The 112,568-nt window shown below is 41.3% G+C and overlaps 2 protein-coding genes across 5 annotated transcripts; both read right to left on the bottom strand.

Annotated features, from left to right (window-relative positions):
* Positions 1–8,065: 8,065 nt before the first annotated feature.
* col21a1 (collagen, type XXI, alpha 1) lies at positions 8,066–66,997 on the bottom strand. Of its 3 annotated transcripts, XM_014180148.3 has the most exons (29): positions 66,607–66,995; positions 61,155–61,285; positions 60,377–60,937; positions 59,022–59,187; positions 53,094–53,322; positions 51,117–51,290; positions 50,204–50,281; positions 47,623–47,712; positions 46,302–46,364; positions 32,663–32,716; positions 32,515–32,568; positions 32,270–32,323; positions 31,598–31,651; positions 31,114–31,167; positions 30,968–31,021; positions 30,008–30,061; positions 26,436–26,480; positions 24,006–24,059; positions 23,744–23,797; positions 21,165–21,218; positions 20,793–20,864; positions 19,883–19,918; positions 16,159–16,203; positions 15,601–15,633; positions 15,345–15,491; positions 15,115–15,169; positions 14,836–15,030; positions 11,052–11,129; positions 8,066–10,221 (listed from the first exon to the last, which is right to left on the bottom strand). In XM_014180148.3, the coding sequence occupies exons 2-29, from the start codon at positions 61,252–61,254 to the stop codon at positions 10,031–10,033; spliced, it is 2,898 nt and encodes a 965-aa protein (XP_014035623.2). In that variant the 5' UTR covers positions 61,255–61,285; positions 66,607–66,995; the 3' UTR covers positions 8,066–10,030. The 3 variants fall into 3 exon arrangements, with proteins under 3 accessions (XP_014035623.2, XP_082826698.1, XP_082826697.1); XM_082970571.1 differs by lacking the exons at positions 8,066–10,221; positions 11,052–11,129 and having other exon boundaries at positions 14,892–15,030; positions 15,345–15,495; positions 66,607–66,997; XM_082970572.1 differs by lacking the exons at positions 59,022–59,187; positions 60,377–60,937; positions 61,155–61,285; positions 66,607–66,995 and adding an exon at positions 54,182–54,520.
* A 22,349-nt stretch (positions 66,998–89,346) lies between these two features.
* Positions 89,347–111,189, bottom strand: zmp:0000000760 (uncharacterized). Of its 2 annotated transcripts, none has more exons than XM_014180144.3 (27): positions 110,887–111,189; positions 109,377–109,482; positions 107,883–108,006; positions 105,853–106,246; positions 105,627–105,704; positions 105,303–105,398; positions 104,997–105,050; positions 102,167–102,220; positions 101,798–101,851; positions 101,653–101,706; positions 101,328–101,381; positions 101,053–101,106; positions 100,900–100,953; positions 98,324–98,377; positions 98,070–98,114; positions 97,922–97,975; positions 97,657–97,710; positions 97,512–97,565; positions 97,169–97,240; positions 97,046–97,081; positions 94,654–94,698; positions 94,486–94,518; positions 93,910–94,056; positions 92,113–92,289; positions 91,277–91,367; positions 90,264–90,341; positions 89,347–89,965 (listed from the first exon to the last, which is right to left on the bottom strand). In XM_014180144.3, exons 2-27 carry the CDS (start codon positions 109,453–109,455, stop codon positions 89,757–89,759), a joined length of 2,298 nt encoding a protein of 765 aa, XP_014035619.1. In that variant the 5' UTR covers positions 109,456–109,482; positions 110,887–111,189; the 3' UTR covers positions 89,347–89,756. The 2 variants fall into 2 exon arrangements, with proteins under 2 accessions (XP_014035619.1, XP_014035618.1); XM_014180143.3 differs by having other exon boundaries at positions 110,926–111,189.
* Between the last annotated feature and the right edge of the window lie 1,379 nt (positions 111,190–112,568).

Below are 112,568 nucleotides of genomic sequence, written 5' to 3'. Positions count from 1 at the left end.
GTATATGGTACCTGTTAGGGATTGAGGGGCTTTCTGGGATGTGCTTTGGCATGTGATTGCTGTAAATAAGTGTGTTAGCTAGCATACACCGATGTAATGGTCACATAAGCCCACTGCTAACACAGTTGTCTTCATGCTGCAGATTTTTCCATCGACAGCCATCAGTATCATTAAGCCCTGCACAACTACCGTGCTGTTTCCCATTTAACAACAGGTATTTACACGTTATATTTTGTATTGTATTTTTGTATTTTGTTCGCCCAGTATGAAAATGTGATGCAAGGGATTTTGCCATCGCCAGCCATCAATATCGTTAAGCCCTGTACAACTAACGTGCTGTTTCCCATTTAACAACAGAAATAAATGATGCTCAACTGGGACCACTGGCTGATGTGATTTATTTGTAGAAAACACAATGCAAGGAGAGTACGATATACATATGTTACACTGGTGCCGTGACTCTTCGAGACCCGGCTTCAAGAAGTACTGCGGTTGCTGATGCACGGCAGAGGCCTAGGTTTCGATTTCTGCACAAGTGGAATTCTCAGGGAGCTCCTGGTAGCATGAGTGAGTGGGGGAAATATAATATACTGTTTATTACTTATATGTGGTGATGGTATGATTATTTAGTGATGTAATTGTGCTGTTAAGCTAGTAACCTTCCGAAGCCAATTAACGTGAGGGCGACGCCATTTTCTACCACACGGTGGAGACAACTATTTATGAAGGCGTTTCTTGTTACTTTTCTGTGTTGATTCTTGGTCTTGTTAGACAACTACTTCTGAACTTTTATTTTGAGTGCATTATGTTCAAGCTGGTTTTATAGAAGTGTTCATATTGATTGTGATATTTTTTTTTACTGAATATTTACATTTAAATTTTTTTTTTTTTTGTTATTTTAAAAATGGAAGGTTTTGGGAGAGGTATGGGAGTTCTCATGTTTAACCCTTCACCACCAGTGGGTAGGGGAGCAGCTATTTCTCCAGTTACTTCCACACCTCTGGCCAGGCCAACTGCACAGGCAAGTGTGCGCTTTCCACATGATTTAGAGCTACCTCAACTCAGTGCATTCAAACCAGTTTCACCTAGTCCTAGGAAGGAGGATGTGTCTATGGATTTCCTGGCGGCATTGTTAAACAGATAGGTTACTCCATAGGTGAAAATATTGCCTCTTGTTTGGAATCAAAGGCTATGGGAGATGAGGTGGGACAGAAAGTTGATTATGTTGGTGGTACCAAGGCTGGGGCCAGCTCTAGTCCAAATGTAGTGGTGAAAAATTATGTCAGGGAACCAGTGTATTTCAGGGGGGATGGTTCAGAGGAATGCATGAGTGGGAGGAGACAATGTTAGTGTACATGCAGAAGAAGGGCTATGGTGGGCAGGAGAGGTCAGATTAAGTTTTGGGTAAGCTGTCAGGGTGGGCACGTGACGTGGTAAGAGTAAGCCTACGCAGTAACCCAGTTGACTCAAGCCAGGGCCCTAGACCGGTTTTTGACATTCTGAAGCATCACTTTAGCGACACAATCAACTCTGACATGCCCCTAGCTGATGTTTATTCTACGTTGCCAATGGAAGGGGAGACTCCATTTGATTACTGGATCAGACTGAACAGGGCCATAGAGGTGGCAGAGTACTGTTTGAAGAGGCAGAACAAGGAGCTAGACAATCCATCACGTGTTCTGACTGTCATGTTCATCAAGCACTGTCCGAACCCAGAGCTGTCATTGATATTCATGTGCAAACCATTGCATGAGTGGACAGCGGCGGAGGTTCATGGCAGGCTGGAGGAGTACCAGAGGAAGTGCAGGGCTCCACGTCCCTTGCGGCTGGCCCCACTGGTCACCACACTGACGCAGGAAGTAAGTAGGCCAGTGTCGGCTGTTGCAAACTGCCCGGACCCCTTGCAGCAGCCCACAAATGGCTCATCCGAGGCATTGGATCGTGTGATGGGCATGCTTGAACGGGTCTTGGAGCAGAGGCTACAGCAACCTGTAGGCGGCTATGATAATCCTTTCCAAAGAAGGGCCCGGAGAAGGGAGAACCCGTCTTTGCAATGTAAAGTGTGTGGGGATGCGAATCACAGCACAATGGATCATTGTTATTCTAACCACCTATGCTTCCTCTGTTATGTAGCTGGGCACACACGTCTAGAATGTCCTCGCACTTCATTGGTAACTCCCGTCGCTCCATCAAACAGCAACACAACACAGCAGCAGGAAAACTAGCTGGCCCGGGGTGGGGGGAAGTGCTGGGCCTTGTGAGGTGCCCAAATCAGATAGTGGTGTAGATTTAAACTCAATATATTCAAGTGTTTGTGATGAAGTCAAGTCGAACGAAAAACTCATTATGCAAAATACACAGAGAGTGCTCCACAACGATGAACTCTTCTATACTAGTGTGTTACTGGGGGATGTTATAGACGTGAGTGCAATGATTGACAGCGGTTCTATGGCATGCACATTGAGCTCAACAATGGTACAACGCCTTGAGAAAGCAGGTGTGCTCAAGAGTGGCTCCCTCAGTCCGATTGAAGTGGTGTTGGTTGGCTGCGGGAGGTTGAAGACCAAGCCTGTAGGCGTGTGTGAATTGAATCTGTCTGTGTATGGCAGCAGTGTCTCTGTCCCTGTTCTAGTAGTGGATGACCAACGTGATGAGCTTATCCTAGGCAGCAACGTGATAAAACACCTCATCAGGGAGCTGAAGACGACTGGTGACTTCTGGGAGGAGATGTTATCATCTGAACACAATGGAGATGACAAACTGTTCCGTCTGCTGGCTAATGTAGAGAGATGGAAATGGGCCGAAGTGCCAGAAAGAGTGGGCACAGTAAGGCTGAAACGGGTGGTCACATTGGAGCCTATGCAGGAACATTTAGTCTGGGGCCGGCTGTGGATGCCTCAAAATGTATCCGCGGGCAGTGCTGACGTTATTGAGCCTACGAGGGCACGCTCAAGACCAAAAAACATTCTAGTGGGGAGAACAGTATCGACATTGTGGAGCGATGGCTGGGTCCCTGTCAAAGTTATCAATCCCTCACCAAAGCCAGTAACAGTGAGACGCAATGCCAAGATAGCGGACGTTTTTCCTTGCATGGCATTAGAGGACTTTGACACTGACTATATAGGTGGGCCCACTGTTGAACTGGTCCCCCTGGTGCAGCAGGTACACAACATGGATGACAATCCAGACTTTGACAATGGTAGTGGAGATAGCTTGACCGTTGACAGTGCCGTCAAACCGCACAGAGTGACAAGTGAGGTGTTGCACGAGTTAGGGCTAGGTGACATTGACATTGAGTCCACTCAGTTGTCGCAACAGTGTAAGGCCAGGCTAATTCAGCTTATAGCCCGCTACGAGTCTATCTTCTCCCGGCACAAACTAGAATGCGGGAAGGCTACTGGATATGTCCATCGCATCAGACTCAGTGACATTAAGCCTTTTAGGCTACCTTACCGTAGGCTCTCCCCTAACCATTATGACAAGCTCAGGCAGGCCTTGGATGAGATGGAAGAGCGAGAGATAATCAGGAAATCCAGCAGTGAGTATGCCTCCCCGCTCGTGCTGGTATGGAAGAAGTCTGGTGATCTGAGACTGTGTACAGACTTCCGATGGCTCAATGCTCGCACCGTGAAGGATGCTCACCCTCTACCTCACCAAGCTGATGCTCTGGCGGCCCTGGGTGGCAATGCCTTCTTCTCTACAATGGATTTGACCTCAGGCTACTACAATGTGGAGGTCCATGAAGACGACAAGAAGTTTACAGCTTTCACTTCTCCTTTTGGGTTATATGAATATAACCGCCTCCACAAGGACTATGCAACAGCCCATCATGAGGATGATGTTGAGCATTTTTGGGGATCAACATTTTTCTAGCCTTCTATGCTACCTGGACGATGTGCTGGTTTTTGCCCCGACTGAAGAACTTGGATTGCAACGCTTGGAGTCAGTTTTTGAGCGTCTCAAAGCCCATAATCTGAAATTGTCTCCAAAGAAATGTCATTTCATGAAGAGGTCAGTGCGGTTCTTAGGGCATGTCATCAGTGAAGGTGTGGCCACAGACCCAGAAAAAGTGAAGGCTATTGGAGGGATGACAGAGAAGGATCTCATGGAGGATAACACGGATGTGCTCTCCCAGGGGAAGATTCGGTCCTTTCTCGGAATGATAGTCTATTACCAGAAGTTCATTGAGGGGTGCTCCACCATCGCTAAGCCGCTGCATGGGCTGACAACTGGGACGAAGGCACCACGTCATGGGAAAGGCAAGAGGAAAAGAGGAATACATAGGAAACTCGCAGCAGACTGGACTGGTGAGTGCAAACAGGCCTTTCGTCAGTTGAAACAAGCTCTCCTCGATCAGGTCATGCTAGCCCACCCTGATTTTAGTAGACCTTTCTTGCTGTCTGTAGACGCATCTAGTAATGGATTAGGTGCTGTCCTCTCCCAGGTGCCAGAGGATGGGTCTGCAGCCAGACCCGTAGCATTCGCTAGCAAATCACTTACTCATGCACAGTCAAAGTATCCTGCCCATAGGTTAGAGTGTTTTGCTTTACGCTGGGCCGTCTGTGAGAAGTTTAGTCATTGGCTAAGGGGCAAGCCTTTTACTGTATGGACAGACAACAACCCATTAACGTACGTCCTGTCCAAGCCCAAATTGGACGCCTGTGAACAGAGATGGGTTGCTAAACTCGCTCCATTTGAGTTTGACATCAAGTACATCCCCGGTCCCAAAAATGTCATTGCTGATGCACTCAGTAGACAGCCATTTGTGCAGCCGAGCGCTTTCCACCGCATCACAAGGGTTCCATACAAGGGCTTGCTGGAAGAAGCTGCGGGAGTACGTGCTGAGAAGGTGAAAATGTGTTCCGCTGGTCGAACCACCCATTCGACCTCGAAAGCTGCTCACCGTCAATTGAGGCAGATGCCTGTGAAATTGTCATGGACTGCCAAACTACCTCCTATCCTTCTCCTGGTTCTCTGTCAAAGAAACCGGTGTCAGCAGTCCTGAGGTCGCAAGGGGAGGCTGGTCAACAGAACTGTGCGCTGCTACTGCCTCAGCTCACTCAGTCACTGGTGCCATCTGAGATGTCAGATGTGAGAGTGCTATCCCGTGACGACCTGATATCAAAGCAGCGCCAGAGTTGTCTTCTACGTGGACAGGGGCCGTAGACCTTCTAGGAGGGAACGTGGCCAGGAACCACTCGAGGCTCTGTGGATTCTGAAGACCTGGTAGAAGCTCACTCTGAAAATGGGTGTACTATATCGCGTTACCAAAAGTTTGCTGTCAAAGAAGAAGACGTACCAGTATGTAGTACCCACCTCAATGAGGGCGACAGTTTTGAAGGGTGTCCACGATGACGCCGGTCATCAGGGGCAACAGAGGACGTTGTTCTTGACGAGACAGAGGTTCTTCTGGCATGGTCTGGAGTCGGATGTGAGAGAGTATGTCAAGACCTGCAAGCGGTGTGTGTTCAGTAAGGCCCCCGAGCCAGAGGCCAGAGCTCCACTGGAGAACATCATCACGACTGAGCCCCTCGAGTTGGTGTGTGTGGACCTCTGGTCTGCTGAAGACTCCAACAACAAGTCCTTGGATGTTCTGGTCGTCACTGATCATTTTACTAAGATGGCGTCACTGATCATTTTACTAAGAGAACAACCTCTATATTGTTACGGAGAAGAATAGTGACATCCACATCTTCAAGATGCAGAACATGTCGACTGGCCTGGAGAAAACGGTCCACTGTAATCAGATAATGCCTATAAACTTCTTGCCTCTCCCTGACACTGCCTTGGAGACACCTAATACGGGTGACCGTGAGGATCCGAGTGAGGAGATGGAGGACTCATCCATGAACGATATACCAGAAATGGACATTGGTGAGAGGACTAGTGTGTGGGTATCAGAACAGACCTCGGGGGAAGCACAGCCGGAGCACTCTGAAAAAGAAACCCCAGATGTGCTGGAAGATGGGCCACTGGCGGGGGACCCTCAGAACTCACCACATTCTGAGGGTGCCACTGGTGGCACAAGCATGTCAGAGCTAACCTTTTGGAGAAGAAATGTCCGAAACCTCTGAAGAAGAAAGGCATTCTGAAGATGCCGCTGGTAGCACAAGCTCCAGCAACAGTCACAGAACCCTTGACCTTGACTATCCACCGACTGTGGACAGTGACCCCCCAGTGGTGGTTGTAGGTGAACAGGTTAAACGTAATAACTCTGTTAGGCCTGTCAGGTCAGCGGCTGGTCGGGTTAGGAAACGCCCAGTGAGACTCATAGAGACTATGCAGACACAGAGGGTTTTCATACAGAATTCATTAGAATACCTGTGTGGGTGTAGGATTAGAATCCAAGTCTGTAGCCCTTCTTTTTTTTTTTTACGTTCAAGAGACCCCATGGAGGTCATGGGTCAGAGGTCAAGTAGACCAAGGTTTTTCTGTCTGAGGTTCTTATTGTCACTGAGTGTACTGGACATGTAACAGGCATGTTTTCCTACGGGGTCTTTGAATTCCCCTAATTCTCTTTAGAGAATAGTCTTTGCACTGGAATATTTGGTGACATATGTATTGCAAGGTATTGCATACCTCATTTTGTTTCTTTATAGTATGCAAGTGTAATTCAGCAGGGGAGAATGTAACAGGGTTGGTTATGTTTCCACTTGCCTCTAAAGAAATGTGTATTTAATGTTCAAGAATTCTTATTGGTTGGTTCAACTCTGATGAAAATAAGGTGTGTTGTGATTGGCTCCGCTTGCAGATAGGGGGAGATCGCGAACGTCAGGTCTTCCCAGTATGAAAATGTGATGTAAGGGGTAGGTCACGTTCTGAATACTGTTTTAGATTTTAGATTTTACAATGTGTACAAGTTTGCTGTACGTTACAGATTTATACATGTGTGGGTATATGGTACCTGTTAGGGATTGAGGGTCTTTCTGGGATGTGCTTTGGCATATGATTGCTGTAAATAAGTGTGTTAGCTAGCATACACCGATGTAATGGTCACATAAACCCACTGCTAACACAGTTGTCTTCATGCTACAGATTTTGCCATCGACAGCCATCAATATCGTTAAGCCCTGCACAACTAACGTGCTGTTTCCCATTTAACAACAGAAATAAATGATGCTCAACTGGGACCACTGGCTGATGGGATTTTTTAGGAGAAAACACAACGCAAGGAGAGTACGATATACATCTGTTACATAAGAACAACCTGTAACCATGCAGTAGGCCTACCTCAGCTTTAATATTACTGATGTACTATCATAGTGTCCAAGCTATCAGCCATTGGTTGGCTCAGGTGCAGGTTAGCAGTGCTGTTAATATTATCCCCAAGACATATACAGTAGCAGCATAAACTGTCCTTTTCCACATTTACTCCATCAAAGACTTGGCCTCTATTGGTTGACTTCGCAGTAGTTAGGCTACTCATGGTGATGTATTGGTTGACCTAGCTAACTATAGCTAGGCTACTCATTAAGATTATTGGTTGTTTATTCTTTGCCTTTGAAGCTGAGTTTCATATGGAAAGAGCTAGAAATTGTACATTATTATTATTAGCAATCTATAAAGTATTTATTTTTCATTCAATTGACTAAGCATCCCCATTGATTAAGTTATTTCACAGTTTAGTTGCCAAGTTGTAATCCCATTGCGCCATCTAGTGTAGGATGTGTGCGCGCACACACACACACATACACACATTCAGGCTGAGTCATCCGGCAACTGTGATGTGACAGTTGATCAAGATCGTACAAAGGTGAAAGAGTGAGAGTGTAAGGACCATCATTTATCATCCCCAATTACCCCCAGTGAGAATTTTGTACTTAAAAGGAAATTCCACCACTTTTTTACCTGATATTATCTCCAGAACCATACAAGTGTCTACATACAGTATATGAAAATGGCACATTTCTACATTCTGTATGTAAAAAGATAAGAAGAAAAGCTCCCATTATGATTTCATCAAAAAAAAAACGGAGGGAAATTAATAATATGGGGTAAAAAGTGGAATTTCCTTTTTAATTTGCATGACACACACACACACACACACACACAAATACAAAAAAACTTCACGTCATAAAAAAGTTTTAATTAATGATACCAAAAGTCAATACAAAAGTCACCATTACACATACAAAATTAGACACAGCAAAAAAACGACCAAGCTCTCACAGGTAAAGCCCATCAATACACAGTAAATTAGTTCAGTTTTATAAATAACCAAAAATACTTAAACTTGATAGGCTAAGGTAAGACAAGGTACGGTAAGGTAAGGTACTCAGGCACATACATGTCATATATGCGCGAACAGTAAATAATTTGCAACAGAGCAAACTTCAGATTAAGTCAAGATGTCAACATGTTTCATTTAGCCCTCACTCTTTTGACAGAAAGTAGCTAGGATTTCCCAGGTTTACATTTGTTATAGTAGGTAGGCCTATCCTCTACTCAAGTTAAAACAAAAATAAAAAAGTATGTATTTTTCATACAATACATAAACTAGTTATTGTAAAAAAAAAATTTAAAAAAGGAATATAAACTGAAATAGCATCGCTGTAATGCACACAGGTTTTAGATTATGGCTTTTATATGTTTATTCATCAAAATGTTTCATGAACATAGCAGCCTCCATTATAGAGATAGCAAGCTCACAGATTTGCCCTGAAACATTGTAATTCTTTAGACGTTGTTTATTTGTGAAATTACAAATTATAATACATTACAGGGTCTTTAAACATTTCACAAAAAATGCAAACAAATTTGCTAAACAAATTGAGGGGTGACCATGAAAAAGAAATGGTGCAAAAACACTACATTTTGGGGTGACCAATCAGAACGTATGGTGCAAAAAACAAAAACATTTTGGGGTGACCAATCAGAAAGTCTGGTGCAAAAAATGCATAATTTTGGGGTGACCAATCAAAAAGTATGGTGCAAAAACAATCAACACCAGGGGGCAGTATATGGCAAGAAAATGTACCATCAGCAATGTCCAAGTGGAGTACCAACCCTTTATTCCTGTATACTTCTGTGAGCAATGCAGAATTCTTTACATTGGATTCTTTGTATTGCTATTTGGCTCAGAATCCAACCAATGCCAACCAAAGCCATCCAAATGTAGGAGCAATTACTATCATTATTTAAAGGGATAGTGAAACATTTTTTCATGCTAGCTGTTCCTCTAGCTGTTCCTGTAGACTTCCAGTCATTGTGCTAATGCTAGTTAGCAATGGCTCCAGAAACTACCTTCAAACTGCCTGCAGAGACATACAAATGATATCCATGAGTTCATCTGACTCTGGGTAAGTACAAAAAGGCCAAAATGTTGTACTATCCCTTTAAAGGAAAATGGAGCCTGTGACATAACAAGCAGAATGTGAGAAGAACAGAATGAATATGTTTTTTCCCCTCTAAAGCCGGTTTATACCTGCTGCTAATATGGGTCCTGTGTCCTGATCTTGTCCACATTCTGATTGTTCCCAAATTTTCAGAAATGTAATCTCTTATCCATCCACTGCATCCATTGTGACCAGATTTCCTGGCCCCTCCCTGTAGGCAAATTATTTCACAGCTATTCTTTCAAAATAATATTTATTTATTTATTTTAAGACACACATTGATGACATAAGTCAATGGTGCCATCTGTCCAGATTCGTCTACACAGATATTTCCAAACCCAACGTGTGCCTGACTACCTAAGAAGCTGGTCAGGAAGATTAGATCACAATCAGATCACAATGCATCTTATAATTGTCTACACCTGTCTGAAAACGTGGGCGCAGTCAAAATGTGGACAAGATCAGGACAAAGGACCAGGTTAGAACCAGGTATAAACTGGGCTTGATAAAGGTCATGAAAGGATGCACATGAGTATCTTTGCTATATACATGTTAAGAGGTACTTCCTGTTTCTGTGACTAATGGGAAACACTGTAAAATGTGATCTTCCTGAGATTGGAAAGATTTGCTGTTTTTCTTTGAGATGTATGCATCAACTCCAGACTGTTTGATTGCCTGCCTGCTGCCATGTTGGGTCAATAGTTTGGTCCTTTACTGAAAGGATCCCTGCTCCTCATCATGACACCGTAACACATGGATAGATGACACACCCCCGGCTGGCCCGGGACCCCAGGGTTACCTCTCTTCCCCTCCTCCCCGTTTAAGCCAGGGGGTCCTGGCTTCCCTGGATGACCTGGTTTACTGTACCCCTGGGGACCCATTTGACCTGGGAAAGTAGAGAATTACAAATGAGATGTTTCTCTTGTGGTTCCAAAACATGACCTACTGGTTTTCCAACAATTCCTAATCCTGTTATTTGATCACTTTTGATTGAAAAAGGGTAGCTAAGGTAGCTAAGGCTTACAATGTGTTTATCTGCAGAAGAGCGATAAGGGGTCGCAATAGATCTGAAATGAACTGAGGACATGATTGGACACTATGCAGTGACTCAGACGCATCAATCTTAAGAATATTCTCCTGATTCCATTTCTATCTTAACTAAATAACTGAATAGACATAACTACACTGAGTGTACAAAACATACAGAACACCTTCCTAATATTGAGTTGCACCCCTCCTTTTGCCCTCAGAACAGCCTACATTTTTTGACACACACCGGTGCACCTGGCACCTACTACCATACCCCGTTCAAAGGCACTTACATCTTTTGTCTTGCCCATTCACCATGCGAATGACACACATACACAATCCATTTCTCAATTGTCTCAAGGCTTAAAAATACTTCTTTAACCTGTCTCCTTCCCTTCATCTACACTGATCGAAGTGGATTTAACAGGTGACATCAATATGGGATCATAGTCTATGTCATGGAAAGAGTAGAATGTTTTGTATACTCAATGTATGTTGCATATATCCGATTGGTTGTACAGTAGCGTACCATACATAGTAAACATGTATTATATTCCTATTATTATTATTATTATTTATTTTTTGTTTACATTTATTTTACCTTTATTTAACTAGGCAAGTCAGTTAAGAACAAATTCTTATTTTCAATGATGGCCTAGGAACAGTGGGTTAACTGCCTATTATTACCTGGAGGCCCTGGTGTTCCTGGATCTCCAATCTCTGTTCTTCCTTGACTGCCCTTCTCACCCTTTAATCCAGGATCTCCTGGAAACACAAATAGAATGCAATGTTCCAGACAGTACAAATAGAATGCAATGTTCCAGACAGTACAAATAGAATGCAATGTTCCAGACAGTACAAATAGAATGCAATGTTCCAGACAGTACAAATAGAATGCAATGTTCCAGACAGTACAAATATAATGCAATGTTCCAGACAGTACAAATAGAATGCAATGTGTTGCAGACAGTACAAATAGAATGCAATGTTCCAGACAGTACAAATAGAATGCAATGTTCCAGACAGTACAAATAGAATGCAATGTTCCAGACAATACAAATAGAATGCAATGTTCCAGACAGTACAAATAGAATGCAATGTTCCAGACAATACAAATATAATGCAATGTTCCAGACAGTACAAATAGAATGCAATGTTCCAGACAGTACAAATAGAATGCAATGTTCCAGACAGTACAAATAGAATGCAATGTTCCAGACAGTACAAATATAATGCAATGTGTTCCAGACAGTACAAATAGAATGCAATGTTCCAGCCAATACAAATAGAATGCCATGTTCCAGCCAATACAAATAGAATGCAATGTTCCAGACAGTACAAATAGAATGCAATGTTCCAGACAGTACAAATAGAATGCAATGTTCCAGACAGTACAAATAGAATGCAATGTTCCAGACAGTACAAATAGAATGCAATGTTCCAGACAGTACAAATAGAATGCAATGTTCCAGACAGTACAAATAGAATGCAATGTTCCAGACAGTACAAATAGAATGCAATGTTCCAGACAGTACAAATATAATGCAATGTGTTCCAGACAGTACAAATAGAATGCAATGTTCCAGCCAATACAAATAGAATGCAATGTTCCAGCCAATACAAATAGAATGCAATGTTCCAGACAGTACAAATAGAATGCAATGTTCCAGACAGTACAAATAGAATGCAATGTTCCAGACAGTACAAATAGAATGCAATGTTCCAGACAGTACAAATATAATGCAATGTTCCAGACAGTACAAATAGAATGCAATGTTCCAGACAGTACAAATATAATGCAATGTTCCAGACAGTACAAATAGAATGCAATGTTCCAGACAGTACAAATAGAATGCAATGTTCCAGACAGTACAAATAGAATGCAATGTTCCAGACAGTACAAATACAATGCAATGTTCCAGACAGTACAAATAGAATGCAATGTTCCAGACAGTACAAATATAATGCAATGTTCCAGACAGTACAAATAGAATGCAATGTTCCAGACAGTACAAATAGAATGCAATGTTCCAGACAGTACAAATAGAATGCAATGTTCCAGACAATACAAATATAATGCAATGTTCCAGACAGTACAAATATAATGCAATGTTCCAGACAGTACAAATAGAATGCAATGTTCCAGACAGTACAAATATAATGCAATGTGTTCCAGCCAATACAAATATAATGCAATGTGTTCCAGCCAATACAAATAGAATGCAATGTGTTCCAGCCAATACAAATATAATGCAATGTGTTCCAGCCAATACAAATATAATGCAATGTGTTCCAGCCAATACAAATAGAATGCAATGTGTTCCAGCCAATACAAATATAATGCAATGTGTTCCAGCCAATACAAATAGAATGCAATGTGTTCCAGACAGTACAAATAGAATGCAATGTGTTCCAGACAGTACAAATAGAATGCAATGTGTTCCAGACAGTACAAATATAATGCAATGTTCCAGACAGTACAAATAGAATGCAATGTTCCAGACAGTACAAATAGAATGCAATGTGTTCCAGCCAATACAAATAGAATGCAATGTTCCAGACAGTACAAATAGAATGCAATGTGTTCCAGCCAATACAAATAGAATGCAATGTTCCAGACAGTACAAATAGAATGCAATGTGTTCCAGACAGTACAAATATAATGCAATGTGTTCCAGACAGTACAAATATAATGCAATGTGTTGCAGCCAATACAAATAGAATGCAATGTTCCAGACAGTACAAATATAATGCAATGTGTTGCAGCCAATACAAATAGAATGCAATGTGTTCCAGACAGTACAAATATAATGCAATGTGTTCCAGCCAATACAAATAGAATGCAATGTTCCAGACAGTACAAATATAATGCAATGTGTTGCAGCCAATACAAATAGAATGCAATGTTCCAGACAGTACAAATATAATGCAATGTGTTGCAGCCAATACAAATAGAATGCAATGTTCCAGACAGTACAAATATAATGCAATGTGTTCCAGCCAATACAAATAGAATGCAATGTTCCAGACAGTACAAATAGAATGCAATGTTCCAGACAGTACAAATATAATGCAATGTGTTCCAGCCAATACAAATATAATGCAATGTGTTCCAGACAGTACAAATAGAATTCAATGTGTTCCAGCCAATACAAATAGAATGCAATGTGTTGCAGCCAATACAAATAGAATGCAATGTGTTCCAGACAGTACAAATAGAATGCAATGTGTTCCAGCCAATACAAATAGAATGCAATGTGTTCCAGCCAGTACAAATAGAATGCAATGTTCCAGCCAATACAAATAGAATGCAATGTGTTCCAGCCAATACAAATAGAATGCAATGTGTTCCAGCCAATACAAATATAATGTAATGTGTTCCAGCCAATACAAATAGAATGCAATGTGTTCCAGACAGTACAAATAGAATGCAATGTGTTCCAGCCAGTACAAATAGAATGCAATGTGTTCCAGCCAATACAAAGAGAATGCAATGTGTTCCAGCCAATACAAATAGAATGCAATGTGTTCCAGACAGTACAAATAGAATGCAATGTGTTCCAGACAGTACAAATATAATGCAATGTGTTCCAGCCAGTACAAATAGAATGCAATGTGTTCCAGCCAATACAAATAGAATGCAATGTGTTCCAGCCAATACAAATAGAATGCAATGTGTTCCAGACAGTACAAATAGAATGCAATGTGTTCCAGCCAATACAAATAGAATGCAATGTGTTCCAGCCAATACAAATAGAATGCAATGTGTTCCAGACAGTACAAATAGAATGCAATGTGTTCCAGACAATACAAATAGAATGCAATGTGTTCCAGCCAATACAAATAGAATGCAATGTGTTCCAGCCAATACAAATATAATGTAATGTGTTCCAGCCAATACAAATAGAATGCAATGTGTTCCAGACAGAACAAATAGAAAGCAATGTGTCCCAGCGAGTACAAATAGAATGCAATGTGTTCCAGCCAATACAAATAGAATGCAATGTGTTCCAGCCAATACAAATAGAATGCAATGTGTTCCAGACAATACAAATATAATGTAATGTGTTCCAGCCAATACAAATAGAATGCAATGTGTTCCAGACAATACAAATAGAATGCAATGTGTTCCAGACAGTACAAATAGAATGCAATGTGTTCCAGACAGTACAAATATAATGTAATGTGTTCCAGACAATACAAATATAATGCAATGTGTTCCAGACAGTACAAATAGAATGCAATGTGTTCCAGATAGTACAAATAGAATGCAATATGTTCCAAATAGAACAAATAAAATGTAATGTGTTCCAGATAGAACAAATAGGATGCAATGTGTTCCAGACAGTACAAACACATTTTTAAATCGTATTTGACTAAAGGAAAAAGCTAGGCCTATGTTTATATTCTACTCTACTGTTTACATGTACATACTGCACAGATTAATTGAGTCCTAAAGCCTATTTATTACCTTTCAAGCCAAGAATCCCAGGATGCCCAGGTCGACCTGGATGGCCTGGCTGTCCACTGGAACCAGGGTTCCCAGGAAAGCCTGTAGATCCTTGGGGCCCGACCGGGCCTGGTGCCCCTGGAGTCCCATCCCTGGTCTGACAGTGGTCACAGTTACTCAGCTGCTGGTTACTGAGGAGTAGTGAAGGCATCTCCGCTGGGATGAAAACACAATGGAGAGGGCTCAGATATAGGTGTACTATACAGAGTACAGCAATGATCAAACATAATCAATACTCACATCTAAGTACCTCTCTGCATATTTCCTGAATTATTTGCTTGGACATCTCCCTTCCCTGTGGAAATGTGACATGATTGATGGCATCATGCAAAATGTATGAGTCAATTAATACAAATGGCATATACATTGATGGAACAGTGAACGATTGTTGTTGAAAAGTGACATGTTGGGTAGTTGTTGATGACCAAGGATGGTCAGTGTACTGGTGATTGTACTGGTGAGGTACATACAGGTCTCCCCTCTAGTCCAGGTGGCCCAAGAGGGCCAACGTCCCCGCTCTGTCCTCGAGGCCCAGGCGGGCCTGTCTGCCCAGATAGTCCTGGCTGGCCTTGGTGACCTCCCAGTCCCCTCTGACCGGGGTCTCCTGTTGTCCCTTTCTGGCTTCCACAAGAGCATAGTAAAAGTACACACACACTGCTCTAGATGGGGGTGTATGCTTGGCTATTCAGGGCTACAGCTACTTACAGTAATCAATGACAAACTTACCTCTCCTTTTTGTCCCGATGAGCCATTGGAGCCCTGTCAATCAAAGTCATAATGGCTGATTATTAGTAATGTTCATTAATTATAATGTAATTGGAATTGAATGAGATGGAAATACAACTAACTTCTATATCCTCTAGATGTGGATAAAGGGAAAATATGCTGTTTAAATTGATATTGTCAATGGAAAAGTTATCGTCAGAAGTCAATTTCAGAGTTGTTCTGACACTTCCAAATTCACAATCCAATTTCTGTACATGAATGTATTAGATCAGTGCTAGTCTATAATATGAAATAAATACATTGTGACAAGAGGAAAATATTCCCATTTACAAATTATTTAGGCTATTGAAGAACCACTATAATGTGGTGAGAATAGTTCCCCAATAGAAAACGTCTACTGTAGCACTTGCAAGCAGTAAATATTATGTAACTGGGCTTCCGAGGCTACTGGACAATCAACTGTCCAATTGGACAAAATGCTCTTGTATAGCCATTACAAAATTCATTCATTGAGGTAAAAAAAAAAAAATAGATGTATTCATAGGAAGGGGAACTTACATGATTCCCTGGAATTCCCATAGCTCCTTTTTCACCTCTCAATCCCTGTAGAGAAAATTAAACTAGCAATTATGGTTTTTGTTTTTAGTCATTCTGCTTGTGATTAAATGTAAGGTCTTCAGTAATCAAATTGGTGTCCTTCAGAGTAGAGTTAAAATTTACTGAGATTTTACAAGAAGGTTGTTGCTACGTCCATGACGGTCAGTTTAATGATATTTCCATCCAGAGACTCAGTACAAGTGACTTCTTAACTGCAGTCCTGTGGTGACATTGTCATTTGACTCGATACGCTTCCTAGTTTCCCCCCCAAAGATCATAGCTGTCCCTGTTTTCCATGACTTTTGAATTAAGCGGTTGTTCAACATGATTCCACTCTGGCTAAATGAAAGCAACCACATTTGGAAGGAGGTAGTGAGCCAAGCATCCGATTATACTTGAAGCGGTCTTTTGTACATGGAAAATGTAGAAACCTGTATATACAATACCAGTCAAAGGTTTGGACACACCTACTCATTCAAGGGTTTTTCTTTATTTTTACTATTTTCTACATTGTAGAATAATACTGAAGACATCAAAACTATGAAATAACACATGTGGAATCATGTAGTAACCAAAAAAGTGTTAAACAGATCAAAATATATTTTATATTTGAGATTCTTCAAAGTAGCCATCCTTTGCCTCGATGACAGCTTTGCACACTTTTGGCATTCTCTCAACCAGCTTCATGAGATAGTCACCTATAATGCATTTCAATTAACCTGTTATGGCTAGGGGGCAGTATTTTCACGGCTGGATAAAAAACGTACCCGATTTAATCTGGTTACTACTCCTGCCCAGTAACTAGAATATGCATATAATTATTGGCTTTGGATAGAAAACACTGTTTGAATGGTGTCTGTGAGTATAACAGAACTCAAATGGCAGGTCAAAACCTGAGAGATTCCTTTACAGGAAGTGGCCTGTCTGACCATTTCTTGAACTTCTTTGCCATCTCTATCTTTTACAAAGGATCTCTGCTCTAACGTGACACTTCCTACGTCTTCCATGGGCGCTCAGAGCCCGGGAAAAAACAGAATGTCGTCATCCCAGCCCCAGGCTGAAACACATTATCGCCTTTCTCAAGTGGCCGATCAAGGGACTGTGGGCTTAGGAGCGTGCCCTGGCCGCCCCCGTCTTTGTGATTTTTCCTCTGTTTGCCGAAAAGGAGATTCCCGGTCGGAATATTATCGCTTTTTTACGAGATAAATTGCATAAAAATTGATTTTAAACAGCGGTTGACATGCTTCGAAGTACGGTAATGGAATATTTAGAATTTTTTTGTCACGAATTGCGCCATGCGCGCGACCCTGATTTACCATTTCGGATAGTGTCTGGGACGCACGAACAAAACGCCGCTATTCGGATATAACGATGGATTATTTTGGACCAAACCAACATTTGTTATTGAAGTAGCAGTCCTGGGAGTGCATTCTGACGAAGACAACAAAAGGTAATCAAACTTTTATAATAGTAAATCTGATTTTGGTGAAGGCTAAACTTGCCGGGTGTCTAAATAGCTAGCCCGTGATGGCTGGGCTATGTACTTAGAATATTGCAAAATGTGCTTTCACCAAAAAGCTATTTTAAAATCGGACATATCGAGTGCATAGAGGAGTTCTGTATCTATAATTCTTAAAATAATTGTTTTGCTTTTTGTGAACGTTTATCGTGAGTAATTTAGTAAATTGTTAGCAAATTCCCCGGAAGTTTGCGGGGGGTATGCTAGTTCTGAACGTCACATGCTAATGTAAAAAGCTGTTTTTTGATATAAATATGAACTTGATTGAACAAAACATGCATGTATTGTATAACATAATGTCCTAGGTGTGTCATCTGATGAAGATCATCAAAGGTTAGTGCTGCATTTAGCTGTCTTCTGGGTTTTTGTGACATTATATGCTAGCTTGAAAAATGGGTGTCTGATTATTTCTGGCTTGGTACTCTGCTGACATAATCTAATGTTTTGCTTTCGCTGTAAAGCCTTTTTGAAATCGGACAGTGTGGTTAGATAAAGGAGAGTCTTGTCTTTAAAATGGTGTAAAATAGTCATATGTTTGAAAAATGGAAGTTTTTGTATTTTTGAGGAATTTGTAATTCGCGCCACGCCTATCATTGGATATTGGAGCAGGTGTTCCGCTAGCGGAACGTCTAGATGTAAGAGGTTAACAGGTGTGCCTTGTTAAAAGTTAATTTGTGGAATTTCTTTCCTTCTTAATGCATTTGAGCCAATCAGTTGTGTTGTGACAAGGTAGGGGTGGTATACAGCTCAAATAAGCAAAGAGAAATTACAGTCCATCATTACTTTAAGACATGAAGGTCAGTCAATACAGAACATTTCAGTAACTTTGAAAGTTTCTTCAAGTGCAGTCGCAAAACTATCAAGCGCTATGAGGAAACTGGCTCTCATGAGGAACACCACAGGAAAGGAAGACCCAGAGTTACCTCTGCTACAGAGGATAAGTTCATTAGAGTTACCAGCTTCAGAAATGGCAGCCCAAATAAATTCTTCACAGAGTTCAAGTAACAGACACATCTCAACATCAACTGTTCAGAGGAGACTGCGTGAATCAGGCCTTCATGGTCAAATTGCTGCAAAGAAACCACAACTAAGGGACACCAATAAGAAGAAGAGACATGCTTGGGCCAAGGAACATGTGCAATGGATGTTAGACCGGTGGAAATCTGTCCTTTGGTGTGATGAGTCCAAATTTTAGATTTTTGGTTCCAACCGCTGTGTCTTTGTGAGACGGAGAGTAGGTGAACGGATGATCTCCGCATGTGTGATTCTCACCGTGAAGCATGGAGGAGGAGGTGTGATGGTGTGGGGGTGCTTTGCTGGTGACACTGTCTGTGATTTATTTAGAATTAATGGCACACTTAACCAGCATGGCTACCACAGCATTCTGCAGCGATACATCATCCCATCTGGTTTGCGCTTAGTGGAACTATCATTTGTTTGTCAACAGGACAATGACCCAACACACCTCCAGGCTGTGTAAAGGCTATTTGATCAGGAAGGAGAGTGATGGAGTGCTGCATCAGATGACCTGGCCTCCGCAATCACTCGACTTCAACCCAATTGAGATGGTTTGGGATGAGTTGGACCGCAGAGTGAAGGAAAAGCATCCAACAAGTGCTCAGCATATGTGGGAACTCCTTCAAGACTGTTGGAAAAGCATTCCAGGTGAAGCTGGTTGAGAGAATGCCAAGAGTGTGCAAAGCTGTCATCAAGGCAAAGGGTGACTACTTTGAAGAATCTAAAATCTAAAATATATTTTCATTTGTTTAACACTTTTTTGGTTACTATATGATTTCACATGTGTTATTTCATAGTTTTGATGTCTTCACTATTTTTATACAATGTAGAAAACAGTAAAAATAAAGAAAAACCCTTGAATGAGTAGGTTTGTCCAAACCTTTGACTGGTACTGTATGTTTCCCAAAGCAACCTCCGGTCAATAAGTCAAATGAAGGTTTCAATATGTTCATCAGTTACAGTATATTACATTTCATTTTGTTGCTGTTTACCATTATTTGCTCTCTTGGACTCAACAGCATGGCAAAATATAACTAAACTCTATGCTTTAATTGTCTGGAATTCCATCTGAAATCCTCTGAGGACAGAGCATCAAGGGCAGCTAATGGATTTGAATTGTTATCAGGAGTTATTAAATGTCGAGAATACCTCCCCTCCTCGTTCACCTGGATCTCCCCTTTGTCCCTGGTGAGATAGAAATTACACAACAATCACGTGTTATGATATTGTTATAATATTGTTACAATAGGAGAATACAGAGTTACAGTTCCAAATGTTTAAACTTCAGCTGCATCAAGTCCATGGAACATGCTATGGATATGCCAGATGACAATATGTTAAACATTCTACAACCCTCTTGTAGTGTTTCCCTGTTTTTTGAAAATATATTTTGTTGTAAGATTGCAAGTTGTCCTGAAGTGGTAGAAATTAAATGAAAGGCAAACTAAAAAGTACAGTTCATGATACGGTAAGCTAGATATAATTGTCTCTAGGGTGGAACATCAAATAATGTCTGTGAAACAGTTCCTGTAAAAAATACTGTTATTATGTATTTTATTGCATTTGATTAACCCTCACCTGTAAATTGCAGTCCTTGGGGTAATTTATTTATTTCATCCTATTAAAGACTTGCTTGGAAGCTGTAGTATAAATTATTATTCTTTATTGAAGTTAATGGAGGTAAATCTGGAAACACAGCTCACTATAAAGTAGCTTTCTGGCTCCTAATTCTTCATCCAAATGCAACGTCAGTGTTTTTCCTCGCTCATTAAATAAACAAAATGTGATCGGGATGGCAACACTGAAAACATTTGCAGAAAACATTCTTAAAGCTTAATCCCAGCTCAATCGTACACTACGCCTCAGAAAAATAAATAATTATACCAATTTCAAAAGAACCTATTTGCGCCGAACATTTAGTGAAAATTAGTACAATTGCTATTTCCAATAATTCCAATAATTGCTAAATAGGTAAATCCCTATTGAACAGTATAGACACAGTAATTTCACAGCAATTAAGAGTGATTTTGTAGGAGACTGTCCTCTCCCTAATAACTACCTTAGGTCCTGTCAGGCCTGGCATTCCTGGGTGTCCTGGCTGACCTGCTCCACCATGGTCACCTGACTTGCCCTGGAATAACATTAATTCAATCAGCATTTTACTGTACATGTACATTTGAGTCATTTAGCAGACACTCTTATTACAGCGACTTACAGTCTTAAGATAGCTGGGTGAGACAACCACATATCTGTACATAGTAAGAACCCACAGTAAGGACATTTTGTCTCTTAGACGTTCTGTAGCTTACGCTGCACTGTAAGGGTTCATCAATGACTCACACAGCCTTCTTAAAACAGATCTAAATGACGTAATCACCTTTACATTCAGAATAGACATAATATCAACCGATATAAAACTTTAAATGTTGACCTCCTGTCCTGGAACCCCTGGTTGACCTGGAAGTCCACTTTCACCTTTGCTGCCCTTTATTTGAGAAAAAAATATTAGTTGAAGGAGGTACTTCATAAAATACATAGAAGATGCTGATTTGGAAATACAATTCTGCTTTGAAATCATGAAATACTGCTGTGAAAAAAAGGCATTGTTTAAAGGCATTGTTTCCATATTGGCAGAGACCACATTCAAGGTAAATGCTGCATATGTCGGCTCAATCAGAAATTACCTTTAAATGTCAAGCACGCTATTACATTACCTAACGCTGATCGGATTTAAACCCAGCCCTAGTTAGTTTTTTCTTTTTCTAAACAAATATCCTCTCCCTAATAAATGCTGTTTGAAACTAGGACATTAATATGAAAACCCTGCTCATGTCCATAAACTACTATTTCACTCCTGTGCCATTAACCAATACACATTGGCTCTTGTTAAACAGATATCAGCTAATGAAAACTGATTGGGAGACAGAGAGTCGAGACCAGAGAACCAGAGTACCAGACCGCTTTTGATTTCCATCCCAAACTTCCACTGGCGAAGGCAATAGTAGTTAGCTTGGATCACCATTTCATTTGGCGTCTCTAGTATAACCATGGCACTGCTCTAAACAACATACTCGCTAGAAATTATATCACTGCAGAAAATGCTAACCCAAGCACTATATGCATCTGCAATAATGCAGAGTTTTGTTGCATGTCTCGGTAGGCCTATACAGTGGCACTCTAACACGAATAGAGCAACTATAAACCCTTTTAAGGACAGATGAGGTAATGTAGCCGGCAATATTTTGAATTTCATAACACTGCTCAATGTCATTAAGGGTTTTAAAGTTGCTCTGTGTGGTCATCACTGCCTCTAGTGGTGGTGTTGCAGCACTACCTCTAGTGGTGGTGTTGCAGCACTTCCTCTAGTGGTGGTGTTGCAGCATTTCCTCTAGTGGTGGTGTTGCAGCACTTCCTCTAGTGGTGGTGTTGCAGCACTACCTCTAGTGGTGGTGTTGCAGCACTTCCTCTAGTGGTGGTGTTGCAGCATTTCCTCTAGTGGTTGTGTTGCAGCACTTCCTCTAGTGGTGGTGTTGCAGCACTACCTCTAGTGGTGGTGTTGCAGCACTTCCTCTAGTGGTGGTGTTGCAGCATTTCCTCTAGTGGTGGTGTTGCAGCACTTCCTCTAGTGGTGGTGTTGCAGCACTGCCTCTAGTGGTGGTGTTGCAGCACTTCCTCTAGTGGTGGTGTTGCAGCACTACCTCTAGTGGTGGTGTTGCAGCACTTCCTCTAGTGGTGGTGTTGCAGCATTTCCTCTAGTGGTTGTGTTGCAGCACTTCCTCTAGTGGTGGTGTTGCAGCACTACCTCTAGTGGTGGTGTTGCAGCACTTCCTCTAGTGGTGGTGTTGCAGCATTTCCTCTAGTGGTGGTGTTGCAGCACTTCCTCTAGTGGTGGTGTTGCAGCACTGCCTCTAGTGGTGGTGTTGCAGCACTTCCTCTAGTGGTGGTGTTGCAGCACTGCTTCTAGTGGTGGTGTTGCAGCACTGCCTCTAGTGGTGGTGTTGCAGCACTGCTTTTAGTGGTGGTGTTGCAGCACTGCTTTTAGTGGTGGTGTTGCAGCACTGCTTTTAGTGGTGGTGTTGCAGCACTTCCTCTAGTGGTGGTGTTGCAGCACTGCTTTTAGTGGTGGTGTTGCAGCACTTCCTCTAGTGGTGGTGTTGCAGCACTGCTTTTAGTGGTGGTGTTGCAGCACTGCTTTTAGTGGTGGTGTTGCAGCACTTCCTCTAGTGGTGGAGTTGCAGCACTGCTTTTAGTGCTGGTGTTGCAGCACTGTCTCTAGTGGTGGTGTTGCAGCACTGCTTTTAGTTGTGGTGTTGCAACACTTCCTCTAGTGGTGGTGTTGCAGCACTGCCTCTAGTGGTGGTGTTGCAGCACTGCTTTTAGTGGTGGTGTTGCAGCACTGCCTCTATTGGTGGTGTTGCAGGAGAGAGGAGTAATTGAGATCTTCTCCAGGACACTGTACCAGTACCAGTAAATGGCCAGAACACTCAAATTGGTCCAACACATTACAGATGTAGGATCTTAATTTGTGCCAGTTTGCTACAGCAGGAAAATACTTATTAAACCAATTATAACTAATGGACATTTTTGTATGAGGTGATGGATTTGTTGTTAGATCAAATCTGAAATTTAAAGGTGGAAATGGCAAACTTTAGAAGCCTTTTTAAAACTCAAATACACTAAAAGTTAGCATTTCCTGCTGAGCAGGAACATTCTCAGAAACAAAACAGTGATCAAATTAAGATCCTACATTTGTACCTGTATTGGTTCACATCATTTCAATGCTAATATGGTGTATTAAGGTATGTGTTCGAGCAATCTTTACTATTACTATTGACTATATTTACACAAGTTATTGAGATGTTCTCAGCCCCCATGAAAAGTGCATTTTACTACTTCTGCAAATAGTACTCTCATGGATATTGGACAAAAGAAAATCGACATAATCCGTGATCGACATAATCCCATTGACAAAATGTTACATTTCTGGAAGAGAATAGAAACCACTGATACCTTAGGTCCAGGTTGTCCTGATGATCCAGGTTCACCAGGCAATCCATTGTCCCCCTAAATAAGAAAAACAAGAAAAAAACATTAGTTTCGATGTTCCCGGTATCTCTACACATCTGTATTTATATTTATTATGGATCATTGAGTAAGTGTGAAAATTACTTAGAACTTTTCTCCATACATATGTAAAATATACTACTGTAAGTGTGACCCTGAATACATTTGGGCAAATTGAAACTGGATCTATTGGTGGCAGCCAACTTACAGATGTTCCAGTCGAACCTTTGGCTCCCTTCGGTCCTGGCAAACCATCTTCACCCTGTAATTATAGAATCATATAATTAATAACATTGGTAGTCACTTTTCTATACTGTAATTTAACACAGCGGTTGTTCAATTTGGAAATATTTTTTGCTAAGAAATGCAAGTAGAGCAACTTCCCTGATTGATTGCATGTGTGCTCTTTCTCTCTGTCACTTATGACATCTTTATTAAAGATTATTTATGTATTTCAATATCAAAACTTGAACCATAGTTTATATAAGTCTAATATTATGGGGATAGGGTACTGGGTCCTAAGAGGACTTTTGAAAATGTACTTATTTGTGGGCAAGACTAAAGTCTTCAAATTTTAGTAATCCCAAAATCATTTGTGGATTTTCCAAAATCTATCACCCGCACTTACATTTTTGCCATTTATCAGACGCTCTTATCCAGGGCGACTTACAAGAGCAATTAGGGTTCAGTGCCTTGCTCAAGGGCACATCGGCAAATTTTCCACCTAGTCGACTCGGGGATTCAAACCAGCAATTTTTCGGTTACTGGCCCAACACTTTAACGACTAGGCTTACTTTATTATACAGTGAGGGAAAAAAATATTTGATCCCCTGCTGATTTTGTACATTTTCCCACTGACAAAGAAATTATCAGTCTATAATTTTAATGGTAGGTTTATTTGAACAGTGAAAGACAGAATAACAACAACAAAAAATTCAAAAATGTTATAAAATGATTTGCATTTTAATGAGGGAAATAAGTATTTCACCCCTTTGCAAAACACAACTTAGTACTTGGTGTCAAAACCCTTGTCGGCAATCACAGAGGTCAGATGTTTCTTGTGGTTGGCCACCAGGTTTGCACACATCTCAGGAGGGATTTTGTCCCACTCCTCTTTGCAGATCTTCTCCAAGTCATTAAGGTTTCGAGGCTGACGTTCGGCAACTCAAACCTTCAGCTCCCTCCACAGATTTTCTATGGGATTGAGGTCTGGAGACTGGCTAGGCCACTCCAGGACCTTAATGTGCTTCTTCTTGAGCCACTCCTTTGTTGCCTTGGCCGTGTGTTTTGGGTCATGGTCATGGTGGAATACCGATCCACGACCCATTTTCAATGCCCTGGCTGAGGGAAGGAGGTTCTCACCCAAGATTTGACGGTACATGGCCCCGTCCATCGTCCCTTTGATGCGGTGAAGTTGTCCTGTCCCCTTAGCAGAAAAACACCCCCAAAGCATAATGTTTCCACCTCCATGTTTGACGGTGGGGATGGTGTTCTTGGGGTCATAGGCAGCATTCCTCCTCCTCCAAACACGGCGAGTTGAGTTGATGCCAAAGAGCTCCATTTTGGTCTCATCTGACCACAACACTTTCACCCAGTTGTCCTCTGAATCATTCAGATGTTCATTGGCAAACTTCAGACGGGCATGTATATGTGCTTTCTTGACCAGGGGGACCTTGCGGGTGCTACAGGAATTCAGTCCTTCACGGCGTAGTGTGTTACCAATTGTTTTCTTGGTGACTGTGGTCCCAGCTGCCTTGAGATCATTGACAAGATCCTCCCGTGTAGTTCTGGGCTGATTCCTCACCGTTCTCATGATCATTGCAACTCCACGAGGTGAGATCTTGCATGGAGCCCCAGGCCGAGGGAGATTGACAGTTCTTTTGTGTTTCTTCCATTTACGAATTATCGCACCAACTGTTGTCACCTTCTCACCAAGCTGCTTGGCGATGGTCTTGTAGCCCATTCCAGCCTTGTGTAGGTCTACAATCTTGTCCCTGACATCCTTGGAGAGCTCTTTGGAATCTGATTGATTGTTTGCTTCTGTGGACAGGTGTCTTATACAGGTAACAAACTGAGATTAGGAGCACTCCCTTTAAGAGTGTGCTCCTAATCTCAGCTCGTTACCTGTATAAAAGACACCTGGGAGCCAGAAATCTTTCTGATTGAGAGGGGGTCAAATACTTATTTCCCTCATTAAAATGCAAATCAATTTCTAACATTTTTGACATGCGTTTTTCTGGATGTTTTTGTTGTTATTCTGTCTTTCACTGTTCAAATAAACCTACCATTACAGTTATAGACTGATCATTTCTTTGTCAGTGGGTAAACGTACAAAATCAGCAGGGGATCAAATACTTTTTTCCCTGACTGTATTCCTATTTATTTTAGTCTATACTTTATAACAGTGCATGTAAACCATAGTTGAAAACAGTATAGTGTTCATAAATAGTTTTAGACATAAAATAAGGGAATGCCAAATAAAGTACAATAACATTATAGCCTTTCTTGCCAGCACTAAAGTTTGCTATAAAAAACGTTTTGATTGTGACTTTGAATCAATATTTAATGAAAATGTAATAGACAGTATGGGTATGTCCTAATATAAGGGCAGACCTTTATGAGAATAACAGGAGCTCACCTTAGTTCCACTCTGGCCCTCGTTTCCAGGCACGCCAGGCATACCCTGGAAACAAAGACAGAGTATGTAGCTTACTCTATATGACAGAACACGATCACAATGCCCCGTGTGTTATGCATTACAATTGCATTCAATATATTGATGAAAGACAGACAGGTCAGTGACCTTCCCATCTAACGCAGCTAACATACTGTATATGGTTCACGGATGGTTTTGTTTTCTTTCTTCTGAGAGTCTGGATTATTCACATGTCAAATGTCTTTCCTCTGAGCTTCGCTGGCTCTATCAGACAGTGGGTTTAATAGCTTTCACAGGATGTTGTAAAAACAAACACAAATACCGCCCTAATGAAGAGAACAGTGGTACTAGATAGCATTGGGTATCACAATGAATGGACAGGCCGAATGCGGCTTGAAACCTCATTGCATTTATAATTCATCAGAGAGATTGTTGTACCAATCTATATAACATACAATATGTGTGTGTTAACCCTTGGCAATCTCTTCATAACATGTTGATTGATTTTATATGAATAACTGGTTGACCCCTAACAAGGATAGACCTAATAGTAGAAATAGGTTTGTTGTCCAAAAAATATACTTCCTAAAGTTTGTATAGAAGAATATACACAACTTCATGTGGACCTATAAGTGTTCTCTGCACACAATAGTTTTCCCACTAATCAGTCATTTCAACATGGAAAATGTATCTGGGACACCTCCAGAGTCTCATTCCGACAAAGCCTCAGACCTCAAAGCTCTTAAAGCCACAGTGTATCCTTTGGTTTAAACGAATAGCAACACAGTCCCAAAAATAGTACTCATTGAAAACAGCAATAGGTGTTTCCAATGCTTGAGGATATGTTCCATGAAGTGGAATGGCTGCATTCCATTTCCATGAAAGCTTGCCAATTTTGTCTGACCACTCAGTGTCAGAAATCAGGAGTTTAAAAGAAGAAGCATGTACGTAGTGAACAAATATGCCATGTTTATGGAAGTACTAAATAAGGACTACTGCAGTTAGTGATACCAAATATCTCTGATAATTCACTGTGGTGTAACCCTGTGAACGATGAGACCAAAAGGAGACTATTGCGTACAGGCCAAAGGTCAGTTGATACATCATATTTAAGTAGTCCCAGAGATGACTGTATATCCTTTTTCAAGTATGATCTACATTCATGGCTGTACGCGTATTATCTATTGAAAACATTTCCTCCTCTTCAAAGACTTTCGACAGACACATCTCTGTCACACTTCAAACAAAGAATGACGTTGAAGGTTAAGGATATGGATATGGGTGACATAGCAGGTCCTTAGGTAGCGGTTGGCGGCAAACGTAGAATAACCAACAATGTCAAATCCCAAGCAGGGATTGTCACATCCTAAGACAAATTCTGCATATTCCATTACACCTCACAGCATAATCTGATCTATGTTTGGTAGTTGAGAGACAATATTTGTTGTTAATGGACAAATGTGAAAAGTGCCTGGCGTTTAAAACCCTCCTGGGGACATAAATGGTCGTAAATAGTAAATCTGTTAGTTTGTGAATGTTTAGTTGAGTAAATAAACAGTTTATAATTGTTGAGCATATCCAACAAAACTACCTTGAAATGCCTCTTTAGTCAGTTTTTCATGATAAACGGGTACAGATGTTTGGAAAACGGCAGAGACTTTATCTTGAGGGGATTGTAAAGGAACATGGAAACATGGAAAATAACTCATCAAAAATCCTCCTATGCTGCAAATATATTAAAAGCTGTTCCCCAGACGAGGCTATTGACAATTAGCCACTTCAGTTAAGACACCATGAAAATCTATTTACGTATCATATAAGACAGGGAATCAGATAAGCCAAAGCTTATTTATGTGTTAAACAGCAAAGATGTTCTTGGAATAGGCAGAGTAGTACATCATGGTCAACTGTAGTATGTTACATGTATTCTTGGATCATTGATGGGAGTATGGGGGAGATGAATGGAGTTCATCTATGAACAAGTTGTGACTGTGAGGCTTATTATGGCTCATTGGAGGCACAAATGATTTCATATCATTTTCTTCCAATGGAATTCATAAACAATGTTGCACATCAAAGAGTTGCCTAGCTATGGAAGTTTCCTTCTCTTTACATTGTGTTATACTCATTAAAAATGTGACGGCAAAGAACACCCTTTCAATTCCAAATACTAAATACCTAAATAAGGACCTCTAACCGATTTTTGTCATCTTCAAACCGTTATGTGCAATGCTTAAATCCTGCTAAATGCTAACATGCAGGTTTTGCAATACTGTATCCATCTGCTGCAGAGGAGGCTGGTGGAAGGAGTTATAGGAGGGCAGGTTCATTGTAATGGCTGGAATGGAATTAATGGAACAGTATCAAACACATGGAAACCACATGTTTTACTCATTTTTTACATTTTTGTCATTTAGCAGACACTCTTATCCAGAGTGACTTATAGTAGTGAAGGCATACATTTCATTTCATTTCATGCATTTTTTTTTTTTTTGTACTGGCCCCCCGTGGGAATCGAACCCACAACCCTGGCATTGCACACACCATGCTGGCGTTGCAAACACCATGCTCTACCAACTGAGCCACAGGGAAAACCAACTCCATTCCATATATGTCATTCCAACCATGACAATAAGCCTGTCTTCCTGTAGCTCCTCCAAACAGCCTTCTCTAATCTGTTGGCATCTATCTGTTGGCTTTGGATAGGGCCTGAAAGTGGTTTTGGAGGGCCAATAGGGTGTGCTCATCCATCTAATCTAAAAACACAAATGACTCAAGGTGATGTCTTTCGGATACAACACTCTTGACTCTCATTGGTTATTCAAAATCCCATGACACTTGTCTCAAGAGTAAGGCTGATAACCCAATCCTTTTCCCCATGCCATTATCAACACATCAGGTAAAATAAGAATTAAATAAGTACCTAAATAGAAAAAATATAGAAAAAAGTCTCAAATTACAATACTTTTTAGACACTAGCTTTGAGGGGGTTACAGGCAGATACAACTATTGTGTTATTTAGTCCATAAAGACATTGGCTCATTGGATGTTCTGGCAAACCAAATGGCTTACAGCCCTGTGGAGCAACTGACTCATCTAGAACATTGTAGTTCCACCACTCGGCTCGTGTGGCCAAATCTGCAGAACTCCCAAGACTAATGGGGATGCACTTGTGTAAAACTCTTTTTCAGATGTATTATTCTGTCCCCAAATGACTACAAAATGACTACATGAAGTCACCAAAGTATTGCCATAATAGGGTTTATATCCTGGGATGAACTAGAGGGAAACCACTCCAAATTTACTAGCTGTCAGAAATACTGTCGTGATCCATGATGTCGGCTGTGATTCAAGTAGCTCCAGATGACCGAGTCTGTTTTGGATATCCCCTGCTAAAGTCAAGGAACTCATTTTATTTGAGGGGGCGGAGGGCATTCTGGCATTGTTCATATTTCATAGAAACCCAAGCATACAAGAAAGTAGACCGTCTAGAGTGCATAGAATGTAGATTATAATCCATGGTTATAGAAAGAATAGAAATGTCCATGACTTACAGGATGGCCCTCTCTTCCGTCTAGACCAGGGATGCCGGCTGCTCCAACCTCTCCCTATTGATGAAAATAATGCATCAGAATATCATAAACACAGACATCCTGCTTGATGATTCAGTGTCCTGGCTACAGGTACAGTTCAAAAGAGATAGCAGCACCCCACCATGAATTTGCTCATTGGATACTGTTGAATCTATCTTTGTTACATAAAGTTAACAGCAGAGGTTGCAGGTAGCCCAGCGGTTAACAGTGTTGGGCCAGTAACCGAAAGGTCGCCGGTTTGGATCCCCAAGCCAACTGGGTGAAAAATCTGCCGATGTGCCCTTGAGCAAGGCACTTAGCTGTAAGTCACTCTGGATAAGAGTGTCTGTAAAATGAGGTGTTAAATAAGGTGTCTGTACAGTGTCAGCTCTACATGTAACCCAGCTTGTCAAGCCATGATGAGGTGTTAAGTAAGGTGTCTGTACAGTATCAGCTCTACATGTACAGTAACCCAGCTTGTCAAGCCATTATTTGTAACCAAATGGCAATCTAAAAACATCCAATGAGACACTACTTGTTCTATTTTCCACAGTGTAGAAGGGAAGAAACCAACTGTGAACATTTTGGAAGGTTCTACATGTGGAAGAAAAAATCATATAAATCCAGAAGTTATAACGCAGACACAACCACCTAGATGGTGATGAACTGCCGTTAAGATAATGGAAACCATGTGTCAGAAAAGCCTGAGCTGAGTAAGAACACAAGGAAACAATGGTGCTAACCCCCTTATAGATCACAATGTGTGCTAACAGCAATAATATATTTCCACTGTTGGGGAACTGCCAGACAATAGCAGCGTAACCCTTTGGTGGCTCAGTTCAGACCGACTACGACAAGTCAACCTTATGGTCAATTTTGTCAAACATCAATCCCATCCATCAGTGAGTTAACTCACTTTGTTTAGTCACATTGAAAACTAACCTTTTGACCGATTTGTCCTGGGACTCCGTTCTTTCCATCCCTTCCAGGTAAACCCTGAGTTGAAGAATGGGAGAAAGAGAGATTTTTTCAAACTTAAAGCCATGTCAGTTCCTAGTTTGAGACCAGAGTATCTATATTGTACATACTGGTACTCCTGGATGTCCTGCTGGCCCAGAGAATCCCCTGGCTCCCTTTTCTCCCTGAAATCGTCAAATCAAGATCAAGATTACCAAGATTGATAGTTAGTATTTAGTCTTTTATTAGGATCCCCTTTAGCTGCTGCCAAGGCAGCCGCTACTCGTCCTAGGGTCCATACCGGAACCAAACAACACGTCACAACAAAACAGTCTATATCATCAATAAAACAATACATCACACAATACCTTGGGTACTATACAAATTCACCCTTATCCATCATTACAAATGTACAATATAAAATGTACAATATTACAACAATATAATACTACAGTATATTGGCCAGAGGTCAATATACTGTATACATTTGTCAATATGTTTGTCAACTTGAAAGCATAAGCAAGTGGCCAGTTAACTACTACCTAACCTATGCTGTTTACTTGGCAACTAATGTACATAACCGTGTGGTTAATAACAGTATTGGGATATTCTTACCACTTGGCCATCTTTGCCGGCAAGTCCTGATCCCCCTGAAAGACCCATAGAGCCCTGGGAAAGATATTAAAGATACTAGAAGTTTAATAACAAGTTATTACCATGCAACGCCCCTTGCCTACCTTTCTCTGAAAAAATTAGATTAAGATGAACAGTGAAATGCTTACTTATGGGCCCTTCCCAACAATGCAGAGAAATAGAGAAATAATAAAAAAGTAATAACACATAATAATAACAGTAACAATAAATAAAGTACAGAGTCAATGTCTATGTTCCTTATAATCTACAAATGTTTCATGTTCTTTTTAATTTCCTTTGACCTGCTCTCATAGAATACAAGGTGTATTGTTTTATTAGATGTGGGATTCATGACATTCAGTTTACTAGCTGTTTTTTTCCATTTAAGACTGTTCTATTAGGATAGTTCCGAGAGTGTATTTATCACTATGGATTACCAATAGCTTTCTTTTCTGTTGATAATTTGACCAAAATAATTAATCAATACAACATATGTCATCTGCCCAGGATGTAAGACATTTAGGGAGATGGATTACTGATTATATACAAATTAATTGAAAAACCTGGCTGATAATGTGCATGCAAAAAGTTGATATTATATAGAGATGTATACATTTGATAACCTCATTCAGTGAAACCAGTGTTATGGTGTACCTTTTCACCTGCTTGACCCAATGGCCCAGGTAATCCCGGAACCCCTCTTTCACCCTGAAAAGATACGAGATTTATACATAAAATGTGTGTCTGATAAAAGTGATTGTAGATTATTAGAAGTAGCTTTGATCAGTTGGTTGGAATACAAGCATTGGTTATAATGCTTCAAACGGGTCTTCTACAGTGTCATAAATAATGGCAAATCGATAAAAAGTCATACTAATGCCCTTTTTTGACCTTCCTACCGAATCACCAGGCCGTCCTTGTTCTCCCTTGTTGCCATCAACCCCGCGTCGCCCCTGAAAGAGAGAATAGAAAGAGCAGCTCCATTGATTTAACATCAAAAACACTACTCTGATCAAAACATAATTTGTTTTAAAATTCAGCTGATACCTCTGTCCCAGTTGGACCCTGTGGTCCAGGAATCCCTCGGTTACCAGGAACACCCTTCAATTTAAAAAGAGGAGAGATGAGAATTCATGAGATATTTACCCTTTTTATTAATGTTGCTCATAGATAAAACACATTAATCAGCTGTGTTTTCAATTAAATTAGTCTCACTTAAAGCGGCAATCAGCAGTTAAACATTAAGAAAGCGTGCTCCCAGCCTGTGTTTCACGACAACGTTGAGGAATGGGGCTGGAGAAACGTAACCACGCTCTAATTCGTAGACAGCTATGGATGCAAGGACTGACCATCCATTATATCAAAATTAAGGGTAACAATTTACTATGACTACACAGCCATAAAGCATTCTTTATACATCTATAAGCATTTCATGAATGTGTTATAACACGTCCCAAATGCATTATTAATTAAAGGTTAATGAAATATATTCATAGCATAACTATAGAGCATATCTATAGCGCCTTCATGTCTTCCTAGTCCAGTGTGGATCACTTGGTAGAGCACAGCACTTACAACGCCAGGGTTGTGGGTTCGACTCCCATAGGGGACCAGTATGAAAATGTATGTACTCACTACTGTAAGTCGTTCTGGATAAGAGAGTCTGCTAAATGTAAAAAACTGTAAATGCTAAAGCTCATATTTAGGTATCTTTATAGATGTGTCATAGGGTGGACTTTAGCTTTCATAGTTACATTTTCATTGACCTATGCATGCTCTCACAAATGATTGACCTTAATTGATGGCATGTGCGTGCTGTGACTTTCTGTACTTAATTAACCACCCTCCTCCTGTGATTGGAGCATCCCTTAAACTACTGTCTCTCTTTCATTGTGGTCCACACCCTCTGCTTCCTTTATAACCTGTGGTGCACCTGTGTTTGAGGTCGAGCGCGGTTAGTAAAATATGCAAGTTGTTGGTCCAAACTACAAAGGTTTGAGCTGCGTAGGTGTGGTTGAAGCTAGCCCATAGTGGCGTTCGTCCTAAAAAACAGTTTTCCCTGCGTTCAGGGTTGTCGTCTATCGTTAGTTTTTTTGTAGTTCTTGCTCCAAGTGCCACACCCCGTGCTCCCCCATGCTCGTGATGATGGTGGCTTCGCCAGGTAGATTTGTTGTGATTAAATAATTGACAACGTAATTTATTTGCTCTTATGGACAGTAATGTGGTTGTAGTCCTATGCATTATTATTGTCTAAGTAGTGTGCAAGCCACCATCTGGGTATTTATTGATTGATGATCGTTGTGATACTGGCTTGAAGAAAGAAGATTGTAATAAAATAGATTTTTTTTATGGTGTTGTCTGGTCAATTGCATTGCTAATGACCCAACTCATAACATTTGGGCTCCCGAGTGGCGCAGCGGTCTAAGGCACTGCATCTCAGTGCAAGTGGCATCACTACAGTCACTTTTTCCACATTTTGTCACATTACAGCCTTAAATTGTTTTTTCCCCCTCATCAATCCACACAATACCATATTATGATAAAGCAAATACAGGTTTAAAACATTTTTTGTACATTTATAAAAAATGTAAAACAGAAATAAACTCAGCAAAAAAAGAAACATCCCTTTTTCAGGACCCTGTCTTTCAAAGATAATTCGTAAAAATCCAAATAACTTCACAGATCTTCATTGTAAAGGGTTTAACCACTGTTTCCCATGCTTGTTCAATGAACCATAAGCAATTAATGAACATGCACCTGTGTCGTTAAGACACTAACAGCTTACAAACGGTAGGCAATTAAGTTCAAAGTTATGAAAACTTAGGGCACTGAAGAGGCCTTTCTACTGACTCTGAAAAACACCAAAAGAAAGATGCCCAGGGTCCCTGCTCATCTGTGTGAACGCGCCTTAGGCATGCTGCAAGGAGGCATGAGGACTGCAGATGTGGCCAGTGCAATAAATTGCAAAGTCAGTACTGTGAGACGCCTAAGACAGTGCTACAGGGAGACAGGACGGAGAGGCTGATTGTCCTCGCAGTGGCAGACCACATGTAACAACACCTGCACAGGATCGGTAAATCCGAATATCACACCTGCGGGACCAGGTACAGGATGGCAACAACAACTGCCCGAGTTACACCAGGAACGCACAATCCCTCCATCAGTGCTCAGACTGTCCGCAATAGGCTGAGAGAGGCTGGACTGAGGACTTGTAGGCCTGTTGTAAGGCAGGTCCTCACCAGACATCACTGGCAACAACGTCACCTATGGGCACAAACCCACCGTCGCTGGACCAGACAAGACTGGCAAAAAATGCTCTTCACTGACGAGTCGCGGTTTTGTCTCACCAGGGGTGATGGTCAGATTCGCGTTTATCGTGAAAGAATGAGCGTTACACCGAGTCCTGTACTCTGGAGTGGGATCAATTTGGAGGTGGAGCGTCCGTCATGGTCTGGGGCGGTGTGTAACGCGCATTCCTTCACGAATGAGTGTTACACACAGCATCATCGGACTGAGCTTGTTGTCATTTCAGGCAATCTCAATGCTGTGCGTTACAGGGAAGCCATCCTCCTCCCTCAGGTGGTACCCTTCCTGCAGGCTCATCCTGACATGACCCTCCAGCATGACAATGCCACCAGCCATACTGCTCATTCTGTGCGTGATTTCCTGCAAGACAGGAATGTCAGTGATCTGCCATGGCCAGCGAAGAGCCCGGATCTCAATCCCATTGAGCACGTCTGGGACCTGTTGGATCGGAGGGTGAGGGCTAGGGCCATTCCCCCCAGAAATGTCTGGGAACTTGCAGGTGCCTTGGTGGAAGAGTGGGGTAACATCTCACAGCAAGAACTGGCAAATCTGGTGCAGTCCATGAGGAGGAGATGAACTGCAGTACTTAATACAGTTTGTGGCCACACCAGATACTGACTGTTACTTTTGATTTTGACCCCCACCCCCCCCCCCTTTGTTCAGGGACACATTATTCAATTTCTGTTAGTCACATGTCTGTGGAACTTGTTCAGTTTATGTCTCAGTTGTTGAATCTTGTTATGTTCATACAAATATTTACCCGTTAAGTTTGCTGAAAATAAACGCAGTTGACAGTGAGAGGACATTTATTTTTTTGCTGAGTTTACTTTATTTCCGTACATATTTGCTATGAGACTCGAAATTGCGTTCAGGTGCATCCTGTTTCCATTGAACATCCTTGAGATGTTTCTTCAACTTGATTGGAGTCCACCTGTGATAAATTCAATTGATTGGACATGATTTGGAAAGGCACACACCAGTCTATATAAGGTCCCAAAGTTGACAGTGCTTGTCAGACCAAAAACCAAGCCATGAGATAGAAGGAATTGTCCATAGAGATCCGAGACAGGATTGTGTCTAGGCACAGTTCTGGGAAAGGGTAACAAAAAATGTCTGCTGCATTTAAGGTCCCCAAGAACACAGTTGCCTCCATCATTCTTAAATGGAAGAAGTTTGGAACCATCAAAACTCTTCATGGAGCTGGCTGCCTGGCAAACTGAGCAATCGGGGGAAAAGGGTCTTGCTCAGGGAGGTGACCAAGAACCTGATGGTCACTCTGACAGAGCTCCAGAGTTCCTCTGCGGAGATGGGAGAACCTTCCAGAAAGACAACCATGTCACGTCCTGACCAGCAGAGGGAGTAGTTGTTTAGTATTTGGTCAGGACGTGGCAGAAGTTGTGTGTTGTATGTAGTTTCTAGTTGTTCTGTTTCTGTGTTAGTCTGTGTGACTCCCGATCAGGAACAGCTGGATATCTTTGTTCCTGATTGGGAGTCATATATTAGGTGTGTGTTTTTCTCTTGGGGTTGTGGGTTGTTTTATTTTACACTGCTAGATTTATGTATAGCCTGTAAAACTGTCACCTTTTCATTCGTGTTTATTGTTTTGTCCGTGTACATCATAATTTATTAAAAATGATGTTGAGCACGCAATCCACTGCGTATTGGTCTGATAATGATTTATCCTTGTCTTCAGAAGAGGAAGAATGTGACAAACCATCTCTGCAGCACTCACCAATCAGGCCTTTATGGTAGAGTGGCCAGACGGAAGCCACTCCTCAGTATAAGGCACATGACAGCCTTTCTTGGAGTTTGCCAAAAGGCACTCACAGACCATGAAAAACAAGATTCTCTGGTCTGATGAAACCAAGATTGAACCCTTTGGACTGAATTCCAAGCATCAGATCTAGAGGAAACCAGGCACCGCTCATCACCTGGCCAATACCATCCCTACGGTGAAGCATGGTGGTGGCAGCATCATGCTGTGGGAATGTTTTATGTTTTTCAGCAGCCGGGACTGGGAGTCTAGTCAGGATTGAGGAAAAGGTGAACGAAGCAAAGAGATCCTTGATGAAAACCTGCACCAGAGCGCTCAGGACCTCAGACTGGGGCGAAGGTTCACCTTCCAACAGGACAACGACCCTAAGCACAATGCAGCCAAGACAACGCAGGAGTGGTTTTGGGACAGTCTCTGAATGTCCTTGAGTGGCCCAATCAGAGCCTGGACTTGAACCTGATCAAACATCTCTGGAGAGACCTGAAAATAGCTGTGCAGCGATTCTCCCCATCCAACCTGACAGAGCTTGAGAGGATCTGCAGAGAAGAGTGGGAGAAATTCCCCAAATACAGGTGTGCCAAGCTTCATACCAAGAAGACTGTTGGTGGTTGACGATATCCCTCTAGTGATGTGGGGGCTCATCTTTGGCAAGGTGGGTGGGGATATATCCTGCCTGTTTGGCAGGGTCACAGGGTCACAGTGTCTCCTGACCCCTCCTGTCTCAGCCTCCAGTATTTATGCTGCAATAGTTTATGTGTCGGGGGGCTAGGGTCAGTTTGTAATATCTGGAGTATTTCTCCTGTCTTCATGTGTGAATTTAAGTATGCCCCCTCTAATTCTCTCTCTCTCTCTTTATCTCTCTCTTTCTCTCTCTTTCTCTCGGAGGACCTGAGCCCTAGGACCATGCCTCAGGACTACCTGGCCTGATGACTCCTTGCTGTCCCCAGTCCACCTGATCATGCTGCTGCTCCAGTTTCAACTGTTCTGCCTGTGGCTATGGAACCCTGACCTGTTCACTGGACGTGCTACCTTGTCCCGGGCATGCTGTATTGGACTCTCTCTCTACCGCACCTTCTGTCTCTAACTCTGAATGATCGGCTATGAAAAGCCAACTGACATTTACTCTTGAGGTGCTGACCTGTTGCACCCTCTACAACCACTGTGATTATTATTATCTGACCCTGCTGGTCATCTATGAACGTTTGAACATCTTGGCAATGTTCTTTAATAATCTCCACCCGGCATAGCCAGAAGAGGACTGGCCACCCCTCATAGCCCTTGTTCCTCTCTAGGTTTCGTCCTAGGTTTCGGCCTTTGTAGGGAGTTTTTCCTAGCCACCGTACTTCTACATCAGCATTGCTTGCTGTTTGGGGTTTTAGGCTGGGTTTCTGTACAGCCCTTTGTGACATCGGCTGATGTAAAAAGGGCTTTATAAGTGCATTTGATTGCTTGTAATCGCTGCGCAAAGTACTGAGTAAAGCGTCTGAATACTAACGTAAATGTGATATTTGAGTGTTCATTTTTTTATGCGGAAAAACGGATTCTGCTTTGTCATTATGGGGTATTGTGTGTCGATTGATGAGGGGAAAAAACGATTTAATCCATTTTAGAATAAGGCTGTAACGTAACAAAATCTGTAAAAAGTCAAGGGGTCTGAATACTTTCCGAAGGCACTGTATTTCATTAACCTTTAATGTGGTTGGGACCTGTTATAACATGTTCCTGAAAAGCTTATATATGTGTAAAGAATGCTTTATGGCTATATAGTGTTGGGTTCGGATTTCTTGACTTATGAAATCATGAAATATACTTATTCATGTCACTGAGGGAGAGAGTGGAATGTATAATGATTACATTCTGTCAGGATGTGTTATTGTTAGCCTTCAGGGATCCTATGGGAGGAGGACAGACACAGTCTGGTACCAGTCACCATGACAGCAGTGATTTTGGTAGGATTGAGCACTTTGGGGCAGAGGTCCGGTCAGATGAAGTGAGGAATAACAGATATCACTAAGGTTCTGTCTAGCAACAGAGATGCATTGGCTGTTCAGATGTGTAGGAGGAGACTCAGCATAGGAGAAAGAGTTAAATATCAGTGCTTGTGTGAATATGTTTTTTGTCTAATGCAGCTGTATTGACCCAATGGGCGAATAAACTTGGTTTAAGCTTTCATAGTGTCCATCGAGTTCTTACTCTGATAATTACAACCTAACAATAGTCAAAGTAAATGTTACCAAATTATAGTTTTAACCAATACAGACTATACAGTGTTTGTTTACAAACATTGGTGTAAAACAAGGTAATATTTTGGGTTCTGATGGGGTACGACAGTTTAACTAAGCTCATGACGCATTTCTAAGTTATATTCTTCAAGAATCAATGTATACATATCATTAATTTCTATGTCCAAATATGGATGTAGCTACTGCAGATTGCCCCTTCAAAACTTTAAAACAACTTTTAAAACCTTCATACATACACACTTTATAAGCCTTCATTAGCCCTTTATAAGGCCTATATAGATGCTTCAGAAGTCATTCATAATCAAATGCCATATGAAGGGTGCCAAAAGGGTTTTGATAGATTTGACAAAACAGATGTAAGGACCTTTTATATCACTCTTTTTGTAGTATGACTTTGCTTATAAAGGACTCGTAAGACCTCTATGTAGGGATTATTAAAGCTCTAAAAAGCCTTTATAAGTTGAAACATGTTTCTGGTATACTTAAGTCAAGGTAGTTGGTATCCTGTAAAAGTCAAGGTTATAAGGTTATGGGTAAACTATGCCTTTGTCCTCACAGCAGGCCAACCAAAATCTATATGAGGACATGACCTCCAGCCAGCTTTCAATTGGAATCTGTTGAAAAATGCTAATCAGTTTAATCAAACATCAGGCAATTTATTTTCTCCAAATCTTATTCCTACATGGCCATGAAAGAGGGTGAACCCCTTTTTCCATCGCTTTTAGGAGGCGTACTTTTATCCTCGTGAGAGTGGTGAGCACCACCGCCAAGCACTATACACTTCATAATTTTACGTCAAGAGAGCATATGAAACTCATTAATGAATTAGCGCTCATACTGCTGCTTTGCAGCTGTTGTGGGAAACTTGAGCCTCTGCCCTAGATATGAAGTACTACATAGGTAGCAATTTACAATTCACACTACCTGTTAGCTACAATATAGTTCCATGCTGCATTTTACTTGATTTTAATATCATAAACTGGCACAGGAAAGGTATGCTCTTTTTTTGTTTTTTGACATCTGCATGTCTATATTCAACATAAGAAAAAATTGTCAGGAGAAAAGTATGCTTTCTGAGTGTAGATAAGTTTCTGCATAGATCATAGATCTTTGTATGATGGTAAACTCGATTACTGTACAGGATATGGTTCCAGTTCTGTAAGTCCTTTCATACTTCCACACCCATACTTGATTACCCTACAAGTGGGCACCATTTGTTTATTCAACTGTAAGTGTGTCGACAAATTCATTGGGGAAAATTTGAGGACTGTGCAATTAAGATAATTATTCAATTCTATTTAATGACTCAAACCACTAGAGGATATTTACTGGGAACTAAAATATTCTCAGTTGCTACGGATTTGCAATAAAACAGCCCCCATATTTTGGGATAAACCCAAATGTAACATCTGCCCCAACTTCAGTGGGAGGATAAAATGTAGGAGGATGATATGTACGGCTTTCATTGTTATGTAGCGTAGGGTTTGAACTAAACTAATATCTTTCCTCTGGTTACAAAGGAAAGACTTCACAAGATATTTATGAAAGACAGTCTCTCATCACTTTATGGCACTTTGGAGGAACATTTGCTCCAATAATGCAATGCCAGTATTTAAAGGCCACAACATGTTCACAAAGAATTCATCTTTGTATTGTAAACTGGTCTACACTTCTCGTGACCTCAGTCATCAGTAGAGATTAGTATCGAGTGCAAGTTGAACACCCCACACAGACCAATGTACGGTCCTTCCAACCATAAAGCATTTCAAAGCCTCTAATGGAAAAAGCTAGGAAAATATAGGACTTCAAAATGTCATCCGAACAGCGAGTTGATAAAGAGTTCATTGATAGACAACAATGAACAAATTGAGTTCATCAAAATTAGGGAAACAATGGGTATTTTGTCCCTGATAAAGTTTAGGCAGAAAATGACACAATAGACTTTGTTACATGACTATTTACATGAATAATGATGATATTCAAAATTGAATTTATATGTCACTTTGGGAAAACATTACTGAGTCATTACGGGGTGGTTTTCCGGACACAGATTCAGACTATCGGCGCCTTCTGGCCTTCCGGCACCGACAGAGATGGCCACCTCGCTTCGCGTTCCTAGGAAACTATGCAGTATTTTGTTTTTTTTATGTGTTATTTCTTACATTGTTACCCCAGATAAAATCTAAGATTATTACATAAAGTCGGAAGGAACTATTGGATATAAGAGCAACGTCAACTCACCAACATTATGACCAGGAATACAACTTTCCCGAAGCGGATCCTCTGTTTGGCCTACCACCCAGGACAATGGATCGGATCCCAGCCGGCGACCCAAAACAACGGCGCTGTAGAAGGGGCAGACGGAGCGGTCTTCTGGTCAGGCTCCGTAGACGGGCACATCACGCACCGCTCCCGAGCATACTACTCGCCAATGTCCAGTCTCTTGACAACAAGGTAGATGAAATCCGAGCAAGGGTAGCATTCCAGAGAGACATCCAAGACTGTAACGTTCTTTGTTTCACGGAAACATGGCTCACTCAAGACACGCTATCTGAGTCGGTACAGCCACCTGGTTTCTTCACGCATCGCGCCGAAAGAAACAAGATTCTCTGGTAAGAAGAAGGGCGGGGGTGTATGCCTTATGATTAACGAGACGTGGTGTGATCATAACAACATACAGGAGCTCAAGTCCTTTTGTTCACCTGACTTAGAATTCCTCACAATCAAATGCCGACTGCATTATCTACCAAGAGAATTCTCTTCGATCACAATCACAGTCGTGTATATTCCCCCCCAAGCAGACACATCGACGGCCCTGAAAGAACTTCATTGGACTCTATGTAAACTGGAAACCACATATCCTGAGGCTGCATTTATTGTAGCCGGGGATTTTAACAAGGCTAATCTGAAAACAAAGCTCCTCAAATTCTATCAGCATATCGATTGTGCTACCAGGGCTGGCAAAACCCTAGACCACTGTTATTCTAACTTCCGCAACGCACATAAGCCCCTCCCCCGCCCTCCCTTCGGAAAAGCTGACCACGACTCCATTTTGTTGCTCCCAGCTTATAGACAGAAAATAAAACAGGAAGCACCCGCGCTCAGATCTGTTCAACGCTGGTCCGACCAATCGGATTCCACGCTTCAAGATTGCTTCGATCACGTGGACTGGGATATGTTCCGCATTGCGGCGAACAACAACATTGACGAATACGCTGATTCGGTGTGCGAGATTATTAACAAGTGCATCGGTGATGTTGTACCCACAGCGTCTATTAAAACATTCCCCAACCAGAAACCGTGGATTGATGGCAGCATTCGCGCAAAACTGAACGCACGAACCATTGCTTTTAATCAGGGCAAGGTGACCGGAAACATGACCGAATACAAACAGTGTAGCTATTCCCTCCGCAAGGCAATCAAACAAGCTAAGCATCAGTACAGAGACAAAGTGGAGTCGCAATTCAACGGCTCAGACACGAGAGGTATGTGGCAGGGTCTACAGTCAATCACGGACTACAAAAGAAAAACCAGCCCCGTCACGGATCACGATGCCTTGCTCTCAGACAGACGAAACAACTTTTTTGCTCACTTTGAGGACAATACAGTGCCACTGACACGACCCGCTACCAAAACCTGCGGGCTCTCCTTCACTGTAGCCAACATGAGTAAAACATTTAAACGTGTTAACCCTCGCAGGGCTGCAGGCCCAGACGGCATCCGCGGCCGTGTCCTCAGAGCATGCGCAGACCAGCTGTCTAGGGTGTTTTTACAGACATATTCAATCAATCCTTATCCCAGTCTGCTGTCCCCACATGCTTCAAGAGGGCCACCATTGTTCCTGTTCCCAAGAAAGCTAAGGTAACTGAGCTAAATGACTACCGCCCTGTAGCACTCACTTCCGTCATCATGAAGTGCTTTGAGAGACTAGTCAAGGACCATATCACCTCCACCCTACCTGACACCCTAGACCCACTCCAATTTGCTTACCGCCCCAATAGGTCCACAGACGACGCAATTGCCATCACACTGCACACTGCCCTAACCCATTTGGACAAGAGGAATACCTATGTAAGAATGCTGTTAATCGATTACAGCTCAGCATTTAACACCATAGTATCCTCCAAACTCGTCATTAAGCTCGAGACCCCACCCTGTGCAACTGGGTCCTGGACTTCCTGACGGGCCGCCCCCAGGTGGTGAGGATAGGTAACAACATCTCCACCCCGCTGATCCTCAACACTGGTCCCCACAAGGGTGCGTTCTCAGCCCTCTCCTGTACTCCCTGTTCACCCACAACTGCGCGGCCATGCACGCCTCCAACTCAATCATCAAGTTTGCAGACAACACTACAGTGGTAGGCTTGATTACCAACAACGATGAGACGGCCTACAGGGAGGAGGTGAGGGCCCTCGAAGTGTGGTGTCAGGAAAATAACCTCACACTCAACGTCAACAAAACAAAGGAGATGATCGTGGACTTCAGGAAACAGCAGAGGGAGCAGCCCCCTATCTACATTGACGGGACAGAAGTGGAGAGGGTGGAGAGTTTTAAGTTCCTCGGCGTACACATCACGGACAAACTGAAATGGTCCACCCACACAGACAGTGTGGTGAAGAAGGCGCAGCAGCGCCTCTTCAACCTCAGGAGGCTGAAGAAATTCGGCTTGTCACCAAAAACACACAAACTTTTACAGATGCACAATCGAGGGCTGTATTACCGCCTGGTACGGCAGCTGCTCCGCCCATAACCGGAAGGCTCTCCAGAGGGTAGTGAGGTCTGCACAACGCATCACCGGGTACAAACTACCTTCCCTCCAGGACACCTACACCACTCGATGTCACAGGAAGGCCAAAAGGATCATCAAGGACAACAACCACCCGAGCCACTACCTATTCTCCCCGCTTTCATCCAAAAGGCGAGGTCAGTACAGGTGCATCAAAGCGGGGACCGAGAGACTGAAAAACAGCTTCTATCTCAAGGCCATCACACTGTTAAACAGCCATCACTAACATTGAGTGGCTGCTGCCAACATACTGACTCAACTCCAGCCACTCTAATAATGGAAAAATTTATGTAATCAATTCATCACTAGCCACTTTATATAATGTTTACATAGCCTACATTACTCATCTCATATGTATATACTGTACGCTATACCATCTACTGCATCTTGCCATCTTGATGTAATTAAATGTATCACTAGCCACTTTAAACAATGCCACTTTATACAATGTTCTCATACCCTACATTACTCATCTCATATGTATATACTGTACGCTATACTATCTACTGCATCTTGCCATCTTGATGTAATGTATCACTAGCCACTTTAAACAATGCTGCTTTATATGTTTCATACCCTACATTACTCATCTCATATGTATATACTGTACCCTTACCATCTACTGCATCTTGCCTATGCCGTTCGGCCATCACTCATTTATATATTTTTATGTACATATTCGTATTCATTCCTTTACACTTGTGTGTATAAGGTAATTGTTGTGGAATTGTTAGGTTATATTACTTGTTAGATATTACTGCATTGTCGGAACTAGAAGCACAAGCATTTCGCTACACTTGCATTGACATCTGCTAACCATGGTTATGTGACAAATACATTTGAATTTGATTTGATTTGATTTGACTAGAAATAACTTTTAATGTAGATTCTCCATTGAGCTTGCTTTTTAGTCCAACACTAGGTTTAATCTGTGTCCGGGAAATTGCCCCTACAAGTTCAAAGTGATAGTAGAGCTGGGACAAGCAAACAAGCAATATCAGCAAACATGCCAGATGTTTTCAGTTACTGAATTTCAAGGTTCTTATGTAAGCATTCATACAGACATTCTTACCTCCTGCTTAACAGTTTCAGTGAAATCTGACTCATACCACAAAAAAAAATAAAAATGCCAAACCGCTAATGCACAAACGCCTACTAAAAAATCTACTGCTTCTGTAAGATTTATCCTGTTACAGTGACAGTCCCCTGCGAGGTAACATGTACTGTACTGTTTCATGGAAACAACGACCATGCGTCCTCTTAAACATTTTTGACACTAGGTTAGAGAGACATTCACCTTTACAAATTACATGACAGATTCTTCTCTTTTCCTTTCTGTTTGATGTTAGAGAGCATCTCAGGGAGGACTTGCTCCATGACTATCTTCATGGTCTGTTTCATAATCGTTATGTTCTGACTATAAGCCACTTAACATGTAATCAGGTGAAAATCCAATATGCTTTAGCATCTTCAGTGGCAACCAGATCATTATATCAAAGTCTACACTTAGAAAAAAAGGGTTCCAAAAGGGTTCTTCGGCTGTCCACATAGGAGAACCCTTTTTGGTTCCAGGAATAACTTTTAGGGTTTCATGTAGAACCCTCTGTGGAAAGGGTCCTACATGGAACGCAAAAGGGTTCTACGTGGAACCAAAAAGGGTTATTCAAAGGGTTATCCTATAGGGACAGCCGAAGAACCCTTTTTGGTTCTAGATAGCACCTTTTTTCTAAGTCTACTCTCTGCAGATTTATGTATGTTAGAAACTGTGGCAGCAGTGATTACTTACATTTGAGTACAATCTAGTCTAGAAATAGTAGATCTGGGCCTGTATCCACAAAGCGTCTCAAAGTAGGAGTGCTGATCAAGGATATGTCCATTTCATCTTAATCTTTATGATCAGCGCTCCTACTCTGAGACACTTTGTGGATACGGGACCTGGACTTATTAAGCATATTTAACACAAAGCTTTACTGAAAATAATGAAATATGATCTCCATCTGGCCCGCCTCATGTGCCCAGTCATCACACTGGCAGGAGTCATAAAGTTTCTCCTGCCACCCAGTAGGGAGAAAAAGCCTTTAGAGTTAAGTACCAGGTACTGTACTTAACACTCAGACATTAACCTCTTTTCCCTTTCCTTTTAAGCATGTGAAAAATGCCCTGAAATCCCTGGAAGGTAAATCCTGTTGGAGAAAGGGTACTATTAGCACCACCATGTATTCTACCCCGGGTGCCTATGACATGGGCGTCAATTAAGGCAGCCCCCTGCACCTGATTCAGAGGGGTTGGGTTAAACGTAGAAGACACGTTTTGGTTGGATGCATTCAGTTGTGCAACTGACTAGGTATCCCCTTTCACCCTTTCTTTCCAAGTGTGCTCTTTAACCGTTACAACATTAAAGGGAATTCTCTTGACATCCAAAACATCCAACTGGCATCCAACTGATTTGAATGGCCATTCAGCAATGTCCCGAATAGCAATTAATCCATTTCGATTCATTTATTTTCTTCAAAAGTGTTGGATTCTGATGGGTGTTGAGTGAGTGGATGTTTGTATATTAAACTATGTAGTACTCACAGGCTTACCATCAGCACCAGCAGGACCAGCTTGACCTGGGTTCCCCATTGTTCCTGCTTCCCCCTGACAGAGAACACAGCATGTTATTGACTGGACCATTTTGATCTTTAAACAATACCATTGCACCACTCATGAAACCGCTGAACTACTCAGAAGCTGTTTGTCTATTGCATGCTGCAAAGCAGCACCGATTTGGTTTTAAAACATGTTCTTTGTGAGGAGCATCAAACAGAAATGCTTTTTACCTTTCCTGGAAAAGACCTTTCAAGGCTTTACAGACTTTATCAGTACGAAAGATCATTCTGAGTTCATGTCTCAGCAGGACATTTTGAGCTTTACTTGATTCAAGATGCCCTTTGTTACAATTCCTGGTAATATGTCAGCCCCATAGGAGGCTGGTGGGAGGATATATAGGAGGACGGGCTCATTGTAATGGCTGGAAGGGAGTAAATTGAATAGTAAGAAACACATAACAATTATGGAAACAGCATGTTTAACTCCATTCCATTGATTCCATTGATTCCATCCCAGCCATTACAATGAGCCCATCCTCCTACAGCTCCTGTAGCTCCTCCCACCAGTTTCCGCTGATCCAGCCCAAAAGATCCATCTGCGAACCAGCCATGCTTGTAGACTTCTGGATGTATTATTAAAACCTTTAAGAGCAATCTTTTCCTGTTGAAAAACTGGATTTGTACCCATGCGTGACTATGGCCTTATAAACACAAACATGCCTGCAACCTTGTGCACTTTTACAGAATAAAAGGACCTGTTGCTGTGGTAATATTGCTTAAAGGTGAAATGTTTTAGTTTAAGTTTTAACATCTTATAAATTCTTTGGCATATGCTCTATGAACAATTAAATGTGTCACACAGCACTTTATTTTTGTGGCCCATTTAAGGAAACTTTCTTTTGCCTAGGAGCCAGTCTGTTTCTACTTTTAGTCAACTTGTCATTCTCTTGTAACTAGTCCCTTTTTCAATGGTTAGTTATTTCCATCAATAAAGACGTTGGGAAAGGTCTTATTGATAACATCTTCCAACCACAACCCAATCACATGCATTGCTGTCACAGTGACGTACTGTAGGCACAAAGCCACATCCGTTTGAACCGCATCTTTCTATTTGGCTGTACGTTCACGTCTTGGATGAATTGGTCATGCAAGTTGTGGGGAGACAAAACAATTTATGTCAGAAAACTGTTCAAAAGTGAAACGCTTTCAGAAGTGTATTTGATTTGCACAGCACCGTGTCCTGATGGAAGGAGTTGACACCTGATTTAGAAACTGGCAAGCGCTGTGATGTAACCCTTCTGACTGACCTTCATTCCTTGAAGACCAGGAGGTCCGGGAGGACAGGTACATGGTTCTGGAGTGGGGTCCACGTCTATGTCACCAGGGCCATTGGCGCACTGGAATAAACAAGAAACACGCACACCATTCACTAATGGCACGTAGCCCTTTCCAGCGGCTAAATGACCAAATCGCCTTCTAGTGGCCTCATGGGTGGAAAGTTATTCATATTTTTCCTAATTTCATAATTAATCAAGATGATTAAAAAAACAGCCAAAAATCCAGTGTTCCAATGTCAAACTTTTTTTTCTCTTATTTCTTCTGTTACGTATATAAAGTGTAATATTGGGATGCAAACTCAAAATTGAATACATTTCAACTCTATATCTGACATGGTACAGGTGTCTTCTTTTTTTAAGCCCAGAACCATGTGTGTGAGGTGTGTACTTTTCTTTCAAAGTAGATTACCAAGAAACACTCTGCCTACTGCAGTAAAAGGTTTTAATAGTGATCACTAAGCCATAGTCTTGTCATATGGAAGACATACGAGCAATTAATCAATGATATGTCTGATTTCCTGCTAACAGACACTCAGACAACTGAAGCCAAGGGAGTGCATTCAGTTCAGGTCTCTTAGCAGCCGTATCATTTAGCATTTGGCAGCCTAGTAGCATTCACACAGCAGACACTTCCAGCAAAATGACTTTGCAAACATAGTTCTAGAGACAAAGGGCTATATTACATGTTTATAGCAAGAGACAAAAAACCTTGACTGCATATTAGTACAAATATGTTTGCTTGCTTGACGCAAGGGAAAAATATTACTTTGGACTTACCCTGAAATTCATAAAATGTAACTATAGGTATGTTCAACATAACGTCATTACCATGTGATTACTTTTTCATTACCGGTAGCCTAGCGGTTAAGAGTGTTGGGCCAGTAACCGAAAGGTCGCTGGTGCAAATTGTCAAGCCGGCAAGGTGGTAAAAATCTGACGTTTTGCCCTTGAGCAAGGCAGTTAACCCCCAACAACAACTGCTCCCTGGACACCTATGATGTGGACGTCGATTACAGAAGCCCCCCGCACTTCTCTGATTCAGAGGGGTTTGGTTAAATGCGGAAGACACATTCCGATCGAATGCATTCAGTTGTGCAATTGACTAGGTATCCCCTTTCCCTTCCCTATTACAACATTGTAACTATAGTTAGTGCTGTGTAGTTACCTGGGTATAAGGGAAACTTAAAAGATAACTCCACCCAAAAACTATCTTTTACTTTGTTTCATGAGTCCTTTGTTGAGATAGTCCCAAAATCTGTTGCATGTCAGCAACCACATTTTCAAGATACAGTATAACAGTATATATAACTTTCAAAATACAGTAATACAGCCAGTATTTTGCATTATATGATGGTGTGTATTGCATCATATAATTGCTGGCATGCAAAACAAATTGGGATTATATCAACAATGGACTAATAAAACCAATACCAAAAGATAGAATGTTGGGTGGAATTTTCTTTTAAGGTAAAGATTTACCTATACATTGCACAACCCCTAGCAGATTGGTGATGGCAGGTAGCCTAGTGGTTAGAGCGTTGGGCCAGTAACCGAAAGGTTGCTAGATCAAATCCCTGAGCTCACAAGGTAAAAATCTGTTGTTCTGCCCCTGAACATGGCAGTTTACCCACTGTCATTGTAAATAAGAATTTGTTCTTAACTGACTTGCCTAGTTGAATAAAGGTTACATAAAAAAGGGACACTGCGAAAGACCATTAAATAATGTGTAGTCTTACCTCTTGCGATGAAAATTAAACTGGGGTTTACTTTGTAAGCAAGCAAAGCCATCAGCCAAAATACATACCTTTCCGTCCTGGAAATAAAAGGAGCGAGATTATGTCATGGAAGCGCCTGGAACCTGTAATCTCACACTAATAGACCAATTTGTTAAGACAATAACACTGGTTGAAGGTAAATGAGACACTGAAAGACATGCAGGGAGAGAGAGAGAGAGAGAGAGAGAGATGCTGGCATGTGTTTTCAGTGCCTCTCTCTCCCTCTCTTTTTGTTTCTCCCAAACTGATATCCAGAAACCACATATGCAAAGCAATGGTCTGGCATCGTGGGTTAGTAGTGAAAGCAATAGCCAAGCCAATGCAGCATTTGGCCACTGCTTCACAAACAGATTTGATGTCAGACGGTAAAATAACAGTGAGAGCAATGTGCATGTGGCAAGCAGAGGTAAAGGCGCTCCACCACAGCACAGTAGAAAGCAGGATGAGGTCAAACAAGTGATACGTGTAATAATCTATAAAACACGGGTCATATATCGTGAATCATATTCCTAGTACCATATGATTCAATGCACAACTGAAAGAGGAGAAAGAAGAAAGAAAAAGTAACGTTTTTTTGACAAATTTCAACAGATTTCAAAATGAACATGGTATGGATTTTCCCCGATACTAAGTCATGGTGGTGGTATGGTGGTATACAGTATAGTGGTGCATTGTGATCACAAACAGGAAAATATGTGATCCCTTGAAAAATGATGTTTGGTTTTAATGTGGCACATTTATTACAAGGACAGATCCAAAAAGGTGGTTGTACTCACAACTCCAGGTATTTCACAGGCAGTCTCACGGTTGTTCTGCTCGGGGTCGCAGTAGATCCTGAGTTTCATAATCTCAAACTGTTAAAGATAAAGGAATTATCATGAGGTCGGGGAAAAAGCATTTCAACACTAACAAGTGGCTACTTTATCTTGATAACAGTTTTATAACAATTCATGAAAAGTAATAAGTCCCTCTCATCACCATACCAGGAGGTTATTTCTATAGACTTAAGTGACACCTTCATTATATTTACGATACCTTGTAAGGATTTACTTGCAGGTCATTTTCAAGTTTTATGGGTTGAAAACAAATCCAGCGACATTCTGGTTGCACGTCTCAAATTAGCTTGGACAAAAGTTGTTAATTTTAACACACATCATTATGATTGATTGCAGGTTGAGGATGTTTGGCACAGCACACCAAGTATCAACATGGCCAAATAAAGCAAAGACTAAATAAGATGTAGAGGGCAGAGAGGTTCTTCGTGGCAAGAATTTCTAATCCACTGAGGTCAATATGTTTTAGAGGAAAATACAGAATCTTGACTCTTCACATCCTACTTTTAAACAGTTAGACCAATAGCCGCTTAAATGTGATCCAATGTACAGATGTAGGATGTTAGTTTGATCACAATGTTGAAGGAGAACTTTGCAAAACTTGTGGTATATTTTAGGTTTTAAAAGGCTTCTAAAATGTGTAATTTCCCTCACAAAAAATTCATCAACCCCTACAAAAATGCCCATTAATTGTAATCCACATAATAATTCACATTTCCTGTTGCAGAAGGATTATTTTCTTGTTGTAGCAAACTGGCTCAAATTAAGATCCTACGTCTGTAGACGACAGTTGTCTTGCTCAAAGAAGCACAAATGCATGTTATTGGTTCTGAAAATGTTGTCTCCGGATACTTACTGGTACAGTTGTCTCTTTGCTGACATACTTTCCGATCTGGGTCTTCCCATTAATGAAGATACCAACAGGAGGTTCCAATGGCATGGTTTCAATTTCCAGGTCATCAACATACAGGGTAACATCCTGCTCAGTGACCAGTAGGCGAAGCTGGTGCCAGTTCTCATCAAATAGTTTCTATTTGACAAGAAAAGAGGATAAAGAATGATTATATATACAAAGGTCAACAAGGTCTAGGAGAATTTAGCAACTGGCCTACTAGAGAGTGCAATGGCTATTAAATTGTTGGGCAATCACAAAACATTGATAGAAAGAACAATGGAGAAACAAAGAATAAAGACAGCCTCAGCTTTAGAAGATCAGTTTCTTTTCTTTTTTGTTAAAATCACTAATCCATATGGTCAAAACATAAGAAATCAAAGGCTGTGTTTAGACAGGCACCTCAATACAGATATTTTTGAACTAATTAGTATTTTGACCAATAACATCATATATGTTTACATCAGATATCTTTTAGAGCTGATCTGATTGGTCAAAAGACCAACTAGTGAAAACAATATCAGAATTGGTCTGCCTGTCTAAAGGCAGACCAAGACATTTACCTCAGGCATGTCAAGAAGCCATTGTAAAGTAGGCTTCGGCTAGCACATGGCCAGTAGGAAAACGTTGGATGATTTCAAATAGTCTGATATGGTGAATGATCTCCAAGAAGTTTGATTATCTAACCATATTGAATCATTCTTTCAATTCACTACATTCCATTCTCCTCAAATGTCACAGTCTTCAATCCCCCACATCCCAGTCCTTAGAAAGCTGGTTATTTTCTGGAAAATGCTTCTTTGGAATGTAATGTAGTTTGTTGTAATATCGTTAGTGTGTGCAGTAATAAATCCTATCACTGTTTTATGAGGACTCTCTGTGTTTCATGGACTGTAGAGACTGTACATCTGCCTCGGAGATTTTCATGATGATTGCCAGTTCTGGTGAGAAATGAATTAATGACTTAGCCAGACTATTTTTGTTTCTCTTTTCCAAATTTGAGGTTTTATAAATGCCACAAACAGGTCATGATTTTACATTTTCATTAAGGCTTGGTACAGATGTATCATCTTAATCACTCTTTTGTTGCTGAGAATTTCACTGTTTCACAGGAAATGCACATGAGCTTCGTGATTTAAAAAAATTAATTGAAAACCTGCACTAACCGATGGTTATAGTAACAGTATTCCACTTTACATGTAGCCTCATTTTGGCCCGCTAATAGCCTAACCACCGATCAAGCAACATTATGGATTAAACGTTCAAATCCTGTTGCTGCAGTATTATTTTGCTGTGACAATACAAGTCAAATCAAATCAAATTGAATGTCAAATGTGCTGAATATAACCGGTGTAGACTTTACAATGAAATGCTTACTTATGAGCCCTTTGCCAACAATGCAGAGTTAAAGTGTAAGAACAATAGCTAATAAAAATAGAAAATAGTAACACAACAAATAACAATAACGACTCTATACACAAGGAGTAACAGTACCGAGTCAATGTGCAGGGGTATGAGGTAGTTGAGGTAATATTCTCATGTACGGTACCACGCAAAAGTTTGGACACACCTACTCATTCAAGGGTTTTTCTTTGTCTTGATGCAAAGCTGTCATCTTTGAAGAATCTCAAATATAAAATATATTTTGATTTGTTTAACACTTTTTCTGGTTACTACATGATTTCATATGTGTTATTTCATACTTTTGATGTATTCACTATTAGTAGAAAATAGTAAAAATAAAGAAAAACCCTTGAATGAGTAGGTGTATCCAAACGTTTGACTGGTACTGTAGGTAGGAGTAAAAGTGACTAGGCAATCAGGATAGATAATAAAAAGAGTACTAATAAACAGAGGTCAAATGAAGATCCGACATCTGTAAAGTACTATCATGTCATGTGTCTGTTTTGGTGGTTTAGAAGACTCATGGTGTTGGGGTACCTTGGAAGGTTCTTGTTGGAAGACCACTGTCTGAGTATCACCTGGTGCTACACTGGTTGTAGTGAACTTGACATTGCGTTCAAATCCGTTAAGTGTGACAGCCATTTGTGGTTTCCCGTTATTGGTCTGTACCCTCCATAAGTCCCACTCTTCCCTGAGCAGAGACCCCTTGTACCTCAGTGTGGACACAAAGACATAGGATGGAGGCAGGCCGTCTGGAAACAAGTTCCTGTGGGCCAAAATGAAACAACCAGTCAATCACATCACCATGAAACAACCAGTCGATCACATCACTATGAAACCAGAGTGATAAAGTAGACATGGCAATAGTGACACTCGTAGGAAAGGTTATCATCCTTAGCTCACAATCTGTAGATACTACACGATTATAAATGTAAAAAAATTATGTAAAACATCACAGCACAATTGAAAAATATATGGCACATGGAAACCAAATGAGGGTGGTCTATGGTGATAGGTGTTGTTGTTAAAGTACCATGTATGTAAAATGCGCATGTAAAATGTGTATGCAAAATGTATATGAAAATGTATTTATAAAATGTATGTACACTACCATTCAAAGTTTGGGGTCACTTAGACATTTCCTTGTTTTTGAAAGAAAAGCACATTTTTGTCTATTAAAATAACATCAAATTGATCAGAAATACAGTGTAGACGTTGTTAATGTTGTAAATTACTTTTGTAGCTGGAAACGGCTAATGGAATATCTACATAGGCATACAGAGGCCCATTATCAGCAACCATCACTCCTGTGTTCCAATGGCACGTTGTGTTAGCTAATCCAAGTTTATCATTTTAAAAGGCTAATTGATCATTAGAAAACCCTTTTGCAATTATGTTAGCACAGCTGAAAACTGTTGTACTGATTGAAGAAGCAATAAGTAAGTAAGTAAGATGGCGCCGGAGAGGATGGCAGATGTTTTACGTGCCCCCAGCCGATTGTGTTTTTCTGTTCGTTTATTTGTGTTATTTTTAACTTTTTTTAAAAACTTTTTTGTACATAAGTTGCCGCTACCGTCTCTTATGAGCGAAAATAACTTCTAGACATCAGGACTGCGATTACTCACGACGGACTAGCAGAATCCTCTTTTTCCTTTCACGACTATGACGAGGCCGACGCGAAGGATACACTGCTTCCTCGGGAACAGGCCCCGATCCCGTGATCTGCGTGAAGAGGAGGCGGAGAAAGAGGGGGTGAAGGTCAGGCTGCCTTCGGAGAATTCATAGGCGATCGAATATGACTGTGGTGGTATGTAGCTGTTTACATGACACCACAGTCAGAGGCTGGCACTAAGACAGCATTGAATGAGCTGTATTCCACCATAAGCAAACAAGAAAACGTTCACCCAGAGGTGGCACTCCTAGTTGCCGGGGACTTTAATGCAGGGAACCTTAAATCCGTTTGACCAAATTTCTATCAGCATGTTAAATGTGCAACCAGAGGGAAAAAAAACTTTGGACCACCTATTCTCCACACACAGAGACGCATACAAAGCTCTCCCTCTCCCTCCATTTGGCAAATCTGACCATAATTTTATCCTCCTGATTCCTGCTTACAAGCAAAAATTAAAGCAGGAAGCACCAGTGACTATATCAATAAAAAAGTGGTCAGAGGAAGCAGATGCTAAGCTACAGGACTGTTTTGCTAACACAGACTGGAATATGTACATACCCCAACCAGAAGCCATGGATTAGAGGCAGCATCCACACTGAGCTAAAGGCTAGAGCTGCAGCATTCAAGGAGCGGGACTATAACCCGGAAGCTTATAAGAAATCCCGCTACGCCCTCCGACAAACCATCAAACAGGCAAAGCGTCAATACAGGGCTAAGATCGAATCGTACTACACCAGCTCTGACGCTCGTCGGATGTGGCAGGGCTTACAGACCATTACAGACTACAAAGGGAAGCACAGCCGAGAGCTGCTCAGTGACACAAGCCTACCAGACGAGCTAAACTACTTCTATGCTCGCTTCGAGGCTAATATCATCGAAACATGCATGAGAGCACTAGCTGTTCCAGAAGACTGTGTGATCATGCTCTCTGCAGCCAATGTGAGTAAGACCTTTAAGCAGGTCAACATTCACAGGGCCGCAGGGCCAGACGGATTACCAGGACATGCACTGCGAGCATGCGCTGACCAACTGGCAAGTGTCTTCACTGACATATTCAACCTCTCCCTGTCCAAGTCTGTAATACCAACATGTTTTAAGCAGACCACCATAGTCCCTGTGCCCAAGAACACAAATGTAACCTGCCTAAACGACTACGACTACATCTGTAGCCATGACGTGCTTTGAAAGGCTGGTTATGGCTCACATCAACACCATCATCCCAGAAACTATGACACAAAAGTGGTAGGCCTGATCACCAACAACGACAAGACAGCCTATAGGGAGGAGGTCAAGGACCTGGTCGTGTGGTGTCAGCGTGATCAAGTCAAAGGAGATGATTGTGGACTACAGGAAAAAGAGGACCGAGCATGCCCCCATTCTCATCGACGACCTGCAGTGGTGCAGGTTGAGAGATTCAAGTTCCTTGGTGTCCACATCACCAATAATCTAACATGTTCCAAACACACCAACACTGTCATGAAGAGGGCACGACAAAACCTATTCCCCCTCAGGAGACTGAAAAGATTTGGCATGGGTACCAAGATCCTCAAAAGGTTCTACAGCTGCATCATCGAGAGCATTCTGACTGGTTGCATCACTGCCTGGTATGGCAATTTCTCGGCCTCTGACTGCAAGGCACTACAGTGCGAATGGCCCAGTACATCACTGGGGTCAAGCTTTCTGCCATCCAGGACTTCTATACCAGGTGGTGTCAGAGGAAGGGCCTAAAAATTGTCAAAGACTACAGCCACCCTAGTCACCCTACTCTCTGCTATCGCACGGCAAGCGGTACCGGAGTGCCAAGTCCAGGTCCAAGAGGCTTCTAAACAGCTTCTACCCCCAAGCCATAAGACTCCTGAACATCTAATCAAATGGCTACCCAGACTATTTGCATTGTCGCCCCCCACACCCTCTTTACACCTTAATCACCAATACTACTCCCTTCACAGAACAGCGCAAACTGTCTCTTACCAAAATAGAAAAATGAATGGTAGTCCCCAGTGCACAACTGAGCAAGAGGACAAGTGCATTAGAGTGTCTAGTTTGAGAAACAGACAACTCACAAGTCCTCAAATCGCAGCTTCATTAAATAGTACCCACAAAACACCAGTCTCAACGTCAACTGTGAACAGGCAGGAGACACCTGAAACCCCACCTCTTTAAGGAATACCTAGGATAGGATAAAGTAATCCTTCTAACCCCCCCCCCCCCCCCCCTAAAAGATTTAGATGCACTATTGTAAAGTGGTTATTCCACTGGATATCATAAGGTGAATGCACCAATTTGTAAGTCGCTCTGGATAAGAGCGTCTGCTAAATGACTTAAATGTAAATGTAAATGTAACTCCGGGATGCTGGCCTTCTAGGCAGAGTTGCAAAGAAAAAGCTATATCTCAGACTGGCCAATAAAAATAAAATATTAAGATGGGCAAAAGAACACAGACACTGAACAGAAGAACTCTGCCTAGAAGGCCAGTCGCCTCTTCACTGTTGACGTTGAGACTGATGTTTTGCAGGTACTATTTAATGAAGCTGCCAGTTGAGGACTTGTGAGGCGTCTGTTTCTCAAACTAGACACTCTAATGTACTTGTCCTCTTGCTCTGTTGTGCACCGGGGCCTCCCACTCCTCTTTCTATTCTGGTTCGAGCCAGTTTGCGCTGTTCTGTGAAGGGAGTAGTACCCAGTGTTGTACGGGATCTTCAGTTTCTTGGCAATTTCTCACATGGAATAGCCTTAATTTCTCAGAAAAAGAATTGACTGACGAGTTTCAGAAGAAAGTTCTTTGTTTCTGGCCATTTTGAGCCTGTAATCGAAACCAGAAATGCTGATGCTCCAGATACTCAACTAGTCTAAAGAAGGCCAGTTTTATTGCTTCTTTAATCAGTACAACCGTTTTCAGCTGTGCTAAGATAATTGCAAAAGGGCTTTCTAATGATCAATTAGCCTTTTAAAATGATGAACTTGGATTAGCTAACACAACATGCCATTGGAACACAGGAGTGATGGTTGCTGATAATGGGCCTCTGTATGCCTATATAGATATTCCATTAAAAAATCAGCCGTTTCCAGCTTCAATAGTCAATTACAACATTAACAATGACAACACTGTATTTCTGATCAATTTGATGTTATTTTACTGAACAAAAAATTTGCTTTTCTTTCAAAAACAAGGACATTTCTAAGTGACCCCAAACTTTTGAACGGTAGTGTATATGTAGCAGAAAGGCTATAAAAGAATAAATATATATATATATATATATATATATATATATATATATATATATATATATATATATATATATATATATATATATATATGTATTTGTCCTCCGAAGAGGGATGTTTAATACATTTTTTAAAAATAAAACAAAATATTGACACGGCCACTGGCGTTGCACATACTGAGGTATGGGGGGGGGGGGGGGGGGGGGGCACGAGATTTGGGGTCCCCCAACCCCCCCAAAATATCATCATACCATGAGAGAAATGTTCAGAATTACAGGAAATTTGCTTTGTAACTACAACATTTTCTCTCAGCAATGTGTAGAATGTCAGGAAATTAGCTCAGAGACTCTTGAAAGTCAGAACAATCGTTGTCCGACAGGAAAACTGTATTTTTATAGTTAAAAAAATATGATTTTGTTGTGTTATTTTTATTTGAGCTTAAAATGTACATTCATGCGAATCTTAGAAGGGGTGAGATTTGTTTTAGGAATTCTCTAAAAACTTTCGAAATGCCTTTGTCCGGAGCAAAGGACCGCAATTTCAAACTCTCCAAAAAAGTGTTTAAAATTCTAACAACTGTTAATGATGGTTATTAACTAGAAAATTATCTTATTGAGTTTCATGAAATAGCCATCTCTGACTTTAAAACCCCCTAGATGTGATTGACACACCCATGTGTCACAAGGTGATGTCATTTTGGATATTGAGTAGCTCCCTGTGTGTTTAAGTTAGAGACATACAGTACAATTTATTGTATTGGCTGCAGCTCAATCCCCACTTTCCGGATATATAAAGTTTTCACTTAATCCATACAACCGAGCTTTTGAAAGTGGCCTTTTTATACACATGAGAGGATCCAGACAAGACAATTGCCACAAATCTGTCTGTAAAACCCAAACAGTGTGAGTTACAAACTAATAAGCTTCAGGGAAGTCGTATGAAGGTACCAGGCTGCAAAAAAATGTATAGGTAAAATGTGCCAAAAATAACATGACCAAACATGGGTCTAAGTTTTCTCATTCAAAACCTTGTTCCTTATTATTTATTTTTTACTGTCTTTTTTGCAATTTATTAATGTGTAGTTCAATGTGTTTCTATGGGCTGTAGCAATAAAGGCCAAATTCAATATTATATCAAATATGTTTTTTTATATAGGCCTTTAAACACTTGTTAGATAATAATTGTTAAAATAAAATGCCTTTTATGCTGTCTGATGGGGTTGGCATGAATCCAGTTAGTTGCGTTTTATGAAAACAAAGACATTGGAGGTTGTTCCTTTACATGCTGTTATACTGTAGCTAATACTTTGGTCTATCAAAATATATGTTTCATTTTTTTATTTTTTTAAGACAAATATTTGTGGAAAGAAAGTTGAGATTGTCCTGTCTTTCAAGAATCCCTGAGCTATAAAACAGCAACAAAAAAATATATACCTCATAGCCAAAATGTGTAAAATAGCATGAGATTAGCTATAAATCTGCACATTTTTCTCTCAGCCCACATGAAAAACAGGGGGCCCAGTGAAACTGCGCTACGCCACTGGACATGGCATGGTGTTTTAAGCTTACGTCGTGCTTTCACTCAGGTCAACGCGAGATGTCACCTGGAAGGCTTTGGAGCCATAGAAAGACCCTTGAGTTTTTTTGACCTTTTTGGCCAAATTAAGATACTGTAGAATATCGAAGCCCTTCACATCACCGTTATCGACTGAGATACTGCTTGGACAAACAGTCTCTGAAATAAAGAGAATGAGAGAATTTAGAACACAGCAGAGTATGTATTTTTGTGTGACTGGTTGAACATCACAAACACACTTTCATAGAAGTACCACCATCCTTTTTTCTGGTCAGGCTGCATGTTAATTTAGAGTTAAATACATTTCATTTGATCTGGAAACTGAAATGTCAAATAATCTGTTGTAAAAGACATTGGAATGGATCACTGGACATTTTGCAAATATGCAGGCTGTCTAAAGAACATCCCTCCCATTGGGAAAACCAGACAGAATTTGACCCTTACACCCACACCATAATCACGCATCTTAATTATTACAGTAGGCTATTCATTTACATGGGATCAGGCATCCTTATTGTTTTTAAGTGGATACAACCTCTGAAATAGGTCCGATTTTCCTAACTATTGTTTTATGTTTGGTTCTGGGAGTTGTTTTTGCTGTAGTTCTTGATGAAACACTTTTGTTTTAAATAACTTCACTAACCTTTACTTCACTCTGAAGCATGAACCAGTATCTGGGCAAAGGAGATGATGAATATGAGGAGATCGCCTCTCTGCACAAACGCTACCATTCAAGCTACCATTCACCAGCTCTGCAAGCGTCAAAATGTCAGAATTACTAAATAATTATTGCTGCCAGCAACTATTGTAATTTACTGCCGTTACGCCATGTATGTTCCTTCAAAGAATATCTAAATAAAAATCTACAAGCAGCCCAAAAAAAATCATGATGTATTGTTTCTTACCAGAAGGTGCCTCTTCTGGTCAAAAACAATAGATAGATGTTTTGTTGTTGTTGCTTGTTCATTTTTATTTAGGACAGAGAGCAGATCACATCATATCTTCACCTCCTTTGCCCAGATATTGGGTCACCTGAAGCACTAACATCACATTGACATTACTCTCTTGGCACAGTTTGGCTAGTCATCCACAGTCATCAGCTTCAGAAAACATTTACATTCCCAATCAATAGATCTTGAGAAAACATTCGATTTCAAGACATTTCTTGGTTTTGAAGAGCTTCAATGTTTGGCAATGTGCAAACATGTTAAATAAACCGAAGAGTCCTTAAAGGCCCTCTCCTTCATTTTAACGAACAACAACAAAAATGTCAGCCCACTTGGTTTGTTATAAAGCTAAGGTATAGGGCTTATGACGGTCCCCATTTTGTCATCACAAAAATGCCTACCTTCACACAATTTCTGCCTTATGGTCTCACGGATCTTGGAAATAGCTTTATAGTCATCAACGTAAAACACGTAGTTGGAGGAAGGTTTGTTTCCAATAGCATTCAACTCTGCCCCTTCTGTCTCAGATCCCACACCAATGGCAAAGATGATTATCCCTCTTCTCCTGGCTGCATCTGCTGCAGCTTTCACCTCATCTTGTGACTTCCCGTCTGTTAGGACCACAGCGATTCTAGCAACGCCATTTGGGCCTCGCTCAGACAGGTTAAACAGTTTGTCGCTAGCAAACTGTATGGCCGTCCCAGTCCTTGTGTTTCCTCCCATGTAGTCAATGGATTCCATGGCTCTAATGAGATCCTTGATATGAAGGTGCTTCCCTAGTGGAATATTTATGATTGGATCATCACTGTATTGGACCACTCCGATCTGGGTGAACTTCTGTCCGATGTTAAAGCTTGTGGTAATGTTGACTAGCCATCGCTTGACTATTTCAAAGTTCACATCAGCTACACTCCACGAGCCATCTAGGATAAAGACCAGATCGCTTGCAACAGTCTTACAACCTGTAAGAGACATGAGACACATGAGTGGTGTTATACAGCCTTGGAAAAAACATTAATGTAGAGTATTCACTTCTTCTAAAGGAATGGCCTTTACCAATACGGTTCATAGAGAGCTTTCCTGGACATCCATTCTGTTTTTATAGTAAACCTGAGAGATAATGGACACCATGCAATGGAAATGTGTCACACATAACGATGAAGACAGAAGCACTCTTACTGAATCTCATGTCCTCATCTTGTGCTGTACAAGACAAGTGAAGGAGCATGAAGCACACACACCGCAAGACACAATGCATGGATCTTGTTTTGCAACCCATGATGCTGAAGTACCAAACTCCAATTGTGCCCCTATAGGGAAAGGGAAACAACACATGCATTGCTGAGATTGTTGTTACAATTGCTCATATCAGTTAACCAATCAAATAACTGCAGACTGTTTTTCTTACTTGTCACTGCTGTTACTTGAATTGCATGCAATGCATATCTTAATATTGAAAGTAGACATATCTGTGACAAAAGATGGAGGGTCAGTATATTGCATTTGTTGTAAACAAGATAAAGCAAATTAAGTATGTGTTAGTGGCAATGAAACATGGAAGAGCATTCTGAGGTCTCTCTCTCTCTCTCTCTCTCACACACACACTCGCTCTCTCTCACACACTTGCTCTCTCTCCGTGTGTGTGAGTACTCAGAATTGTTTTGATCATACTTCTTTGTTTCCCTCTAGCTTCTTTAGGAAACTGTATATTTTATTGCAGTTTCCAGCCAGTGCAAGTTAGAAACTGCAGACATTATAAAATGAGGAACAGATATGTTCCATAGAAAGCATTTGTGGAAGGAAGGAAGGACCTTTCGTCAGCTCAGTCAATCCATCCGATCAACCTTAAGCAGTGGGTTTTCCTAAGACAATGACCAGACTTGGATAGATCAATTCTGCAATGACCGAGATCTAATCCTGATCCACCATATGTAACTGTGCAGTCGGTTTGTTGTCACAGCCATAACATGACTGTGTTTTTCCACTCCCTGACCTGGGATTTGCGGCACAGCTCAGTGAGGCTCCAAACTGCCATGGTAGAGCCGGCCATTTTGTTCCGGTCTTTCCCCCCCAATCCGTCCAGAGCACTGGGAGAGGTTGCTGGAGCAGCAGCGTGACATGGGCAATTTGGTATGGTCAGTGCAATCCGGTATCCTTGGGACGTTCCTACCATAAACCTTAACCTTAACCCCTATCCTTACCCTAACCCTAACCCTTACCGTTTTAAATTTCAACTTCAATGAGGTGACGTCAGAGTTGGGACTTCCCAATGATCACAGATAACAACACCCATTCGGTATTACCCCAAACTGGATATTTCTACATTTCTGCTAAAGCCACATGGAATTCATTTATGGCGTCAGACAGTGAAATTCTAGCTCTTGACAGTGACCAAACACATGTAGTCATGACGAATGGATGGCAACCATTGTCCAAGACAAAAAGAGACCTGGTTGTGATTGGACTACACAGTTAAAGCAACACATTCCTGAATGGGCTACATTAAAGCTTGATGGAGTAGGCACCACCTGAGAATGCCACAAAATTCTCTAAAATAACCCATGCACTTGCTTTGCAGGTCAGTGCAGTGCCGTTAACTATATGTTTATTTTTATTTTGTATGACCCAGTCATACATACGCTGACGTTATTGCAGCAGTGCAGACACTTTATAGCTCTCCATCTTGGTCTAGATGACGGGTCGCTGGTATATAGTTTATTATAACCCCCCCGGCTAGAAAAACACAAAACAATATCCATCATAAAGATCAAAAAAAATTCTGACATACATATTGCCTAAAACCCATAACATGACTTCCAACTTCTATTCCAGACACCTTATTTATTATTATCGAGTCTGAGTTATTCATCTAGTTTGCAGCAATACTTTGTAAAATATTTATGTCATGCCTGGTGGGTTGCATCCAGCTGGACATGGAAGTCAGGAAGCTCATGTTGAACAGCTGATTCCTCCAACTTTTACAGAAAAGGTGTTACCAACAGAGTTAACCTGTTCGTGGTTCGAGCCAAAAACACAAACTTATATAGATGATCACTTACGGATTTTCTGGTTCCTTCATTTGGTTCTTACCCTAACCTTTTGGTTGCTATGTTCTTCTGATTCAACGAGTTATTGTTATGGATAAATTTGAGATGTTGTTTTCACAACTCCAAAGCTACTTGGGGAAGTTAATGTGCACCTACTAGAACAGCTATTTAAACATTAGCACCTGCTGTCTTAAATTACTGTGTTTAATATGTCAGCCATTGCATTTTGGACTGAACTGCTTTAAATAATGCAATTAAAAGTTATTCCATCCCAAAATCAATAACTGCTGTTCAGCATGTACTACAACCAATGATTTATACAGTATGTACACTAGCTGACTGACTAGCTGTTTCGAAGCCACCGCGCCTCAATCGTAGCACTCCGCCACCATTGTAAAAAATATTTTGGAAGCTATATAAATACATTTATTTTTACACCTTCATTTGTTTTTGCCAGCTTCATTCTATTATAAGCTCCTTATTTTATTACAGACACATACATTTTATTATGTTAGCTAAACAGAAAAAATATATATACACTGCTCAAAAAAATAAAGGGAACACTTAAACAACACAATGTAACTCCAAGTCAATCACACTTCTGTGAAATCAAACTGTCCACTTAGGAAGCAACACTGATTGACAATAAATTTCACATGCTGTTGTGCAAATGGTATAGACAGCAGGTGTAAATTATAGGCAATTAGCAAGACACCCCCAATAAAGGAGTGGTTCTGCAGGTGGGGACCACAGAACACTTCTCAGTTCCTATGCTTCCTGGCTGATGTTTTGGTCACTTTTGAATGCTGGTGCTGCTTTCACTCTAGTGGTAGCATGAGACGGAGTCTACAACCCACACAAGTGGCTCAGGTAGTGCAGCTCATCCAGAATGGCACATCAATGCGAGCTGTGGCAAGAAGGTTTGCTGTGTCTGTCAGCGTAGTGTCCAGAGCATGGAGGCGCTACCAGGAGACAGGCCAGTACATCAGGAGACGTGGAAGAGGCCGTAGGAGGGCAACAACCCAGCAGCAGGACCGCTACCTCCGCCTTTGTGCAAGGAGGAGCAGGAGAAGCACTGCCAGAGCCCTGCAAAATGACCTTAAGCAGGCCACAAATGTGCATGTGTCTGCTCAAACGGTCAGAAACAGACTCCATGAGGGTGGTATGAGGGCCCGACGTCCACAGGTGGGGGTTGTGCTTACAGCCCAACACCGTGCAGGACGTTTGGCATTTGCCAGAGAACACCAAGATTGGCAAATTCGCCACTGGCGCCCTGTGCTCTTCACAGATGAAAGCAGGTTCACACTGAGCACGTGACAGACGTGACAGAGTCTGGAGACGCCGTGGAGAACGTTCTGCTGCCTGCAACATCCTCCAGCATGACCGGTTTGGCGGTGGGTCAGTCATGGTGTGGGGTGGCATTTTTTCTATGTGCTCGCCAGAGGTAGCCTGACTGCCATTAGGTACCGAGATGAGATCCTCAGACCCCTTGTGAGACCATATGCTGGTGCGGTTGGCCCTGGGTTCCTCCTAATGCAAGACAATGCTAGACCTCATGTGGCTGGAGTGTGTCAGCAGTTCCTGCAAGAGGAAGGCATTGATGCTATGGACTGGCCCGCCCGTTCCCCAGACCTGAATCCAATTGAGCACATCTGGGACATCATGTCTCGCTCCATCCACCAACGCCACGTTGCACCACAGACTGTCCAGGAGTTGGCGGATGCTTTAGTCCAGGTCTGGGAGGAGATCCCTCAGGAGACCATCCGCCACCTCATCAGGAGCATGCCCAGGCGTTGTAGGGAGGTCATACAGGCACGTGGAGGCCACACACACTACTGAGCCTCATTTTGACTTGTTTTACATCAAAGTTGGATCAGCCTGTAGTGTGGTTTTCCACTTTAATTTTGAGTGTGACTCCAAATCCAGACCTCCATGGGTTGATCAATTGGATTTCCATTGATTATTTTTGTGTGATTTTGTTGTCAGCACATTCAACTATGTAAAGAAAAAAGTATTTAATAAGATTATTTCTTTCATTCAGATCTAGGATGTGTTGTTTGTGTTCCTTTTATTTTTTTGAGCAGTACATTTAGAAATATTCCTTACAATATAGTTTGTTATATTCCCCACTACAAAATCAAAAATACTTACTGCCCAGTGCAGTAAAAAATGTATATATTTTCACACTGAGGTTTGAATAATTATTTGAAATTCAGAAAATTATGATAATGCCCTTTTAGTGTAAGAGCTGTTTGAAAATACCACCTGAAATGTCTGCCTGTTTTGATGGGAATTCCAATGCTCTCTGCCAATAACAGATAGTTTTTCAGTTGTCTCTCCCCTCTCAGACCACTCCCAGACAGTCCTAGCAAAATTCTTGCTTGAGAAATTGCTCTTTGCTAAGAAGCAATTTTTTCTTCATGACCATATTAATAGAAAACAATCACAGTAAGTTATTAATTGTTACCCAGAAATGATTTGATATTGAGATACAAATGGCTCCATTGGACCTTTAAATACATGTAATTTTGTCCTTAAAACATTGATTTGAAATACTGTAGAGTTCCATTCATTCCTGTGGAGGACTGCTTCTTCTGGGGAGTGCCAATATGGCAGACTGGTGGTTTCAAAGTCTCTCTTTGGCCAATACATAGCATCAACAATCCAGGGTTTATATACATAATTGACTACAACTTTGCCAAGGTAAGGGGAACGTTAATTAATGCCAAGTTCCTCAGGCACCAAGGGAAAAGCCAAAACATTATATTAGCTCTCCCTTGAAATCAAATCAAATAATCAAAACCATGAACCCATATCATCACAGTAGACTAAAACACTTGGAGCCTGGGAGGGGTATATTATCATCCAATGTGTTCCTATTTTAGAATGAGCTACAGGCTAGGGGTTTACTTTTGGGATTGCCTAACTTTTGTTTTATATAAATCTGTCACACTCACAGAAACTCATGAAAGCAATTTATGCAAACCCCTGATCTTGGTATTTCTATGGATTTTGTTCCCTCAACTTTTTTTCTGTTTATGAGAGGAGACTGAGTCGAGCGCCAAGCAGAGTTCAGTTAAATAATTCCATTCATTCTTTGCATATGACAGAGGCACAAACAAGGGACTGATAACTGCTCCTAATGTCTTCAGTATGCTACCTGCCTTCTGCCGCTGCAGCCGCTCAGATCATAGGAATCTAAACACTAGTAGATTATCACATCTATTGAGACATTGATGAAGCACAAAGCTTCAGTGAAAGCTACAACACACTAAAACACACTCAAAAACCAGAATGATCTGAAATTGTACTGAAAGTTCATACTCAGTCTAAATCCCAAAAGGATCCAACAGGTACAACTTGCTTTACAATGTATTAAACAATTGAATAATAAACCCATTTCAAACAAGAAACAGTCTGTTTTCAAATTTAAACATGAATCATTCTTTAGCATACCGTAGATAAAAGTATTGGCATCAAAGGCCCTTGCAGACCCAAAATCAACAAGTGTACAAAATGTAGTTTTGCAAAAATTTCCAACCCAACCGCCCCCCCCCCCCCCCCCCCCCCAAAAAAAAAGTTACCAGAGGTTAGTGTAGTCCGAGTATCAGTGTCCCCCGTCACCTTCTCATATGTGACCTGTGGCCATAACCGTGGCAAGGTCTAGGTAGAAGAAGAAGCTGTGTTTGGGGAAGAAGTTTCAGCACTGCACCAAATGTTCCTCCTGTGACTGAAAGCCTGCCCTCTCCATTTACTTTCCAGTTCTCTCGGTCTCTCTCTCTCTCTCTCTGCCTCTCTCTTCCCCTCTCTCCCCCTGCCTCCCCTTCTCACTTTCTTCCCCTCTCTCTTGCTCTCCCCCTCTTCCCTTTCACTTTCTTCACCTCACTCCCTCCCCCCTTCTACCCCTCTCTCCTCCTGTTTCTCTCTCTCTGCCTCTCTACCTCTCTCTCTTTTCTCTGGGTCTTCTCCGACTTTTACTGACCAACAGCCACTCTTAATTATCCAGGCTAAAAGAGAGAGACAGATAAGAAATACTGAGAGAGACAGCCTCTTTCTGTCAGTGCCAGGAGAAAAATAGTAGTCAAAAGGACAGGATTGTGTGTGGGGGCTGAGGGTATACACATGAAGTCCTGAGGGTTCCAGGAACCAGGGTGGGTCCTAGATAAGGCTACAGGCTTTCACATGCTGGGACCAAACCTCGGGCTTGGTAACTGGCGTTCTGTTCCGTTGTTTTTCATATTCCGTTGTTCTCCATATCTCCATCTGCCCATTGTCATTTTCCTATTGTGTGCTCATGGGAAAGGGCTTACCAAGGTGGACAGCAGGAGATCATGTTGTACAAGTGAGCAATGAACAAGGTGCATAAAATGACTGTGATATGGTACCGTTCCTAGTAGCCTAGTCTTACAGCTGAAACTCATCAAAAATGTCCAACCAAATCTGATATCAGTTGAGAATGTTGTTGTAGACTTCAGTTTGTCATATTTGTTTGAGTTTCATAACTCTGCAGCATCCTGCATCAACTAATGACTCCATTTTGGCTTTCTGCACCTCAGTATTGCAATGATTAACGGGGGCAGTTTCAGCATACAGGCTGAAATACTCCTAGGGCAGCCCAGAATACACAATGTTAGGTCTTCACAATGTAAATCTCATGTGAATAAAAACACACATTGTACACATCAAGATCATTTCACAACCTGACCTAAGGGAACCAAAAATTCAGTGTAATAACTAAGATACACATGAAATGCTGTCCAGATGCTGTAGGACAGGGTTTCCCAATAGGCGGCCCACGGGCCGAATTTGGCCCGCTGGTGATTTTATTTGGCCTCCCAAGGAATTTTTTTATGTATTTTTGGATGTAAAATACTGTAAAAACACCAGCAAATCAGCTCCAAGTAATTTTGAATTTGGAAGTCTGTTCCAAAGTATTCCCATGCGTAATAGAGAGATAGATGTGGTCATTTACAAATGTAAGCTGGGTTTGAAGTGATTACGTTTAGTCAAATATTACATTATTTTTGGGCTTCTTACGGTCAATTTACAGTCTACAAATGATGTGTAATTATGTTCTGGCCCCGTGACCATCCGCTCAAGAAAAACTCTAGTTGACGATCCCTGCTGTAGGAGAATGCATTGAGTCAAGAATGATTGTGATCTCTTCAAGGAAAAAAGGGGTTTATGCTACTGATACAAATCAAATAAAATTAAATGGTATTTGTCACATGCGCCAAATGCAACAGGTGTATATCTTACAGTGAAATGCTTACTTATAAACCCTTAACCAACAATGCAGTTTTAAGAAAAATACCCCCCCCCCCCAAAAAATGAAATAAAAGTAACAAATAATTAAAGAGCAACAGTAAAATAACAATAGCGAGGCTATATAGAGGGGGTACCAGTACAGAGTCAATGTGTGGGGGCACCGGTTAGCCAAGGAAATTGAGGTAATATGTACATATAGGTAGAGTTATTAAAGTGACTATGCATAGATAATAACAGAGAGTAGCAGCAGCGTAAAAGAGGGCGTGGGGGCAATGCAAATAGTCTGGGTAGCCATTTGATTAGATGTTCAGGAGCCTTATGGCTTGGGGTAGAAGCTGTTTAGAAGCCTCTTGGACCTAGACTTGGCGCTCCGGTACCGCTTGCCGTGCGGTAGCAGAGAGAACAGTATATGACTAGGGTGCCTGGAGTCTTTAACAATTTTTAGGGCCTTCCTCTGACACCGTCTGGTATAGAGGAAGCTTGGCACCTGTGATGTACTGGGGCATTCGCACTATCCTCTGTAGTGCCTTGCGGTCAGATGCCGAGCAGTTGCCATACCAGGCAGTGATGCAACCCGTCAGGATGCTCTCGATGGTGCAGCTGTAGAACCTTTTGAGGATCTGAAGACCCATGCCAAATCTTTTCAGTTTCCTGAAGGGGAATAGATTTTGTCGTTCCCTCTTCATGACAGTCTTGGTGTGCTTGACAATGTTAGTTTGTTGGTGATGTGGACACCAAGGAACTTGAAGCTCTCAACCTGCTCCACTACAGCCCCGTCGATGAGAATGGGGGCGTGCTCGGTCCTCTTTTTCCTGTAATCCTCAATCATCTCCCTTGTCTTGAACACATTTAGGGAGAGGTTGTTGTCCTTGCACCACACGGTCAGGTCTCTGACCTCCACCCTATAGGCTGTCTCGTTGTCGGTGATCAAGCTTACCACTGTTGTGTCATCTGCAAACTTTTGACCTGATGTAATGTAATGAAACACTGTTTACATTTTTGACATGATTGTGCCATGATAGGGGGGCATCTAGAGCCTAATTTATACCTGGCGCTTACATGCACCCTTGATTTAGACAGCACACGTCCCGTGTGGCTCAGTTGGTAGAGCATGGTGTTTGCAACACCAGGGTTGTGGGTTCAATTCCCACGGGGGACCAGTACGAGAAAAAAATATGTATGAAATGTATGCATTCACTATTGTAAGTTGCTCTGGATAAGAATGTCTGCTAAATGACATAAATGTACATTTTTAGAAATATGTCTACACATGGTATTAAAAGGTAACTTATTCGTCCACTGTGTCTGCATTGTGACCAGATTTCCTTGTGTCTCCCTGTTTGCAAATGATTTGACAGCCATACTTTCAAAATAATGTGTATTTATATATTTTAAGACACATATTGATGCCATAAGTCAATGGTGCCACCTGTCAATTATATTAGAAGGCGGGATAATGATGATTTAAATGGTTCCACTGTCCAGATCCGTCTACACTTGTAAGATATCCAGATACAATGCGTGCTTGACTACCTCCGGAGGTGATCAGGAAGATCTGATCACAATCAGCTAATCCGTTTTTAATCCTCTAAACCTGTCTGAAAATGCGGGCACAATCAGAATGTGGAAAAGATCAGGACAGAGGATGCATGTTAGAACCAGGTATAAATGTCTTAAATAATTTCAGAAACATGGTTGTTTTGTTGAAATGTTGATGATGGAATTGTAGATAAAGTATCTAGTAGCAGTGGAAGAAGGGGAGGAAAATCCTCCACAGTGAATTTCATAAAAATAAAAATAGTGAAACATTAAAAAAGTGATCATTTTTAGATAAAACTATACTAAATATATTCACATCACCAAAGAATTGATTAAAACACACTGTTTTGCAACAGTAGCCTCAACAGCACTCTGTAGGGTAGCACCATGGTACACCCGGAGGACAGCTGGTTTCCTTCCTCCTTTCGGTACATTGTCTTCCATAGACTTAGAAAGTAATTATGACAACTTCCAGAGGACATCCTCCAACCTATCAAAGCTCTTGCAGCATGAACTGACATGTTGTCCACCCAATCAAAGGATCAGATAAGGAATCTAGTACTAAAGCATAAGCTACAGTACAGCTAGCTAGCACAAAATCTGGTGAGTAGTTGACTCAAAGAGAGAAAAAGGCAATAGTTTAACAAATTTGAAAATGTGTATTTTTTTAAATGAAGGAGAAGCAAAAGAGAGAGAGAGCGAGAGAGAGAGAAATAGCTATACTTCATATTTTTTTCACTTTCACATTCACTTAGTTAGCTAGCAAATATAGCTAGCTAGTTTAGCCTACTCAAACACCCGGCTCAAACAGAGAGGGATGCTATGTGACCTAGTTGTCTATATGGCTATCTAACATTGGGACTCTTCCAAGTCAAGGTAAGCTTTGGGTTTTATAAATGTATTGCCACTGCGGCTAGCCGATGTAACTGCTAAACAGCTTTCTAACTGTACAGTGTACTACATGATTGTAGCAGGTTTACTAACGAGTTAGCTCTAGTAGCTATGTTTTTGACTTGACATTAGCTAATGAGGTGACAACAATGTAGTCTGTGTGTAGCGGTTAGCGGTTATGATATGAAGGTTTGGCTTGTAAAGTTTTTTTTGCATGGTCACAGACAACTGATGTGTTGTGCACTGAAGTCCACAAGGGAAGGGAAAGGTGAGAGGAGGAGAGTGCATAGATGTGAGAAGGAATTATACAACCATCTGGCTGCTATGAAAGTGAACTGTTTGCGTGTGATCAGGAGTGTATGGATTCTACCGATTCTGTTGAAAAACAGGCATAAACATACCTGAATTTGTCCATTAGAAACTCTTGTTTGTAACTGTTGGACTAATGATTACACCCTAGATCAGCATTGAATGTGTCAATGTCTGTCACCTTGATTACTCAAATTTCTCTCGATCTGTTCACCTACAGTACATTGTAAACTTTAATTCATAGGCTAGGTTGTAGCAACCTTAATGGGTATAGGGAAAATTTGAGTATCATGTAGTAAGTAGCCTAAACCTATCCATGTTACATTGAGCTGGATGAATGGAATATGAATGACAGTCATCCAATATGCTGTAATAAAAATAAATCCATGCTCATAAAACACGTAATCGTCCTCCCTAATCTTAAACGGCACCTACCGCCACTGGTATCTAGCATACCTCTATTTAGTTGCCAAGTCCACAGGAAATTGAGTGGTGCCCTGGACATTTTGATGACTCATTAGAGTGGTCAATGAAAAATACATAGCCTTGAAAAAATAACCCAACAGAATGTTTATTGGTGTTTTATATGGTAGGATCACCAGCCGATGGGTCAGAAGTTCATCAATCACAAATGATGACGCCATTATAGCGTACTATTGAATTTGCAGTATTTTGTCACTGTAACAACATGGCTGTATTCTGTAACAACTGAAATGTCAACGTAAAGACGGAAAGTGCATTCCCAAACTTGACCAAACGTTACATTTTGACGACCTCACAGCTTTAAGGGTCCCAATGAAAATGCTTAGGTACTTTGTCTAATGAACAGGAAACTACTGACACAGCAAGGCATCATCACCGTCATCCTAAAGGAAAACACTGGGAACTCACAAGCACCATTATTAGCAATTGTAACAAGTATTAATGTTATACCCATCAAACATAAACCCATCATTCAATTGCTTGAAAGTTGAACCAACATACTACTATATTTCAGCTGCTCAGAACACTCCAATGTCGCACAGAGAGTTTCTTTCAAAAGTCCATTAGACATGTTCTTGTTCTGAAGCCAAGCAGAAGAGGCTTCCTGAATCAGACCTGAGAGACCCTGTGTCTCGGCACACCCTTGTGGTAGAGCGCCCACCTGCTGACAATCTTCTGGCAACTTAGTTCCACGTTTGACGAATGGTTAATCTGTGGATTACACTGACGGATGACATTTAAATGGGAACACCTGGAAAACTAGAACATCTCTGGGAGTCCTGTCATTCTAGCTATCGAAATGTGAAATTTACAGCTAGGAGCATTCTGGATGATTTGGAGGCCCTAGAGGAAGAACCAGGGAGAAGGGAACATTGTGGGGTTAAGGGATTCTAGGTCACACAAGGGAAATAGCAGGGATGCATGAAAGACATACATGTATGATTATGCAATTAGCTTGGTTCTCCCCCCCAAAAAACGTTTTATGTATGTGTATGCATGTGTATCTTTCAGAGGGGTTGGGTTCAAAGCGGAAGTCAAATTTCGGTTGGACCTTCTGTGCTATTGACCAATAAAGTGATCTTCATCTTAATCTTGATTTTGTAAATGTAGCCAAATTACTTTGAATATAGTTGTATCATATCATATGTGTATTTTTCAAATAAATGACAAACCTTAAACATTAGTGAGGACCTACTATCCTTACGTACTGTAGCCTATAGTATACTTGGGATAGAAGGGCTGGTACACCAACTGTACAGTATACCCTCTCTCTCTTTGGACGACCACTTTTCCATCTTGAAGGTAGACTCAGCGATATGAAAGAAAGTAGAAAGTAAACAGCATACTGGGTCAATTTCCACAACAACTAAGAGCATTGAAGTGCGATGCTCAAATTCTCTGCTGTTTTGGATACCGGGGACCACACATATGTCACTTCCGTCACACTTCAGCATTGTCACCATGCTGCTGTGCTGTTTGTTGCTGCTTGGCCACCTGCCAAACTTTAGCTATTTACTTTTCAAAGCCATTTAATCATACTTTGCATTTAACACATTTCCCAACTGTAACGGTCGTCGTACATAGTGGACCAAGGCGCAGTGGGTTGAGTGCTCATCTTAACTTTATTGAACACAAACGAAACAAAACAAAACAAGAAAACGATCGAACGAACAGTGTTGCAAGCTAACACACAGCAGTACAACAACAACTTCCCACAAAGGGACAGGTGAAAACAGGGCTACTTAAGTATGACTCTCAATCAGTAATAACGATGTACAGCTGTTCCTGATTGAGAGCCATACCAGGCCAACACAAAGAAATACACAACATAGAAATACAAAACAAGAACATTACCCCAAAACCCCGGAACACATAAATCAAACACCCCTCTTACATAAATACATATCCCATAAACCCCGAACCACATAAAACAAATACCCCCTGCCACGTCCTGACCAAACTACAATAACCAATAACCCCTTATACTGGTCAGGACGTTACACCAACGTCTTAGTTTTGTCCAGTAAGTACAGGTAGTACTAACTGTCACATGCTCAACCGGTGTTGCTCATTCAACCGATAGAAACCTTCAACCAGTTTTCCCCACTAAGCAAGGAATCCGAGTCAGAGCCTTCTCAGGTCTCTCCTCTACCCGTTATGGGGTCTGAGCCTCCCACCATTAGCTCTGACAAATTGAAAAGTCATTGGCAACTCCATTACCCGCAATATTATAATTAAAATGAATCATCCAGCGGTCAAAGATTGTTTACGAAGGGGAAGGGCTACCGATGTAAAGGCTAATCTGAAGATGGTGCTGGCAGAGGATAAAACTGGCGAGTGTAAAGAGTATAGGGATATTGTTATCCACATCGGCGCCAAAGATGTTAGGATGAAACAGTCAGAGGTCATCAAGGTCAACATCGCTTCAGAGTGTAACTTAGCCAGAAAGATGTGTCAGCATCGAGAAATTGTCTCTAGCCCCCTCCCAGTTAGGGAGAGTGATGAGCTCTACAGCAGAGTCTCACAACTCAATCGCTGGTTGAAAACTGTTTTCTGCCCCTCCCAAAAGATTGAATTTGCAGATAATTGGCCCTCTTTCTGGGACTCACCCACAAACAGGACCAAGCCTGGCCTGCTGTGGAGTGATGGACTCCATCCTAGCTGGAGGGGTGCTCTCATCTTATCTATCTGGTTACACTAGTTACCGTATCCCCCTGCTCATCCCGCAAAGGCAGAGGTGTTGCTAACATTTGTGACAGTAAATTTCAATTATAAAAAAAATATTTTTTTTCTTTTGAGGTTCTAGTCATGAAATCTATGCATCCTACTCAATCATTTTTTATATCTACTGTTTACAGGACTCTTGGGCCGTATACAGCGTTCCTCACTGAGTTTCCTGAATTCCTATCGGGCCTCGTAGTCAGGCCAGATAATATTCACGTTTGTGATTACTTCAATATTCACATGGAAAAAGTCCACAGACCCACACCAAAAGGCTTTTGCAGACATCATTGACTCAGTGGGTTTTGTCCAACATGTCTCGGGATCTACACATTGCCACAATCATACCCCGGGTCTAGTTTTTTCCCTTGGAATAAATATTGTGGATCTAAATGTTTTTCCTCATAATCCTGGACTATCGAACCACCATCTTATTAAGTTTGCAATCTCAACAAATAATTTGCTTAGACCTCAACCAAGGATTATCAAAAGCAGCACCATAAATTCTCAGACAATCCAATCAGTTAACCCCCTAGAGTCGATTTCCATGGCCCCGCTGAAATCGAATTAGCATAATAAAAACATCCCCATCAAGATCCATCCGTTTAAGCTAAAGATATCTGCATTGGATGCATCTCAATCTACCACATCCGCTGATGTTGCACTTCCGCATCTGCGGTAAAAGGTGGCAAAGCTAAAGTGGTGTTTGTCAGACCATGAGACATTCCGAAAATCGGTCTTCTCACTAAATTGTCTGTAGCATCCGAATGGTTCGTCCTACATACGACCCCTCTATGGAAAGACGAAACTCACAAACATGATGGTATTCGCCGTTTTGTTCTAGGACGCCCACAAGTCTCACAAGACTAGTCTGAATGTCCCCTGGTACCAGTTTGAAAACGAATGGACGTACAGTATATGGACAAAGTTTAGTGTCAAAACTAAGGGTTTAAATACATGTCAAAAATAAATAAAATCTCTCAGATATACAGTGCATTGAGAAAGTATTCAGACCCCTTCCCTTATTCCACATTTTGTGTTGTTACAGCCTTATTCTAAAATTGATGAAATAAAAACAAATCCTCATCAATCTACACAAAATACCCCACAATAAAAAAGCAAAAACAGGTTTTTAGACATTTTTGCACAAAAAATGGAAATACTTTATTTACGTAAGTATTCAGACCCTTTGCTATGAGACTCGAAATTGAGCACAGGTGCATCCTGTTTCCATTGATCATCCTTGAGATGTTTCTACAACTTGATTGGAGTCCACCTGTGGTAAATTCCATTGATTGGACATGATTTGGAAAGGCACACACCTGTCTATATAAGATCCAACAGTTGACAGTGCATGTCAGAGCAAAAACCAAGCCATGGGGTCAAAGGAATTGTCCGTAGAGCTCCGAGACAGGATTGTGTCGAGGCACAGATTTGGGGAAGGGTACCTAAAAAATATTTGCAGCTTTGAAGGTTGCCAAGAACACAGTGGCCTCCATCATTCTTAAATGGAAGTTATTTAGAACCACCAAGACTCTTCCTAGAGCTGGCCGCCCGGCCAAACTGAGCAATCGGGGGATAAGGGCATTGGTCAGGGAGGTGACCAAGAACCCGAAGTTCACTCTGACAGCGCTCCAGAGTTCCTCTGTGGAGATGGGAGTACCTTCCAGAAGGACGACGAAAGGCCTCTCAGACCATGAAAAACAAGATTCTCTGGTCTGATGAAACCAAGATTGAAATCTTTGACCTGAATGCAAAGTGTCACGTCTGGAGGAAACCTGGCACCATCCCTATGGTGAAGCATGGTGGTGGCAGCATCATGCTGTGGGGATGTTTTGCAGCGGCAGGGACTGGATGACTTGTCGGGATCAAGGGAAAGATGAATGGAGCAAAGTACAGAGAAATCATTTATGGAAACCTGCTCCAGAGTACTCAGGACCTCAGACCGGGGAAAAGCTTCACCTTCCAACAGGACAATGACCCTAAGCACACAGCCAAAACAATGCAGGAGTTGCTTCGGGACAAGTCTCTGAATGTCCTTGAGTGGCCCAGCCAGAGTTCGGATATGAACCCGATCTAACATCTCTGGAGAGACCTGAAAATAGCTGTGCAATAACGCTCCCCATCCAACCTGACAGAGCTTGAGAGGATCTTCGGAGAAGAATGGAAGAAACTCCCCAAATACAGCATCATACCCAAGAAGACTCAAGGCTGTAATCGCTGCCAAAGGTGCTTCAACAAAGAGTCTGAATACTTATGTAAATGTGATATTTCAAAAAAAAATTATACATTTGCAAAACTGTCTAAAAATCAGTTTTTGCTTCATGCGGTATTGTATGTAGATTGATGAGGGGGAAACACTGCAAAATCTGGACCCATACAAATCAGCCAGGCTAGACAATCTGGACCCTCTCTTTCCAAAATGATCTGCCGAAATTGTTGTAACCCCTATTACTAGCCTGTTCAACCTCTCTTTCATATCGTCTGAGATTCCCAAAGATTGGAAAGCTGCTGTGGTCATCCCCCTCTTCAAAGGGGATGACACTCTAGACCCAAACTGCAACAGACCTATATCTATCCTACCCTGTCTTTCTAAGGTCTTCGAAAGCCAAGTTAACAAACAGATTACCGACAATTTCGAATCCCACCAGACCTTCTCCGCTATGAAATCTGGTTTCAGAGCTGGTCATGGGTGCACCTCAGCCACGCTCAAGGTCCTAAACGACATCATAACCGCCATCGATAAGAGACATTACTGTGCAGCCTTATTCATCGATCTGGCCAAGGCTTTCGACTCTGTCAATCACCACATTCTTATTGGCAGACTCGACAGCCTTGGTTTCTGAAATGATTGCCTCGCCTGCTTTACCAACTACTTCTCTGATAGAGTTCAGTGTGTCAAATCGGAGGGCATGTTGTCCGGACCTTTGGCAGTCTCTATGGGTGTGCCACAGGGTTCAATTCTCGGGCCGACTCTCTTCTCTGTATACATCAGTGATGTTGCTCTTGCTGCTGGTGATTCTCTGATCCACCTCTACGCAGACGACACCATTCTGTATACTTCTGGCCCCTCTTTGGACACTGTGTTAACTAACCTCCAGACGAGCTTCAATGCCATACATCTCTCCTTCCACGGCCTCCAACTGCTCTTCAACGCAGGTAAAACTAAATGCATGCTATTCAATCGATCACTGCCCGCACCTGCTCGCCCGTCCAGCATCACTACTCTGGACGGCTCTGACAACTACAAATACCTGGGTGTCTGGTTAGACTGTAAACTCTCCTTCCAGACTCACATTAAGCATCTCCAATCCAAAATTAAATCTAGAATCGGCTTCCTATATCGCAACAAAGCATCCATCACTCATGCTGTCAAACACACCCTCGTAAAACTGACCATCCTACCGATCCTCGACTTCGGTGATGTCATCTATAAAATAGCCTCCAACACTCTACTCAACAAACTGGATGCAGTCTATCACAGTGCCATCTGTTTTGTCACCAAAGCCCCATATACTACCCACCATTGCGACCTGTACGCTCTCGTTGGTTGGCCCTCGCTTCATACTCGTCGCCAAACCCACTGGCTACAGGTTATCTACAAGTCTCTGCTAGGTAAAACCCCGCCTTATCTCAGCTCACTGGTCACCATAGCAGCACCCACTCGTAGCATGCGCTCCAGCTGGTATATCTCACTGGTCACCCTCAAAGCCAATTCCTCCTTTGGCCGCCTTTCCTTCCAGTTCTCTGCTGCCAATGACTGGAACGAACTGCAAAAATCTCTGAAGCTGGAGACTCATATCTCCCTCACTAGCTTTAAGCACCAGCTGTCAGAGCAGCTCACAGATCACTGCACCTGTACATAGCCCATCTGTAAACAGCCCATCTATCTACCTACCTCATCCCCATACTGTATTTATTTATTTTCTTGCTCCTTTGCACCCCAGTATCTCTTCTTGCACATTCATCTTCTGCACATCTACCATTCCAGTGTTTAATTGCTATATTGTAATTACTTCGCCACCATGGCCTATTTATTGCCTTAACTTACCTCATTTGCACTCACTGTATATAGACTTTTTGTTTTCAATTGTTCTATTGTATTATTGACTGTATGTTTTGTTTATTCCATGTGTAACTCTGTGTTGTTGTATGTGTCGAATTGCTACGCTTTATCTTGGCCAGGTCGCAGTTGCAAATTAGAACTTGTTCTCAACTAGCCTACCTGGTTAAATAAAGGTGAAATAAAAATAAAAATAAATAAATAGACTGTTCACTCTGCTACCACACGGCAAGTGGTACCAAAAGACTCCTTAACAGCTTCTACCCCCAAGGCATAAGACTGCTGAACAATTCATCTTTAAAAAATTTTTTTTTATCTAACATATTTTTTTTCACTTTAGTTTATTTAGTAACATTTTCTTAACTCTATTTATTGTACTGCATTGTTTGTTAAGGGCTTGTAAGTAAGCATTTAAAGGTAAGGTCTACACCTGTTGTATTTGGCGCATGTGACAAATACAATTTGATTTGAATGTGATAAATGACCTTTTAATGGTGTCAGACCAAGGCTCTGCGTCTGTCCTCGTGCTCCTAGACCTTAGTGCCTCTTTCAACACCATCGCTCACCACATTCTTTTGGAGAGATTGAAAACCGTAAATGGTCCCCTTTGTAAATGTTCTTGTCTGTTTTTGATCTTATCTGTCGGAAAGATATCAGTTTGTCTCTGTAGATGGTATTTCCTCTGACAAATCAATGGTAAGTTTCGGTGTTCCTCAAGGTTCCGTTCTGGGACCACTACTCACTATATATGCTATCTCTTGGTGATGTCATTCTGAAACACAATGTCAACTTTCACTGCTATGCAGACGACACACAGCTACACATTTCAATGAAACTTGGGAAGCCCCAAAATAGCCTACCCTGGAAGCTTGTGTTTCAGACATGAGGAAGTGGATGTTGGGAGTATTTTTACTTTTAAACTCGGACAAAACAGAGACGCTAGTTCTAGGTCTTGAGAAATCTGACAAAAAGTCTCAATGGTTGTACAGTTTTCTCAAATAAAACTGTGAAGGACCTTGGCATTACTCTGGACCCTGATCTCTCTTTCGACGAACATATAAAAAATATTTAATGAGCAGCCTTTTCCCATCTTCGTTAACATTGCAAATATTTGAAACATTTTGTCAAAACATTATGCAGAAAACCAAATACATGCTTTTGTCACTTCGAGATTAGACTACTGCACTGCTCTACTCTCCGGCTACCCGGATAAGGCACAAAATAAACTTAATCTAGTGCTAAATACGGCTGATATAATCTTGACTAGAACACCAAAATGTGTTTATATTACTCCAGTGCTATCCTCTCTATACTGGCTTCTTGTTAAGGCTAAGGCTGATTTCAAGATCTTACTGCTAACCTACAAACATTACATGGACTTGCTTCTAATTATCTCGCAGATTTGGTCATGCAGAACATACCTACACATACGCTATTGTCACAAGACGCAGGCCTCCTTATTGTTCCTAGAATTTCTAAGCAACCAGCTGGAGGCAGGGCTTTCTCCTATAGAGCTACATTTTTACGGAATGATCTGCCTGTCCATGTAAGAGACGCAGACTCAGTCTAAACCTTTATGTCTTTACTGAAGACTCATCTCTTCAGTATTTCCTATGATTGAATGTAGTCTTTGGCCAGGGGTGTGAAGGTGAACGGCAAGGCATTGAAGTGATGAACCACCCTTGCTGTCTTTGCCTGGCTGGCTAAATCCTCTCTCCACTGGAATTCTGTGCCTCTGATCCCATTACGGAGGCTAAGTCACTGGCTTGCTCGTGCTCTCCCATGCCGTCCCTAAGAGGGGTGCGTCACGTAGGCTTTTTCACTATACTCGACCTGAGTGGGTTGAGTCACTGACAAGATCTTCCTTCCTGTCCTCGGGATCGTGCGGTGGGGGAGATTTTCATGGGCTATACCCAGCCTTGTCTAAGAGTAGTAGTTGGTGGTGTGGGGGCTGTGCTTTGGCTAAGTGGTTGGGGTTATATCCTGCCAGGTTGGCACTGTTTGGGGGTAACTTTGGACTGGGCCACAGTGCCCCCCCCCCCCCCCCCCCCCGTCTCCAGTATCTATGCTGCAATAGTCTATGTGCTGTGGGGCTAGGGTCAGTCTGTCATATCTGGTGTAATTCTCCTGTCTCTCTCTCTTTTTCTCTCTCCCCTCCTGGAGGACCTGAACCCTAGGGCCATGCCTCAGGCCTACAGTACCTGGCCTGATGACTCCTGTCTTTCCCCATCCGCAGTCGACCTGTTCGTGCTGCTGATCCAGTTTGTTTCTGTTCTGCTAGCGGCTATGGAACCCTGACATGTTCATTAGTAGTACTCCCATGTCCCGGATCTGCTGTTTCTACCCTCTCCCTCCCTCTCTCTCGCTCTCTCCCTCCCTCTCCCTCCCTCTCTCTCGCTCTCTCTCCCTCCCTCCCTCCCTCTCTCTCGCTCTCTCTCGCTCTCTCTCCCTCTCTCTCTCTCCCTCCCTCCCTCCCTCCCTCTCTCTCGCTCTCTCTCCCTCCCTCACTGGCATTATTATTTGACCCTGCTGGTCATCTATTAACGTTTGAACATCTTCAAATCAAATCACATTTTATTGGTCACATCCACACTTTTAGCAGATGTTATGCTTGCATCTTGAAGAACGATCTAGCCTTGTACTGTTAGACATGTACTGTTAGAATCTCCACCTGGCACAGTCAGAAGAGGACTGGCCACCCCTCAGAGCCTGGTTCCTCTCTAGGTTTCTTCCTAGGTTCCTGCCTTTGTAATTTGTTTTTCCCATCCACCATGCTTCTACATCTGCATTGCTTGCTCTCTTGGGTTTTAGCCTTGGTTTCTGTATAAGCACTTTGGGACAACTGCTGATGTAAAAAGGCTTTATAAATCCATTTGATTGATGGATTGATTGATAGATTGATTGGTTCCATGCCTACCACGCTGTAACATCTCAAAATCTGCAGTGGTGCTCATGGCCATGTAATTTCACTGACACTACCATTAATATACATTGAACAAAAATATAAAAGCAACATGTAAAATGTTGGTGCCATATTTATTGAGCTGAAATAAATGATCCCAGAAATGTTACATATGCACAAAAAGCTTATATACAGTTTCTCTCAAATGTTGTACAAAATGTGTTTGAATCCCTGTTAGTGAGCATTTCTCCTTTACCAAGATAATCCATCCACCTGACAGGTGTGGCATTTCAAGAGGCTGATTAACCTGTTAGGGCTAGGGGGCAGTATTTGCACGGCTGGATAAAAAAATGTACCCGATTTAATCTGGTTACTAATCCTACCCAGTAACTAGAATATGCATATACTTATTATATATGGATAGAAAACACCCTAAAGTTTCTAAAACTGTTTGAATGGTGTCTGTGAGTATAACAGAACTCATTTGGCAGGCAAAACCCTGAGACATTTTCTGACAGGAAGTGGATACCTGATGTGTTGTATTACCTTTAAACCTATGCCAATGAAAAACACAGGGGCTGAGGAATATTTTGGCACTTCCTATTGCTTCCACTAGATGTCACCAGCCTTTACAAAGTGTTTTGAGTCTTCTGGAGGGAGATCTGACCGAACAAGAGCCATGGAACGATGATGGCCCATTAGACACCTGGCGCGCGAGTTCATGTTGGGTACCCTCGTTCCAATACGTTATAAAAGAGAATGCATTCGTCCACCTTGAATATTATTCATGTTCTGGTTAAAAAAGGCCCTAATGATTTATGCTATACAACGTTTGACATGTTTGAACGAACGTAAATATATTTTTTCCCCTCGTTCATGAAGTGAAGTCCGGCGGGCTTAGATCATGTGCTAACAAGACGGAGATTTTTGGACATAAATGATGAGCTTTTTTGAACAAAACTACATTCGTTATGGACCTGTGATACCTGGAAGTGACATCTGATGAAGAGAATCAAAGGTAATGGATTATTTACATAGTATTTTCGATTTTAGATCTCCCCAACATGACGGCTAGTCTGTATCGCAACGCGTATTTTTCTGGGCGCAGTGCTCAGATTATTGCAAAGTGTGATTTCCCAGTAAGGTTATTTTTAAATCTGGCAAGTTGATTGCGTTCAAGAGATGTAAATCTATAATTCTTTAAATGACAATATAATATTTTACCAATGTTTTCTAATTTTAATTATTTAATTTGTGGTGCTGACTTGACTGCCGGTTATTGGAGGGAAACGATTTCCTCAACATCAATGCCATAGTAAAACGCTGTTTTTGGATATAAATATGAACTTGATAGAACAAAAAATGCATGCATTGTCTAACATAATGTCCTAGGAGTGTCATCTGATGGAGATTGTAAAAGGTTAGTGCATCATTTTAGCTGGTTTTATGGTTTTGGTGACCCTGTCTTTGAATTGACAAAACATTACACACAACTCTTGTCAATGTACTGTCCTAACATACTCTAAATTTATGCTTTCGCCGTAAAACCTTTTTGAAATCGTAAAACGTGGTTAGATTAAGGAGATGTTTATCTTTCAAAGGGTGTAAAATAGTTGTATGTTTGAAAAATTTGAATTTTGACATTTATTTGGATTCAAATTTGCCGCTCTTGAAATGCACCTGCTGTTGATGGAGTGCACCACGGGTGGGACGCTTGCGTCCCACCTAGCCCATAGAGGTTAAATAGGGTTGTACTCTGCGAATGTTGTAGAGCATGAACCTACAGGATCGGGTCACCGCCTTGATGTTAGCGGAGAACGACAGGGTGTTGTCCAGGGTCACGCCAAGGCTCTTAGCACTCTGGGAGGAGGACACAATGGAGTTGTCAACCGTGATAGCGAGATCATGGAACGGGCAGTCCTTCCCCGGGAGGAAGAGCAGCTCCGTCTTGCCGAGGTTCAGCTTGAGGTGGTGATCCGTCATCCACACTGATATGTCTGCCAGACATGCAGATATGCGATTCGCCACCTGGTTATCAGAAGGGGGAAAGGAGAGGATTAATTGTGTGTCGTCTGCGTAGCAATGATAGGAGAGACCATGTGAGGATATGACAGAGCCAAGTGACTTGGTGTATAGCGAGAATAGGAGAGGGCCTAGAACTGAGCCCTGGGGGACACCAGTGATGAGACCACGTGATAAAGGAGAGTCTTGTCTTTAAAATGGTGTAAAATAGTAATATGTTTGAAAAATTGAAGTTTTTGCATTTTTGAGGTACTTGTAATTCGCGCAACTCTATACCATTGGATATTGGTGAGGCGTTCCGCTAGCGGAACATCTGTCCCTAACAGGTTAAAAGGCCACAAAATTAAAGGCCACAAAAAAAACATTGAGGGAGAGTGAAATTGGCATGCTGACTGCAGAAATGTCCCCCAGAGCTGTTGCAAGATAACTGAATGTTAATTTCTCGACCATAAGCTGCCTCCAGCGTAATTTTAGAGAATTTGGCAGTATGTCCAACTGGCCTCACAACCGCAGACTACGTGTATCCATGCCAGCCTAGTACCGACGAACCCGGCTTCTTCACCTGTGGGATCGTCTGACACCAGCCACCCGGACAGCTGATGAAACTGTAGGTTTACACAACTGAAGAATTTCTGCACAAACTGTCAGATACCATCTCAGGGAAGTACATCTGCGTGCTTGTCGTCCTCACCAGGGTCTTGACCTGACTGCAGTTCGGCGTCATAAACCGACTTCAGTGGGCAAATACTCACCTTCGGTGGCCAATGGCACGCTAGAGAAGTGTGCTACTCACGGATTAATCCTGGTTTTAATTGTACTGGGCAGATGGCTGACAGCGTATATGGGGTCGTGTGGGTGAGCGGTTTGCTGATGTCAAAGTTGTGAACAGAGTGCCCCACGGTGGTGGAGGGGTTATGTTATAGGCAGGCATAAGCTATGGACAATGAACACAATTTCATTTTATCAATGGCAAGTTAAATGTACAGAGATACCGTGATGAGCTCCTGAGGCCCATTGTTGTGCCATTCATCCTGCGCCATCACCTTATATTTCAGCATGATAATGCACGGGCCCCATGTCACGAGGATCTGTACACAGTTCCAGGAAGCTGAAAATGTCCCAGTTCTTCCATGGCTGCATACTCACCAGACATGTCACCCATTGAGCAGGTTTGGGATGCTCTGGATCAACATGTACGACAGCCTTTTCCAGTTCCCGCCAATATCCACTAACTTCACACAGACATTGAAGAGGACTGTGACAACATTCCACCAGCCACAATCAACAGCCTGATCAACTCTATGTGAAGGAGATACAGTATGTCACGCTGCATGAGGCAAATGGTGGTCACACAAGATACTGACTGGTTTTCTGATCCACGCCCCTATGTTGCGTTTATATTTTTGTTCGGTATAATTAATGTTCAGTATAGTCACCCTGAAGAAGGGAGTTTATATATGGAGTGTTCGACTCTTTATTTTGATCCTTTTCAGTATAATTAATGACATCAATAAGATCATATTATTATTGGCCTCCCGAGTGGCTCAGCGGTTTAAGGCGCTGCATCGCAGTGCTTGAGGTGTCACTACAGACCTGGGTTTAATCCCAGGATGTGTCACAACCGGCCGTGACTGGGAGTCCTATAGGGTGGCGCACAATTGGCCCAGTGTCGTGAGGGTTTGGCCGGGGGTGCTTTACATGGCTCATTGTGTTCTAGCGACTCCTTGCGGGCTGGGCGCCTGCAGGCTGCCTTTGGTCGTCAATTCAACGGTGTTTCCGCTGACACATTGGTGCTGCTGGCTTCCAGGTTAAGCGGGCAGGTGTTAAGGAGTGTGGTTTGGTGGGTCATGTTTCGGAGGACGCATGACTCGACCTTTGCCTCTCCCGAGCCCGTTGAGGAGTTGCTGCGATGAGACAAGATTGGATCTCAATTGAATATCGCGAAAAAGGGGGGAAAATATCCCCAAAAAAGATCAGACTATTTTCCTCAGACATTTTGGAGTCCTTGTACAATAACACAGGTTCATTTAGTTTTGTTGGCTTGTTAATGTAAGATCCACGGAGCCCATTCCAACGGTTCTTCGTGGTTAACTGAGGTCGAAATAAAGCATCTCCCTCTCTTTAAAACTTTATTTCACTACCCTCACTTTGAACCTTACCATAGCAAACCAGCTTCTTTCTGTTGGCACTGTGCATCGGTGGAGCGGTAATGGTTTATAATTCCATGCAATAAACGGCAATTAACATGATCACTTGTGCGGTTGGCCACAAAGATTCGTGTGATGCGTTGCTGAGGCGAGTGATCAGGCTGACAGAGAGACTCCGGAGTGGAATAATAACAAGGCTTTCCATGGAGAGAATAGGCCAGGACAGAACAGAACATCCTCTGAACTGAAGGAACACTACAGAACAGAAAGCTGCAGACCGGGATGCTGCAGGCCTGCATCCACAGCCGAGGTGTCATCAAGAGGATGGGAGAATAGGATGGCCACCTAGGTGGGTCTCTCATATGGAAGGAAAAACACAGACAAGAGCCAGGAAACACACTGTAAAGAAGTACATGGAGACCGAAGAGATCCTTATGTGGTCCCCAACAGGACCTGTTTCTGTCTCCATTCACTGGGCCTGGTATTTGGAACAGAGAATAGTACATAGTAATAGCAACCCACAGTGGAGTAAAATTCTTAAGTAAAAATGCTTGAATGTACTGCTTAAGTAGTTTTTTGGGGTATCTGTACTTTACTTTACTATTTATATTTTTGACAACTTATACTTTTACTTCACTACATTCCTAAAGAATGTGCTTTTTACTCCATACATTTTGAATGCTTAGCAGGACAGGAAAATGGTCGAATTCACACACTTCTCAAGAGAACATTCCTGGTCATCCCTACGGCCTCTGATCTGGCGGATTCACTAAACACACATGCTTCGTTTGTAAATGATGTCTGAGTGTTGGAGTGTGCCCCTGGCTATCTGTAAATAAAACAAATTGAAAATGGTGCCGACTGTTTTGCTTAATATAAGGAATTTGAAATGATTTATAGTTTTACTTAAGTATATTTTAGCAAATACATATACTTTTGATACTTTAAGTAAAAGCAAATACTTTAAGACTTTTACTCAAGTAGTATTTTCCTGGGTGGCTTTCACTTTGAGTCATTTTCTATTAAGGTATCTTTACTTTTACTCAAGTATGACAATTGGATACTTTTTCCAACACTGGTAACCCATGCTCATGTTAACTTACACTCAGGAAAGAGAAGAAGAAGATTGTTTTGTTTTGTTCGTTTTTTAGTGGGTAGATCAGCTTTAATATTGCAGATAGATTGTGGCTTATATCAATGTAATTGTCTGCATCATTTTCATATATTTGTATATAATTTCCAATATTTGCATATATATATTTTGTAAATACAGTATATATATTCTTTTAAATATCTATTTTAAAATATGTATTCCTTCTTTATTATTTTCCCCTAACCCTACCATCCATCCCCTAATTGGAGTAAACTAATGGACAACAACACTTAGGCTTCTGCTTCCAGCTTATACATACTATATACATTTTACGGACAGTATATTTTACATTAGTTATCTTTTGTTTGTTTTTAGTTCCAGCCTTCAGCTACCCTCAACCCCTCCCATCTATCTCTGAAGACCATCCATTTCTAGCTGCCATATATCTTTCTATATACAGTGGGAAGAAAAAGTATGTGAACCCTTTAGAATTACCTGGAGTTCTGCATAAATTGGTCATAAAATGTTATCTGATCTTCATCTAAGTCACAAAAATAGACAAACACAGTCAGCTTAAACTAATAACACACAAACAATTTTTCATGTCTTTTTTTAACACACTGTGTAAACATTCACAGTGCAGGTTGGAAAAAGTACAGGTTGACCCTCCTTTGGCAGCAATAACCTCAACCAAACGTTTTCTGTGGTTGCGGCTCAGACCTGCACAATGGTCAGGAGGAATTTTGGACCATTCCTCTTTACAAAACTGTTTCAGTTCCACAATATTCTTGGGATGTCTGGTGTGAACCACTCTCTTGAGGTCATGCCACAGCATCTCAATGGGGTTGAGGTCAGGACTGACTGGGCCACTCTAGAAGGTGTATTTTCTTCTGTTCAAGCCATTCTGTTGTTGATTTACTTTTGTATTTTGGGTTGTTGTCCTGTTGCATCACCTAACTTCTGTTGAGCTTCAATTGGCAGACAGATAGCCTTGCATTCTCCTGCAAAATGTCTTGATAAACTTGGAAATACATTTTTCCATAGAGGCAGCAAAGCAGCCCCAAACCATGATGCTCCCTCCACCGTAGTTTATAGTTGGGATGAGGTTTTGATGTTGGTGTGCTGTGCATTTTTTCAAACAACACAACTTCAGTTTCATCTGTCCACAGAATATTTTGCCAGTAGCACTGTGGAACATCCAGGTGCTCTTTTGAGACCTTCAGACATTCAGCAATGGGTTTTTTTTGGACAGCAGTGGCTTGTTCCACGGTGTCCTCCCATGAACACCATTGTTGTTTAGTGTTTTACGTATTGTAGACTTGTCAACAGAGATGTTAGCATCTTCCAGAGATTTCTGTAAGTCTTTAGCTGACACTCTAGGATTCTTCTTAACCTCATTGAACATTCTGCACTTTGCTCTTGCAGTCGTCTTTGCAGAACGGCCACTCCTAGGGAGAGTAGCAACATTGCTGAAATTTCTCAATTTACAGACAATTTGTCTTACCATGGACTGACTTTTACAGATAATTTTCTAACCTTTCAAGCTTTATGCAAGGCAACAATTCTTAATCTTAGGTCTTCTGAGATCTCTTTTGTTCGAGGCATGGTTCACATCAGGCAATGCTTCTTGTGAATAGCAAAGTCAAATTTTGTGTGTGTTTTTTATGGGGCAGGGCAGCTCTAACCAAAATCTCCAATCTTTTCCAAACTACACTGTGAATGTTTAAATGATGTATTCAATATAGACAAGAAACATACAATAACATGTGTGTTATTAGTTTAAGCACACTGTGTTTGTTTATTGTTGTGACTTAGATGAAGATCAGATCAGATTTTATGTAAAATGTATGCAGAAATCCAGATCATTCCAAAGGGTTCACATACTTTTTCTTGCCACTGTATTTTGATTGTATTTTGCATATGAGTGAAAGACAGATTCTGCAACAGAAGCACATCCAACACAATTGTTGATGAATTCTCAAACGTGAAAACAGACCTGTTGATGTTGTGGAAGTTATGATTAGTTTCCGTGTTTGTCTACAATCATAACCATATGTTTCCACTTAAGGTATACAAGCAAACGTCTTGTGAAACATACAGGCAGTGAAAAATCGTTCATTACAGAATGAAAATAAAACGCATCAACTCATTAATTAAACAAGATACAAGCCTCAATCTACCAGACATAGAACACTGCACGCAGCGATAGCTGTCCAGGCCTGAAAGAGAAATAAAAATAGGCACACAATGTGTACTGTTCTTTATGATTCACATTTATGCTCCAGATTTTTCCACTACAATAGGTCATTTTGTTGGTTACTTCATAACGAAACAGTGTTATGCCTTCTGGATTACACCTAAACCCTCTAGAAACAAGGCATACAAAACATTGTCGTAATAATCAAATAACATAATCATTTCACAGCTAATGTCAGCTTATGGCAACTGATGTTTCACTGTCTGACACAAACTGTTATTAAAGACAGTTGGCTTTAACAGCATGCTGCTAGCCATAGTAGTAACCATTGGCTAGTAATAGCTGCTAGCAATAACACTAACTGTTGGCTAACAGCACATTGGCCATATAGTGGCCCTAAACAATGGCGTAACTGATGACAGAGGCTGCCATAAACTGAGGTGGAATAAATGTGAATGACATGTTTTAGGTAATTATTATGCAAGTATCATGTAAGCCTTTTGAGGGAGGTTTTGAGTCTTTCGGATTTAGGTAGGTAGCATGCCTCGACAGAATTGTGATAAACACTTTGCTGAACAATTTGTTTAATTATGAATTGTACACTTGATTTTATATTCTACATAGCTCAATAATATATGGTCATAAAAAATAAACAGTGGAGCAAATGTTGTAGTAAAACAAGTTAGCAATCGTTTTTGGACTTTTATTATAAAGAACAGTGATATTTGAAGACAACTAGGATCAGTGTAAATAAAATGTGTCAAATAAACTTTCAGAATTTTTAACAAAAATAATACTGTAGCTTTTGGTGTCTTTTTCAAATGAACCATGAGAATGGAGTGTTGTTTTAAGGCCAACAGTACAAGTTTCTACAACAGATTTATTTGAGAAAGTCAAATGGGTAACTCAGTCATTCAGGGTGGAGATTGGATGCATATTTACATTGAAGCATTTATTTAGACTTTGATTTGAATAAATTTATCAACAAAAAATCTCTTCTCTCCCAATCCACATCTCCCTAATCCACCTCTCCCCCTCTCCTCCTCTCTCCCTTTCATAATACATCCATGCAGCTTGGTCAAAAGTTTCCTCTTTGCCCCTATGGGTGTCTTCTCAACCTCTGGGGTGCATTCTGAGGTGATCCGTTGGTTGTGTCGTTGTTTAGCAAAGCGCACCCAGTGGTCTGACACACGCCTGGGACTCCTCGTAGTCCTGGGTGACCTCTCAGTCCAGGCCGGCCTACATGGCCTCTCTCGCCCTCTCGTCCTGGTGTGCCATTGAAGGCTCTGCCAGGTCTTCCACGTTGGCCTGGTGGATAAAGAAGGGGAAGTGCATATTCGTTTTTAGTGGGTAAAGAATGACTGTGCCTACGAACTACTATACGGCTTTGAGAGTTTGCAATAGACTTTATATTGACTTCCAATCAACTTTTCATTGTCAAAAAAATGAAATGACGCAACATCTGCTTACCAAGAAACCGGCATCTGTTGTTATATAATGATTACAATAGAACTGGGCCCGTCAAAGCTGTTGTTGGATTTCATTTGCTATGCTGTAAACCATTATTCAGACAATAAAAAGGAAGCAGAATGAAATGTTGCGTTACCCTTTGGTCCCTGGTCTCCGATGTAGCCAGGTAGACCATGGCCCTCTGCTCCCTTATCTCCTTGATCTCCTTGATCCCCTAGGAACCAGACACAATGTTTTCACAGCAAGAAGGACAACAGGAAAACACATGATATGTACCACCCCTGACAGTGCATGCCCCTGGGACTAAGCTGGTACACGGGAACAAGCTGTTCATGTTGATTAACGACCATGTGTGTTACTGAGATCATCACTGGATAGATGTATAAAAAACGCCTTGTAAATATTCTTTGATTTCATTAGTTTGGCTGGGGGAATGTACCATAAGTGTGAAGTCATGCTAGGCCCAAAAGCAATACATTATAATTCCCCATGAGAACATACACAATGCCATACTTAGTCATGTCCAGAGCGATATATATAGACAGAGTTGGGTCAGGTTTTAGAACAGCTGCCATGTTAGCACCTTTATTCTTGAAACGTTGGTGATGTAACAATACAATAACGTCTCTGATAGTTCCCTATGAAATGACCCACAGACATTTTTATTGATTAGCATTAGGTATAAACTGAAGTGTGTTGTCATGTCAACAAATTGTGTATATATATCTGTTTTTACTGGACATCTTCATAGGTTTAGAAAACCATGAGAAATAAACAACACAGTAAGTGTCAATTATTGCTTAGCAACGGCTAAGGAGGAGAAAGTGGCGCTCTCGGAAGGTTTAGATAGAAATCGTATTGGCCCAACTCTCTCTATATATGACTCTGTTTATCTATGTTACGTCTGCTCCATTCAACTTTTGGTTGTCATGGTATTTCTTTGCATATTTGTAGGCAAAATAAGAACCAGTTATGTGTACTTTACAACAAATTTGTATTGTTGCAGGTCATAGAAACGACAAATCTAAACATACTGTCATGGTGAACAGCAATGGCTAACATATAGACATACATTTTCTGATATTGCATCAAAGGAATGCTGAGATCAATTTCATTCTGGCAGTCATTCATTTGTACAGTATTTCTCACCTGGCTGTCCTTGTTGGCCTGCGTCTCCTACCTCCCCATAGAATCCTGGTTGTCCGATCTCTCCATTCACACCGGCAATACCATCACCACCCTAGAACCACAACAACCAAAAGACTCTTAAGTGAGGTGAGCTTTGACAGAGATAAAATATTAGATATTTACATGATAAGGTTATCGCAGGCCAAAACATGGGGCTTGACAGGAGTATTTTTAGACATTTATGTCTTTATGAACTTGAAAGACTCTGTGGTTTGAAAATGTTAGTTTAGGAAACCTGAACAGAGTCTGTCTTAATGCTTAATAATTGTGGAAAAGGCTTTCCACTCCAGGGATACTGGTGAATCCCTCCAAGAACCGATCAACACAGAGCAAGTGCCTCTTCTGCGACTTCTTATTTGTCTTCACGGGAACATGGAAAGTCTGAATGTTTTCATTTCAACCTATACTGCCAAATACTTCGGCTCTCTCACTCCAAGCGCTTCCAATATGTAAGCATTTTACTTGTCCCGGGGAGACACAGAAACACAATAACGTATGGAGTGTGCACTTCAACAGTGTTCCTGAGCAAAATGACCTATAAATGAATATTCATGGGATCCTACAGACAGTGACTATGATCAGATGTTAGAGGATTTCTAACAATTAAAAATCACACAAGAAATATTCCAGGCATTGACTTTGGGTTTCACACACACACACACACACACACACACACACACACACACACACACACACACACACACACACACACACACACACACACACACACACACACACACACACACACACACACACACACCTGACAGCATAGTAACCCCCTAACATATGACACTCACTGGAGGTCCCGGAGGTCCCTTTTGTCCAGATGGACCGGGGGCACCCAAGGGGATGTCTCCGTAGAGTGGGCACACGGCGGCACACGTCCTCTTCACCGAGTTGGCAAAGGTGGACATCTGTTCCAGCACCACTCTCTTGCAGACCTCAATCACATGTTGTGCGGAGAGGGTTGGGCCCTGTGGAAACAAATCATGACTGCATCCATCACAACGACAACGTGATAAGGAATATGACAGAACAGGAAAGGCTGGGCAAGGCTGGCACAACCAGCAGCATGCAAGGCTCTGTGAGGAAATGGGTGGATGTATGTAATGATCAGTGAGAAAACACAGCCAGCAATATTTCGTTTAGGCTCATTATAGATTTACAGGCATACAAAATGCAACCCTTGCTGTGAGTCACACAAAAAAACAACACTAATGAGAAACCATTTACAAGAAATCTCAACACCGCATTGATACCACACATGGTCTAACAACATCAATCTCCCCTGACTCAAAGTAGAGGAGAGATTGACTGCATCACTACTGGTCTTTGTGAGAGGTATTGACGTGTTAGAAGTACCGAACTGTCTGTTTAATCGGTTAACACCCAGCTCAGACACTCACCAGAGGTCTTTTCACAGTCTCCAAGTCCAGAACAGAGGCTAGGAAACACACAGTACTACATAGAACCATGACTACATGGAACTCTCTTCCACCTCAGGTAACTCAAGCTAACAGTAACATTATTCAAAAAACAGATAAAACAACCTCAAAACACAATGCAGACTGTGAAGAGACACACACTCACACACACACACACACACACACACACACACACACACACACACACACACACACACACACACACACACACACACACACACACACACACACACACACACACACACTCTCTAAAACACACACACACTCTCTAAAACACACATTCTACACACACCCACACATTATTCTTAGTAATGTAATGTAGTATTGTAATGTAGTAATGGAGCAATATAAATTTGTATAATGCACAATGTTTTGTTTAATGTAATGTTTTATCTCTGTGTGGACCCCAGGAAGAGTAGCTGCTGCCTTGGCAACCGCTAATGGGGATCCTAATCAAATACTAAATTCTAAATATGCCAATCGCTACAATGACTAAGTCTGTCTGAACAGCTTGGATGAGGTTAGGGTGGGGTATCTGTGAAATGTCTTTTATCAAAGACAAAGCAGAAGATACGTAGCTGGCAGAGGAGGCTGGTGGGAGGAGCTATAGGAGGACAGGTTCATTGTAATGGCTGGAATGGAATTAATGGAACAGTATCAAACACATCAAACATATGGAAACCTCCTGTTTAACTCCATTCCCTTGATTCCATTCCAGCCATTACAATGAGCCCAATCCTCCTATAGCTCCTCCCACCAGCCTCCTCTGGTAGCTGGCATATTGTTGCGATGCAGGTTGGAAATATGGTGGCTTGTTTTGAATGGATCAGTCAGTGCTACAGTAACATGCACACTGATGGGAGCCAGTAGTATTGTTCTTTATACAACACAATTGAAAGCAGGTTCCAGTCTCTCTGACGACTAGGCGTTGATGAGTCATCCATTGCATGTGTGACTTTATGTGTTTTACTATGTGAGTCACAGCTGAGTAAAGATAATACTGACTTTGTCCTTTTTTCCATTTCAGACCCAGACAGTCTAATAAATAGGCCTACTTTGATTTCAAACGTTTATATGGCACTCGCCCAAAACAAAGTAAGTTACTTGACCTTTTCAGATCTTGCTGAATATGGCAGTCTCTGTACTTACCGGTGGCCCTGGCGGCCCCTGAAATCCGACTGGTCCTCCATCGCCACGGACCCCCTTTGTTCCGACTGGGCCTGTGCGTCCAGGCTCGCCCCCTGGCCCACGCTTCCCCCGACCACCGTGGGGACCCTGTGCACCCACGTCTCCAACCTAGATCACAGACAGAGCATCAAGGGACATGTTCTGTAATACATACACAAGCTACTGATAGGTAAGGTAGTACGCTGCCCAGTACAATAATCTCTCTCACACAGTGCTCATTTGGTAGAGCAACTAGACACAGCATTACAAGACATTGTGTGCAAGTAGCCTAGCGGTTAAGCACATTGGGTTAGTAACTGAGAGGTCACTGGTTCAAATCCCAGAGCCGACTAAGTGAATAATGTTCCCTTGAGCAAGGCACTTAACCCTACATTCTCTGGATAAGAGTGTCTGCTAATATATATAAAATGTCTCAGAAATAAGATATGGCTGTGTAGAAATCCAGATCTTGACTATAATCCATCTAATGCAATGACTGTTGTCTCCATTTTGTTTTATGTGACTATTGTACTACAAAGCAAAGAAACTATATCTTACCTCGCCTTTGGGGCCTTTTTCTCCTTTTTCTCCCTGTGGAAAGTAAGAAACCCCAGAGTGAATGCAGTTAGATAACTTGGGCTTCGTGACTACTGCTCAAAATGAAGTAGATACAATTTAATATAATGAAATGATGTATATGAAAAAACAAAGCAACAGTATAAGTACCGTTTCACCGTTGACACCTTGGATCCCTTCAATGCCTATATCTCCCTGGAAGATACAATTGAAACAAAACTTGATTAGAATGGCCTGGCATCTTTTTCACAGGCTGTCTGTCTGAACATGTAGTCCTCGTGGACTGAAACGCAACACAGCATTTCCTTTGACTCTAATTCATTTGATGTTTAGGACAGAGTTTATCTCACATCCATTCATCACCACTGCTCTTTGATGACCCGCAAATATTTGCTTTCTTCTTCTTCTCATCCAGGAGCAGGGTGTGTGTGTGTGTGTGTGTGTGTGTGTGTGTGTGTGTGTGTGTGTGTGTGTGTGTGTGTGTGTGTGTGTGTGTGTGTGTGTGTGTGTGTGTGTGTGTGTGTGTGTGTGTGTCTCCAGAGTCCTTTGCCTCTGTCCTGATGGATGGCAAATGTCAAATGAACATGTACTTCAGAAATACTGCAAAAACTACTTTGGTTTATAGGGGACCTAATGTTCCAACATGCTCTATGTTTTTAACAGCAGGCCACTCCGTGTCTTCCTTTAGACTATGTATCCATGTGTCTATGGGGTGGCAGGTAGCCTAGCAGTTAAGAGCATTGGGCCAGTAACTGAAAAGTTGCTGGTTCAAATCCCTGAGATGACTACATGAAAAATCTGTCACTTCTGTAAATGGATCTGGTTAAGAGCGTCTGCTTAAATGTATCAGTCTGCATAAAATGTATACTCTGTATCTGTCTGATGTCTAACTCTATTTAGTGTTACTGGGAAAGTGTTAGATTTTTTTATGTTTTATTAAGCATTATTGAGGTTGTGTGTATAATAAAATGAAATAACATGATTCAGACTTTCGAGTAAAAGGTTTGTACAAATAATGATTTACATCTTATAATCCATTGATACATTTCCTAATCCGTTGAGCCTTTTCAGCGCTTTTAAAGCCAGCACGAAAGGCTCTTGAAATAGGTTCTATTCTGATTTGAGAGCTGACACTGGAAGGAGAACAGAGAAGCCCATGGTTTTACTCACACACACTTTGTAGTCTGACGCCACTACGAGCCAACTAATGTTGCAGCCAACATGGAGTGATGCTATGCACTGCAGTACAGTGGGGATTGTCTCACATCAGACAAGATCAAACCTCAAAAACGAGTTGAAAGTCAGACGTTTGATCTAACTACATCAGGGGTTCTATGGAATCTGCATTGTTCTAACTCTGCATGGGAGACTGTTGTTTAACACCGTGAAAGAATGTTTCCTAATGCATAAAAAGACGCATTGATTGTATAACAAATAACGCACTTGTGATTGAAAGGATTGTAAGAAAACCATCCTGTAAACACTTATAACAGGTCCCATCCAGACCACATAGTACAAAGCAAGCTTTGAGTTTGGTATCAGCAGCCAATTAAATAGCTAGAACAGGCTGTGAACAGACTCCTGGGGGAAGTTTAGCACCAACGTTAACTTCCGGTCCAGATGGGGAGAGAATAGGATATTCTGGATGAAGAGCCAAGGCTCTGGGAAAGCCAATGTGTCACAGCTAGTGAACATGCCACGAGAGAACAGGATATCCAATCAGGTGGGGAGAACTAAGTGAATCGTACGCTTGTTTGTTTGTTCCGCCCTGGTCATGGGGGTTGACATGGGGTTGTTGACAGGTGAATGGGGGGTAGCGGGCTACAGAAGATCTCTCAGTGGTGACACATGAAACCACAAGAACTCGCAGCAGTAACCTAACCATTGTATCAGGCTGCTCAATAAAATGACCAGAAAGGACAGGTCATATATTTTGTCTGTGTACATCTCTGGATATTGATCTAGTGCAGCGATTGGCAAAAGGCGGCCCTCCAGTGATTTTTGTTCTTCAAATAGGGGGGTTGGTTTGCTCTAAAAGACTGTAAAATCACCCGGAATTTGGCTAAAATGAGTTAAATTTAGTAAATATGTTCCGAAGTAATCCCATGTATAAAAAGAAATGGCTTAGTTGTTGTCTTACTGTAGATGTGGACTCCGGACCATCCGCTCCTCCAAAAATCGTCTGTGGCTGAATCTAGTTGACTACCCCTAGGCTAGTGTTTAATTTGACCTCTTTGTGACTGTGTTTAGTGTTGGTACTGTGTTGAATACAGTAGCAAGACTCATTATCAAGTCAGTTCATTTCGAAGATGTGCTTTTATGTAAAAATCTGAAGAACGTCATCTGAACTCATTAGCACTTATATAGGTATTGGTTCCAGTTCCACCTTAGCTTTGATATCACAGACAATGTAATGTTATTGAGGTGTAGACTGATTAATTAATGTCTTGACACTTGACTTCATTAATCAAGTCCTAACACACTTCATTACTCCCTACATGTTACTCTTCTAGCAGTACAGTAGGTGAATAAAGTTGATTACCTTGGGGCCTGGCCGGCCAGCTACTCCCACATGCCCCTGTTCGAGAAATAACATGTTTTAGTGGTTTGGAGAGAATTAACTTGTATTTCAAAGAGTTTACAAAGAGTCATCCGGAACACTCACGACGGGTCCTGGGGGTCCAATAAATCCAGGTCTTCCTGGCTTTGCTGCTGATCCTTTATAACCTCTGGGGCCCTGGAGAGAGGAACAGGTCTTACATTTAGCAGAGGGACTACTTTCTTTTCTCTTAAAGGGAAACTCCACTCAAAAAAATAATATATATATTTTTTTTTCATTGGTGCACTGTTGATACATTCCCAAAATGTTTTGCATGTCAGCAGTCAAGGTTTCAAGATATTGGACTTTCAAGAAGCAAAGTGTCACCGGCCACATTATTATGACGATGCAAAATGCAATGGCTCCGTAAAGTGAGATGTGTGAAGATGTGAAAGCCAACTGTACTTACCGTTTGGCCTTGAGGCCCCATCTCCCCTGCCGGCCCCAGCATTCCTTTCTCTCCCTGTTGAGGGTAAAACCCACATACCTTTATTACCGTATATGAATCAAATTAATGAAAAATTATTGTTTGTTTCATGAGATAGTTCTGTTACCATTATTCCGAATTGTCCGTTTCTGCCCTCCGGGCCCTGGGGTCCTTGGTAAGCCTTGAGAAGGGATGGAGGATAGCACAGATCAGATACAGACAATAGATAGGGTCTACATTCATCGTGCCTCATGCGGATGTCCTAAATGTACACCATACACAAGGTCAAAGCATTAGCCGCTTTGGATAAAAGCGTCTGCTAAATGGCATTTCTTATTTATATTATTGCTAGTGTAAACAGCAACATGGATGATGAAAGACAGTGAGCCTACCTCTATTCCCATGTCCCCATCTCTCCCGGGCAAACCAGGATCTCCTATAATGCCCTGTGGAGATATGTTGTTATTGATGTTACTAAAAGTTTGCCCACACTTGTTCATCTCTGAGATTGAAATGTACATTTCAGTCAGAATAATTCACCTTTTGTCCAATGGTGCCATATCTTCCTTTTGATCCTTGGGTTCCCTGGTGTTGACAAACAAGTTGAGTAATGAGACTGTTGTTATCACTGATATATATGTGTGTGTGTGTATATATGTAATTTATGTAATGTACGTCTTTGTATACTGCATATGCTGTAAATATATATTGTTGTTGTTGGTGAATAATGTACAGTGGAGGAGGAACTGTTTGCATGTTTAGAAATGAGAGATGCGATTAGGTGCCATACGTACAGGTTTTCCCTTTTCCCCAGCAGCTCCTGACTCTCCAGGATCACCTACAACACCCTGCCAAGACAACGTAAAGACAAACCACATGTTTATTCTATTTCACTGAAATGAGACCAACTTTCCTGTCAATTTGTTCCTGCTTGTTGTGACCGGAGATGTTTTAATGTTTCACTAAGGACGTCTTCATCTACAGTGGAATTAGGAGACATTTGAAAGATAGTTCTTGCCTTGTTAGCTGACCTGCAGATGGTCCTCCCTCTAGGAAATCACAGGGTTGAAAGTGCTACCATTACTAACCCAATTTGTTGTGTTGCTATGGTTTGCATACTTAAAACTAATCCCAAACCTGGCCACAGGTACTAATGCAGTTTGTGGAAAGAGCCGAAGTGCCAAAACATATCTTTCCGCCATGGCCTCGTCTCAACATAACATTTTATTAATTTCTCTGTGTGTGTGCATGAAGGCTTGGCAGGTGGCAGAAAGTGAATTTAAAATTGGTTTATGGGTAGTAGCGGTGTTAATTTCATCAAAAACTAGTGAATAGTGACTCAAATATTCATCAAACACCTGTTTTTCAGTGACAATTGACGAGACTATAACTGACTAAATAGACCCTGAAAAACTGTTGACTAAAATGAGATAAGACAAAAATGATCTCTGTTCCTAAAATCTGACTACTAAGTGGACTGGACAAGAGTATTTCGAGAGATTGAGAGCTTTCAGTGATAAGCACTATTAATGACATTGAACAGGATCTAATGACTGTTTCACCCAGTGATGTAGTTGAGTCACTAAACCTCGAGTCCGAATCGAGTCCCAAGTCCCCTGTGCTCGAGTCTGAGTCCACCAATGAATTGAGCCAACGTTATTCCTTATTCAACATGTCAGAGAGACATATTTGTTCTACATAGCATATTTATATCTGAATGTTCCAAAATGTTAGCTATAGCTAGCTATGAGGTGACATGACTGGACAAGGTGTAGCCTGAACGAATGGTTAATGGTCTGGTCCGCAAGTACCCTAGTTTTATAACAGCCTGAAATATGCTTTATGAATGTAAAATGCGGCCGGCAAATGCTCGATATAAAGAAAGAAACGTAGTGGCATGTCTTTTGAACGGTAGCCTAAGGGCTAGAATCAAGCAATATTCTCTGAGGAAAAGAGAAAGACTTGGCTACGTTGGCTACAGAACATGTATATAAAACGTTTGTGGGAAAAGTGGGAGGTTTGAGTGAGACTACAAATTCAAAGACAGCCTACTTTTCTATACTCAAGGGAGAGAAAAACATAGACATTGTATGAGTCTGTTTGTTTTGTATGTAATATCTATGTAGCCTGAATTAATAATTTACATGGCCAGATTAATAATTTACATGGCCATTGTTACATATTCTTATGTGTGTCCTATTTCTGCTGTTGGGAAGAGAATAGGATGATGTTATGGTTAAATCTCTGTTGGTAAGACAAGGCTATGTTTGTTTGTGCACATGGAAATCAGTGATTTACGTTTACTATAGGCATATCTGCAGGAAGTAGGAGTGCTGAAAAATAAATAATAATAATAATAATAAATATATATATTGAAAAATATATACTTTCTTCACAAAAGTAGTGCCCTGGGCCTTTAATAGTCCTGTATTAGCAGACCGATATATCCGTCTGCAGCACCAGCGCTGGCAAAAACGTTTGTCCACCCCCCCAAACTACTTCCCGCGGCTATGACTATAGGTTAATAAGACAATACAAATGTGATATTTTAGTCAAAATGACTAACAGGCTGACTACATCGCTCGTGTCGCAAAATAAATGTAGAAATCTATGTTATTCAATTATTGCACCCACACTGCTCGCTTGCGCCAACGAGCGTCTGCGTTGCCAAGGGCTAAAATAGAAGTCAGTTCTATTTCTGACACAGATCGCGCTGCAAGTCCTGCCTCTCCCATCTCCTCAATGGTTTATAGAAGCAGGTGCCCACGTGCCATCTCCTCATTGGTTATACTCACGTGGGTGACTGAAAGATGAATGAAGTCAGTGGCGGTAATGCACCTCATTTATGAAAGTTGACAATCACAATATAAAGTCAAGAGAAGAAAAAGCCTGGAAGGAGGAGAGATGACTAGAAATTATTTGGTTGACCGTTTTATGTGTGGATTAATTGGCGGAGTAGAGGACCTTGTGCATTTCAGGTAAAATAACAACTCAATGTTTGTATCCCAGGACAGATTAGCTAGCAACAGCAAGCTAGCTAAAAATTATAAATTAGCTAGCAAGTGCAAGCTAGCTAGCTAAATTGCCATAAATGTTTAATGCTTTTTGACCTGTCCCCAAATTAATATAATTGGTTCAGAGTTTATTTTGATATTTTAACCTGTGTGTCCTGATCGCGTTTGGTGTGGGGGGACAAAGTACATTTATGCACGATGGCGCAGGCGCACAGCCGATTTGGGTTCCGTGTAAGACTAGAGTAAATCTAAAAAAGAGTGCCAAAATTAACACTGGGTTGTAGATACAGTATTATTATTACTTTTATTACAAGTGGGGTTTGGTGTGAACATGTGTGATGTGGCTCTTAACATACCTGCTTTCCCTGTGGCCCAGGAGGTCCTTCAACACCGGAGGCCCCTTCTTCTCCCTACAAACAATACAAGCATAAAATGTTATTGAAAATGTAATAATTCATAGGAGAGACCATGGAAAAATAAGAGTTTCTGGTGGATTAAATTATATTCACCTTCACTCCTGTATATCCTGGAATTCCTTCATATCCAAGTGGACCTGGATCACCCTTCAAGAAGACAGAGAAGTTAGTCAATGATGATAAAACCAATGACAATTGGGATTGATCACTAGTATACTGCAATATGGCTGCATTTACACAGGCAGTCTGATTCTGATATTTTTGGTAAAAGACCTGACCTGATTGGTCAAATGACCAATTTGTGGAAAAAGATCAGAATTGGGCTGCTGTCTAAATGAAGCCTGTCTCCCATCTTTAGAAAGACGTACCGTTTCTCCTTGTACTCCGGTCTCACCCAGCTCTCCAGGTGACCCCTGAGTTCCCTGGAATCATTATTAAAACATTAAAATGAGACCCTCTTAATCTTCTATTAAATAGAACAAGCACGGCACTCAGCAAAATAACACACTCATGAAAAGCAAAAAAAATGTGTTACTTTTCAACTTGACTACATATGCTCAGAGCCATATGTACTCTATATACAGTATATGTATGGTTCTGCAATGTGCACAATGCTGCGTTTGACACACCTAATGGAAGCCTATGGGATTTGAAGAGACCCTATCATCCATTACGAAGGACAACACAACCTACCTTGAAGCCCCCGGCGCCATGTAATCCCTTCAGACCTTTGGGACCTCTGTCGCCCTGAAACACAGTAGCTCGTTAGCACTAATCTGCACTGTGACACCAGAGACCAGCTAAAGAGATTATGGATATGTGTTTGAGGGTGGATTACATCAAGGCCATGAAGTCCTCTCATCCCCTTGTTCCCTCTGATTCCTGCAATGCCCTGAGGGAGACAGGTTATTGTTATCCACACACACACGATAACATACGCACTATACACACACATACTGTACACATGGATTTAGTACTGTAGATATGTGGCAGTGGTGGAGTAGGGGCCTGAGGGCACACAGTGTGTTGTGAAATCTGTGAATGTATTGTAATGTTTTTAAAATGATATAAACTGCCTTAATTTTTCTGGACCCCAGGAAGTACATCAGCAGCTAATGGAGATCCGTAATAAATACAAATGACTTGTGACAACTCAACCAGACAGACACATATCTGATACAGGTCGGGGTTAGATGTCGGGTCTTACCTTAGGACCTGGCTCTCCAACGTGGCCATAGTCACCTGTCTGTCCCATACCTCCCTGCAACAGAAGAGAAGTTTGAATTAGTTACAAAAGAGACTTGGGAGGGAGACAGTGTGAGCTGTATAGCAGGCGGAAAACCAGATTAGCCAAGATACATAAAAAATATGTAATTCTAGTCAAATGTGCTCTCGCATCATGTAGGACACACAAGCTCAGCGCAGGGACTTTCCTATTTTTCAGTTTCACACAGTGTTCATGTAAAAGCAGAATACTGAACTTAATTAGATGTGAAATAATCAATTATGTCATGGCTGAACTAGAGCAACGTCTCCCAGCTGTCCATTGTGACTGTTATGCAGTAGTCTTGGCCGGCGGAATGTGTCTCTGACTGATGCTATAAACACATTAGACACTGGATCAACACATTGGAGTTTCCCAATCTGTCAAGTGTGTGGGCATCACAGTAAGGTATATGCATTTCATTGTGGCCTTCAAATGGAACATACAATTTATATCCAAGCGCTTGAAGCTATGATAATAACCGTAACATTTCCTTGAAGGAGGAAATCTGAACATGGGCTATTAGGGGATCCAAGTAATACATGATGATCATAATGATGTGTCAAATGTTTACTTTAGACCGAAGGTCTTATTAGTGAGCGACAGGCTGAGCCACTGAAACACGGAGTTAGTGTTAACACAATGTAGGCCACAATTTATGACCCGAGGAAAGATATGTCTTAGTTAAGGGAAAATTGAAACATTTATTCTGTTAGTGTTTCCACACAAATTTCCACATCCTCACTCATATAAGACAACGTGTTGGCCTATGAATTGGGGATATTCCACTTAGTCAACCAACACCATTGAACAAGACCAACAGTCCTCTGTGCCATGGCACTAGTTCATTTAACCATTTCACCTCAGACCACCCTATGTCAGCTGCTAAGAGCCTAACCTTGGAGATGATAGACGCTTTATCCAGAAGCATGACCGTGAACTTTACAACTTTACCGTTTTTTTTAAAAGCGATTAGTGTGTAGCAGGGGACTAATGGAAGGACCACCCACCGCGACGGACAGTACATATATATCTGAGCCAGGAAATGCCCTCCTCAGGCGCCAGCGGGGGTGGCAGTAAACATGGTCGTTCTCTGTGACTTACGTACTGGCAGGAGGTGAGGGCTCCACTGAGTCTGAGAAGACAGATTTTGGCCCCCAACTGAGCTCCATAAACAGCTTGTGCCCCTCATCCGCCTGTCTGTGAGTGAGTACCCAGCATGGCCATTTGTGTGTGTCTGTGTGTCTGTGTGTGTGGGCGTGTGTGTGTGTGTGTGTATGAGAGCGCATGCGTGTGTGTGTGTGCGCTTTGCATAGTATATGGGCAATTTTTACCCAGAGTCTCTCCAGCCAAAAGGGCATGTTATATGCCAAGCCAACAACTCATTTCTCATGTACAAGACAAGTCGTCTGTCTTTGAAGACCCAATAGAAGCCCTGCACACTATTAGTCACATGTTCTCTGTTCTCTGAGTTGTGGCTCCAGCATACCACCAAGAGCTGGAGCTGCTACATCAAAGAGGTAAATTAGTCTTACAGATGTAGGATCTTTATTTGATCACCCTGTTGCATGACAACCTTCCTGCAATGCAGGACATTTTTACCATGTAGTGTATTGGTTTAAAAAGGCTTCTGAAGTTTGTAATTTCCACTTTGACATTTCAGACTTGATTTTCCCTTCTGATGAAATGTATAAACCTCTACAAAAATGTCCATTAATTATAATGATCATAATAATTGACATTTCCTGTTGCTGCAGGATTATTTTCCTGCTGTAGCAAACTGGTTCAAATTAAGATCCTACACCTGTAACTCATGCTCAAATGGAACTAATCATGTCTACTGCCTGAAGCCTATAAGCAGGGAGGGTTATGTTCACATGGTCAAACATGTAATTGAATCCTGATGCAGTGAGTATGCCATATCCTTTAATTAAACTGCATAGTAAACATGTTGTCCTCTGCTCTGCTCTGGATGGTTCTCTATTGTATTTTAAGAGGTGTTCTGTTCTCAACTCTCTCCACTTTTCTGACAATGACAAAGCATTATTCCTTTAGAGCGCTGAGTGCTATGTAAATGAAGGGCAGTAGAATGACGCTAATGACTATGATGACTGTGATGATGAAATGATGACTGTGATGATGAAATGATGACTGTGATGATGAAATAATGACTATGATCCCTATGAAGATGAAATGATGACGAAACAATGATTCACATGTATGAGAACATAACAAGCCACTGTAATAAGTAATACAACATTCATTATTAGAATATTACTCAACTGACTGCTTTCACTGGCTGAGGATCTGTCAAATTCAGATTAATTCTATTAAGTATGAATCTCCTAATGTTTAAGTGAAACCAGACAGTCTATGATGCTTTGCCATATTGATCTAAAAGTCATATTATCACTTCCACTTCACGTCCATTATCGTGCGGTGTTCCCTGTTTCTGCTTCTGTTCCCATCGTGCTGTCTCTCAGTTATGTTTCCATTGTATTTTCCACAACTTCACTGCTGTCCCGCAAGCAGGGGTTTTCCTATTTCATTCACACGCAGTTCAATTTAACTCTTTACACTGTACCAACCTCTGTAGTCAATCTGGGATCTATAGCCCAACATCTAAATGTCTGTCACTGTAAAAGCCACAACATCAACAGAGCACATACATTCTGAATGACAATTAGCACTCATTATTGTTCTAAGTTGTTGACCCTCACTAAACAAAGTTCAACTTAACACTGTAGTGAGAGTTGTGCTGTAATGCCCTTACCCAGTTGCCTAGTCTTCCTGGCTCTCCTGTGTTGCCTGGGAGACCTCTGTGACCCTGCAGAAGGAGACAGTTGGAGTAGTTAGCATTAGCCTGGACTGCAACCCAGCCATGCCAAGTTGGCTCTCCAGCCTGGTCCAATACTGTATGTGCTGTAACCAACTCTTTTATCTATCATTGCCAATGAACGAACACAGAGGAGTTGGCTAACAGCAGACCGAACAGACTAGACCACCAGGCTAATGGCTCTCAGCTCATTATTCAAAGCAGTGGTGCTGTTATGGGAACTGTAATGGGCCTAGTAGTCACCTTCGGTCCTGGGGGTCCCTGGTTGCCAGGCTGTCCGTGCATACACTTACAGGTGGCCCTTCCTGCTGTCAGGCCAATCTCAGCATGCCCTCCACACTAAACAGAATAGAATAGTAGAGAACTTGATTAGTCAGTCCATCTGCAGAGACAGAAATTGTTATTCTGCCCTGTTCCCCACTCCCTAGAGACAACACACATTTGGGAGGAGAACGTAGTCACTGCTATGGGAGACAATGAGAAAAGAGGCTGGATTTAAAGACACACTGTACTGTACATATCTGTCACTGACGAACATGAACCTGCTGGCAGTCACACCCAACTCACCACACTGGAGAGCTCACAGCAGCCCTCTGAGTAGGCCTTCTCTGGATCACAGGACACATCCATCTGCTGGAGGTCTACCTACAGTACCAGGACACAAGATCATTGTGGTCAGTGGGCTTTCATATGAACGCTGAATTGACAATGGAGCATTGATCAATTCATAGACACAACTGCAAAATACTGTAGGAAACCCAGCATGATTTGGTTTGAACAGCACAGAACTTACTGAGGCGGAGCGATCTCCCACAGCCCTCTTCACGATAGAGGTGTAACCCTGGCGGATGACGGGTCTAGGATCATCGATGGGCTCCACGCTCACCTCCTCGCAGTCCACCAGCAACTTGACCTTATCGGCCTTGACCTGCAGCGCCAGCTTGTGCCACTCTCCATCAAACAGCTTGTCCACCCGGTGGAAGGTGCGTAGCATCTGGGTGCCATGGGGGCTGGTGTAGTAGAAGTCCAGAGAGCGTGTGTCACCCTGAAAACGGAGGCCCACCTGTTCACGTCCATCGGGGTCGCTGACCTGCCACAAGTTCCAGGACCTCTTGGCGGCGTCCTTCGTCACCTTAAACGTGGCAATGACGGAGTAGTCGGAGGGCAGGCCGTCGGGGTACACATCGCTGTGGCACGACAATCATGGGGTATTAGGAGACACTTAATATAGTTGAAAACATTACATCATATTTTCATGCAGAACAAGCACTGGCATTTGTAGTGTAATTGTATTTTGAATAAAATGATGAAATACTTTAAAAGTATAGAAATACCTTAAAAGATTTACATGCACTATTGTAAAGTGGTTGTTCCACTGGATATCATAAGGTGAATCCGCCAATTTGTAAGTCGCTCTGGATAAGAGCGTCTGCTAAATGACTTAAATGTAAATGTAAATGAAACAACAGAATCAGTGTTTCACAAGCTTAACGTTGGATACCTTATCCCACTGCTTTTAAACTTCTGCTCGTGGTTTCAAAGCCCTAGTTGGAAAATGAAGCTCATTCAACCTACCATCAATGTTTTCAATCACAACAGGCCTGTTGCACAACCTAATTTTATATACCCTCTTCTCTCCCTCTCTGGTTTCCTGTCAGGGCAAATCATTCCTGTTGCCTTTTTGATGCTGTACTTTGTATTTGATGTACAGTAACGCACTTCTGCTACTCAATATAAACATTTGTTAGTTGTCAGGCATGGAAGGTTGATTGAGGACAGCTTTGCTGGCCACAAAACAGAGAAGGAAAATACAGATGAACTACTGATGTTCAGTGCCTCCCAGCAACCAGGAGACAGACAGCGTAAATAAGAAAACAAATAGCTGAGTGTGTAGCATATCTATGCCAAGAAAGTGTCAATCAGGGTTTGAGGATAGTTGTGGAAAATCCTTGCCTTTTCCAATTGAACGATGATGTCTTTATTTTCAAAGGAAACCCAGGATGATAGGCTGATACACTAATATGACTCATAATGCGTTTTGACTAACAGCACGTCATTATGCTAATCGACAAAGAATCAACTGCTATATTCATCCATTGTGATGACAATGAAATTCCAGTGGTGTTCCACCAGCTGTCCACTGGTGACTATCAAGTGATGAAGCAAAGGCAAATGTTTTGGTTTTTCGTGCCGAAGAGGAAATCAAATTTGTTGTTTGAAGGTGGGCATAATTACACTGATTGGAAAAATGGCGGAAACCCCACTGGCAAAGGGGCCGAGAAGAAATGATACACATCGCTATTAGACCTCTCATTTGGGTGCATGGTCTTAGCTCACTTTGGCTAGCTCACATCCGAGGAAAGTAGGAAACCATAAGATAAACATCATTATTCACCATCAGTGAGGAGGAATGACAAAGTCTGGACTTTTTTTATCACATATTGATGGAGGAAGAGCACCCGGATCTCCTTAAGCAGGGTTCAACATACTGGAAGTCGCAGATAGAAACACCATGAATAGAGCTAATATGATGACTTAATCTACATGTTAGTGACGCATGTCTTATTCTATAACAACAAGTTCCACAATGTTGTGCCCTAGTAGATGTACCCCTGGTCTATTGAAGGCCTGTGTGTTCAGTTTGAATATCAGGAAAATTCTGCTCCGGACCACTTTGGAGATAAGTGTTTTCCTGTGTTATCATGTTTTACTGTTATCCTCTGAGATTGAATGCACATCTTAATATACGTTTTATTTTTAATCCTCATCAAATTCCAGTCTATTCAAATCCATTTGGCTTCACTGTGTGCGTGCAGACAGTACCTCATGGTTTTGCGCAGGTGGATGGCGGGGTTCACACGGTAGGCCGCTGAATCAGGTTCAGATCCAACCACTTTCCTCACCCCTCTGGACTTAGATACACGGAACTCCTCCAGCATGTCATAACCTCAGAGTAAAAACATGCAGCTCAGTTTTTCACCAATGTGATGTTCAAAGGGTTGAGGATTAAAGTAAGACAATGAATGATGAGGATCTGGATGAAACACATCATTTAAAAAGTCACACATTAGGTTACACAGTGCAGTGGGGGAGGGCATGTGGTATTCATGTTCCTGGTATTCATGTTCCTGGTATTCATGTTCCTGGTATTCATGTTACTGGTATTCATGTTACTGGTATTCATGTTACTGGTATTCATGTTACTGGTATTCATGTTACTGGTATTCATGTTACTGGTATTCATGTTCCTGGTATTCATGTTACTGGTATTCATGTTACTGGTATTCATGTTACTGGTATTCATGTTACTGGTATTCATGTTACTGGTATTCATGTTACTGGTATTCATGTTCCTGGTATTCATGTTACTGGTATTCATGTTCCTGGTATTCATGTTCCTGGTATTCATGTTACTGGTATTCATGTTACTGGTATTCATGTTATTGGTATTCATGTTACTGGTATTCATGTCTGGACGCTCCGGTATTCATGTTATTGGTATTCATGTTACTGGTATTCATGTTACTGGTATTCATGTTACTGGTATTCATGTTATTGGTATTCATGTTACTGGTATTCATGTTACTGGTATTCATGTTCCTGGTATTCATGTTCCTGGTATTCATGTTCCTGGTATTCATGTTACTGGTATTCATGTTATTGGTATTCATGTTACTGGTATTCATGTTCCTGGTATTCAACAGCAGCAAACTTTGTCAATCTAAAGTTTTGTGAAATAGTTATTTGTTCAATCAGTGTTGATTTGCAGTAACTGTCACATAGAACAGTGTGATTGATTACTCACTACAAAAGGACATTACACTTGGCACAACATTAATTTCATTGACTATCATGACACTCACTCCCACAGTTTAAGAGTGTCATCCTAGAATTCCTATTAAATTATTCGAATTCCTACTTCTATGGGTGTCATTTCATTCAGAAAAAGGGAAGCCTGGATGTTTTTGTGACTTTACAATGACGTCAGTTAGGGTTGGTAGTGATACGTTCTATTAAGCCTAAATCACAGACTGACTGCAGGAAATACTCAAGAGGGGAAGGATGTGTGTTCTTCTGAGAGTGCAATGGTTTTATGTGCCAGTGCTGCTGCCTGCTGGTTATGCAAGAGATAGAAGATCAATTTATATTGCATTGCATAGACCACTGTTCATAAGTTCCCGCACCTACCAACTTTGCCAACATTAGACAGAAAGAAAACATAGACACAGTCTTGAGAAAAGCTGTAAATCAATCAACCACTATTACTAGATGCTCAATTAACAGGAAAGAAAATGTCTTATGGTAGGGCCTACTTACTTGGTAATTCCTGGCATTTGGTCAATCCAACGAGAGCTAGAAGCACTGGGAAAACCAGCATCTCTTTGAAGGCTGGCATTTTTAAAATGTCAGGGATTCTATGTGCCTACAAAAGTACAACAAGAGAAACTATAATATAATTGAAATGTTAGCCATTTTTCCCAATTAACTTATAGTGAGGAACAGTGCACTGACTGATTTACTATATGTAGACTTAGGCCTATTCAAATCAAATAAATAAATAAATAAAAACTCAACAATAAACGTCAATAATAGAAAATAACAGCAATATTGTGATTCTAGGATACATTTTGACTACATATAACCACAATAATACCCATCATGTCAATCACATATTTTACAGGTTTATGCAGGACTATAAATCACCCTTAAATAGGCTATAAAAAATGATGTACTGTAAAAAATGATGTACTTTTCCATTTGGAATTATATTATGTCATATAATAATATGAAATCAAGTCCACTCAGGCAATAGGGTCGAAAAGTGCCTATACTAACTTGGTCACAGTTCAGTATGGAAGGAGTCACATAATTATTTATGAACCGTTAAAAACAAAACCTATATCAACTTCACGATTATCCAAACAAATAAAATCATACCATATTACATAATATCATGTACACATAAGTGGTGTAAAGTACTTAAGTAAAAATACTTTAAAGTACTACTTAACTAGTTTTTGTGGTATCTGTACTTTACGATTAAAATTTTTGACAACTTTACATTTTACTTCACTACATTCCTAAAGAAAATGATGTACTATTTACTCCATACATTTTCCTTTACACCCAAAGTACTCGTTACATTTTGAATGCTTAGCAAGACAGGAAAATGGTCCAATTCATGCACTGCCTCTGATCTGGCGGACTCAGTAAACACAAATGCTTAATATGTAAACTATATTTGAGTGTTTTAGTTTGCCCCTGGCTATCCATAAATAAAATAAAAACAAGACAATTGTGCCGTTTGATTTGCTTAATACAAGAAATTTGAAATAATTTATACTTTTACTTTTGATACTTCAGTATATTTACTCAAGTAGTATTTTACCATGTGACTTTTACTTTTACCTGAGTCATTTTCTATTAAGGTATCTTTACTTTTACTCAAGTATGAATTGGGTACTTTTTCCACCACTGGAAAATATCTTGACCATTGCACAGAACTGAGTGAGATATTTCATTTAGTTAAATGTAGGCTAAGTTCATTTTGGGTGTTCGACATTTTGATCCCATAAAACAATACTAATTATAAGAATCAAAACCCGTACATTAGAATTTACTGTACTGAATTGATGGGGTTATTCTCTTAGTCTACTCTGAAATTAGATAAATGACACTTTTAACGTCAGTAATATTTGTCCACAATAAATCAATGGCTTATTGATGGAGCTAAGGTTATCCTTGAGGTTATCCTAGGAAATAGTTCCGACCACAAACAAAATCCACCATCATATTTAAATTAAAGTATTATAAAATACAAATATACCTGTAGATGAATGTAGACAGTATTGTAAAAATCACTCACATATTCTTGAAAAAGAGGCCCCCGATGTGGACTGCAGACTGTTCCTTTACAGTTCCCGCAGTGAGGATGTAACCAATTTTAAAGTGGCATCCCTAGGCCAAACCTTGCCTTAAACAGGAGGATCATTCAATCCGACAGTGGTGGGTCTCAGGAAGACCTGACCCTTGTGCTCCACTCTACCTTCGGTCCCCAGGGGATCTGAAATCTCCCATAGGACCGTCGCGTCTGCTGAAACACACTTCAACGCAAGGGGATTGCTCAGGACAACCGTTAAATCCACCTTTCCTTTTTATACATGCCAGGTGCTCAAGCAAACCCTTGATTATACTATTTTTACGCATTATTATTGGTATGGGACATAATAGACTGAATTTAATTGGCGAGGAGCATGTAGCCTATCCTTTCCTACACATATCATGTCCTCTGAAGCCAGCCTAATAATTATTTAACAATGAATAGGCTAATTCTTGTTTGCATGTTAACTTGTCACAGTTCACATATTATTTTCATTATTGTAGGCCGCTTTTGTAATAATTATTTTGTCAAATAAAATGTGAAATTAAACTGTTTTTGGTTAGATGACCACCTTCCCAGGACAGTCAGCCTTTGTCCCGATTCCCACTGGTAGAAACATGTAGTATGTTGAGGCCAAGCGCGAGGAGCGCTCTGCAAACATTCCTCACGCAGAGAATGGTGATGCTGGGAATACCATTAACCCAAACCGCATATATGTGGGGTGTATTGGGCCATTGGGGCCTAACATAAATTAGCGTTGGATTGGTACAATACACCCTCCTTATGGACCTTCGCTGATCAGAATTATATTCAGTTGTATCACATTTTTTTTGTGGTACACACCTTGGCATTAAAGTCACAGTCTGTAGATTTTCTACAAATGAAATACAACCCATTTATTTGCTTCTTTGTTTACATTTCTCTTGACCCACAGATGATATGGGTGGCCTGTATAGGCCAATTATTGAGCCAAGCTAAAGTTGTCTCTAATTTGACATATATGGGATTAGCACCATTATCACAGCTCTTATACAGCCCTTAAATTTGAAAGAGACAAAAGTTGATATGATCTGAGCGATTTCGAAGGGGATTGAATGATCTGTAAGAAACGGATATACGGACCATGTTGAAATGTAACAGTTCAAGTTTCCACATTTTCCAAAATTCAAGGATTCTTGGGTGAAACTATATCTATCGACTGATGAAATGTAGTTGGCCTATTTATAGAGCACTCTAGCTCAAGTGGCCTATATAAAGTAGTCTATATAAAGTAGTCTATATAAAGTAGTCTATATAAAGTAGTCTATATAAAGTGGTCTTTATAAAGTAGTCTCCATAAAGTAGTCTATATAAAGTAATCTATATAAAGTAGTCTATATAAAGTAGTCAATATAAAGTAGTCTATATAAAGTAGTCTACATAAAGTCATCTATACAAAGTAACCTATATAAAGTAGTCTATATAAAGTAGTCTATATAAAGTAGTCTACATAAAGTAATCTATACAAAGTAACCTATATAAAGTAGCCTACATAAAGTACTCTATATAAAGTTGCCTATGTAAAGTAGCCACCATAAAGTAGTCTATATAAAGGAGTCTATATAAAGTAGTCTATATAAAGTAGTCTA

The sequence above is a fragment of the Salmo salar genome, chromosome 28 (assembly GCF_965601325.2).
Source record: "Salmo salar chromosome 28, fSalSal1, whole genome shotgun sequence".
NCBI classification, from domain to species: domain Eukaryota; kingdom Metazoa; phylum Chordata; class Actinopteri; order Salmoniformes; family Salmonidae; genus Salmo; species Salmo salar.
Note: the sequence above shows the minus strand (reverse complement) of the source record. Positions and strands in the feature narration are given on the sequence as shown.

Bases quoted from the DNA above. Each gene is read 5' to 3' on its own strand.
- col21a1 (XM_014180148.3), bottom strand. From the start codon at position 61,254: ATGGGTTGCAAAACAAGATCCATGCATTGTGTCTTGCGGTGTGTGTGC. The intron at 51,291-53,093 runs GTACCCCAACAC...CTTGTCAAATAG, and splicing joins TCCAACAAGAACCTTCCAAG to AAACTATTTGATGAGAACTG. The intron at 24,060-26,435 runs GTGAGCTCCTGT...CTATAATTACAG, and splicing joins AGGGCCAGAGTGGAACTAAG to GGTGAAGATGGTTTGCCAGG.
- zmp:0000000760 (XM_014180144.3), bottom strand. From the start codon at position 109,455: ATGCCAGCCTTCAAAGAGATGCTGGTTTTCCCAGTGCTTCTAGCTCTC. The intron at 98,378-100,899 runs GTATGTTAAGAG...TTGTCTTGGCAG, and splicing joins CTGGGCCACAGGGAAAGCAG to GGTGTTGTAGGTGATCCTGG. The intron at 98,115-98,323 runs GTACGTATGGCA...TGTCAACACCAG, and splicing joins CTGGGGAAAAGGGAAAACCT to GGAACCCAAGGATCAAAAGG.